Consider the following 144179-nt stretch of genomic DNA (forward strand, 5'->3'; position numbering starts at 1 on the left):
GCTGTGGCACTGACTTAGTTCATTTTGCCTTGAAAAATACATGAAGGCGCTCTAAAATACGTAAAAGTGCTCACATGACACTGCATTTTAGCCACCAAATTCAGCTCTTCCTATGGGCCTTTCTTAACACAGTGGCTACCTTTATGATGCTCTTGAATGTGTCTACCAAAAGGTAGCTCCAGCATGGCAGAGCTGCCTGCTTAGACACTGGTGGAAATGCTACCAAGAGCCAAAATAAACAAGCTTAGAAAGAGTGTAGTCGAGAATGGCTTTTCTTGATTCCTGTGTTTGTTCCCAGCCGAACTTCTTGCTGTCTGGCTTACCACTGCTTCATAGCTGGGTGCCTTGTGCATCTGAAAATGACAACCTGATAATCTACCACCCTGTGCTCAGCTATAGGAGTGCAAATCACGAAGGAAGCAGACTCATGGCCTCTGTCTTGAGCAATGGTGCTTGGAAATGCGAGAGACAGCGAATGCAAAATGCGTGATATAGTTGCTGATGTTGTTGCAAACCCTGGAAATATGTCACTGACATCCCTCGAGAGTCAACAGCATAAAATTGGTGTGAGAAGAGAATAAGTTCTGTCAGGCTTCCTGGTTGTATTTATTTATTAGTTTTCATTTTTAAATTTTCCCTCTGCTAAGACCTGACTCCTGTTGGTCCCACTGGAAGAAACAAGGTGAAGTTAGTTGACATCAGGTTACTGCAGTGTCTATCCTCACTGGCAATGGGCAATACACCACCACCACCACAGTCACATGGGGATGCCAAGTATGTGCCAAGGTGTACCAAAATGAAGTAGCATTGGGATTAGCCCATCAGGGAGGTCGCCAGGGCACTAGGCACTCTCGTGTGAGCCATGCTTGGTGCTATCCTGCTGTCCCAGAGCTGGTGTACCCCAGATGCTCTCTTCCTCTTCTACTGGGCTATATTTCACAAGTCTCACCTTCGTCCTTCTGTGCAGCATCTCTGACCCTGTCCCATGGAGAGAAAGGATGGAATTGACCTCAGGTAGGAGCCGTCTCCACACTGATGCCTGGTGACCACGAACCCCAAAGGCCAAGGGCAAGAGCTGAGTTTCACATCTTTTTGGGCCCTCTTAACAGCACAGGTCTTCTGCTGCTGCTCACGTAGAGATGAAGCAAAGCAAGGGGTCTGCAGGGGTCATCGGTGCTGTGTGTAGATGGATACTAATGACGTTAGTGGGCACTGAGCAGCAAATTTGGTGGAGGCTGCAGTAACACACACCTCCTCAGAAAGGTCAGTGGTATGTGGGGCTTGACCCCACATTCCTTGTGCATCCCCGACCCCCACTGAAGTCAATCAATCAGACCTATTCTGTGGCACCATTAACTTAGAAGATTTATGTGCTTCAGGCAGTGGGAGGAGAACTTGATTTCATTTCCAGCATAGTTTTTTGCTTTCCTACCCTCACTCATGTTAATGATAACAGACGTGAATTCATCTCAAGTAGCCAGGGAAACAGCTCAAGCCTGACTCTGTTCCCAAGCAGATGTGAACCACTGGCTTATTATTTAACTAAGTTGTTGACAACTAACGGTCTAATTGGGGGAGCAATTGATTTTGGATGACATTTTAAAACTGCAAACTCAGCTCAACCATTTATAACCCCCATGGTGGTTTATTGCTTTGGCAGAGTTAAGTGGATTGATTGGTTATAAACTTCTATTGGTTTCTTGTTACCATGAACCATGTTTAATGCTTTGTATTGATTTATCATTTTCTGAAAATATAAATTTTCTTTAAAAAAGAAAGCCTTGAACGTTACAAAGAAAGGTGTTCTGTAGCACACACATGCAGTTTAGCTTCAGGAAATGCTGGTTCTCATCTCACCTGTCCTAATTTTGGATAATGCTAAGTTGTTATGCAGTTTATTTACCTGACCATGCTTCATTCCTCCTGCAGCAGGAACAGGAGGTGTTCAGCACTGGATGAGCACGAGCCTGCACTTTTAATCCAGGAATTATTTGGAGAGAGTTGAATCTGCCTGAAAGACGTGAAACAAGGGCGTGAGTGTGAGACTGTCATGTGAGAGGTGCAGTGAAAAGCATCCCAGGGCAGCCTGTGGTCTAAGTCTTCCTTTCCTGAACCTAAACTGATCCAAAGGCATCCTATCTTGCAGATGACTTCCAATTAAGCCCATTCTTTTAGAAAAAGTGGGATCTTTGGCACCACTAAGAAGAACTAAAGGAGAAATTCTCTCTGTGGAAAAAGACAAGTCACCCAATTTTGCTGCCTGAGCTCTTCCTTTCTGCAAAATAAGGACAATGAACCTGGCTGCTTCAACAGGTTTTGAGGATTAATGGCTTAAACAGGTCCGATCCTGCATGAATTGAAGGTTACCAGTTGCCAACTGTGTTGAACATGGCAACTCTACATGTTGGTAAATATCCATTCATTAATTCTTAATTGTTATTTGGAATAGTGAGGCTCTTCTAAATATCTCCCAGGATTCACCTCACAGTCCCTGGGACTGTGCACATAAAAGGAACCAGGACAAATGTAGTCCATCCTTTTTGTCATGTGAAAACAGTCGGTACTTCAAACCTTTGGATGTGTCAATCATCTTCACAACTTTACACCAGCTGAAAGGTCTCTGGCAAAGGGCATTTTTGTATCCCCTGTTTGGGAACATCTCCTGGGGAGCTGGCCTGGTCCTTCCTCAGTGCCTCCCAACACAGCAGCAAAATAGCAGTCTGGACAGAACAACCTGTGCGACTCCCAGTGGGATGCAGGCAAGGAGGAAGGGTAACTGGATCGGCACAAGGCACCAAGGTTGTGGGTCACACACCGTGAGACTTTACACCCTGAAACCCAAAGCAACAACACGAGGAGAAAGGAGGTGGGTAATGAATGAACTAACTAGGAGTAAGTGTCTTCTTTGGTTGTGGTGAGTGAAGAAATGCTGTGAAATCTGAACCTCTGTGCAATATCTTCCCTGGCTAATCCAGCTCCAGCAGTGACTCCAGAAAGCTGATTTCCTGGGAGCTTTGGCTGATGTTGCAATCAGCTTTGGTGCCTGGTACAGAGCCCAAGACATGAGCATGCGCACCTACTGGAGCAAGGGATTAACCAGAGACACACCAAATATTCACTGCAACACTATATGGTATCGGGCAGAAAATGGCAGGCCAACTATTTTTGGGGTGACTTGTATAACTTTTCCAAGCTTTGGTGTATTTTAATTTTAAAGTGCTTGGCGGCATGGAGGCAGGATGTTTTGGATTAACAATTATACAACTCAAGTGCAAAAGCAAAAGAGCCTGCTAAAGTACATGAGGGCTTTGCTTTGAAGTTTATTGGAGAAAGAGCCAAGTCTATAGGATCTAAGGATACAGTCCTGAAAAACTGGTTTAGTGTGGAGAGCTTGTGAGAAGAAACAATAAAATCAATGAGGCTTTACAGTGACCTTAGTGAATCTTGTATTATCTTGTTTTAAAATGCACTTTTCTGGGTAAAAGAGAGAACATGTACACAATGCTGTGTCCTCCTCCTACTTTGGACATGAAGTGTAATCCTAGTCACCCTTACGTTCAGAAAGATATAGGAGAACTGGGAGTAATTTTCATGCATAAGCTGAGACCCTTCAGTTTAGAAGTGAGGTGGCTGAAAACAGTGCAGTGAAGACGCACAAAATCCTGAACCGTGTGCAGAAGGTGAATACAACCCAAAAAGTCAAGGACACCCAGTCAAACTACCAGGTTTAAAAATAAATTATACCAAAGCACTAATTTTTCACCCAGTGGAATTCATTGCTAGGGATGATGTGGAGGCCAAAATTATAAACGAGTTCAAAAAGTCTTTTTCAAGGAGGAAGAGTCCATGAGCAGTTGTTAAATGCAATGTTCTTCCAGCTTGGTAAATCCCCAGATGACTGCACTTTGGGAGGGTACATTATGGAAACACTTGATCTATACGTGCTGTATTTCCTTTCCCTACAGGTAGGGGTAGGACTAGGTGGGTCATTACCCTGTCTTGAGGTGGTCTCTTTTGGTCTTATTCCACATTTTTGCCCAGAAATGTCTGTGTATAATGAGAAATGAATGATTGTATGTATTTTAATCTAAAAATGTAATGTCCTGATACTAAGTTTTAGCTACCTTAAACCAACTCCTGCTTTACCCAGATATTTAGGACTATTTTCACATCTTTAGCAGAAGCAGGGCTCCCATACCTCATTAGCAGTGCCCTTCTTTGTCTTTTAAAAAGACGTGCAAAATTAAGATCCCTTTTCCAGCATACCCTCCAGAAATATGAGCAATTTTTTCTTTGTAAGAGCTAAATGTGATTGTCAGTGCATCACTGAGCTATGACCTATAGTTATCTGAGAGGGTTTCAGATATACTGCTCCATTCTGCCACTCTCTCCTTGGGTTTTCAGGTCAGGGAGCCCAACTCTGAACACATGCCTACCTCTTTTCCTGAAGATCTGAAACCTTTAATGAGTAGTCCAGATCTTCATCTTGTGCAACTGGCAGAGATCCACTGCCTGCAGGAAAGCTACCTTGCCTTATAAAGTATTTCCAAGTACCCACATTCATGACTCTTTGCATCCACCTCAACCATTTCCTTGAGTTCCTATGTGCAAATGTAGCCAACGTCTGTTGCAAAAGTGATATTAAATAGCTTCGGGTTAACATATTTACCAATGAAAACCTGCTTTTGCATGGCGGAAGCAAGTATCCTTCAAAATTATTTGCTGCTTCTAACAGTTATCTTAAATCTCTGGGGTGAGAGATGGCTTTTCTTCTGCTGTTTCAGATGTTTGCTCTCTGACCTTTGGAAGTTACGCTTCTTCATCTTTCCCAGTGTTATGTTCTCCTGGAGCTGGTTCTGATATCTAAGGCACTTGCAAATTTTTTTCTTTCTCCTTACCTTTACTGACAAAGTCTAGATAGACTGTTGAAACCAAGCCTCTCTGAAGGCAAGGATTTAGCAAGGTTCAAGTAGGAATTGGACATTCTATACTGATTGCAAGTGCAGAGAGCGCTATAATTCTAAAGCTAACAAAACTAGAGATTTGGAAATATTATCAGACCTCATTCTTCAGGGTTTAAGTGTTTAAGTATAAAGATTCAGGAAGAAATTGTCCTGGCAGGCAGATTATCCCACAGCTGCGTGAATTTCCTCTAAAGCATCTGATGCTAGCTTACACGTTAAAAAAGGTCTTGCATGGATGTACGTTAGGCCTGATCCAGGGTGTCCCTGTTGACTACTGCCCGATTCACTATTTTAAGCCTCTCCGTAGGAGCTTGTGGAAAATCACAGTGGGACTTCCTTATAATCTGAGGCAGACCTCTCTTTTTAAGGAATTGCTTCAAGATTTTGTAGTTGAGATTTTATCTCTTTTTTTTTTTTTTTTCCCATCTCTTGAAGTTACTAAAGCTCTGCTATAACAGACACCAGGCAATTTATTATGGTGTGATCTCAGTAAAAACCCTTTCCTACCTGGAGCCATAACAGAGCTTGCTCATCTTTTGTAGAAGCCAGTACAAACTAGTCTGAGATGGTTAAAACTGAGATCCAAACACTAGATACTGCTGGTTTGAAATGTATAGAATAAGTGACAATGTAAAAGAAAAATCAAACAATATTTTTTCAAGTTAGGAAACCTCCTTTGTATCCAGTTATGCCTTAAAGATGCTTACCCTTATTTTTTCACATTTCAGATGAAATTAAGATTAACAAGGGGTATTGTAGGGTCTCCGTCACTGCAGATTTGGCAGAACAGCTCAGAGAGGCATTGGGAATGTTCTAGGCAGATGGATTATCTGATTTCTGCCCATAGGACTTCCAGTCCTTAGAAAAACTGGGGCCATTGCTTCCATGGAGAAGCAATGTCAAATAGAGGTATATTGCTTAAAGACATTTATTTATACATTTTATTAAAAGTTTAATAAAGAAAGAGGTGTCATGGTGAAGGCAATAGGTGTGGATGATTTGTATTTCTCATATTTTCATGAATTGGCTCTGTAATCCTCAGGGAGATCAGTCTAAATCCCTGTGCCATACCTCCTCAGTCGTAGTGTTAGTGATCCTATTGAAGTTTCAGTCCTTCTTTGTTGTGCAAAAGACTCACTGCCAAGGCATCCAGCACATGCTAAAATGGTTGTTTGGGACTTTTATCTTAGTAATAGATTCTCTGCTTCTTCGCTAAAGCACTGAAATTGCTAACAGCATTTCAGAGACCATCCCGGTATAGGGAGAATTTACTGGGGAGGGAAGGAAAGGGAGGAACATCGGGACAAACACACATCTAAAATCTCATAAAACGAGTTATCTTTACAGCATTTCTCTTTAAAATGCCATTCCGCTTTACCATACCTACTTTCCTACTGTAGGAGCATTAAGTGTTTTTTCCCCAAATCTCCCCTGTGGCTTGATTTCGCAACAATCTTCCCTCAGTGTTCTCTTATACTTTTCCTACACTAGTAATAGAAGTTGCTGGAAGTTTTATTTGATTGTAGTTGCATGTTTAGGGGCTGATCCTAAACTGGTAAAACCTTGATACCCATCAGGCAACTCTGGCAATGACCATGATTGGCCTCTGAGCACCATTGTGGCTCCATCCCATTCTGGGACTGTGCTGGAGAGGCGGCAGCTTTTCCTTGTACAGATACAGCAGTGGCCTTTTAACTGGCAATGAAAAAAGGTACCTAAAACTAGGGGTTTCAGCAAGTCGTGGGTGTCCTGGGGTGAATTGTGTTTCTGCCACCATGGACGCAAGCTGTAACCTGAGGCAGAGGTGTCTTTCCTGACGCTCTTCTGCTTCCACAAAGAGCTTCCTTTTCCAGGAATAAGCATTTTATAATGAAAAGGATTTCACTGAGAAATTTCTATAGGGGGACCATTTTACCCCCTACTTTCTTTGAAAACTTGGGGAGATTTTTTTTATTTTTAGATGTAGGTAAGAATTCATATTTATATGGCCATCATCACCACAGCATTTGCATTTTGTGCTATGTGAAGCTCTCATTCATCTTTGACTTGAAAAGTTCCTCTGCTTTCATTAAATGAATTTTGCCCAGGCAGAGATTTTTGATCCTGCAAGTCTTGAATTAAAATTCCCCAGTGTTGTGCCTATTTTCTACCAGCTCATACACTACTCCTCACTAGTCTTTACTTTTATAACAATTGTATATTTTTGCCACAGGGTCTTTGCGCTGAATTCTTGCCAGGCCTCTCTCCTCAGCATTAACAGCTTCCTTCTGCAGGCTGCTAAAACGCTTCCTGCTCAGGGCTGACGTAAGGCAAAGCCACTACAGGCTTGTGCCCAAGGCCACTGCTCCGACACATGCATCTGCATCATCTTTCAGCTCTCACTTATTAGGAAAAACCAGTGCCTAGCTCTTATGTTTGTAAAGAAGGGCTGAAAATTTACTCCAAACGCATTTACTGTCATTAAATCTTGACCTCTTCTTTCATCGTTGAGGACAGGCTTGGTCACAGAGTGGTGGGGCTTAGCACGTCCCCTAACACATTGCAGGGTACGAGGACGAAAGCTGCCCCATGCCTCGTCAAGTCTGACCGCTGCCTCCCCTCTCCTGTGCCACTCTCTCCCCTTCAGGCATAACCCCCTCTTTCCTGAGCTTTATTTTAAAATCTCCACCCCCTTGCTTTTATCTGAAACATGGGCCCTTATGAGGCTTCTCAGGACAATTTCCATGGGAAATATTTGTCTCACAATGGAGTCCTTTCCCATAGTTTTGGGAGCAGAGGGGCAATTTTTTTCTCATAAACTGGACTATGCACCATTGTGCATACTGTAAACTTCTGTCAGAGGCCTGAAGAAGGACCGGTTGCCTCCAGCTAACAATACCACTGGGCTAATTGGTAGAAATAATTATCCCAAACGCTGGAAAAATTCAATTAGAAGAAAAACACATTAAAATGTTGTTCCCAGATACTCTATCTTCATTATAAGGGACCACCCATGTGAGTCCAGTCCTCCTACTGTTATACAGAGGTGTTATTATTTTAAAAAAGTAGCAAATTTCAGGCAGCGTAGGGAAGCAGGCTAGGGGAGTCTTTGGTAGAGACACAAATCACTCCGTCATTCTGCACTGAAGAGACAGTGTTAGAGGAGTAACAAGCCATTAGTGAAAGCCAAGTGCCCAGACTTCATTTTTTTTTTTTTTTAAATAATGTGTGGTCCAAAGCCATTGTATTAAATGTAAATGGAGAGGGAAATTATATTCCATATACTCCACACTGTATTGTAGTCGTGCAGACAGCTGGTTGCAGCGCACAGAGCCTGAACCACCTCTCCGGCAGTACATGCCATCCTTACTGAGGTCAGTATTATTTCTTGTCCTGACAAGGATTCTCTGCTCAAAAGACTTTAATTTTTTTTGTCTGCTTCAAGCAACAGCGGGGGGTATGAGCAGGGCATTTTTCTCAAGTGATGAAGTCTGTTCCCACGGCTGTGGGAAGGAAGATGGAGGGAGAGGGAGCATGAGGCAGGAGCAGGCAAAGGAGTGGAATATGCGGAGAGATCCGAACTTTGGCAGGAAGATTTGGGTGAAGGCACTGAAAGTGGGTTTAAACCAGATATGTTGTTTTAGAGGCAGCTTCCTCTGCAACAGATCTGCAGTCAGCAGAGAGTTTGCTCCGGCCTGTGCCTAAGATGCAGCGAAGGAATTATTTCTTCAGTATTCCTAAACTTGCATGCCCACATGGAGGCAAGGAGGCATGATGAAAACCTGCCTCATCCTCCTTTTGTTGGGTCAGCAGCATCCACGACTCTGGCCGCTCCGTAAATATCACTAGGAGAGATATTTATGAGCCCTGATGCGCGTGGTGTGAGCTAGACAAGAGGCAGGGCTGCTGCCTGCCCTAACTGCTCACCGCTGCTAATCATTCGCATTATTGTTGTGCCTGGAGGCCCTGGCTGGGATCAGGGCTCCCACTGTGCCCTCTTATCTGCAAAGCTGCAGCCAGATGAAATCCCTGTCCAAATGGTTAACTAGCCCGGACAGTCCAGGCGTGGGAGAAAGGAGATGGTATTCTTTCTTTATAGAGGGGGCATTTGTGGCGCAGAGGTTTTCCTGATGTCAGGAAGGACGTTGTGGCACAGCTGGGAGGAACATCCAGGTCACCAAGTGCTTGTGTTTGGTCAGTAGGACACCCTGACTTTGTACGCTGGGCTGGTCTCAGTGAGGTGGCTGCATTTCTTCATCCCGCATCGTTACACTTGGCAGCAGAATCACCTGGAGACTTTACTCGTTCTCAGATTGCAGGGGCTGTGAGGATGCTCTGCTCCCAGGAGCCCGCTTGCTGCTGAAATCCAGATTCTGACCTCCAGGAGAAGCAGCACCCATGTGTGGTAGGATGGTTGTGTCCTCTGCTCCTACCGGTCCGAGCCAGCAATGGGCAAAAGGATGTTTCTGATAATGCCTCTTCCCCTGATCTCAGACTCCAGGTTAACTTCCAACATTGCCTTCTTTGAATGCAGCTTCCCCTTCCTCTCCTGTACCTCCCCCACCAGGTATGTCTGGCACCCAAAGCTCCAAATAGCACTTTTCTCAGGTTGTGGGTAACATCTGACCACTCCCCCTTGTTCTCAAGGGTCAGCAAAGCTCCTTGTTAGTGAAACGCTCCTCTTTTTCTTCTCTTCATGCAACTTGCAACCTCAAAGTGCATCTTACCTGTGGGAGCATCAGTCAAACCCCTGGTCAAAAGCCCTGTAGGAAAAGGTTGTGGTCGTTTATTCAGGAATTTGTGCATAGCTGGAAGTGAAAGAGGTAGCAAAAAGTGTGGGAGGTTTTTTTTGAGATATGGAATTTAAGAAGAAAGCATTCATTCCTCCTGCTTAAATCTGATCTGGATTCACATTTTGGATGCCCATGCTTGCAGATAGAGTGGCTGTAGTCGTGTAATTGCCTTGCTCTGTGACCAGTAATGATGTATTGGTATTGCAGTAAAGAACAGAGGTGTTGAAAGACGTTTTACAGCTTAGAAAAAGGGAAATTCTTCCCCTCTTCCTCCACACATATATGCCATAATGTGAGCAAATATGGCAAAGTGCAACTATGTGGCACATGTTGAAACTGAAATCTGTCTGGTCTTCTCCTCTGGGACTGAATTTGACAAGGCCTTACTATTTCAGGAGTGCTAAAATGAAACAGTAATATACTGCTGAGTTTCATCCAAACCCAGTTTTATTATATGAACTACTTTCATCTACTGCCTATGCCTCTTCCCATCCAAATATGGACAGAATAAACAAAGCAAACCCACAAACTTCGCTGCTCTGCTCGGAGCACACAGCAGCTACCCAGTACACTCATGAAAAAGTTACGATATCTCACCTCTGTAGAGGAATTTTTATCTATAGTTCTCAGCCTGCTTTATAAAGGAGAGAAGGGCTGTATCTCTGTTTTACTGGTGAGGAAGTAGGATGAATAAGAAATAAACCCAAATTCTTTGGAAGTTTGAATCTTGACTCCAGGACAAGAAGATGTAAGTGGCTGTAGGGAGAATATAAAGATATACTCATCTATTCACATATGTCCAGTGTTGGGAATCTTTAATAAACATGGCCCAGCCTCTCATTGTGTGGAGACGCAGCAATTTCACCTTTCTCAGCTCTGGGGAGAAAAGTGCCTCTTCACCCAGAAACTGGGAGTTTTGTTTTAGTAAGCCTGGTAGAATGCTGGCAGGGTTCAGCAACATCCCCAGCGCCTACTAAATTCAGTGGGAGTCCTTCTAACCGGATCAGGCCTTAGTTGTAAAACAACGCCTGGTTACTTTGAAGAGAATTGTCAAAAATCTCCCAGTTTAGGGATTTCTAGATCTCCTCCTTCTTTCACGACCCTTCTGTAGGACAGCTCTCCTGAGACCCAGGTGGAGGGCAGCCAGCTGAGCTGGTGGCTTTAAAAGCAAAAGGACAAATATGCTCACAAACAAGTTCTAATAGTGTCTGATTAGTAGCATAAATAAATAGGAAGAAAGTAACAGCAATATTACGCAGAAATGCATTGTAGTCATTTTAGCTGCATGAGCTCATTCAGTACCATGAAACAAAGTTTTATAATTGCCTGGGGGATATAGTGGGTGCCTTTAAGGGGCAAATGATATTAATGATGTTATTCAAAAAGATTAATGCCATTGTATCACAGAGTCCCCCATGACTCCAAAGAGCACATCTATTAATGAACTTACTTATGATTAAAACATGCTGAGCGAAACAATAGTTAATTGAGCTGTGGAAAAAAATACAAGGGAAGATTTTTATCTTTTATGAAAGCAGATTTATACAATTTAGCCTGTGACTAAAATTGTCTTTGAGGTGCGTAGGATCATGTTTGCAATCAGAGAATGTCATCGCTTGTTGGACAGGACACAGGAACTGGCCACTGTGGGCTTCTTGCCATCCCAAATTAACTGCTGCACATCTGGCATGGAAGAGCTTCAGCACTTTCCTCCATTTTACTGTTGCAATATCTACGCCGTCACTTTGACAGGCCCACTGAGAGCTACTGAAGCAAAAGGACTGAGGCGAAGTGTACAGATATCAAATGTCTGTGGTTTTGGAGAACGCCCACAGTGAGAAATCCAGGGAGTGGTTAGCAGAAGGCAAGTCAGGGTGTTGCAGGGCATTTGCTGAGCATGATAACTGCTTGTGTGCCTGCTCCTGCTCCTTGGGCGGAGGCAGGGAGCGTTGGCCATGCCAAAGAGGGTCCCTGCAGACCCCGGCTGGAGGGACCGATCCCAGAAGGATCTCAGAGCTGTACACCTTGGTCTTGCAGAGAGAACTGCTGCAGGGTTCCCAGGAGGTGTCTGAGGTGAGGAAAGGGACCTTTCAGGAAAGGTCATTGCCGGTGTCCCCTTGACAGCAGACAGAGGAGGAGCCTGCCTGTGGAGGCCCATCATAAGGGACACACACTTCCATCTGCACTTGCACTCCTGGAACAAAGAGTTTGAAGCATCTCAGGGTCTATTTGGGTCCATTATGCATTTTTCTTGCACATATATGGTGTTATGTGAGTAAATGATATAGCTGGGAATTAGACGCCCCCTCCATCAGGCAGTTGAAGCTGTGAAAATGTTGGATGACCTGAGTTTATGCAACCTGCTTTTCTAGGCGAGACCTTTTTCTGGGATCTTTCAACTCTTTTTATGAGTAACAATCTGGCAAGATCTCCACTTCAACAAGCTACCTCAAGAAGCACTTGAAGATTTTACTGAAACCTTCTAAAATCTCTAGACCTGTCCTAACCTGCAGCTTCTCAAGTGGTTTCTATTATTTCAAGAGCCATGTAGCTGTACGGAAATTTTTCTTTCACTTCCTCAGGCTTAATTCCCAAAAGTCATCAGAGACACCTTGATCAAAGCACGGCTCTGGCCCTCTGGTCTCTGGGAACCTGCTGCCAGAGTTTACTGCCCTCTGATTTGCCCAGCCCCAGGGCCAGATATGGGATGTCCATACCTCGGGATGGCCATTCCTGCAAGGGGAATGTTGTTTGTTGGGAGTGGATCAGGGATGCTGGTCCCTAAGCCTCTTGCTGACTCTGTCCCTGGCTGTCTGCTGTGCTCTCAGCTGGAGGCTGCCCCTTCTCCATGCCTGCTACCCACATCTCAGCTGCTTTGGTGCAAACTCTTCCATCTTTATTTGAGTGCTCAGGGCTTGAGGGCCAGCAAAACACACTCTGCTCTTCTTTATAAGCAAACAGCTGCAGTTCATTTTTTATCTCACATCCTCTTGTCCCTTACAGGCCACACTGTACGTTGCTTTTCCTTTAAAAAAGACACACATCCCCCCACCATGCACATATTTCCATATACATGTATCCCTCCAGCCTTTGTACGTGCCAAACTCTGCATGCGCTCGGTGTGCTTGCCGAGCCCTGCCTTGGCACCGTGGTGGGGCTCCTCATTCTGGGGCAGCCGGTGTGATCTCACCCTGGACACAGGCATTTTCCTCCTGCTGGAAAAAGAACATTTGGGCTATTAGCAGAGAGGAAGCTCACAGTGTCATGCAAGTTTATATCAAACAATTGTTGTACCAAAGGAGCTGGAAAAACAACTTTTTTAAGCACCACTGTATCATTTCCCTTTTTTTTTTTAAACAAAAGCTCAAATTTTTTCAGCTATAAAAAAGTGGGCAGTGTATTAACTCTTTATATTGCTTGCTTACAAACAAAAAATAACTGGAGGTTTAAGCCCAGAACGCCGTGTCTCTAGTCCTTCATGCTGGATCCTTATCTTAAAGTTGTGATTCAAACTAAGCACTAATAAAAATTATGCACCAGCCAAGGCAGGAAATACAATACTTGCCCTACCCTTTCTATCTTGTTCCCCATGATTACAGCCTATTGAGTGTGCCATAAGGAAAAACACAATAGAATGAGATGAAATAATAAATGGAAGCAATACATCAGCCATATAGTCCTTTAGCCCAAAACAACTTTCACCTCCAATTTCAGTCCATAAGGCCATGAACAGAACAGCACGTATTACCCTTTATAGGTAACAGGCGTATTGTGGGCAAAGGAAAAAATGTCAGTTGATTTTGCTGATGATCATAATAGAGTTTCCCAAAGGAAACCTAAAGCTGAAAAGGTGTGTGGATTCAAGTTATGTATCACAATGTTGACCTTTATTTAGTCATTTATTTCAAAAGATAGGTATTTTATTGATCTCTGTGAATTTTTTTAATTGCGGATGTGAAAATCTCTGGTAGCCTGAACCGACTGTGTTTTCTCGTCTCTGGGGACACTTAAGGCTCTACTAAGTATTTGCTCAGAATTGTCTCAGAATTGGAGAGAAGGAAAACGTCCTCCCATGGTTTTCATCCTGACTAAGCTTTGGTGAACTTATTTTGCAGAAGTCTGTGCTCTGTTCTGGTCCCCAAACCACAAGAATTGTTCTACCTTGCTGCACAAAATCTGGGTTGACTCAAAATTATGAGATGAAAGACCAGTGATTTAATCATAGGTTTATTTACTGTAATACAGTGACATGTTACTTGCTGTTCATAAAACTTAACGGGGAACTGAATTCCATGGTGTAAGCAAAGTTACCCTATATGCTGATGCTAAACAAGTTATGTCTTACAATGAACTTCCATGATAAACAACTAAAAAAAAGTTACAGAAGGCTGTCTCTGTGAAATTCTTTATCTATTTGTAAAGCCGCAGTACCGTTACGCAACTTCAGCATTCATAGTAGTTTTACTGCTAATACCTTACTAGATTTTGCAACCTAAAGGTCAATATCATAGCCAGGGCGAAACACCATTTTGTCTGTAAAAGATTTGGCAAAGGCTAAATTCCTAATATCCTTAAATTACACTCATGGCAGTATAAATGTTTTGAGTTCTTTTGCAATCACAGTTTTGTTAAGCAGCAGAATTACTTTTGTTGAACTTGTAAACTTTCCAGTACAAACTTGCTTTTGTTGACAGTGTGTTTTTTGTAGCATTTTCAAGATAAAAAAACTATTTTGATGATCTGAAAAACCTGGCACTTACTTATAAGAAAAATAGGAACAAATGTTGACATTATTTTTGGTTCCATTGTAGTGGGCACTTGCAGAGCATAAAATCCATTAGTGCATGGGAGCTGATGAGACATAATGTTAATAAGAATGATGTAAATACATAAGCAGATAATTGTCTGGACAGTTGCATGGAGTTAAGAGTTTTAAGCAATTATCTGTGTTTATGGACTGGTCCATAAGCATCTGGGTCTACTACACAATGAGCATTACTAGCTAGGAGAGTTGAAAAGCTGATGAGAAACTGTGATGCCAGGGACTGCTGAAAGCTGTGAACTGGGGACTCGGCCTGGGCTGACATGGGGATGTTTCAGAGAGCTTTGACGATACATTAGGGCTGGGGTAACCCTGCCGGCTTGCAAGGGGAGGACTTGGTTTTCTTGATTTCCAGTTGTGTCTTTACTTTGAAACTTCATGAACCAAAACTATTGCTTTCAGCCCTCTTTAGCAAAAGCCATCTCAGTGTGGCTTCTTGTTTGCAAAGGGGATGTGGACGCAGCTGCTGGGGCATGTAACAGTTGGTAGCCCTTTGCTGTGTATGTTGGAGAGGATGAACTAAATGCTCACAGCCTGTGTGCAGGAGGAGAAAATGACACTAATGCATGTGGAAAAACAAAAGGAGGCAAGCAGGAAATAAATGAAAAAAAAAATCCATGAGAAAATGGATTTTGTGGTGTATTTAACCATGGCTGGAAGGGGGGGTGCCTATAAAATGAGAAAGTTTGCTTGCTTGACTGTAGGGTTTATTTGTTTTTTAAAGTTTCTTTTAAAAAGAGCAGGAAAAAGTCAAGTTTTTCATCAGCTGGTGACTCAGACGGCTCAAGCTGTGAGCATCTCTGTGATTTCTCACTAAGCAGCATGTGGTTCTCAGCCTTGGTGCAGAGACCCCCTTGAAAGACCCATTTGGATGAGCTACAATTTATGCTGGTGTCTGCTAGGCAAGCAGATGGATTTTTATTGGAAGAAGAATGCCCTGAATGAAAGCAGGATTAGCTTTGTGGAAAATCACCTGTGCTAAATACTAGTTTGGGCCAGTGACTGATTTAGTGGTAGCGGATGGAAGAAGCCAAACATCTGTTTCCCTCGATCCTTTTTAAATGTTTCTCTCATCCTTTCATAGCACCAAGCCTACAAGTATTTCAAGATCAAAGGGTTCAGCTTCCTGCGCATTTCCTATATTTAGCAAATACCTGAATGAAGCAATGACCTTTCTCAATAAGAGATGAGTTGGCAACTGAACTGTGATTCCTACATGTGCGCACAGCTTTCTTCTCTGTACCCAGCCTGGTCACGAGTGCCAGAGTTACACGTCCCCGTAGTGTCAAGCTCATCTGGCATAAGGTCTCAGATCTGTCAGTCAGTGATGGGCAGCACTAGGATCTCGTTTACCAAAGATGCCACTGATCTGGGATGTGTAAGATTAGAGAAGGGCAAGACTTGGGTTTCCATCCCATGTAAACTGCCAAAATTTTGACATTTTTTGACTTGAATCCCTCCTTTAGCATTTAATGCAGACCACTTGAAATCTTCTACTTTGATCATTTCCAAGCATTTTATTTATGAGTCAAGCTACTATTATTTTGTTACATATTTTATAGATACATATTATAGAATACATGTGCATGTATCAATATGCACTGAATTTTTCTTTCATTGAAAAGGTTAAAACGAGGCATTCTGACAATCCTGAATATGAAATACTTTCCAAAACATATTTTTTCCAGTTTCTCTGGAGAATTTCCCACCAGTTCTATAACGAAGCCATTCAAAATAGACTAAACAGGCAAAGTATTTAAATGACAATATTCCAAATGGCAGACACTTCAGAGAGAGGCATTGGTACATGCTATGTGTTTTTCAGCACATCTCAGTTCTTCGGTACAGTACGTATTAAAAAACATTTCTCTTTTTTCCATGATACTCTTTGAGGAGGGTGTGCTCCTTGGAACAAACTTGCTATCCAAATGCACTCAGGATAAGGGCTATTACAGTTGAACAAGCTGTATAATTGGGCCTTTGTTCATAAATGGCAACATACCATGCATTTGTTAATAGTTGTGTTATGTTGCGGGTTGTGGATATTTTTTTTGAACTTCATTTTCTATTGTTAAGGCGTTGATTATTTTTTTGAAGAATAAGAAAGTTGAAGCTACCTGTACTCGTGTGCAGCTTCTAGGAGAGCTTAGATTGAAAAAACATTTCCAAGAGCTGACTGAACTGGATAATTCTTGTTTTGCAGACTTTTTCTCTCTTTTCCCTCTCTCATCCATACTGACATGACTGTCATTTTAATTACATAATATTGCACTTGTTCAAATTGCATTTCCCTGTTGCTGATGGAATAGCAGTTCTCCCATCAAGATGCATGAAAGCGTATACAGTTGTGGGCGGGAAAAGGAGTTTAATATATTTTTATGCAGAACTCATCTATACTGCAAAAATGAGCCAATTTCCATGTGGAAACAGATTTGGCCTCCTTTAAAAACTGGCTGACTTCCCTGGAAAATGTATCCATTTCGGCCAACAAATCTCTAAACTAACAGAACTTTCTTTGCGAACATTTTGAACCCAAATGCAGTACAGAAAACTTTTCAGGATGAGTTTGTTTGCTGTTTTATCCTTCTTCAGTTGTCATTCAGCTATGAAATTGGCTTGGTCTCATGGTGAGCAGCTTCAGTCTTTCCAGAAGTGCAAAACAGCAACTACAGCCATAAGCAATTGAAAACCTGAGTTTATCCTCTCATCTGGAGTGTGGTATTGGCCACAGCATAGAGCTCCCTGGTGCCATGCTGGGATATTCATTCTGCAGTCATGGAGAGGGACAGCCAGCTCAGGCCAATCCCAAAAAACAACCTAGACCCAATCCTACCTCAGGGTCTGAAACATCATGATAAACCATCCAGACACACTGAAAAATAGAGAAGAATGTATCCTTTTGCTGCTGTTGTGAAGCTGTGTGAGCAAATTCCTCGGCACCACGCTAAGGCTTTACTATAGAGTTTGGCTCGTGCCAAGGATGGATTTTGACACATGGCTTTAGACTTGCTGAGTGCCTTGCCTTTGTCTCTAGAAATGCCCAGACTGGTGGGGTACAAATACAGTTTTGCACAGTGTCCTCTTGGCTCATACAAATAAACGAGGTAGGAGTATCAGTAAGAAAAAGGGCATTTCTTCCCTTTGAGAAAAGCTATTCTGTTAGTGGAGGCTGGCGGAACGAGCAGCCTAATACCTGATGTTGGTCTTATTTTTTAGATCATGAATGATCTTACCTTCTTGCCTATCATCCCAGTCCTGTCAAATTTCTCTCTGATTTTACTCAACTGAGTAACTGCCTTTTGGTGTCTGGCATTTGTTTTGCACAACCCAACTGTCACAAACTGGGCTTCGCTGTCAGAGTATGGCAGGGTCTCTACAAGGTACGGAGCTGGATGACGCTGTCATAGAAGCCCGAAGCTCTAGCTCCAGTGCCTTGTCCCTGTCAGCAGGCCCACCACAGCCATCCCTGATGTGGCCCACTGCTCTGGGTGTGTCACCTGCCTCCAAAGAGGACACAACGAGGTCCCCTGGCTCCCAGATCAAGCCAAAGTCTGCAGCTTTTCTCCCCCTTGAGCTGTTCTTGGACTGGTGACGAGAGCAATGAGGTTAAAGTGGTTTGTTGTAGGTTGCACGGCAAGTGAATGGGAGAACTTGTTTTACAACAGGTTCCTCTCGCCTTTAAAGCACACAGTTCAAAACCCACTCACTAGCTGCTTATACAGGTAAAGAAAATACTCTTTGAGGATTTCCACCTTCATGGTGAGGTTTAACATATGATCATATCTTTCCCTTCTGAAAATGTATATTGAAAACTCCAACACCATTTCTTTTCTTGCCAATGTCAATGTAATAGGAGGAAGAATATTGTCATTTGGGTTTCTAATGTGCTTTTCTGGGTTGTCATAGCAATAACATATGATTATTTTGTTCAATTTTTATTTAGGAATTGTCTTTAAGCTTCACGTTTAAACAGGCCTAACAAATTTTCTCAAGTGATCGGTGTCATACTTTGGACAAGAACATACTTAAGTGGAAAAGAATGGCCAGTTCAGGTACTCTTTCATCTTTCTGATAATTTTATGTCTCTTCTTGAGTTTACTGTTCTTAATACAGACATCCTGAAGCCGGTTCAGCTAATCAATATATTTATGCAACAGTCAGGAGCTGCCATATGGTGACATTCTCCTCTGAGCCTGTTCCCGACTCCTGGCTGGGTCTATTCCTGGATTTACTGAGAATCCTCTGAGAATAACAGCTGGGTGTAAAACGATAGCCTGAGGGTGCTGTCCAACACACCCTTCAGATTTCGGATTATTTATATATTTAGGCAGAGTGTGATGAAGTGGAGCTCACTCTTCTTGTGGCTTCTGATTATAGGAAGCAGGTTTCTGCACAGGCCCACCAAATGCTCTGTGACTGAGGGAGGGTGACAGCTTCCTGGAGGAACGTGGTCTTGGTATAGGCACGTCTACAAAATGAACCCACTAAAACACGTAATTGTGGGCTTAAGGAGATGCTGGTTGCTATTGTAAATACCGAGACGGCTGGCCAGCCCCGAAGCCTTTAATGGTGGATTGAACTTTTTGATTTATCCAGGGGGAATTCCTGGAAGAGATGATGGAATTGAGCTCCCTGACCTCAATTACACCTGCCTGGGCATCTCAAGATTATTGATGTGTACTTTTGGTCTATTGTATTGGCTCCATAGCCATTTCTGCATATGCACAGAGCAGCAAAGTACAAACTAATTCACTCTATGTTTGACAGCACCTGGAAAACACCTGTTTCCAGACCTTCTTAGAGCCACTTGTGTCACTTACCTCCAGCACACGCTGTTCAGAACTATGGCCAAAGGCACCTGAAGCCTTCCTCAGTGCAGATTTTCCCTTCTCAGTCTGTGTTATGTCTACATTTCATGGGAAGTGAGCTGGTTTGCAGTTCACTCTAGAAGCAACGCAGCCTGTGGGGTTTGTTCCCACCCTGTGTGCATTTCCGCAGCATGTCCAGCCTCAGCACTGGAGGCCCACAGCACATAAGAACCAACAGTCCCAAATGCTTGTCTCTGGTCTGGGAAAGGGTTGTCTGAGTGGGAGGAGTGGTTTGCAACTTACTCTACAAAAGGCTTCAAATAACCCCAAATAACTCATCTTTGGAAAATTTTGAAAGGACCATACAATTTAGGCCAGTCTTTTTTAAGTGGATGGGCAGTATGGGGTGTGAGGGCATCAAGTAATGACAAAGAAGAGGAATCAGGTTTTACAGATAGCATAGTAGTTTAGTCTAGATGATAGGTCACCACAAATTACTTGGCACTCGGCAGCTGAACAGCTCACACCTCTTCCGTGAGGATGCAAACTGCAGTGAAGCACTTGGGATGAGGCGGTGCTGGCAGGGCTGGATTTCTGCCCCCCAATAAATGTGTGCCTGGCACGGTGACCATTGCCTCATGTGCTTCGTTTTTGTTATATATTAACCCCATTTCAGTCCAGGATCTTCTCACATTTGTAATTGTTTTCAAGCTTGAAGTTGTAGGCACCACCCATAAATGATTCGCATTTCAAGAGGCAATTGTTCCCATAAAAGAATGAGTTATATTTTGTATGCAGGAGTGAATGGCCCTATGGAGAGTAGAACATTTTCCTATCTGGCTTATTTCTATGCCAGAAAACACTACTCTAAGATTAACTCATCCGAGGATTTCCAGGTACAACTTCTAATTGACTTCAAAAGTAAGATGGATTTTCCAGGCAGACAGAGGCCAAAGGATATTTTTACCTGACGAGTCATTGGTAACAGAGAGATGTGCATGAACTGATTAGAAAATAGCCTTTGGTATGCCGTATGTCATGATAGGACCCCATTGTTCAGTATTGTGCTCTACCATTAGTGGAAATAAATGACTGAATTCGATAACATCTACTGCCATTTCCCTGTCTTAGAGCAGAAGGCAAAAAGAGAGAGGAACCAGTTTTAAACACAGTTTCATGCAGACCTTTGAAGATTTATGCTGGAAAGTGTTTTGACATTTATAAGGCACATTTAATCACCACAGGTGGTGTAGGGTAGATAGATACTTTACTGCTGACGCTAAGAAATTGCAGGAAATATTTCAGTGTGGTCATGGTATCATGGGAGGTGTTGGTATCTCTTGAGGCCACGCAGTGCAGTTAGTAGTTCATGGATGTATTCCTGGTATTATTCATTGAGCAGATACGTGGAGTTTGAGCTGGGTATTTTATTTTAGCCCTCTGTCCCCATCCCCTCCTGGAATCCAGTTGCTGCCTTGACTTGGATGTTGTCTCCTGTCCCTGCAAATAATGCAGCTGTAAGGAAGTGCAGGTTAGAGCCAGACTGAGTTATCAGAATTCCCAGAGAAAGTTATACTCTATACCTTATTCACCTATATGACCCAGAAATGTTGCTTCCTACACATGTAAATAAGCAAACAGAATAAAAGCCAGCAGCATGCAGTTGGTTCAGATCCCATAAATGGGATCAGTCACAAGGTCGATCCCATTCCTAACTCGCAGGAAAGGATTGAGCCCAGTCCTTGTCTATCTTCCCTCCAGCCACTGAATTATCCCTCTTCAAGGTGGTTTCTGAATAGAGATTCCTTGCTGCTCTGTCATTCAGTAACAATGGCCAGAAAACAGAAACAACTCAAATGTAATTGAAAAAATTTGTTTCATATTTTAGGTAGCCTGGTATAAACCCAGAAAACACTAAACATCTTGTTTGGCCAGTGCCTGCCCATACTTGGAATGAAATAGCCACCTTCCCCATATGGGGAGAGGGGGCCCAAGGGGACAAAGTCCAAGGTCCACCCAAGGGTCCAGTCAGGAACAAAAGGAGACAGGGCTGGAGACAGGGCTACCTACGGTATAATAGGGGCTTGAACTGATGGCCCAGGGCTGAGCTGAAATGGGGCGATGGGCAAGGGTGTGAGGGGGGGTCTCAGGAGAAGCTGGGTAGGGACATTAACACCTACAAATGCCCCCAGGTCCTGGAGTCTCCCTGCTATTTCCTTAGCATTTCTTAAATTATCTTCACAAGACCAAAGGATAGGGAGCAGGAACTTGGCAAGGTAAGCAGGAATGTGCATTCAGAGGTGTCAGCTTGTTAAAGACTTCTCTGAGCTTAGCAGCCCTTGCCTGGGGTGGGGAGAGCGTGAACTAAGGAAGAGAAATTATTGAACCGAGCCAGTGTCCGAGGATCTTTATGTTATGCATAGCAGTTTATGGGCCTCAAGTAACCTCAAAGAAAGTAACCTATAAATTCTGTAATTGATTTCAGCAACAATAAGGTTAAGACTGTATGTTTAGAGACTCCTGTTAGGAAAAAGATTCTGCGATTCCCTTTGAAAAGAGGAACTTGGTGTGATGAGGACTTTCACCGCTGATGGATGTTTATTCAGAACAAGAACAACAGTTACATACTATATGAGTATGGCTGACCACATAAGAGGGTCTGTCCCTGGGTGTTTCATGGATAAAATCCAAATATAGCTTCATGCAATATACATGCCCAAATAAACACAGGCACCTTGCTCACATGTGTAAGTTAGGAATGAATTTGCCATAGGCTCTTTTTATAGTAAATGGGGGTAGAGACGAATCTATGACTCAGATCTCGGTGAGCCCTACTAATATCTAGAGGGAGAAGTCGTCTTTGCTTTGCTCAGGCTACTGCTTTTTATGCGGACAGGCAGACTGACATCTGTATTTCCTACGCCTAAACCAAGGTCAGATGAATCCGGGCTAGACAGCTGGTTCTTCCCGTCTTCCTCCCTCACCTAATGAACTGTACATATTGTGATCTTCTCCATGCAGCCAGCTCCTCTCCTGGGAGGGGAGGTTTGATTAACGCCCAGCTACCTGTGCTGCTCTTCTGTTCTGCCCATGGGGCCAGCATGTGGCACCTGTGATTTTAAGTTAGTTTGCACCCTTAAAATGGAATCCTAAATCCATATTTCTCTAACATGGGTGGTGAGGAGAGTGTGTCTTAAGTGTACCTAAAACAGTTCATCCCCTTCCTAGGACACTTACTGGGGCAGCCACTGTTCGTGGAGAAACATGCCTTGGAAATATTAACTGGATATAGTAAAAAAGATCATATGACAACGGTTTTTTAAAAGCTGGTTTAACTTCCCATTAATGCATACTAGTTGTTAATCAACCAAACAAAAGGTGATCTTAGAGCCAGGAGGATCAACATAGCTTTAATTTCTTTTCTATTTGCTCATTCACAGCACATTTCCAAGAAATCCCTTAGGGCCCAACTATTTTATTGCCTAGAGGGCTTTAATTTGTGGATGGTTAAGGGCCCTCCAGGCCACGAGGCAGAACTGCAGCAATCGGCTCTCCTGATGCGACTGCATTAGTAACACCGATGGGAGAACACTAATCTGGGAGAAATGCGAGCCTTCGGTGGGAGATACAAGCCAGAGCCCTATAGCTGGTCTAAGTGTAGGTGTTCAGCCTAGACAAAAATGTAGAAGTGTGTCTGTGGTGCCTATGGTTACAGGGCCCTTGTGGGGAGTCCTAAGTGAAACACCGAACACCTTTGCTCAGTGTTGAAGTCCGTTACTGCACTTTGACAATAATGAGACAAAAATATTCTTCCCCCCCCAAAATGGCGTGTTTTGTTTTCTGACAGTTAATGCAGTGAAGCAAATTTCCCAATTGGCACCAAAATGAGATGCTGTAATTTCCGAAGTGTTTGGGTAGTTTGAAGGGCTTGGCAGACAGTGGAAACTTTTTCAAGAGCTGGAGGTCAGAAAGTTGCTTGGCTGAATAAAAGTCTCCCCTTGCCTCTCCACATGCCCCCCATATTTGACCTTGCGCCCAGGGAAGCTGGTGGAGGTCTGGCCCTTGTCCTCATGGGGAAAAATAGCAGACAGAAGTGGAAAAACACCTGCATTGGGCCCAGCCAGCCAGAGCTGCCGGTCTGAATGAGTCCAGTTAGGAAATAAAGGCCCCAGCTGACACCCTGTACTGCCAGTAATATTTCTTTTTAGTCACACTTTTCACATGAATTTCATTGGGCCTACTAATTTTCATCAACATGCTGTGTGGGTACTTACTTTGCTATGCATTTCTGTGAATGAAAAAAAACTGCATTGGGTCTACCAATTTCCATCAGTCTGTTGTCTGGGTGCTTTGATGCACGCTTCTGTGAATGAAATCTCAGCAGAAAGCTGATTCTAGCATCCCTGAGTATTGGCACTGCTTATTGCTTGTATCTGAATTTAGTCCCAGTCTAGACCTGGCACGTCACCTTTGCCTTGAACAAAAACACAGATTCAAGCACTTTTTGTTCTTGCAGTGTTGGATTTCTCACCAGGCTTCTTAGCTCAAGAGTTCCTTTTTCTTCTTCTCTTTCTCTTCTTGCTTTCTTTTTAATTCTCCCTCTGAGTTACATGGGGGTTATTTCTCATTTGTGTAATTTACAGATGGTGTAATTTACAGATGAGAAGCAAAGGCAGTCTCAGATGTTACATGCCCTCCTTATTATGTACTTAGTTTTTGACCTTTTTGGTCTAGCTTTGCCATAGTATCCCTGGTATTGTTCAGGAAAGGTAATGAAATAAATCAGATCATATAGCCAAAGACTTCCTAATACGTTTACTAGCAAATATTTTCCCACTGTTAGGACTGGTATGAGTAATGATATTATTACTGTCTGTTATTAGTTGTCTGAAGTCAGCACTGATTTTACAAAGAGCAGTATTGATAGGTAATCTGTCAACCTGAAAGCAGCCTTCATCTGCCTGATCTTACTCAGCGCTGATAGGTTGTTTAGGCTATCTCTGGGCTGGCATGTAGTTGGAAAGTGCGTAATTATCTAATTGCTGTCATCCATCTTTGGTCAGAGTTGCATCTTGTAGTATAGACAAAGCCATATTTGAAAGTGGAGGAACCTGTAGTCTACGAAACAGCCACTAAGAAACTGTTACATGCAAAAGGAAGAAAAAAGGGTCTTAGTGGCCTCTATTTCATTAAGAAGGGGTCTGCTGGGTCACCTGTGTCGCTGTCTTTTTCTGAGTGCCACTGGGAGCTATGGCGCACTTTGCCAAGGCACAGTTACTGGCAAAGGTTTGGCGTGGGGTGGCATGCAGATGTGTGATCACTTTTTTTTAACTTCTCATTCTGAGATCTCCACCTGGATCAGCATAGTTAGTTTGAAGTCAACTGATTAGAAGTCAATGAAGCTGCACAGATTTCTGTCAACTGAAGATATGGCAAGTAGTTTCTTCTGCCAACTGGAAGCAAATGCAACTATCTTATACTCATGCTGGTCTTCCCAGTGTGGAAGCTGTTGAAAACCTCGCTGCTCCCTTTGGTGCAGCATGATATTTCTGTTCCCTTGTGCATAGTGTGGTAGAAGAGTATCTGCTGCCTGAGCAAATGTGAGTAATCCAGTGCTCATGTATGACCCTTGCGGGGATTCAGACTAGATTATGGCTTGCAGATGTGAAAAAAATGAATCACTAAATCGCACAGCCTTTATTTGGTAATTAATCAGGAGACAAAATGCCTCAAGGAAAGAAATCAACCAGACTATGTGTGTACATGTATATATATGCATATGTCTTTCTCGCTCTCCCATTATATGTATGTGCAGTTATTTTAGTCACATAAGCCATATATGCAGCTAAATTTATCCTTCTATGAGTCTGAGATGCTCCCTGAGCAGACAGAAGGTCTCAGATTGTGGAGGACTGGAACTTCTGCAACCACATTTCCTCAGTGCTTTGCCAGGTGGCCCGGGGTAAATAGACACAGCCTAGAGGCTGCTTTGGGTACCCAAGGAAAAGTGGGTCCCAGAGAGCTAAAAGATGCAGTGAAGCAGAACATTTCCAGAACCACTTCCTCAGTAAGACTTTTCTGGGACTCCCTAAAAGTGTGACAGCATTGATGCTAATGTTGTCTGCCTTTCCCAGAGGCCAACCCCCACTTGGGGAGTGAAACACCAACCATGGACCATCCAAAGGAGCACAACGGCATGGAAAATCTTTGGTTACTTTATTGTTATCCAATTAACTTAATCTTTACAGAACGGAAGGACTATACAGAACACATTTTTTGGTGGAATGGTACTGGTCTCACTCCTAAGGCATGCACTATAACATTTTGCGGTGATTTTAAAAACGTTAAATAGGTATTGAAAAATTTACAAAAACTACTAGGAAAAGTACGCTAAAAATCCTGAAAGCCTTAGTTCTTGTTCATGCTTAGCCAATCAGACTTTGAGATCAGGTTGCCAGAGGTGGGCAATGTGTTTTTAATGTCCAACAGAATCATTAATATTTTTCTTTGACGTTGTCCTGAGGACCAGGCTGAGGATTCCATTTTCCACTGGGATCACTGAAAGTTATGGGCACACAGTAGTCAGTGCACTTTATAGAGCATAAGGACCTTCTCACACTGACAGTTCCCCAAAAGCTGTTGTCAACGGGGTATTATTGAACAGGGGTGTTTCTGGAAGTGAAACATAGCAATAGGAACCATGTGAGTATTTGTCAGCATTTTTATCAATGAAATTAAAAAAAAAAAAAAATCTAAAATTATTGCTGGTAAGATTTGCGGAAAACCCTGAAATTGGTAGTGCAGCCAGGAATGAGAACTGGATGGTCAACCAGAAGCAGAAATGTCTTGATAAATTATACTGTAATGCAGATGAAAGCAGTACATGAAGGAATGAAGAGAGCAAAAATTAATTCAGAATTATCCAGAGGCCATTGTGGAAAAAACAATCAGCCTGAGTTCTGCTGTCATGGTTTAGCCAAGGGGTTGGTATGAACCAAGAAATGCTTTTGAGTTTATTATGGATTTGACCTAAACAATGAAAGCCATACTCGGTTCGGGTGCCTATAATTGACAGAAATACCATTATAATGATTTGAGGATTAAAGAAAATGCCTTCATAGGCAAAACATTCGGGACTTATAAAGTTCTATGTGTTCAGCCAGCCCAAAGAAAGTGAAGTAGCTGAATTGGTTACAACATCTACTTGGAGAGTCTCCACATGGAGAAAGTATCAGCTTTTAAAGTGTTCTTCCAGCTTGTGGAGAACATTATAACGAGGATCTAAGCACTGAAGCCAGACAGTTTCAAGCTAACAATGAAGCATGAGTTTTATCAGCGTTGATCATTAACCTTTGAAACAAAAACCGGCAAGAGAAACAGACATTTCTCCATCTCATATTGTCTTCAGATCAAGACTGGTGGCCTTGCTAGAGAGAGTAATGTACTTTGGTGTTGCACGAATGAAGATTTTTAGCCCAGTATCAGGTAATTGTGTGAAATGTAGTGCTCTGAGAGAAAAGAAAAGTTATGCAAAAAGGCCCTTTTTGGGGGGACCTATTTCAGGTTGAACTCTCTGAATATTTTGGTTCCAAAATTCCATCAACTAGACAGTGGCAAAGACTGTGAAGGAATCTAAGGGCACATCTCCACCTTCAGGTGCAAACAGATCTCTATGAAATGCTGGTTTGGTGTCTGGCTTTCCAGACCACACCTAGTGCAATGGAACTAGAACTCTGCATCTACCTATCGGATGCATTGTAGGTATCCTGGTTGTCCACACCCCCAGATGTAATCACCAGCAATATCCAGTGTAAACTGCTAGTGAAGACACTGCTAAACAAATGTAATAGGGTAACCCACTAATAAAGCTCTGGCATTCGCAGAACTGTATAACCTCAGTGCCAGGGAAGTTTATGGAGCAGATCATCTTGAGTGCCATCACATGGCACCCATGGGACAACCAGGGGATCGGGCCCAGTCAGCATGAGTTTATGAAAGGCAGGTTCTGCTTGATTAACTTGATCTCCCTCTATGACAAGTGACCTGCTTAGGGATAAGGGAGAGGCTGTGGATTGTCTACCTAGACTGTAGTAAAGCCTTTGACACCATTTCCCACAGCGTTCTCCTGGAGAAACTGTCTGCTCATGGCTTGGATGGGTGTATTCTTCACTGGGCGAAAAACTGGCTGGATGGCGGGGCCCAAAGAGTTGCTGAGAATGGAGTTAAATCCAGATGGTGGCCGGTCACAAATTGTGTTTCCCAGGGCTCAGTACTGGGTCCAGTTCTGCTTAATACCTTTATCAATGACCTGGATGAGGGGATTGAATGCACCCTCAGTAAGTTTGCAGAGGACACTAAGTTGGGCAGGAATGTTGATCTACTTGAGGGGAGGAAGGATCTACAGAGGGATCTGGACAGGCTGGATCAATGGGCTGAGACCAGTGGTATGAGGTTCAACAAGGCCAAGTGCCAGGTCCCACACCCAGGTCACAAAAACCCCATGCAACGCTACAGGCTTGGGGAAGAGTGGCTGGAAAGCTGCCTGGCGGAAAAGGACCTGGGGATGTTGGTCCACAGCTGGATGAATACGAGCCAGCAGTGTGCCCAGGTGTCCAAGAAGGCCAATAGCATCCTGGCTTGTATCAGAAATTGTGTGGCCAGCAGGACTAGGGAGGTGATCGTGCCCCCTACTTGGCACTGGTGAGGCTGCACCTCAAATACTGTGTTCAGTTTTGGGCCTCTCATGACAAGGCAAACACTGAGGGGCTGGAGCAAGTCCAGAGAAGAGCAACGAAGCTGGCGAGGGGTCTAGAACACAAATTTTACTAAACAAACTGAGTTTGTTTAGTCTGGAGAAAAGGAGGCTGAGGGGTGACCTTACTGCTCTCTACAACTACCTGAAAGGAGGTTGTAGTGAGGTGGGGGTTGGTCTCTTCTCCCAGGTAATAGGCAATAGGGCAAGAGGAAATGGCCTCGAGTTGTGCCAGGGGAAGTTTAGATTAGATATTAGGAAAAAATTCTTCACCGAAAGGGTTGTCAAGCATTGGAACAGGCTCCCCAGGAAAGTGGTTGAGTCACCATCCCTGGAGGCATTTAAAAGACATGTAGATGTGGTGCTTAGGGATATGGTTTAGAGGTGGACTTGGCAGTGCTCTGTTAATAGTTGGACGATGATCTTAAGGGTCTTTTCCAACCTAAATGAATCTATGATTCTATCTGCTGTGCACTGAGATCAGGCTGAGGCTTCAAGGTAATGCTTCAAATGAGGGCAGCGAGTATTTAGCACCTTCCCTTGCCGAGGCCCTCACTGCTGATCCTTGAATATCTTTTCTACCCAGCCGAGTCAGCTTGTGCTTGGGAGAGATTTAATATCAAACGCAGTGTGAAATTCAATCTCTCCTGTTAGACGAGCTCTGACAATGGAGCTGCCATGTGCTTGGTGGGTCATGTCAGCATTAATTTACTGCCCCTGGGTGCTGTAGAAATGTCTCAAGACTGTCACACTCCCACACTGCTGAGCTCTTGGCTTGTGCACAGTGACCAGGCAGAAGGTAATCACAGAGATGGGGCCTTTAAGAGGGGAAAAAAAGCATTCAAAAGCAGCCACAGACACCGTCCAGTATTATTAAACCTGTTTAAATTTGTGTGGACTGGAACATTACTGACAACACAGAAAGCCACCAAATGACAAAAAAAAAAACAGAGCTGGTGAAAGAGGAATGCATGGGACATTGAAGGAAAAGAGGGGGGAGGGAGGAAGGATTAATCTTTAATTTATAATGGGGGAGACTGAGAGTTAAAAAAGTGACAGATCACTGCCCCCTCAAGTGTCAAATCCACTTAGACTGCAACAGAGGAGGTTAACTTCTTTTGCCACACATAAAGCATACACAAAACTTCAATGTTTTCTGGTGGGAATAATAATAATAAAGGGAAATAATCAATAGCACCTTTCAGCTGAGCCAGCTTCAATGTCTTTCTCATGCCCTAACCCAGGCGTTATTGCTGCTGTTTGATTCAGGCTGCGCTTCCCACAGTGAACAGAGTTACAGCACATATGAGGTTAATTCCGCAATTTCAGCTCCATTTCCCACTGAACATTTTTTCCATGTATTTCAAACAGTGCAAGCAAAGAGACATTTTTTCACTTATAGAAACCGAGCATAAAGAAATCAGAAGTGAAATAGCAGGACACCCTCATTAAAGATGAAATACCGGTACTGCATGGTACAGTTTAGCAGGCAGACTGCGCAGAGTTAAACTCTCTTAGACTGTGTAAGCTCAAGGGCCCAAGCGGATTTGCCCGTCCCCACACTGTCCCACTCTGCAATTCAGAGATACCTTGTTTTGTGCTCAGTTCTTTGGCATTGCATGAAAGTCCATGTACTTCTTTATCTCAGATTAGTGGTCTGAATGGGAAGTCAGGTTTAAATAGTTTAAAGACAGAGGAAATCTTTCTTTCTAAATAAATACCACAAAGGCCAAATACTCATTAAAATACTGTTTGTGTAGGAAAGAAGCCAGTAAAATCATGCATAAAGGTGATGAGCCACTCTGTAAGCTTATTGAGTTTTCTGACCTAGACCCCTCCGATGTAGCCGGGGGAGGCTTCCTTAGCAACAGCCAGCAGGACCTTCTTCAGCAACATTAGTTTATGGAGAGAAACTATGGGTTTTGTGATAGATGGGTCTGCCAGAAATCCAGCTTTCATTGTCTGCTATTGGTCAAGACAGTGAAGCTTAGCTCAAAGGGGATCTGGTTGGTACATTGTGAGGGTTCATCTCTCCTCTGTTCCCAGGACTCGGATGCAAAATATGTAGGTGGCCCCTTGGACACAGATTCTTTGTCGTCTCCCTGAGAAAAATACATTATCCTCAGAACTAAAGGTTCTCTCTGGCCATGTCAATTTTTTGGTCCCTTGTTACGCAAGGTCTGTGGAAGGCATGGTGTGTCTGAAAAGCAGCCATGCCTCTGACTCTCCAAGGATGCAGGATCTGAACCGCCTCAAGCAGAGCTGGGAATAGAATGCAGGACTCCCACAATCTCTTTTCCCTGCTGTTTCTCAAGTAAAAATGCAATGTTACTCCCTCTGGAAATGAGAGGGACAGGTCCTGTAGAGAACAAGGGGAGTCACTACACCCTTGAGGAGCACGTGCTGCCGTGTCTCAGAGGAGTAGCAGTACTCTTCAGCTCACTGGTGGTAACTCTGTACTGCGAGGCGACTGAAGTTGAGTTTATCTGATTGTAAGCATATCTGATGTCTTCCCAAAATGTGCAATAAAGTGACTTTCCTAAGGTTGCAAGGAGAACCTGTGGCCCTAAGGGCTCCATTTTTGGGTGGAGTCTTACGTCAGCCTCTAGCTTGCTTGAAACCTCATCAAAAACTATGCAGAGCCCTGATCAGTCCTGGCATGAAGTTATATTGGTGCAGCCTCAAGTTGGAAATTATCTCACCACCCTTTATCCATCTAAGCATTTGCCCTTCAAGTTATAGTCATGTGCAGTCCTGCTATGGCCAGTAAAGACAGGCACCTCCAGATGGCAAATCACCCTATCCTAAGAGAAATATTTAAGCAGTTACCTGCCTTTCCCCGTGGACTACAGACAGACTGGATGACCGGTTCAGGCTAGATTGCTAAGGATGAATTAACTGAATCCCAGCTTAAGCCACAGAGTCTTAGTCTTCACAGAAAAGCTGCTTTGGCTAGGTGAAAACAGCATTTTCTCTAAGGCATGCATTCACTGTGCACTCACAGCTTCTCTCTGGGTAGCCCTGCAACATGCTTCTGGCTTCTTTGAGCTGGAACAACCTTTAGATGTAAAGGTTATATTCAAAGCTGCTTTCCAACTTTCCATTTCTGCCACAAACAGGGCTGTACAGTGGTGAGAGGGTGTACTTTTTGTTATGAGATAGCATTATTCTTGTTTTATGGGCTCCATTACTGGGGCAAAGGTTTATGGAAGAGGTGTGTCTATCCCTCATTTAGCACCCAGTACTGTCAGGCTTGGAAACGGTCTGATATTTATTATGAAAGTGTTCCCTGACCTCACAAATTACTGGGTAAAATCCTATAGTTCACGAAGAAAGTCATACTAAACAATCATAATGGTCCCTTCTGGCTGTTCAAGAACTTTTTCCTCCTTGCATTAGCTTTATGCCTGTTTGATCCCTCTAACTTTATGTAATTTCAAAGGAGAATTGGACCTTCTGAAACCATGCCTTTAAAGCTGTCTCTGAGACAGCTGTGGAAAAGCTCAGACTCACTTCTTCTGATGAGGGTTTACTCAGAGGATCAAGGTGCAATGTGTATAAATTCTTCCTGTAAAAGAGCAAAAAGTTACAGAAAAATTAACGTAAATCCTAAACTTAGCAGGGATCATTGTGCCTTGTGCTGTGTATAAAATCACTTCCTTACACAAGTGCAACAGCCCTCTGTTTTTCCACCAATCTTACACAGGCAGGTTTTTTTTTCCCCTACTTTTGTTGTTGCTGCTGTTCAAATCCCACCACCCCTATGTGGCACTTTCTAAGTGTGTAATTCTGTGTTGAATGGGAGGTGAAGTCATAACCCAGACCATGGAGAGGTGACTCACAAACAGCTCTGCATCTCTCCAAACACCTTCTTCCTCTCCCCTCCTGGCTTGCAGGGCATGGAAAGGTTTTGTCATGGAGGACATTCATGGGCAGGAAGGAAGAAAGGACTATGGGCCAGGAGCCATTGCAGCCACCTGCTTGGATGTTCACCTCAAAGCTCAACCAACTAACAACATCAATGTGCAGTGAACCAAGCTGAGCACATCTGCACGCAGAGTTCGCCCACTCTTTGGGGTTGGGGGCTACAAGACCTTTGCCTTGGCCGCATCTGACCCGGGAGCCTCAAACAACAGCAGCAATAGGATGGTGTCAGCGAGAGCTGAGCCAACATTGTGCTGGATGTGCTCTGTGCTGCATTACGTCTGAGACATGCCATTCTTCCCACATACATTGCTGTACCCACCCAATTATGAAAGAGGCCTTGGCTGCCTGCCCTGCTGCTCCAACATTTGCATCTTTATCCTGAATTAAACTCCAGTCCAAACTCTGTTAATATTCCTTTCCATTATTGCTGTTTGGAAGAAGAGGATGCTAATGGTTCAACACCCTGGAAAGACTCCTAGGCAAGTGTCAGCACAGCAAGAGAGAGGTGGGCTTGTTGTTCCTGGTTTAGTCTGGCTTGTGCAGGTTAGGACCAGCAATGAAAATGCTAAGACAGAGACATTAACTGATGGTAACAACCACACTACTAAGCCAGGCTCTCTGAAGATTTGTTTTCTGGCTACAGCCATGTGCTGATGTCCAGGTCATGCATTTTATGCAAAACTGGATTTTCTGAAGAGAAGGGTCACATCCAAGCAGGAGGAAGGAAAAGTTGATTGCGGGGGACTGCAATAGCAAAGGGGTCGAGTATCCTGGGTCGTCCCAGGGAAATGGCAAAGGGGTCCCTGTCCCTCCTGGGCAAAGGCAGGATGACTTGACCTGCTAAGGTTAAAAGAGCAGCCAAGTGTTTGTGTGTGCTGGTCACACCTTCCTTTTACCATGCAGATATTTTTCCTTCACGGCTGATTTCTTTGCAGTTGCCCTTATTGTCTTTGCATGCAGACTGTAACCTAACTCTGGGACCTGCATCAACATTCTTTCTCTCTGGGGGCCATTTACTTAGAGCACAGCAAGTTGCTGCATGAGAATACCAGAAAAATGGCCGATGTGAATGGACCATAGTACCCAGTGCCTTTACGGATGTGAATTCACATGGATCTACAGTGGATTTGTATTATTAAATGAAAGCGGTAAGGAAAAGACAAATGGAAATCAGAAAACCCTCTGTAAATGTTAATTCCTGTATGTGTTCAAAAATCAAGGGAAAGATGGCTGTTGTCAGCTGTTTGTATGCATTTATTCTAAATAGGGCAAAATATCACTGAAAATGTTGGTTCTTTGCATTTTTAACTGCGGAGGGGCTTGCTGTAAAACCAAGGTTAGATTGTGTATTTCTGGGACACCCTCACCTGGGATGTGTTGAATAGTGCTACTCATTACAGTATCTGCTGCTCACCATGGTCTAGGGTGCCAGGAGCCGGTGACCGAGGTGCATAAAATGGACATGGCCTTCTCTGAATATGCTTGGAAGCAAAATTTATTCAAAACTGAAGTAAAGTGTAGAGAAAGACCTATATGCCACCACCAGGGGCTGGTGAATGCCACATGAACAGAAGGTGAAGGGCCTTGCATGTCAAATGAGAACATCATGAATTTGTGAGAGCCTATTTGTATTAGCTAGGTGTGTTTGAGTTACGAGGTGCAGCATTTGGCTCTGGATCTAAAAGTAATTGTTTATTGTATATTTTATGACTGTTTACAAAAGCGGTTTGAAGAAAATAACGGAATACATAACACATTGTCTTTCCCCAGGTCTTTAGTCCATTAACTTTGTATTATTTTAAGTGGCTAGACTAGAGATTTAAGTTATTTTTATTTATATTAGAGATGCAACTAAGGATTCAGCTAAGCTCCAGGCTGCATTAAGAAAGTTGCTGTGTCAGGGTTTGAGGATGGGACAGGTGTTGTCTTGATCTGAAATACAAAAGGATCAGGACAGGTTGGTTAATCCTGCAATTAGAGCTTCTCACAAACCTTGTAAGAACAGGCCTCCCCTCCTGGTCCTGCTGAAAACCCCTTATACGGCCATGGTCAGTCTTTTAGGGTTAATGTTTTGAAGGTATTGGGGGGGTGGGGGAGGGAGAAGTATAGCCATTTTAGGTCTTAGCATTTAAGGAGACCTTGATCCCCTGGTAGATTTAAGTGCCATAATGTTGAGTTTAATTTTTAGATATTTTCTACCATATATAGTGTACCACTATGAAAAGACACTCAGGAGTTCGGCTAGGTCAGCCTGTTCCTCCTTCCCACGTCAGTTCAGGTAGCCCTATACAGCACTGCCTTGTACGGGGTAAACTTCATTAGTTCCCACGTGCTGAGATCTGCAGTATTCAGTTAGTCTTCCTAGTTCACTGTGGGAGATTCAGTCCAGGTCTGTAATGACTGAAAGATGTCTGATTGATGTTCAATGGCTTATTTGATAACCATTGCTACTGAAAGATCACTCGTGTTAGCAAAATCAAAAGGGAGAGACATTTGTGTTTAAGGAACAAAAGAGGGATGCAGAAATGGTGGATGCTGCTCCCAGCTGTCCTGCGGGCTTGCTGCATTATTGGGAGGGAGCCTGCTAATCTCTTGGTACATCAGTTCACCACTTAATAATAATCCTTCCTTCTTCCTACTCTTTGTGTTGTCTATTTAGCTTGTCAAGTCTCCAAGGCAGGAAACATCCTTGTGATGTGCCTTGGCTGGCGGCGTCACAAGGCCATTGTCAGGTGAGGAACTTCTGGGGACGTGTGCGTTGGAATAGTTCACGTACATGATAGCCAGAACCAGAACCTTTGTTGAGCAGAAAGAACAGATGTGCCACAGCTGGAATGGGCAGAAAGACTAAACTCATCATGCTGAGAAGAGCTGCCCTAAGGCAAGATGGGGGAATTGTTGGGGAGTTTGCCTTGCCAATGCTTACGCTCTACCTGTTCATAGAAGACTGTATACCATGCTCTGGGGCTGGCAAGCCAGAACTTATCTGCTTAAGAACAAATTCTGGTAGGGACTGGATGCCATTTCTATGCCTCAGGCTGCTGTAAACTATTCTTCTTCAGCGGCAATTCTCATAGGATCCAAATCCAAGGTAGCATTCTAGCTATCCTGAAATGTAGGATCCATTGCAAAATCTGCAGGCAACGGTGCTGGCAATTTAGGAGTTGCCTCTGGGCCTGGCATGTGCTTAAACTACTCATAGCTATCTGGGCTCCACAGCTTGATTTCCATCCTTGTTTGACTCATATTTCAAGGATTGTTTGCATTTTTATACCTCTGAGACTAGGTCCCGTGGGAATCCTTCCCAAAGTCTCTACGTTGACCTCCTGTACTTCCAGCATATAACCCCTTCTCTGAAGAGGTCATTTGATCCTCCACCATAAATACATGAAACAACACCTTATGCTATTATGGGGCTTTTCCTGAGTTTACTAGGTTCCCAGCACTTCTGAAGAGTTCGTTTTGACCATGAAAGGCTCCCAAGACGCCCTTACTTTGCTTGTAGGACTATATAAGGGTCACAGCACAAAATGCTTTGCCTATGCACAAGAGACTGACTGTGAGCAAGTTGATCTCGGTAACTAGTCAACTGGATTCTTTTGGTACTGCAAGATTCCTCCAGGCTGCCTGGCTAACACCAAGAGATATGTTGTATATCAGATCACTGGGCTATAGTGAGGTCAGAGGGAAGAGATCAGAGGAGAATTTTGAGGAAGCTTAATCAACTCTTCAGTAAATCATCAGGCAGTTAGTTACAGGTGTTAGCTTAGCCTCAGCAAGTTAATTAGCTCAACACTCATTATCTAAAAGATATCTAATCTAACCAAGTAGTCTATGGAGATGGATACCTCAGAGATGGGTAACAGGACTGGGTGAAGGTACTGCTATAGTTCTCTTCTGGCTCTGTGGGGAGGCCAAACTTCTACCTCAGGTGTTAATTTGTACATGACTGATATGAGTTCAGTCCCACCCTAACTATAGAGGGCAGGCTGTGAAAGCCATGCCTATGTATTCGCAGAAGAGTATCCGCGAATCAAAAAAATCATATATGCATAGGAATTCATAACTAGTACCCACCAAAGCTCATTTTAACTTATCTGAGGTTTCAAAATAAACAATACATCTACATGTGTGTACTCACACTAGTAACAAGACCTATAGTTTTTCTATAGGAACCCATAATGTCATGGACTCTTCAGGGGAAAGGTCAGTGCAAGTTGCTGGCAGTCTTAATTCATTACGCTTCTGGGTAGATATTACTTCCTGTGGCTATGGACCAGGACAGAGTTAGCAATACCCATAGATGCATAACTAATTTACAGATATTAAAGGCCTTTTTGCTTGTATGTGGTCCACTAGCTGTCTTTATGATGATATGTCTGGACATGTACCTGATATGCCTGGTTAACTATCAAAGAATGTATATGCCCCTGAAAATAACACACAGAAATTATGCTTCCACTGAAATGAGGTGGGTGTGCTGGCCAAAGTCAGAGTACTCCTCCTGTGCCTCTGATCTGTGCAACCTATGAAATATGTAAAAGAATATACCCTTACAATGCTGGAGTAATGGGCGGGTAAATTAACAAAATATTTGCAAAGACACATGGAAAATCCTCCAGGGTGGTGAAAGATGAGTCGCTGGGGTCGTCTGGAGCCAAATGTCCGTGCTGGCCCTTCCTGCTCTCTCCCTTCTCCACAGGCTGCTGGGCACGTACATCAGCCTCCGACTAGGGAGAAAGAGGAGGCTCAGGAAGGACTCTCCTCTTGGGCACCAGCCCCAGCCTTTCACGTGTTTCACTGCTCCGAAGCTTCAGGAGTTGAGTGGCTCTGGTGGGAAAGGACGGCTGCTCTGTGCTGCTTGGTGGGAAATGAACGGACGGGGCAACACCTCCCAGCTCCTTGGCTAAAACTAGGGTGTCTCATGCTCCTCTCTGATGTGGTTTGCACTTTACCAAAAATGCTGCAGCTGCTGGACCCAAAGAACAGAGAGCTCTAGATGTTAGGGCAAGAAAAACAGAATAGAGTCTTGCTGATTTGCAGTAATGTTGCTCCATCCTGGGTGTTATCCTGAGAAACTTAAATTCCTCAGTCCCTTAGGGCTTGTGGTGAAGTGAATGGCAAAGCCTCAATCACTTCAAGAGCAGCAAAATTGGGCTTTTATTCAGGTAGGTGGTTTTTTCCCCTCCCAGAAATGCTATGAGGCCATATCCTCTACTGTAATCAAACAGTACTTGTACTTGTCAATCACAGTTTCCCTGCCCCTGCTCCACTACACAAACCAACACACACATATACATGCACAGACTCCAAGTAAAAAAAAAAAGTACTTTCCCTGAAATCATTTTGGCCAGACTCCTTTTATTTAATAGGAAAGTTGTGATACAGTGCAACAATACATTGTGCATGCCAAAACAAGAAGAATGCCACTTTTGTGTAGGTAGGGAAATCGTTGTGATGTACAAAAGAGATACTGTTTTTCCATCACTCTGGCCAAACTTTACACTTAGCTTCTCATGTCGGGAGAGGGTGTGACAGTAGATAGGATATAGCCTTTGAAACTCCATCTCTGCAGAGAAAAGACAGATGGAATCCAGCTGGCGGATATCACACACGTTTTCTGTTCTCCTCGATATCACAGATCTGATAAACACGGAAGAATAACAAGTCTTTATAGAATGCAGATGAACCGAGGAACCTATCTGTATGTAAAAGAGAAGGGCCTCAGTTGGCTGAATACTTATTTCTGCTAAATGAAAGTTAACTCCCACGATCTCATAAAGCGAGAATCTACCTGTTTGAGGCACATATTTGATTATATACTATACGAATTTATTGACCCCCCATGGCTGTTGTTATCCTGATCTCATTTAACATCATGTCATTTCAGACTCATATTGATAGCAAGGAAAAGCAGTGCAGGGGGAGGATGTTCAGCGGGAGTTCGCCAGCTTGTGTGAATCTTTGTCTGGGAGAGCATGATTGGTAGTCTGAGATCATCCAAAGTCTGCACTCAGGCTTTTAAAATAAAATCTTAGAAACCTGGGAATAATGTGCTAAGACAAGTGTTGTCTAGTGATGGGAACCAGGAAATGGTAGCTGCGAATACCTGAGTGCGAATGACTCATCCAGTGACCTCCTTTGGCTTCGCTGTGTCCTCCTGTAACCTCCTCATCTTTCCTGCTTCAGACAGAGATGCAAGGCTTTGTTACCCAGAGGATTTTGTGATGCGATTTTGTGCTCCCCAGCAAAACTGCTGCAATTAATAAGAGAAGAGGCCTAAATTAGGATCTGTTGTTGCACGAGCTACTACTGTTGGTTTCACCTGTATAGATACCGGGTCACATTCTAATATGTTTTTGATTAATAGAGGATGAATTTTGATCTCCTTTTACCCATTAAGGCAGCACTGTCTTAATGGGAAGTGAACCCATGACAGAAGGTGGCATTACGTTTGTTTAGATTTCCTCCCTATCCAAAGAAGCTGATGTTGACATGAGTTCCACAAAGAAGGAGATTTTAAGTGTATATTAATTTTATTCACCCCTGTACTGGGGTGGTACTCACACATCTTTCTGTTTTCTCCTGTACAAATTGCAGAGAAGTGTTCCCTTCCCTCCCTGCTATTTCCTTATGGATGAAGGAGTTGGTGTCACACAGAGTAAATCCCAGAGGATGGACCCTCTATCAGTATTAAGAGAAGTCTGAACTGCATCTTAAATGTCAGCCCTGAGCTTGGCCCACTGCTTCCATTTCAATCTATTTATAACTTGTGAGGTCTTGGCCGTAAGTGTTTCTTTTATTTCTACTTAAAGGGAGGAGTGAAACCTATTTTCAAAAACTTTGGGACTCTTGAAGGTCACTGAAACACATAGAAGATCACAGGTTGTTACAGAAATGTAGATTATTGGACCTTAAACTCCTGTCTCCAACAGTGGCTACATCTGCTGCTCCAGAGCATGTTGCAATCTTCTCTTACCCCTACATCCTATGGAGCCACTCTGCTTTTGGCTGCTGGATTTTAAACCAAGAAAATAAACCCACAGTAGTGAGATACCTAAAACCAGAGGGACTTTTAAGAAGATTAACCCAAAGCCAATTGTACTGAGTAGGCAAAATCTACTCATAACTTTCACCGAAGGACTTTACTTACTCCTCATGTATTTTTTACCTCAGCCCTTCAAACTGAAATTCTAGTTTTGTACAACCCTAGCTCCTGCACCTGCAGGGAGGTACTTATATCAATGTCCATTCTGAAGCATGTTAGTAGTCTTAGTGAAGTCAAAATTTTGCTTGAAGTTAAGCATACGATGTATCTTGACCCTAAGCCTAAGTCCCCAGTGTCTTCGCCTCCTGTGCACTGTACTGCACACTGGAAACACCTCCCCAGTTCCAGCTCTGGTTTTCCTATTCAGAGTAGCAAGCATCTGCTGTATTTTCCACCTGAAGTCTGAAAAACACAGATCAGGGAAGAACTGCTTCTCCCTTGAAGAGCAAACAACTTTTTGCAGATGATAGGTTTCATCTGTCTGATAACAAGATAACCACAGAAGCAGAAATTGAATTAGAAATGCATTTTTAGGGGGAATTGTTTCCTGTATCCTTTAAATTTTGTTTTGTGTTTCCTGAAGTTGGTATAGTGAGTTTCCTAACTTTATTTTCCTATTTTCAGCCAATAAAAATCACGTTGGTTATAGCATTAGTAGATAATACAATATACTAAGGGCTTTGGGAATATTTTGGAGCTGTGGATGCTTTCATTGTTTTCCTATTAAGTTTTCAAGTGTCCTTGGTCTATCTGCCCTCTTACTTTTACTTTCACCCAAGTTTAATTTAGATTTAAAAGGTTCTGGGAAAGAAAAGGGCAAAAAAACTTCCCCACTAATAACGTCTCTTAATGCATGGAATGGTTTTCCAGCAACACATGCTCTATAGAGAATTTTCTGGTTTATTGCTTTAAATAGATGTGTATCATTTGGGAAGCCTGAATTCTACATGTCCTTTCTGTATAAGCACACAGTATGGAAAAAAGGAAATCCTAACCTATGCCTGTAAGAAGAGAATTTGGCATCTAAGAATAACAAAGACTGAGTGGTGACAAGTTTTGCAGTAGTCATATACAACAGATAAGCTCTTCTTATGCAATGGACTAGAGGTTTATCAGTTCCTAAACTAGCTGATTTGGGAACTTTATTAGATTATGTTTCATAAAGTACCAGGTCAAGTACTGACACTTTCAACTTGAAATCACAAATGCCACACTGCTGCAGCCAATGGTTGTGCTGTTTCCCTGAGGAAACAAGGGGTTGAAATTTTGCTTTCCAGCCTGCTTTCTTTGGGATTCAGTTTTTGCACTAGCAGCTGTTACACGGATTAGGTATCTTCCGAGAAACCTGTCCGGCAGTCTGAATTTTGTCCCAGACTCAAAACTGCTGTGAACATGCACCCCTTGGCACAACCTGTTAACAGCAAAGAGATCAGAAAGTGCAGCAGGATGAAAATAAAACACACCGAAGCTCTGAGTAGCCGCAAACAAAAAAAAGCGTTATCTTGTTCTCGTGCAGCACACAAGGTTGTAGACTTACCATTCGTGTCACCTTGAACTATAATAGCTGTTGACAGTGAAAATAACAGGCTCTACCAACAACAGATGAGAAAGAAAACCAAGGAAATGAGTGAAAACAAGGGAACATCACCTCCTACATTTCTTCCCTACATTCTTCCCCTCTCTGTAGGCATTGTGTCCTTCCATTGGGGGTGGATAGCTTCTACACTGTCCTTTGGTTTGGTCCCAGATGAGATGTGTTGGGCTGAACCACACGCTCCGCAAACTGGAGTTGATCCTTTGGGTCCCTGAGCTGGTGGAGGCTGAGAACAGTTGTGTGAGATGTGCAAGCTGGGAATGCGCTGTTAGCAAAGTTTAACGGTAACCAGTATTTCTGCTCCTTGAACAAGGTGGAAAACATGAGCCTTATGAAAAACGGCTCTTAAGGTTTGGCTGAAGAAAATAGGAGCATTTACCCTACTTTGCTTCACCAGGACTGTTAAATAGCCCTCAAATCTTTGTGTCACTTTTCTCTGGGTGCCTTTCACTGGGCTTAATAGCACTACGTAACTTACAAGCATGAAATCACTATTTATTGCCAAAACACGCAGTAATGGATTGGGACTAATTCGCTAGTAGGCTAAACCTTCATAACATTTACCACGTACTGTTGCACTGCATTCCCCCCAGTGAGTGTCTGCTGGAAAGGCAGATGTCAGTCACTTGCCCTTTTGCTCTTTGGGACAGGTTAAACCTTGATCTTGATGAGCTCCTGCTTCTTCTGCCTTTCTGCCCTTTCTCTTAAGGTTTTACATCTTCTGATGTTTCTGGCTTTTTCTCTGAAGGTTTGATGACGTCACATCTTTGTTTTTAACAGTGGCTAATCAGTATTGACTCATTTCTCACCGTTGTGTTCACACTTTGCACATGTTAGTGGTCTATATACTCACACAGACTAATGGGCTCTGCGTCACAGGTAAAGCAGAGGATTTTCTTGAAAGCTATAGATCTGAGCTATTTTCTTGACAGAGTAAGAGGCCTTAGACTCTACAGACACAAACCACAGTCTATCACTTCAACCTAGATAATATCCATGTGGGAAGATGGGTCCTTTTAATGCCCTAGCCACTTACACATGTACTTTATAGACAAAAATGCAACATATTATACGGTTCCTACATTTTTTCACCTTCATGTACCTTCCCAAGTATTTTCCCAACTATGTACTTCATATCATTCCAATGCCACCCATCCGGTGGCCACCAGGCCCACAAGAAAACACTGCTCATGTAATATCAGTGTTATATTGTCAAGTAAATGGGAAAAGGACAAAATCTGCAGTCGTGGGACTTTCTTCTTATGAAAAAGAGACCACAATATATTCTGTGCCCCAGACTGAGAAACCTCATTGCAACACTGGCTTGTTAAACCAGGACTGAAGTCCCACATAATCACTATCTGGTAGCAGATCTTCTATTGGTATTCCCATCTAATGTAAGGCAGCTCCTTGTAGCAATACCTAACAGAAGCAAGTTTCAAATGGTAACACTCAAAATACGAATGAGAACAGAGTTTGGCATCAGCACTGTCAATTCTCTTGCTTTGGCTACATGTTCCCCACTGCACCTGGAAGAAGAGTAAAGGATATCGCTTGCTGACTTCCTTCACTCTCACCCTCTCAGTTTTCTTTATGAAAAAGGGGGGGGCGGGGCAGAAATATAGGCACGAGGTGAAAGAAAAACATCCCCAGGATTCAGCAGGTAACTTGTCAACCCGACTGCTTTTCCAGACACATGAAAAAATGGTCTGTGAAGTGGAGAGGAAGAAAACACAGATAGTGAAGGGCTCTTTAATCTAGCAGAAAAGAAGCCTCACAGGGAACAAATTAAAGCCAGACTCACTCATATGAAAAATAAGTTAGCAGCAAAGATGATTAACCATTGGAAGACAGTACAGAGGGAAGTTGTAAAATTATTCCCTATGTCCTGGTGTCTTCAAATCAAGACGGTATTCTATCCTGTAAAATATGCTTTGATCAAAGAAATTCTTGGACTTGACACAGAGGAGGTCAGACTAGATAAGGTGATCATGCCTCTGACCTTAAAACTCTACAAATATGTACCTTCAGAGAGAAAGGCCAGACTGTGGTTGCAGTCTGGCACAGGGACACCAGAAATTTTGGTTCAAGGCCTGGCTCTGTTACATATTTCCAGAATAACCACAAGCAAGTTGTGTAGTTTATCTGTGCCTCTGTTCACCATCTGTAAAGTCTGGAGAATAATCCTTCTCCTGTTCAGCTTGTTAGCTATTCGGGGTATGGAAAGCGACTTATTAGGTGTGGGTACAGACCTTTCCTAAGGTCTGCAAAGGAAGGTCTGTAAGCATCATTGCAAAGCACATGTATCCATAAGGAAACCTTGATGATACAGAAGGAAAATATATTGGTGGAGAGGTAAGGAAATGCATTGCTTTCATCAGTAGCCTCCTGAGTGCAGTTAAAAGACAGCACATCAGAGCGTGGGGATGGTCACTCAGCCAGAGAATTATGATTTCATCTCAGGATGCTTCTGGATACAAATAGCATCCAAGGCCTCCTCATGGGGGAGACTCTCACTTCCTCCAGTGGCGTTTGCAACATTGCACTCATTTATGTTCTCAACAACAATAATCAAATGACCAGTGTCTGTCTCTCTGCATGCACAATGAAGATTTGTGCTCTCTTTCCTTAGCTAAGAAACTTTGTGAGCTTCTGCCAAGAAGTGAAAGATCATTTTGAATGGCTGGAACAAATTCAAACCATGTTCCAGAGAACGGGAAGGCTCGTAGGCTTGTCCACTGCCCAGCTGCTCCTCCCTTCCTTACATCTTCATTGTGTCTATCAGTCTACATCGCTGCTGGAGCTAAATTAGCTGACTGCTCCACCTGGTAGCTGGACACGCTTCTAGCTTTGCCCTTTGCATGTCACCAGGACTGAAATGTGAATAGCCTTTCACAGCATGTAGGAAGTAGGTTTTAGTAAATGAGCTGAGCATGAGCTGTGTTTCTACTCGGTCAGGGAGAAAAGGACTGTATCCCAGCTGGAATCTCAGAGCAACATCTGAATGAGTCCTTATGTGAGCTACTGTTACTTACGTCTGCTCCAGAGAGAATGGGAGCTTATGCAGCAGTCTGCTGCTATGTTTGCAAGTACACATAAGATGCTCTTTGCTCCCAAAGCTTCTGGTTCAGTCCCTGATGGTCGCTAACACGGACCTGCATATATAACATCATGTATATGCATATATATAAAACATGTCATGTATATAACATACATACCAGCAGCGCTTCACACACATAAGGGAAAGCACTGATTTTTTTATCTATGAAGATAACTACTTCAGCAGTGAGATACAGTCCTACTAAGGCATCTTCTTTAAAGAGAGAAAACAGAGCTAACAAAAGAAAGCAATAGCCACCAACACATAGATTTTCTAGGGCTACTCTAAGGGTTGCATGGAGAATAATAGGGATCATTGTTTCCAGTTCCCTGTTACTCCTAACCTGCAAGCGTGACCAGTGTCAGAATAAGGCACTGAAAGATATATGAAGGGTTGGAGAAGGAAAAGAAAAGACAGCTGTTGGGATGAGTGGAGGACCATATCAGAAATACAGTAAGACACAGCTCCACAGAGCGAAAAGATGCACTTGTGTTATCCTGCCAATCCCCCCTTGGCACAATGTCTCTGTATGTGATCCTCTTAGACTATCACTGGTTCTCTGTGATATGTGTCTATCTGGTTTCTCATGGCCACAATAAACCCTTCTACTGCACTAATCTCATTTAACAGTTCCACTGACTTGAAAAGAACCCGAGTAAAATTGCTGTGCAATTTCTGCTGGCATTATTATAGCTGTATCACTTGTCAGCTTTCATAAACAAGATAAATATAGTTAAACTTAAAGCATCAGATATGAAGAAATTTGGCATGTTATAGCAGTCCATCAGAAATATTTTTTGACAGGTGCCTTATAAAAAAGGAAACAAGAGGATGCCAAAAAAGATAATAACTGCAAGTTTTTCTTTTGCAAAATTCTTTTGCCCAAGGAGGCTGCAAAAACTTAATGTTCACTACCCTACCTTTTCAGCACCATTAGCCAATGCTGCCATCACTTTCAGATGTACAAGGATTGACTCTCTGAAACCAGTGAGTTTTGATATCAGTTTCAGTATCTTACAGAGCCTCTCATCTCCAAGTGCACCACTGGAATCCAGCTACCTGGAGGCTGAAGGATAAAAGGCAGAACAGCAGGAGGCATGCAAAGCTGGAAGGTAAGGGGGGGGTAAATGTTCCTGATAGGGCACAGGGAAAACCCCTACACACAATTGATTTCTAACATGTTTGCACAGCAAGAGGACATCCCATCTGAAGGGCCTGTGTGAAAGATCATCCCCCACTCTTCCCCACACAAGTTGTTGGTTTGTGCCTGCAGCTACTCTCTGCTCCAAAGACAAGAATCTCCCCTCCAGCACCTGCATGAAAAGACCAAGCCCAACGAACCTCCCCACACCCAGGAAGTACCCACGCTCCCTTATCACCTCCAGGGGAAAGTGGATGAAGAGGTAGAATGGGGGAAGGTAAGCTCTCAACCCCACACCGTGCTGACCAGGGAGGATGAACAGACACGGTGCACCAACGGGTGCTGCAGCATGAGACACGGGGAATTACATGCTCAAGGAGAGTCCATGGGGTAAGTCTGAGTTCCCCCCTTGCTGCTGAGTCCTGATCCCTCTCAGACTGCATGGAGGTCAGATCAATGACAAAAAACATGAGTTAGCTGTGCTGAGACCTGAGCCCATGGTAGGTGCTTCCTAACCTGAGGTCAGGACATCTTGAGGAAGAGAGTTAGAGTTCATGGGAGAGACTGCATTAGCTTCTAGCCAGAGAGGAAAAAAACAGCCCTAAAAATAACTGAATTAAAAAGGTCAGTGACAGAGGTCAAGACATTGATGCTCGGAAGGTAAAGTGGCTGGTTTCTACGCTTGTCTGAGTGCTATACAGTCAATAAAGAACTCCAGTAATGACACACAGCTCTTGTCTCTTGTGCAACTGTAAAATATAATGGGATAGATTTTCAGCATTAGGACAGTTTAGGACATTTATGATGTCACCTTATGTTTTTTTCAGCACACGTGGAAATACCGGACATCAAAGTCTTCACAGAGATGTGTGTGGGAAGAGGTGTTGAGATTTGAGGGTGACAGACTGGGCAGACAAATCAGGATGATATGATCAAATATGGAGCTCTTTGCCTTATGACACCTTGCTTTTGAGGAAATAAAATTCCCATCTCTCCACACTTCTGGAGAGAGAGTGTTTTAGAATTGCCCCTCCTATTGTGGTGAAGAGTGAAAAACATGCAGTATTTCTGGTGGAAGCTGATGGGAAAATGTTTTCCTGACTTAGACTGGGGTAAAGCAGCTGATTATGTTGTCTCCAAAACTTTCAATTTCCCTCAAAGAAATATAGATTCCCACTAGAGTTGTGTCTAAACTGTTTGGCACGTGTGAATTTGGGCCTCATTCTAGACTCATGCTGAAGGTCACATCTGGTTGGTCCACATGTAAATAGATATGTTCTCCTTCAAGACAGGAAGATGTAGTCAGTCAAGGGTGATGCCAGCTTCTTCTGGGCTACAGACTATGAAACCTGTGCACCTTTAACTCTGCAGGTCTTACCACATCGGCTCCAGACACGCTTTGGGCAAAGGAACATCTGCAGTCCCAAATGAGTCAGGACACATACAGTTCTGACACCCCAAATTATTTGATGCCCAGCAGCAATCAGGGAAACTAAGTGAGAAAGAAACTTCTAGCTGAAATGAGCTCACCACTCTTCTTATCACCTTGGTTATAGCAGGCTCCCTACTGACTCCCCACCAGATCTTCTGACTATGGTTTTAATGGGCGACGTATGTACGCAGAGAGAGTATTTTCCCAATGATTAGTTATGCTAATTTCTGGAAACACCAATAGATGATCTAGAAAAAATGCGTACTTGTACATTTGTGCATGAAGACAGCTATGACCTGTCGTATATCAGCCAGCCAGTATTGATCAGAATATTAATTTTTTAAGTTTATGTACTTTCTGAACATTTACAGCCTTCTTTCAGCTAACTAGAAGTCACTATCAATAATAGACAATAATCTATTTCATAGAAAATTTAGTTTTGGGAACACTGGCGAGTAAATAGCCTCAATCTGTCCATGTTTATGTAGAGCTTTACAAATCTTTAAGGACTATAAAAATGAAACTAACTAATTGAGCATGTGTCTTGGAAGGATAAGAAAACTCTCTCTCCTTCATCTGTGGCCATTGTAATAAGTCATATGCCAAACGCCTTGTCATTAAAGGAGAAAGGGAAAAAGGACTGGTATAATTCTCCTAGGAGAACAACCTTCGCTACTTTCTCGTACACCACCTCAGGTCTTAGCAATGATCTTATTAACATGACTGCTACTGTTGTTCAGAGCTGTCCTGGAGCCATGGAGAGCGAACTGGATTTAAACCAGTTCTGCTTTCCTCAGCCTCTGACCTCCCATGTGGATCACAGCTGGGCTGGACCTGAGCTGGCTCTGGTGGGACAGCTTCAGCTGCTGCTGAAGTTATTGCAATATCCGTGACAAACCAATTGTGTGTGTGAGAGAGAGAGACAGAGAATGTGAGTTGAGAAATGTTATATCAAAAATATAGCAAAAAGGACAAATAGAGGCTGGTGGTTAGGGAAATACTACAACATTAAGCCATGTCTCCCTTTGTTTCTCACCTCATGTTGTAGGAACCCTGGTAGTTGTTTTGTCTGTGGTTATCAGAACAGCTCCTGAGCTGCATAGGATCCTGCTCATTCTGGTTTTCACCACCTGCAGCAAGTGGACGTGAACCCACAGCGTCCTTTACTGCATTCCAGTCCAACCAAAACACAAGCGCTAATCATACGGTTACAAAGTCCTTCGGCTGCCTCAAATGGAAAGATTTATGTCCTCTAAGACTTGGCTAGCCCATTATTGCTCATTCATTGTGCTTGCCTACAAGTTATGATTACTCTTTCCATTTAATTTTTAAAGCAGCTGTAGCCTTGCTTCACTAAGCTCTAGGAAAACTGTAAAGGCACTGGCTGTTACTGTGAACTTATAATCTTTTGGCAAAAGCAGCATGTGCAAATGCAGTCTCCTCTCATTGCACGACAGTTCACAACATCCTGCTCTGACTTTTATGCAAGAACCACCTTTTTCTTCAAAGCAAGTGTACAGTTTAAATTTGCTTCAGTCAGAGGCCTGAGCCAGAGAAAAGAGTAAAATTTCCCAGACGAGGCATATGAACTCAGTGAACATGTCTGAATCACACATTATGGGTCTAGATGTGGTTTACTGCTATTCATAAAGCTCATTGCTGTTCTTATCCAGTGTTTCTCTTCTGTTTCATTTTTGCTGAGTGCTCATCATCTCGCTATCAGTAGTCTAGGTCCTGAGGGGAACTTTAATATTTCGATTCCTTAGATTTTAACCCAAATCAGATTATATTACTATGATACTGAATTTAGTGACTCAAGATGTTTTCCATTCCAGTTGTTTCTAACCAGAGTTTGTCCCTTGGAGCCCAGGTTATTCACCCAAAATGCAGGAGATTCTTGCATTCCTCTGAACCACCAATGATTTCCAGAAGGAATCAGAAGTGCTCGACAATGCCTTAGAAAACACAAGAATGCAGAGATGTTATTGCAAATCTGCATGATCTGGGTTCAGTTTCCTTTCCCAAACAGCTGCTTTAGACCCAGCAGTGAAAAAGTGCAAACCAAATCAGAGGGGAGCATCAGACACCAGGTTTTAGCCAAGGAGCTGGGAGGTGGTGCCCCACCATCCATTTTTTCCCCAGAAAGCAGCCCCAGCAGCCATCCTTTCCCACTGGGGCCACTGCCCGGTGGCCCCCTCTAAGCAAACGCCAAGCCAGGCAATTCTGCTGACCATGCCATGAACGAGCTGCACAGCAAGAGAGTCCTCTGCCAAGACGCCAGGATCTAATGCCATTTAATATTGCATGGGGATCACAACTTGCTTCTGTTGCAGCGGATGTTGCCCCGTGGCAGACCACCCTTCACTGGCTGCAAGGTGCCATAGGGTTCCCCAAAGCCCTCCCAGGTACCGAGGGCTGTGTCCTGCCCAAGTGCACGTGTGAAGCAGAGGAAACCCCATGGCAGACCCTGCCCTCGGCTGGAGTCTCCCCGCTGCCCCTCCGTTCCCACGTGAAGGAGCTGTGGAGCGGGTGACTCAGGCACTTGAGGGATCCCCGGCGCGGGTGAGTCAGTGCAGGGAATGGAGCAGCTGCAGCAGCTCCAACCCATGGCGCCCCTGGCAGAGTGGCCGCGGCGATGGAGGAGAAGGGCCTGGGTGCTGCAGCTAATGAATCATTCATGGTGGCTGGAGGACTGACGGCTCCACGAGCGAGGGAGTGCAAAAGTGGCCTAAATTCGTCATTCCTCCTCCATCACCCTCCAACGTGGTGCCAAATGCATAGTGACAGACACCATTCTCCTGCTTTATGCGTTTGTGGTCACAGCCTTTGAGGCCAGGAAAAGCTGTTACGGTCACCTAGCCTGACACCCTGCCTCACAGAGCCGGTAAAACTTTAACCAACATTTTCTGCGTCAAGCCTTAACTTGTGTTTTGTGCAGCAACATACCTTGCATGACCCACAGGATCCATAGCCATCGCCTGGGGGGTATTATAGATACCGAAAGTTCAGTTGGACCTAACAGGCTTCAACATTTCCCTTCTTACTTTCTGTTCTCAGTCCCTCACCGTGGGCAGCAAACCAACTGAAGAATAATTACAACAATTAACTTTTACCAGGTAATGGGGGGAAAAAAATCAGATGACGTTTGTGGTCAGTAATCTGGAGGTTATGGAGAAAAATCAGTGTACCCAATAAAAATTAAAGCACCATTCCTTTGTTTATCAAACAAATTAATAAGAGTTTTATGCATCAGAGAGTATGCACTATGACATAAACTGGAAAATTAAGTAAATTTAAATAGCTTGGCTCTGTCCACATAGCAGTGGTGAAGCATGTCTTTCATTCTTTATTACTTCTTACAAAGTATTAGCTTGGCAGAAAAATTTCCATTGAAATTCTTTTCAGAGATAGAAAACCTTTTTTTTTTTTTTTTGGTCAAAATTATTTCCTCATGACAACTGCATACTTTCTGGAGAAAAAAATCACCTTTGTGTGAAAAATTAACCTATTGGAGATGTAAGTTAGAATCATAGAACCATAGAATTGTTAGGGTTGGAAGGGACCTTAAAGATCATCTAGTTCCAACCCCCCTGCCATGGACAGGGACACCTCCCACTAGACCAGGTTGTTCAGAGCCCCATCCAGCCTGGCCTTGAACACTTCCAGGGATGGGGCTTCCACCACCTCTCTGGGCAACCTAATGCTAATACTTTGAAACCTGTGAGTCCAAAAGTAAGCCTCTAGATGGAAAAATGGAAAACAACCTAAATCAAGGGGTTAACAATTTATCTCAAATGTATGTATTTGTTTATTAAAAAGACACTGTGTATTAAGTCTGTAGATAAGAAGGCATAAACCAGATGATCTTTCAAAATGCCGAGCACTCCCAGTGCTTGGTTAGATAAACTGAAGCCGTAGGTCCTCCAGACCTGTGAAATTAATTCATTTCTGCATAACTACTTAACTTCAGGTTCGGAAACTTTTAAGATTGGTAGGGTTTCAAATATTTAGCTGAGAGAAAAAAAAAGGTATCATGGGAGCAAACAAGGCCCAAGACTTGGCTATAGCTTGGCGAGTCCAAGATGCTGTGTGTGGCAGACCCTTATGTCATGGTCCCATGCCCGCTGGCATGGCAGTCTTGTTGGGACACAGAGCACCCAAGCCCCAATTAGGTAGGGCTTTGGTGACTTTCAGACTTTGCCTTGTCTGGGCTGTCTCCAGACAAAATTCACTTGCTGCACTGACAGTGGATCAGGAATAGCTTCAGAAGACATAATCCAAGTACCAGAGCAAGTCCCCAAAGGCAGCAAATCAGAAGGACTGCCTATTAGCAAGTTATAAGCTCTCCACCGCCATTCGAGAGAAGCCACATGGGTGAAGGGTGTGAAGGAGGCAGAGCATGTCATGCTTGCAGCTGGTGAAGAGACATATTGATGTCATCACATAGACTTAATATTGTTGCTGTCCAAGAAACCCAAAACTTTTTAGTGTTTCTGCAAACTATTCTTCAGTATATGCTGTCCTCTCTCTATGACATCATTATGCTTCCTCAGTGAGAAATTATTACTGAAAAAATTAAATTCTAAGAGATAATTTTGCCTCTGGGTTGTCTATATCCTGGGCATTAATCCTCTAAAACTGCTCTGAACATACTAATTGACAATGCATCATGAAAAATAAAGGACACTATATACTTATCTATTTATTTCCATCTTTTAGATTATAACATTGTGATAACGGCTTCAGCAGAAGATGTTTCCTAAGTGTCAGGCAGAGGTTAATGGCTTTGACTTTGCCTCTGGTCATACAAGCTCCTCCCAGCTAGTCATTAATTCCCAAGAAATATCCCCTTTCTTGGGTGTTGTTGGTTTAAGTCTCCTTTTAATTCCATGCCAGCCACTGGGAGTGGTGCCTCTTGTATTATGAAGACAATCTCTTGAGTAATAGCTTTATGCACTCTCACTTTATTTGGTACTTGTATCTTGTACCAAAAGTCAGAGAGTGGATTTCCCATGACAATAATTTGATAGCGAATGTGGCTGTAAGGGAAATAGAAGAAAGGTGGGAACCCAAAGCTGCTACACCATGAGAAGGTACGTCCAGAAGCTGAAACAGGGGGTGGAGATTGCAAACACAGTTAGGAGCATAGACTTTTCGTGCTGTTCCCCAGTCCCTCCTGGAGCTTGTTGCACATAGTTGGTTTGTCCACATAGCACAAGGCAGTGCTGTTGAGTCAACTAAGGTGTAGGCGTGCCTCTTGGGTCCAGTGGCTAAGGGATTAGGCAGGGAGAAGGTTTCAGCTCTGCAGTTATTCTGCTAGCTCACTTGGGGTAACTTGTTTAGGCATATTCCTTGTCTTCGCCCAATTTACAGCCTAATGCAAAATCTGATCAGGCAGAATAACTTCCAGAATGATGGTGTGTTTGACAGTCAGATGTGCTGATCCAATGATACAGAAGAACGGGAGGTCATTGTTCAGCCGGTGCATTAGAGCACAAGTCTGAAGAAGCTGAAGTACATGGTGCTTTCAGATATCTGTTGGATACAGCATGCAGTATGCTATGCAGAGAATTAGAGCAAGGAGCATTTATTATCACTGGTATGTCTTTATTTCCTGGGCTACAGGTTCTGTTGTTGATGATGATGATTATGTATCAAATGGAAGTTGTATCCTCATTCAGATTCCCATTTTAAACAACTTTCTATGGAGCTTTTCTCCATCCACCCATTCCCAAAGGCAGTAATTAGTATCTTGTAAAAGCAAGTGGGATTTACAAAGGATTACCTTGCTGTGTAATGCTGATGCACTACTGCTTCAGGAGTTGAACAGTGTCTGTGCAATGATGGTCAGACCAAGGTGACTTGTAAATGACGTACACTTCGTAACTAAATGTGTGATGAAAGCACAATGGAGCACTTTGCGTGTCTTTCTGTGTCCTCTGATCACAGCCCTCAGAGCCATTTTGTCAGCTCTGACAACCAGATGGGAAAGGATGCCTTCGTGTTACAGTGAAAGGATCCAGCTAGGAAATGCCTGATGGAATGAAAGAAGACTGCTTTGTGGGGCGAATTAAGAACGGTTATAACTGGTACCGTAGTAGAAGACCTTGTTGGATGCAAAGTCCATGCTGACAGAATTTTGAATTTTTAAGTTCAAGTTAAGTGTTGAGTCTGAACTTTCTGAATATTATGTTAATAAAAAACAAACAAACAAACAATCAGAAACAAAAAAAAGCCACCTATCATCCAGAACTGGGCATAGTAGAAGTATCAACATATTACGTAATTAAAACCAAATCCTAAATGGGATTTTTAGGTTGCAGAATTACCCTGGACAAAGGTTAATCTTTTTATCCATGGGCCCTGATACATATCTTAGGTACTGTAAAGGGGAAAAAAAAGAAGCTTGGTTTAACTATACTGTATTTATAGGCATACATATTTGTCACTTTGCTTTGAGGAATATTTTGGCTAGAGAAAAATTGTCTTGACAAAAGCTTCCAGGGATACTTACTCAACAGCTAATTTCCCCCCTTTTTCAGCAAGAAAACACATGCGTGGTTACAGTGTAAGTCAGCTAATGCATATTGTTATCACTTGTACTACAGTAGCAACCAGAGCTTTCAGTCACGATCAAAGACTTGCTCAAGATCATGTAAAAACCTGCTGGAAAACATGATCCTTTGCCTGCTTCCCCTGAGCCTTTTTCTTCTGCTTTCCCTCTTTCCAGCAGAGTGTTTCTAACTTTAACGTTAGAAATTAACTCTAATACTTTTGAGCGGATACCAAATGACTCCCCCAAAAGAGAGTACGTTTGGGTGGGGAGGACAAGGGTAGAGGATGAGAGGTTCCTAACGAACCACACTGCTAACCCAGTCTTTCCTTAGCTGGGAGAGTTGCAGCAGCCAATTAACCTCTGGAATGTGGGGTTTTCATGAATTGCTAGAGATGGGAATGATGACACCACTGCCAAAGATGGCCCTAGGCACTGCCATGAGGTGCTGTGCAGGAGGGGCAGCTCCAGTAGTGGAGAAAATAGCAGCAGTGTCTTCTGGCCTTAAAGAGGAGGGTGGGAGACAGGGCAAGAAAACACCTATGTTAAATATTTCTATTAAAAGCAACTGCCAGATAATTTATAATAAATGCTGAAATTTAGAGTATCAGCTACATCATGAGTTTTCCTCAGCAGAAATGTAGAAGCATAGGAATCAGGAGAAAGTTAGGCAATTTTCTTATTTGGGATTTATATGCATAGCTCGTATTTTTTTATACCTATCTATATAGGTATAGTTGTGATGTGAGCAGGTAGGAAGACTCAGTTTAGGGGACCTTAAATAGTAGATGCTGAGCCAGTAACATCTTTCTAGAGTAGCTGGGATAGCTACTGAGACCTTGTAATGAATAAGCGTTTTGGACCTGAAGTCTGAGAATGCAGAACTGAGAGGTCTCCTTCAAACCCAGACTCAGACATACACATCCTGGTTTAATCCACCCACTCCAGCCAAAAGCTAAATGGTGTCTGCTGACTCGGCGTCAAAGATATTGCCCTTATTTCCACTGAGCCATGAGGTTATTTACACATCTCTCCATGAGAAATTCCACTGGAACCAATGGAGTTTTTCATGCCTAGTGAAGCCGGACGATCGTGATTCTCTAAAACAAGTGCAAGATTTCTAAAGAATGTCAGTGACAGCTAGACATGAAGATTGCTGGCATCTTCTGGCTACATTTCCATCAGTGCTAACCATGACCAGGCACTGCCTTTTTCTTATGGTTGTTACCATTAATCAGCACCAACCCTCCATCCATCCAATCTCTCCTCCTTGACAGTGGTCTAAGCAGAGTTCACATGCATTATGTAGGAAAGCATTAGTTCTTTCACTCTGAAAATAACTATAATATAATGACTTTTTATGGTTCCTACATAATGCAAGATAACCATCACCTTCCTTCTGACCCTAAAGATTTCTAAATCTATTTGAATTCAGTGACTAAACTGCATTCCTATGCAAGTCCGTAAGAGCAAAGTAATTTACCCAGTATGAATCTAGTTCCTGGTAAAATATGAGGGTACTGTCTGATAGCAACACTGTCATGGAGATGTATGGAGCAGGGAGTATTTATTCATTGAATAACTTTACTTCTGTGTGGTTTTCTTATGGATACTTAACCATTTACTTAGCTTTCGCTCAGTAGAAATGTCCCTTTTGGTATAATTACATCAAATGACATGTCTATATCTCTTGACATATTTACATGTTTTAACACCCTTAGCATTAATTTGTTTTGAAACATTGTTTCCAGCTGTCTTTAGAGTGATTACCTCAAATGACACAAGCAGTGTTAATTCAAGAAAATTTATCATTTTATCTTGTAGAAATTTCCGTTGAAATGTTGTGTTGAATGTTGAATAGATTTATGGCACTAATCTGTGGCAAGTGTATGGCTAATTTTTCTCTTTTTTTCCACTGGACCCTTTTTAAGCTCTCTGTAGTGGGATCTGGTTGTTCCCATAAGAATCTCGAATCCTCCATTGGTCCACTTCTGGATGGGATTACAGCACTGTTTCCTCCTGTGCTTTTTATCTGTTATCTGTCCCCCTCCACCACCCCTCATCAGTAGGACAAGCCCTGTACGTATCATAGAAGTTATGGACCAATACAACAAAGACCTCTAAGTTTTTCTCTGAGGCTTTTGAACTGTACCCAGTAATGCTTGCTGTGCAAGGAATTACTGTGTATAAGCCACATATTTTCAGTGCTTGTAGATGTCTTCCAGAAGAAACTGTGACTCCTTTATCTTGTGAAACACTCAGAAACAGCAGAAGTTGCCAAGATTCAGGGTAACAACATTTAGACTTTGTACAGAAGGCCAGAAAAGCCGTGGAAGATTGTCATAGACCAAACACGCAAATCCTAAGAACAGCATTTCCTTTAGCATTTTATTACTTTCTTTTCCAAATGCAGATGAAACCAAGAACTAGAAAGCATGCAATTGTGACAAACTCCTTTTACCTTCAGGTAGAGTTTTGCTTTGACTTTCTGGGAGAGAGAAGCCCCAGAAGAGGCTTCAATACGGAGACTGAGTTGAGTCTTCTGCCCATGCTGAGTCACTTTATGCTTGAGGAAGCCTTCCCCGCATCCATACATACAAAAAACTTGCTCCTGGGCCACCAAAGTTGTTGTGGAAGAGCAGAGACACAGACCTGGCTGTGGCACTGGAAGGTGATCATATCTCCTGGATATTGGCAGAAGGATTTTCCCCACAACTCTACTGATCCAAGGGCCCCAACTCAGATTCTGCAGTAGATTTGAGCACCTTGTTCCACCCATGGACACCTATGGATATACCTGCATTGCTCCTGCTGAATTTCTATACACTGCTTGGCAATCACGGCATTTTGTCACATGTGTAGGTCACAGAAGGTATGTCCACGGCACCTTATAATGTAGGCATGGATTAATTGAGAGAATGATGCCGGTTTATGTCACTTAAGATTCCTGGGCTTACAGATGTGAAATTAGAAGTATATACTTGAATTAGTTTCATTAATATTCATTGTTTTGCCTGCTTTAGTCTATGAGAACAGGATTTTAAAGAGGTTCTATTCTGTGCCTTATGCCAGCTATCTGCATACTGAAGCCCTAACAATGTCCCGACTCCTGCTGGGAAAATATTAAAAATGTTTAAGCCCCATTTTTGTATATAAATAGTAATATCAACAACACAAAATGTACTTATGGACCAATTCAGCAGCCAGAGCTCTCGTTCTTTCTGGTTGTCACTTTGATAATGCAATACAATCACATGGGCTTGCAGCCCTGTCTGCTTGGTGTGCCATCACTTATAACACATTATCAGAGTGACAGCTGGCAGCAACAAGAGGCCAAGTGCCAGATATGCACAGTGCATCTTACGGAAAAATATTTCCCTTCTAAAAAGCAGATAGGTTGATTAAGAAGTGAGGGAATTCCTCCCCCTTCCCCCAGATGGCTGCGATGATTCATTGGAAACTAACCCAGACGAGGCTTCGCAGTGCACTGGCAAAACTCCATGCTCCACCTTCCCTTCTCTATTCAGGTTATATCCCGTGGGGTTCATCAGGAGAATTTTCCCTGACAAGGATTGAAAATGGTGACCTATAGGCAACATCCCCATTTGCTTTAATTAGGTAGGACAAAAAGCTAGCACAAGGATGCATTTTATGCTCCTGAGGAGCATCCTCTTTGCACTCCACTTGCTTTGAGTTTGACCAGCCTGCTTTCACTGTGGCCCCCTTGAATTCAGGCCCAACGAATGCGCTCACAGAGCTTTCCAGTCACCATAAATCCCTGCCTCTTTCTCCACTGAGACTCCTTCCCAGGCACCATCTCAGGATTTCCTAACTACTCTTCCCTGATCCAGCCTGACCTGTTGATCAGTATTATTGAAGAGTTACCCCTTTGAACCGTAGGAAGTAGTCTGGTGTATTAATTCCTCCTTTAAGTTTCACTAAATAGTCCTGTGACCTCCCTAAAAACCTCTCAAAACACAACATAGGATTTGTGTCCCCCCACACAGGGGGCTAATTGGGAAACTACAATGAGTTAAAGGAAGAACAGCATTAGAGAAGAGGAGAAGACTTTCTGAAGAAGTGATAGAGTTAACTGGTTTGCTATTTCATTACTACGCCCGCTGACTGTACAGGACTCCACAATGTTCTCAGGGATGTGGAGAGCGGTGTGTGTTCCCTGGCAGACACCCAAGATCTAGATTAAAATCTCCCAGAGTTAATTTAGGAAAACAATCATATTTAAAGTTGGAAGGGGTTTTTTTTAGGCTATATCCCACCATGAGACACGTGATCCCTGGGCCTCTTTCTTGTCCACATAGACCTCTACTTGTGAATTCTTGTGAATACCTAGCCCAACATTTTCAAATGAGAGAACCTAACAGGAAATACAAAAATTATTATTTTTGTATTCAAATAATTATCACTCATTTCATATTCAGATAACTATAAATTTTCAAAAAATGTTAAACAACTGTGGCCCCAATGAAAAAATGTGCACAATCCCCAATGCTTAATAAAGCGATTACTACTAGTTACTGAGTTGGTACAGTAAGTCCAGTATTGACACTAGTCTTGGCTGAAGTTTTGCAACTTGTTGTATTTTCCTTGTAACTGTTCCCCTGGGGTAATTTTCCTCACACTTCTAACATCTACTCCCGGGAGCAGAGGATGGCAAGACAACTTGCAAAGTCCTATGGGACCTACACACTTGTAAAGACTCAGGTCTCAAAATCATACAGCTGCCGTGCTCTTACAAACCACCATGGCAGGATGGTGTCAGCCATGCTCCCTGCTGAGTATCTGTGTTTCATAGCCAGACTGATGGCTCATGCTGGGGCTGGTAGAGGGGAAAACACCCCTACAGGTCCAGCTCTGCCCTAGTGAATACCATCCTGACGCGACACAAGCACAGAGACATAAGATAACTAGACTGCTTTCCCCAGATGCTGTGTTTGTGGTCAGGGATGTTAACAGAGCCCTAAGCTGTAAGGTTTTCTGTTGTATGCCACGGTTCCTGTTTGCACCTCTGCTTCTCCACGTCTTGTTCAGTAAATACTTAAAGTTTTTCTATCTCTCTTCACTTGTCATTTGTACTTTTTGCACCCCTTGGTATGTTGCTGTGTGCTAAGAAAAGATAAGGTCCCTTGATCAAAGGTTACTTGTAGCTATGTTTCCAGGGCCTGGTCTTCATAGATCTAAGCTTTTCTATCCCTGTAAGGAGGTAGAAGAGTTAAGGGGGTAAACCAGTTTGGGAAGGCAGAGAGAAGGACTATCAGGAACCTTAATTTCAATGTGTGTACCTCCTTGTTTGAACCAGGAATGTAGTATGTGAAAGATAAGAAGCCACCCTTCCTAACCTGATACAATGCAGCTTTGTTCAAATGTCACCGCTGCTGACTGGGTGTTTTTCTCACCTCTGTTCTGTCATATGCACTGTGGCTAGCTGAGAGCATGATAGGCACCTTTCGGGGAAAAAAACTGAGCAACTTTATCCACTGTGACAGAGGGAGTTGTTCAAACCCCTTTTTAGTGAACTGTTTCTTTCCAGGTGCTTTCCTTTGTATTGTGATCTTAATTTTGGAGTGCATTCTCTGTGCTGAAAGACTTTCAGTGGGTCACTACTGGATACGCGCTAAAGCACCTCTGGGAATCCCATCTGGTGATGTGTACCTTTAGGCACCTAAACCCCGTGTCTGACCTCCATTTTCAAAAACCATTTTCAGTGGAGTAGATGTCTGCTCTACACAAAGGTTTGTTATAGTGATATCAATTCCGGGAAACATTAATTTTATTTTCTACAGAAAAGTCCATCCTACAAAGCAAGCAAATCTATACTAGCCTAAAAATGCCAACTGCGACTAGTTTTCCTTCCTAAAAGTAAAACGGAGCTGGCAGCATTGTAACTGCAAGCAAAACTGGGTGTACACTGTTGTATCTATTTGCACAACGTTAGTGTGTAGATAAGGCCTTAACAGACACTTAAGTGTCCCAATCATCTCTGAAAGTGAGACTTCAGAGGTACTTCAAGAAATTCACTTAAAGGACTTAATCAGCAAAAAAATCTGGAAAAGGAAGACAAAAGTTTTCTTGCCACTGGAAGCTTCTCTTTGAAAAGTAGCTTGTTACAAGAACACAGTTATATTAAGAGAGCTGGAACTGCCTCTCTGAGCTGTAAAAAAAAAGCATTTTTGTGATGCCATCATTCTTAAACCTTCCCTTTTAGCAGCTACTAGAACATTTAGCAAATCCGCGTTTGCATTTTGCCTTTGCAGTAAAAGTATCAAAGTGATTTGAAACTCTTTCTCCTCCTCTCTCTAATTAAACCAGCACAATTAAAATGACCTCACTGCTTAAGGAGGACATTGATGAATACTCTGAGCACCATGGCCAAAAGATGTTGATCAGAAACCATGACGATACATATTATCTTCAGAAAGCAAAAACTGCCATAGTGTCTTGAACCTTTTAATATAAGAACATTGTTTCAGTTCAGTAAACTGCTTGAAGGTATTAGAAGACTAGTATAATGTTTAAATACACTCTTCCATTGTATTCTTTTTTTTTTTTTAAACAAGTGTTGGTTTGCAAGTCCACCAATTTAACTGTATTTTAGGCCCAGATTGCTAATATTGTAGTGGATTAAAATAAGCATATTTTTTTAAACTTTATAAATTCTTATCTACTGCTGTTAACAGCAACTAGACAAATTTTGTGGGTTTGGCTGGATTGCTTCCAAGGCAAATTCACCAGATCCTTCTGTTGAATATGGCTGTGTAAATCAGGAATAGCTCCAGTGAAGTCCATTAAAAACACATCAATGAAATTTTGGTTTGAAAAGATATTGAAGCACATTGATTTAAAGAAAGAATAAAGAAATTAACCACTTTTTTGCCTTGGATTTTCTGTCAGAAAACTTAATTCCAAAGAAACGTGGCTGAAATAATTTCCAATGAATAATTAAGCAGGTTATTGGACTGATTCAAAGGAAAATGAAAAGAGCTAGAGAAGTAGTATGGGGGAAAACAGGCAGATTTTGAATTGGGACTTTGCAATAAAAATTTAAGTCTTTGCTGAAAATTTGAGCCAGCATATAAGACCATACTTTTCACTGGTACAAACAGTGCATTACCACAGACTGCAGGTAGTGATGGGCTCTGACAGTTTGGTCCATGCCACCTAACTGATGTAGGGATCTAATGGTCAGAGAGAAGTATTAGAAGAAGACAGAGTAGAGTAGAGTAGAGTGGAGTGGAGTGGAGTGGAGTGGAGTGGAATGGAATGGAATGGAACGGAACGGAACGGAACGGAAAGAAGAAAATAGAATGAAATCAAAAAGATGATGAGGCAGAAGAGGAAGAACTGTTAGACCCTACTCATAATAGCATGGAAAAGTATAATTTGGAGTAACAAACTCAAAAGAAAATGAATGCAGGATGAAGACTTGAAAGCAGACCTGGAACAGTCTTGCGTCAGAGGCAGAGAATCTCCATAACATCTTCTGTCCCAACGTTCATCTCCTTCGTAATGTTCTGCTTCTCCTTGCCTTAGCTGGAAGGGGTGGTGGCTGGCAAATGGATTGAAAACAATGCCAGTTAGTGAATCAGACCTAGAATGATGAAGGTATTTCTGTGTCTAATTCTTACTGAAATCAGTGGAAGTTAAATTTCAAATGAAAACTTTAAATTTTGGGCCTCAGTCCCTATCCAGCTTTATTTAGGTCAATGTGGATGTGTTAGCTTCCAACTTGTGCCCATTTTGAACAATTGCTATTGTTGTATATTTTTTCCTTACTGTGCCAATATTTATTCTAGCTTATGGCCCTTTGAAACACTGCTCTGATAGACGTGGGCTTCTTTTTAATGTCTTCTCTAGTCCTAACATGCTTTTCTTTCCAGTCTTTGAACCGGAACTGCGAGGGTGGGTTCACCAGTTATTACCTTCCACGGAGAAAAATACAACCTAGTTTGTTTGCCATGTAAGGACTGAACAGATATGTTGTACATTAGTCCCTTTAATAATATCATTATTTTCTTGGCTATCTGTGCTCTGTGAATTTTTCAGCTGTTCATTTGTTTGGTGTTAAATTACACTCTCCCATTTTTGATTATTATTGTATTCTGTTGTTTCATCTTTGCAAAAAACCCAACATTAACAACCCTCATACATGCAGTAGGTTCTTACTTAGAAGCATTTGTAAGTAACTGCCTGTTTATTGATCACTGAAGAAGAAAAAAATGACACTGGAAGAAAAATTTATTAAGAGGGTGAATAAATCATTTCTCTCATTGTCATGACATTTTCTTTACCATTTGGCATTCACTGCACTTGGAAATTCCTCCAAGCCTTTGTGTTCCTGAGCTTTGAGATTTCAGAAAACAGTCCCTTGGCCCCCGCTCCCTGCCAAGGTTGCTACTTTCATACTCCTTTTCCTGTGGATTACAAAACAGGATATTATTGTAAAAACAAACAGAAATTGCTGTTCACTGCTGCTAATCTTGAAGAGAACCATAGGGGAATGAAAGCTCTGCAATTCTTCCTTTTTTAAGTGGCTCAGACTGGGAATGGCTCCTGTTCTGCTACTGTCAGGTGAAGATCAAACACTTTTCATTGCTAATCACCAAAGGTCACAGTAGATAACTCTGCAATTTTCTGTACCTCCTTTGAAATTTTAGTGATTGAGAGGTGAATTTAAGTTTTAAACTTTCTCAGTATGTTTCATGGTAAAGAAGGGATCATTTATAAACCAAAAGCAGTTTATAACAGAAACCTAAGTAAAGATATTTTTCTGTTCTGTACATCGCCGCAGGCTGTTTCAGCACTGGGCAGAAGGGTTGCTGTATGTTGTTTTCTTGCCTTTTTCCTGTGGGTGATGTAGAAGGTGTTAAAAGACATGTATTTGCCCCTTCTGCAACTGTGAATCAGGAATATCCTATATGCCTGCTTTAAAATAAGAAAAATATGATGTCACCATCCAGAAGTCATGTGTTGATCGTGTAACTTGGGAATGGGAGTCCAGGGCAACGTCTCTGGAAGAGGCACAGATCTGAGAACAAGTCATCGGTTTTTTTCCAAGTTATTTAGACTCTTCCCCACAGTACCTGATCCCACTCCATCATGAAAGGATTTTTTTCTGCACAGCTTTCTCGCAGGATTGGGAAGTGTGAGCTATACTTTTGACAGATGGAAACTGTAACAAATGCAGTTACTTTTGCTGTGGCTCTTGCAGAAAGAGTCTGCCTGAGCTGGGAATAGTGGTTGGGATGTTTGCTTTGCAGCTGTAACACGTGGCTCCGAATTTAACATTTCTTTCAACTCTCCTATCTTTGGCCATGAGGATGATGTGCTAAACTCTTAATTGCATGTGAAGCCCCCAGTCATGCTTATTAGGCTTCCACCATGTGCCAAAGCAGGTCCTTTCACTTTGGTGAGGCCACACTTGCAGGTTGCCATGACGCGGAGTCAGAGCAGGTGCTTCTGGGGACAACATCAGATCAGTTCCCAAACAGCATCATGGACTGTGTTTGAGGCCTGTTGACTACTGGCTGCTCATTTCCAAAGCTGAATTAGCCCCGGGTTCCATTTCTACCCAGTGGTCGCAGACAGCTCACACTGTTTTCACTTGGAAGATGCACTCCAGAGGGTTCCATTCAGCTCCTCTAGGCAGTCCCCTGGAGCCATGTGAGATGCCCTGGGGTGTCTCAAGAGGGCACAGGTCTCCTACCAGTCCTGTTCTAGGCACGTGGCCATCTCAAGTAGCTCAAGGTGTCTCAGATTGTGTTTAGGCTGAATGGAGCTAAACATACATCTGCATTCCTCCATGAGGGCACTCCCTTCATTGAACGACTAGAAAGCAAACTGGGCTTGGAAAAAGCAAACAAACCAAGACCCAAGTGTAGTCATCTCTGGGGTTCCTGGGAGTGTTTCTGGGAGAGGCGCTCAGGGTGTGGGTAATAAGCAAGTGGGTGCTTGAGGGCTTTCAGGAACAGGATTGTCTTTCTGATAAGACAGCAGTGGTTCCCAGGCTTAGATGCACTCCAGTGGATGTTTAGATAGCAGATATGCATAAACGTTGGATCATTCAGTGGGTTTGCTAATGGTCAGGACTGTTTTGCTCAGAAACTATGTGATATATGGTGTCTTGTGTGGTGGCTCTCCAGATCAGTTTGCCAGCCTCTGAAGAGGTACATCCTTTATTTATTAAAGTCCGTGCTCCTTTAGACACTGAGCTAAAACAGTAACAGAAAATGAGGAAACTTTCCTGATGTTCTGTTGCCACCTCCAATAGAGTCAATAAAGCCTTAATGAAAATAAAAGTCAAAGATAGGTTTCTAAATACTGCAGAATATGTTGGAAAAATCAACGTTTCAACTTCTAACATAATTTCTTCTCTGTGGGCAAACAGGGGAGTTTAGGACTATCTGTTCATCATCTTTGACATATATTGAAATTGCTACACTCTGACAAAAACAGAAAAACTATGGAAATAAGGGCTCTGAAACCAGATGTAAATCAAGTGTTCCTTGGCAGCAAAACTTACCTGGGAAAAGTAGGGAGCTCACAAGAGACAAATAGATGTAAGTCTAAGACCACGTCAAATTAAGACTTACTTTAGATGTGTCATGTCACTAAATCCATGTGTGAGAACTGAAGTTGCTGGGGAAAAAATATGTAAGATTTTACATTATTGACAAACAGCTAGACACTTGGTATGATACTTATATTTTCTTATGCTTTAAGATCACAGTAATATTTTAGCCAAAAATGCTTGAAACTGCTGTTAGAATTTTTCATTGGCTTAACATACCATCGACATTGTTAAAATGTCATTCTAAGCCCATTTTCCAACTTTTCCCTATAAAAGGATTAACTTGTCGTTAGAATGTTAAAAATGCTTAAATTACTTGATATTAGATAAGAAGGTTTAGCTCAGGCTCAAGAAAAGTTGGAGAATTTATTAAGAAAATATGTATACTTTGTCTTTTGCTTGGTTGGCATAAGTCAACCTCTATATGGAAAGGATTATGCTGATGCAGAGTAATTGGAGTGCAGGTCATTTGCAGTCCACTTGCCAGGTACCTGATATTACAAGCAGATGAAGACCGATTCAAATCCCAGAGTGGAGAGCTCTAATACAAGTGCAAGTCCCAGTGCCTGGTTTGGTTGAAGTCCATTTGAGTGTGACCTGTGTGACAATTATGCATGAGAACAATGTGAAATTACCATTTAATCTCTGTGTGTCCAAGACTGATTCTGCCTGGTAGTTGATATATGACCCAAATTGATGTTCAGGGCAATCTGCATTACAGTTTTGGGATCTCCAGGACCGATGGTAAACCCCAAGGATCTGTGTGTGATACTCAGAGCACCCTGTACACACAATATCTTGGTTACTTCACACCAACTCATGTTGTTTCGTGGTTCTCCTTCACCCTCAAATGCCAATGCCTTCCTAAATGTAATTTGGTTTTTTTTCTTTTTTCCTTTGAGTCAGAACTGAAGAAGTCTTTCATCATCCACTACTTGCGTCCTGGCAGAAAGTTGCCCCTTGAAGTAGATTGGTGAACAATGACAACCTGATTTTGCCTTTCTTGTCCATCATTTTACAGTTGGGAAATGTATCACACCAGGACAACTACTGGCCACAGGAGATCAGCTGTGGTCATCATGTGCCTTTCATCCCAGAAGAGATGGTCCAACCAATTGTCCAGGAGATATGCACATCCAGTCTGTCCCTTTCTACGCAAAGGAGAGAGGAGGTGACCATTTGGGTTGCATTGTCTGCTCACACAGCTGAAAGACTCCTTCTGGCCCCATGCACTTAGAATCATCATTCACATAAAAGACAAAGTAGTGCTGGAGACACAATTCATCCTGCGTGTGCAAGTGATCCAACCCAAATGGCTCACCTTGAGAAGCATCACATTGCAGGAGCAGAATTGTAAGGTAGGATGGAGGTATAACAAGATAAGCATTATGCACGGAGAGCAGGGATCATCAGATCAAGGAGAGCAAAATAAACAAAGAAAATAACTTACTGTGTTCTGGAGGGTGATACTCATAAGCTGACCCAGCAGCATCCACTTCTAGACTGCATGTCTGTCTTAATGTCTATAGACAATGAGGATGCAGGGAAAAGAAAGAGAGAAGAGTCACAGCTGGGCAGTCTGTATTATGGGTGGTTTGAGACAGAGATTGCTTTTGGTAGAAAGATTTAGTAGAAATCATTGTTCTGTCCAGGAAACTCACAAAATTAATCAGAAAACTTCCCAATGGAAATTGCATTTGAGAATTTTAGACTACCAATTTGCTTAACAAAGCACAGAAAATCCACAGGGAAGGAATAACCAGAGTGCAGCTCTCCTGGCTCCCTTCTGAAGCTCCCTCTCTCAAGCCATGCTGTTATTCCAAGCACATTAATCTCCCAACCATGTTCAGGTTTCGCAGGGATCCAAGAAAGAAAGCAAGCATGCAATTATTGCATCTAATTTCAGACCTCCTTTTGCTCTTGTCCTAACAGGGCGGACATGTCTATGTCTGTCTGCTACAGAAGAGGCTCTGTCCTATTATCTATCTGTAACAGACAGACTGAGTGAAACTCACCCTACATTTGCCCAGAAATGTCCAAGGGAGATGAGCCACAGGCTTCTCACCATAGATACAATGGGCAGATACAGTTTGTCTGGATCTCACTGAACTTTTGACCATTTTTTTCTCTTAGTGGGGGTAGTCTTGAACAAGTTCACAAATGTAGCATTTGACTCACCTCCTATAGGGCTGTTGGGAAGCACGTCCTGCCAGGGTCGGATAGCATGCTCACCACCAATAAATGTAAGGGACATTTTATACCCTTGCTCTAGCCAGCCCTCAGGTTGACACAAATTATATATGGGGCTCACTCCTGCCTCCTGACTTTGTGACAAAGCAGAAATGTCACCTCTCCAGATACTTTTCCCTTGCCCTCCCCACCTCTTTTCAAGCAGGTAGGCTCTGTGCTAGGGCAAAGAGACTAAAGCTTACAAGTGGACTAAGCACGGGGTCTTGCACACTTTCCAGGTCCTTCATGAAAAAAGGCACAAACTGTCTCTTAACAAGGAAATCGTTGCTGGCAAAGGCAAGAGCAGTCTCTTTGCTGATGTCTGCAGGCTTTGCACATGTAGTTTGCACATCACACACAAGCTAGGGGTTAGGTGTGACCAGGTAATTACTCTTTAAACCCAGGGCCCTGTGCCCAGAAGCAATCAGTCCTGTGTGTTATTTACCACTTCCTCCTTGACTGCCCTTTCATTTCAAGCTTGCTTTGCAACAGCCTGATTGATTTACCCAGCTCATGCCATTCTCTCAACACAGGTACTGGTTTAAAAATAAACCCTGTAAGTTGCCGCTACGTATTTATTGACCATTGTGCTACACGGCACCTCCTGCTTGCTCAGAAAAAAATGCTTCCTCCTTCTCTCAGTGCTGTTTAGCTGGAAAATACAGATAACTTCCTGCATTGTAATACAAATGGTAGGGTTGCCTATTAAGCTGGACCTTGGTTAACAAAACCAACCTGGCAAGAACGAATCCGTAGGTGAATGCAACCCTGCAAAACCCTGAGGATTCTCCCACCCTGAAAGAGTCATTAAAAACATTACAGAGGAAGGAACGGTATGCCAAGTTTAAGATTAACTGCAGTTATGACTGTGAAAATCATACTGGGAACACTCCTACAAACAGGCTTCCGTCTGAAAAGACGGCATTATCTCCACTTGGCACCAATGTGCATGTCCAAGCGATAATTCTCTGCAGGGCTCATGCCAACAGAGAGAGCACAGTGCCTTGCTGCAAAAGGGCAAATAAACCTTAAAGAGCAGAAAGAATTTCTCAGAAGTGAGCAGCATGAATCAAAAGAGTCAATGGTATGTACGGAAAGGACGTGACAAAAGATCTTCTTAGGGCCAATGAAGGGAACAAGCTGTAAGGAAGGGAATGAGCTTTAAGAAATGGAAAAGTAAGGGTTAAAGTGGCAGTTCCACCCGGGTTTGTACTGAGAAAACTAGGATCCTGTGTGTGACTCATCTTGCCCATCCTATGGCATTTCTCACACACCCATATAGATAACCAGATCCTCAACCAGGCTTGGAGCCTGTTTTCAAGCATTAAATGCACAAAGTTCTCAAAAGACCTCAGTCTCTGGCTTTCTTTAGAGGTCAGATACCTGCTGCAAGGCTGGGACAGGGCTGAAACTTTCTGTCTTTGGCAAGATTTAAACTATTGGTTGATGCCAGGAGGAGAGAGAGCAGGGGTGTCAGAAGCCCCAGCTCTAAAGCAAGATAGCAATCAGTTGGAAATACATTTAAAAAGAGAACATGAATCTTTTTCTTAGAAACATCTTTGGCTTATTTTTACTCAGCAGAATACATAGTCAAGGAAACAAAGTCTTCTGGTTTCAGTTGTTTAAATAATCAGGGCCTATGAATGAAATAGCAGAACCAGGATGGCGATAGCAAAATGCACTCTTGCAAGAGCTTGGGGAGGTGAGCTGAGGGCAGCAGCCACCCTCCGTCAGCCTGGTTGGCTTCTCTGGGAAAAGCCCTGCAGCTTTCTTCTCTTGCACCTTTCTTCTCTTCTAGCTTTCTTCTTTTCAGATTTTTCCCCGATAGACAGGTGTGACCCCACTCTGGGGGCGGGCAAAAGGAAGGAGCTCAGCACGCAAAACTTCCCCCTTTTTAACTCAGAAAGAGCCTGCTGAGTCTATTTGGTGCCTAAATCCAAGTTCTTGTTCTGGTGGCTTCACCTTACAGTAACACCCAGCTCAGCCACAAATAGGAGAGATTCAGCTAGTGTCAGGCAATTTTCAGATGGTATAAAACGGATCTTCTCTTTTATCAACACTTACCCACATTCCTGGTCTCAAACACAGCCCAGCCTGGGAAAAGGGGTTCTGCACATGTCCCAGGGATTTTTGGCGGCTGTAGAAGCTCCTTAGAGACCAGAAGTACCATTTAGCCCAGAAATAGTTTTGCTGGACTCTCAGTATTGCTGGACGAAATGTCCCTCAGCAAATCTACACCATAACTTTTAAAAGACAACAAAGCATATCCTAAACTTGGAAGAAAGATGTTTTATGCATTCTCAGAACAAGACAGTTTGATAAAGCTCAAGGGAAGTTTTCCACAGATAATGCAAAACATAAGTAAATCTACGCCTGCTAACAAAGGACAGAAAAGCTACACAAAGAGACACATCTATTTATATTCAGTAAAATTCTAGACATGATTTGTATCTGTGTTGATATCTGATTTTTGTTTTTCTGTTTAAAGGGGTCACATATCAAAGCTAAGTCAATGACAAATGGCAACAGAATAACTGCTCTGTTAATGTGAAAGCAAAATGGTTAACTATGTTACTGGATATTTTTAAGCACCCAGATTTCATTAAAGAAACATTCAAAGGCAAAATAAAGCATCAGTCATCAAATGTTTGTGGATAAATGTACCAGCTTACTGCACTGAGCAGTGAAATGGGTTTGGGGTGGGGGGGGGAGAAATTTGCAAGTGAGTAATGGCTTCTTTAACACTAATGTGGCTTAATTCTGAATTAAATCCTTGTCCTACAAACAGAGGCTGTCATAGAGATCAGTATTACTTCATCTCCTTTTTTTTTCTTCATTTAATGTCATTACAGAAAGCCCAGTACTCCAGAAGCATTTGCTGTTACCCAGCATGTATGTATTAACAATAACTACTTTATGCTCCTTTGAAAGAATGACCAGTATGCCTAGAAAGTACATTAAAATATAAATTAGGGAAATGTTAAAGTATCCCATTGGAACTAACAAAAGCGCAGTACAGTTAAAACAGGTCAGAACTGAAGGTTTGTCTTTGGAAACGGCTAAAATCCTCTCAGAGAGAAAATGTGCTAAATTCTAATGATCCCTTTGAGATATTTAAAAATTGTATTTTATTCTGGAGACTCAAAAAGAAAAAAAAAACCCAACTGTTCTAGATTAAAATGTAGGCTACATTAATTGCACAACAATTGTACAATTGTTGGCTATGACAACCAAAGTAATTTAAATACAAACAGGTTAGCTAAAGTTGTGACAGCTCAGTTTCCTTCACGGTATGACTCAATCTTATGACTTTATCTACATTGTGGTAATTCCAGGGAAAAAAAAAATGGCACTTGCTAAGCTAGGCACTGAACATACCTGCACTGATAGGCAGCCCCCACTTCAGACATCTTGGAGACTAAACAAAGTAGCTGGCTGAGATTTCACCAAAAATCTGTGATACGGTCCAGTGGTTGGGCTGCAAACCCCTGGTTCACTCTTTGGGCTCCTGGTGTCTAGCAAGACTGACACTGACGGCAGCTTTGAGACAGCACAAATGATGATGTTGTGCACTGGGTGCCGAAAGGCCTGTCCTAGACCAAACTGCCTTCTAAAATTACTTAATGGACTTTTATAAACAGCTGAAAGTGTCTCCTGGCTATTTTGACTGTGAATTTCCTGGCTTTGTTGTTGGAAAATCGTTCGCGGTAGCTAACTTTCTACTCATCAGACAGTGAGTATTTTTGATTTTCCCTCTTTCACCTGATTTAAAGTTTGCTTGTCAACAAGTGACCTTGCTTTCTGGAGAGTATTAGAGAGCATTCTCTGTGCAGTGCTAGAAGGGAAAGAACACGAATTGTGAAACAAGATGAAGAAGGCTGCTGCGCATACCCCTCCCTGGTAGGAATCAGCAGTTGCTTGTGGCTGAGAGATCTGCGGGATCCGCTAAAGGAAGGATAAACACCCAGAGAGCTTGGATTTGCAGAAGGAGCTGAAGGGCCACTTTGAAATAGGCTGGAATAACCTGCTCTAGCTGAGTCTACTCTGAACAGGGGGCAGAGGACAAGGCAACCTCCAGAGGTCCTTTCCAACCTCAGCTATGCCTGTCTGTATATATATCAATGCAACCAGCTTTCATTAACCCATAGCTTCTTCCTGAGATTTGCAGGGGTCACACAGGGAAGGAGAAATATTTTTAAAACAAGTCAGCTGGCCCATTGTCATCTTTTTAGCTGAAAATTCTAAATATGAGTTTTTTCAGTCCTATCCCAGGTTTTTCTCCTCTCTTCTCATTTTGCTACTGAAAAAAAAGAATAGCAAAAAAGAAAAAGGAGGAGGGGAAAAGTAAACTATAAGAATATCAGAGTTTCAGGTTTTGTTGAAAAACCCTGGTGGTTTAAATCTCTACCAATTTTATGAAATAGTGTTTCTCAAATAAAAGTTAGACTTTTTTCTCCCATGAAAATTTGGCTCAGATTATCATAACTGTCTCTATGAAACAGGTGATATTTAGCTATATTATCAGCATCAAGAGCACACCCCATGTTCCCACACCCAACGATTTCTTTGAATACTCTGTCTTCTAATCAAGGGTTTCATGCACAGACCCTGTGTGGGCTTCGCCCCTAAGGGAAGTGCTGACAGTCTCCATGCACTCAAAGACCAACTCTTCCTCACTCTCTTTCCCCAGGTCAAATGCTGACAAGCCCACATTATTGATGGTAACCCAGCATACCCTCAACGCAACATTTTGGCCTTTCAGTAGAAAACTCAAGCAGATTGTTCCCTGCCTGCTGTTGCGAATGCCAAAAGTGTGGCTGGAATCCACCTTACTTTCTCTGGGAGGAATTAGAAATTACCTTATGAGGGAGGTTATAATCCACTGCCAAGTGAGAGAGTTGGGATTAACCAGAGTAACCTGATTGATCTCCGTGTGAGGTTTTTTTTGAATGAAGCTCTGGTTGTTTTCCACTTCAACAAGCTGCAAAGCAAGGGAACTTGTGGGGTGCTGTCAGGGAAAAGTTTGTCTAAGGGCCGCTCTGCTCATGGCTGCGTCCTCCCAAATCAGAGGAAAGCTGACATGCTGAAGGAAAATTCCCTGGGAGAATGCATGAGTCAAACAAATAGCAAAGATATACAATTTCCCGGCTTTGATCCCAGCCAAAACACAAGATCAAGAGCAACATATGCCTGCTTGTGCGAGAGCGCACAAGTCAATCACAGCCTGCCTATTTGATCTACCTGAAAAGGATCGTTTATTGCCCCCCAAAATCCTATTACAACAGACATAGTAGGTGTGGGGACCTGGTGAGCATCTGGACATGTTTTCATGTTCTGGACATATGAAAACTTCCCTTCTTCCCCAGAATGAGAGCTCTGCCTTCAGTTCTGGTTGTAAACTATTGTATAGCGTGTCTGTGTTTTGATTATCATGAAAATTATATCCTGGGGGGATCTGCACTGTGGTTCTCTGTATGTTTCACTAAAGAGGTGAATGAAATCATCTCTGGCAGTCCAGTTTGTACGGCGGCTGTTTAGGCAGTACATAAACAGGATCCTTTTTATTTACGTCAGTTGCATAAACCCAAAATTCATTCAAAGGATTTGCATGTTCACAGGCCTAATCATGTTAGCCCAGTGCACATTTGCAAATTTGCTCTCTGTCAATTGCTGGAATCTGGAAATCTGTCTGATTGCTCTTAGAGGCATCACCGAGTGCCAGAGGTAGTGGAGGGAGCAGGTAGGGGTGCAGCAGCTGAGGGTGTGAGCAGACGGATGCACCCATCCGTGCCAGCAATGGAAATGCCAGCCAAATAGAAACCCGCTGCCACTGAGCTATTGTTCCTGGTTAAGTAAATAACACCAGCTTCCTCTCCCTCTGGAAGCCGTACATGTAAACTGATGCTTCATGCACCCCAGCTCTTACTGCTTAATTCTTGAATGTCCATGTTCCGACTTGCACAAAATCTTTAAATCAAGGAACAATAAAGAGGGACATGGTTTCAGAAAGGCTGAGCTCTCACTGAAGTATAGCCTAGGACTCAAAATTCTCCAAGGACTCAGATGTCTACTGTTTTGAAATTACGGGCAGAGTTTCAAACCAAAACTGTATTTACTGAAGTCTACTGAAACTTTAGTCTGCCTTCACTGCACACGAGCTGAGTTTCATACCTGGTGTTACTCTTAATGGCCTCCCAGACACATTCTTCTCACCTGAATCTAGCAGAGCTTTTCTTCTGTGTTAACTGATTTACATGGAGGTTTGGGTTAGAGTCCCAGCTCCACTTCCTTGGCTGCTAACCTTACACAACCTGCACAAGTAATTTAATATTTGAATGCTGATGACCCACCTAAAATTCTTTCCACACCCCAGGGGAAACCATACACATTCCCCCACAATTCATTAAAAAGCAATCACAGAGCTGCTCGCTTTATTGAAGTGCAGCAGTCCGTCGGGCTGGGTACGTGGGCAGGGGAGGAGGGAGGAATGGCACCAAGCGCGCGATCTCACGCTGTGGCTGATCACACCTGAGCCAAGCCAGGGTCTCAAGCCAGGGAGCAATCAAAGAGCCGGCTCCGCAGTGAAGATACACTCCCGTACGCGTTTCTGAAGGAAAGGTTTAGCTCGATGGGATTTCATTCCTTAAGTGCCAAATACAGACTAATATAAAACAATACATTCAAAAAATAATGTTTCAAGAAGCCCCTTTGCTGGAGGCTTTTACATTCACCCTCTTTTCTTTGTTTTTGTATGGTTTTTAGGTTGCACTGTGGGCAGTGTCTTGAATATATTTTTTTCTTCTTTTAAGGAGCGATTGTGTTGATTAAGAGGGGGATAAACGACACAGTTTTATGTAGCTGTGGTTATTACACCCTATATCACAGCTAATTCATTGTTTGACATGAGGCTTTAATTCAGTTGTCTTCATCAACGAGCTACTTTGTGTCCATATGGCTAATAAGTGTTATTCTGCATTCAAACTAATGGGAAAATAGAAAGTATTTTAACAGTGCAGCTGATCTAACAAAAAACACATCTGAGGAGGATTAACATTTCAAAGGAACTATTTGCTCAAGTGAGCTGTCTTTATTATGATCTAAAAGGGGGGAGTTGAAGAAGAAACCTGGAGTAACATTTTCATTATGGTAGCTTAGATACTGGAAATCAAATAGACCCCACTGAATTATAAAAACTCCTTGTACTTGAGCCTGGAGATAATTAAAACTATTTCACCATGTGTCAATGATAACAAATGAAAACTGGTAGAGATGAAGGATAATAAAGTACTGTAAATACTTTCTGGCAAACAAAAATATTGCTCGCTTTAACCGTGGCCTGTAAAAAAATATGAGTTACCAGAAAGCATAAAGAACAGGCTGAACTGTATCAGTATGTTTTTATGGAAGACATATGGCTCATTCTCACTTCTCAAAAATGTGTGGCTCTAGTAGTAGGCAATTGTTTTACTACAGAATACTAGCACAACTTTAGTTTAGATTAAAAACATGACAGGTTTCCAATGCGAGGCAGGCAATTTTGGTGTTTGATTTGTTTGGTTTTTTGTTTTTTGTTTTTTTTAAAATCTCTATTTCTACAATTTTTTAAACCTTATTCCATTTACAGCTGTTCTTTCATTCTCCCCATCTGATGGGGAGGGGAAGCAAGCACCTGCTTGCACAGTCAAAGCCAGCATTGCTTCTCCCAAGCCAGCTGGCCAGGGTGCCATGCAGGGTATGTACTCCTTCCTCTCCAGAGATCAAATGCATCAAGCACAGTGTGAGAATGGTCTCTGCCAGCCCAGGATCCAGGGCCCGGCTTTCTGCAATTCTACAGCTGTGGAATCTGGCTGCAAAATAGCCTCTCTGCTGAAGAATTCATCAACTTTTCTCAAAGGAGTGGAAAGAGTAATTCCCAGTGTTGAGAACCAGGGTATCCAGCATGAAGGTGGCTTTACAGACTGAACATTGTATGCTGTAGCCTTAGAATGAAGAAGGATCTCAGGGGTTACAGCATAAACTGATTATTTCAATTACTGAAGCTGTTATACCTTTCTGTAGCGTACATGACAAGTCTATGTAGCTGTAGGATGCTTACAATGACCATGTCCCTTCCAGCAAGCTACATTTTAAGGGCAACACTCCATTGTCAGATCCTGCACGTTCACCTTAGGATTTCTCTGGTCTATGGAGCTCCTGATGCAAGTATGTGGATGGTCTTTGAGGGATACCACACAGTAAAGTCAACAACAGCCCATGGTCATATGGCGAATACAATCCCATAAGTAGCACCAGTTGGTCTTGAGCTACTCAATGGGCCATTTGACAAACATCTGTCAGGAACTGAACACATTGCTGAATTCCCCATGTGTGGCACTATTGATTGGAAAAGCCCATTTGCACTACAGGAGCAGAGGAAAGAAACAGAGACACTGCTGATGTGGGTAGATACGTTCATACCATGGACTCAGATGTCACAGCATAAGAACTGGCTCTCGCCTTGGCTGAAGGGTGCACAGTAGCTTTCTAAGTCTTGTGGCTGTTGTACTGATGCAGAAGACCAAACAGGTCCTGAAGTATGAAAGAAGGTAACACTCCTTGCAATTATATTAACTCTGGGTCTCTGCTAATAGCCTCTATGGAAATAGACATCTTGTCTCTGTCCCTGGCACTTTTAGAGGGAGATGTCTGAGATATCTGTGACGGCCACCAACACCAGCATATGGACTAGGGCCTTTCCAACCCCAAATGACAAATATTTCCAAGGCACACTTCCTTGTTTAGGAGTGATAGATATAAGACGGTAATGTCCATCTTCTAGATCTGTGTGTGGGTCCCCCTGCAAACTACTGTCCCATCGATGACTACCTAGCATGCTTTCAGATGGTAATAATGATGCATGCCCAGACTTGTTATAATATGGAGACTTTGTTTTAAAGGGCAGCCCTCCAGTTTATTGGAGAGGGGCTGAGACATATGTGTACCGGGACATGCAGTTGCAGCCTCAGAAACATGGAAGATCCAGGGTCCAGCACCATGGAAACGTGTCTGACTGTGAGGAGGGAGGATCTCTGCCAACACATCAAGACCACTGTAGTTACTGACAGATATTGCCTTATATTCACAAGAACTTTGGGAATTGAGATGTTTTGGCTGATCAGGTTAACACTTAAGAATGAAGATGAGTTTGTCGAAAGAGCACGATTTCTCTAAGTTCTGAGAAATGTGAAATCTGGTTGCTGGAGTGAACTAAATCTGCAGGTATTGAAACGCACCTCCTCCTGATCCCACGTACAACATGTAACCGTTGAGGTGCAGACCCAATTTTAAGTCCTCTGGTTTTCTGTATATGTGGTTGTGTCTTGAATATGAACAGTCATTCTCAAGCAACATAAATGTACAAATATATTTAAATGTATTTTAAACTTAAAAAATGCATTGAATATTTGACAATTATTCCTGGAACAGCTCTATACTCAGGTCACCTTCTGTCTGCCAGAACACTGTCTCCCTGTAGTCTGCTGGCTTGGCCTCCCTCTTCTATGACTCTCTCCTCAGACTAGAAGCTCTTATGACCAGGCGCTGCTATTGTGTTCCATGGGCAAAGTCTGATCCTTGTCTGTGAGCACGTTCCCATTGCCTGTGACAATAACTGGAGAGATAATGTGAACAGCAACAGCAAACACAAATTGCAGCATTTATTAATTTCCTTTTCTCCATGGGTTTTAACTGCTTTCAAAATGTTATTTATTTACCACTATTATTTATTATGTGAGCTCCCTCTTGTGTCTTATTTTGCACCTGTGTAATCCTATTGTTTGGCTGCAGGCCTTTTGTGTCAGGTGAAAAATCTCATTTTCTTCCTTTTAATAAGTAAGTAATTAATTCTTTTAATTTGTTTTTCCCTCTTCAAGGCAACTTTGTTGTGTTTCATTCAACTGATGAAAAACCAGAAAGAAAAAAATACCAAAAAACTGAAAAACTCCACAATTAACAAGAAAAATATTTTTTTGGCAAGTAGTGCTATTCTCGAGTTTTCATACAGGCCCTGTTGCAACCGAGGGCAATGACAGGTATTGAATTCCGCTCAGAGAAGGCTCAATACAGAAAGGAGTTTCACCTATGATCCAGAAAACCCACACAGGGTATTTACGTAGCTGACTTATTCAGAGCAAAGTTACACCATTAACCTTGCAACTGTCGGCATGTGAGCACAAGCGCCTATCCACATGGAAACACTGGCAGGGCTGAGACCTTTCAGATCGTATTGCTCACCCATACTCCCAAGGGTGAAGTTTTAAATGCTGGGAAAAAGGAGAAACTTTGGCAGTGGCTAAAGTTTACATATACCTATTGCTCTTTGGAATGACTAACTTTACCCCAAAAATGACTCATAGAGTCAGTGTCTTTGATCTGATTGCGTTCGTGATTATTATTATTAACGATAATAACAGTACTGCAGTCATGCCTCAAGGCCCCAGCTGAGATCAAGGCTCTGTTTTGATAGGCATTGAGCACACTGAGAAGAGAAGACAAACCTTGCCCTTAGGACTTTACACCTGAGCTGAAGAAGACAGACAAAATGCAGGGAGAAGGAAGTAGTGTTATCTTTATTCTGCCTCAAGACAGAGACGTTTAAGTGACTTGCCTGAGGTCAGGCAGGTATTTGGAGGCAGAGGTGGCACAGGGGCTGTGCTCAAAGCCCCCAGGAGATGGAGGGGGGGGGGGGGGGCACTTGGGGACACACCTGTCCTCACCTTCGTAAGTGCCTTGGCTGATGCACAGCAAGGGGGACTGCAAGTTGTCAGCAGGGCAGTGCAGGATCCCAACAAGGCTGGAAGGACTACAGGAGGGAAGTGGCCATCACTGGACAAAGGTGGGGGTGAGCACCTGGCCGTGCGCCCACTCGCATGGCAGCTCCACCATACTCAGTGCCACAACACAACAAATCAAACAACCCCCCCGACCAGGGATTTGAGCCGTACCCTGCTTCTCGCCTGGGGAAAGTAGCCTACGTTGAGCCCTGCATTTCTTTGGCTGTTTGCCCCCAGATCAGTTTCTGGGGTATCTCTGTGTTAGCTCAAAGCCTGCAGCCCAGAATGGAAGCAGGCAGTAACTGCTAACACCTCGTGCATCACCTTCCCAAACATCTTCCCTTTTGCAAGACCGTAGCAGTCTTGTGACTCAAGCTGGAGACTGGCAGCAGAGGTGAAACTGTTCTCAATTATCATTAGTGTTTTAGTGTTCTTGGCCAGATCTTCTAAAAAAAAAAAAAAAAAGAAAGAAAAAAAGCTTGAAATTAGACCCCTCTTGCTACATTTTGGCACCTAAATACATGACCTGCTTTTGCAAGAGTGCTGACAGCCGTTGGTATGGCAACTGTGATTACTGGAAATTTCCAGGGGCTTGGCTTTTGGAAAGCTGGCCAGTTATTTGGGTGCCAACATTCAGGTTTAGAAGCCTAAATTTAGACACCTTTTTTTTTTTTTTCCCTTCCAATCACAGCTGTTTATTTATGAAACATTGGTCATGCTTTTAGACACAAGTAGGACACAAGACATAAGTATGGGACGTTCCAGCATCCAACAGCTATAAGGGGCCAAGGGTAAAATATGCTACAAAGAACTATTTGATTTAGAAGTGAGACAAAAAAGGGGCAAATGTAAAAGCTATCTGGAGTACACTAAAAAAGGACTGCATATCTAAAAGTACTTTAACTCTGAATGTCCACTAACACCCCTTTAAGACCGTAATTTTTTGTCAGTGAGAGTTTAGGGCATCTCAACTGGGGACTATCCAGTCCATTGAGTTTAAGATCACTTCTCTATATGACTCTATAATCCTTTTTTGGAGATCATTTAGTTCCCGCTACACCCTGTGGCAATGAGTCCCACAGTTCAACATATACTGTGTGCACAGCAGGTAGTCTGAATATTGAGCATGGACACTAAGTTTCAGAATCTGCAGGAGCATCTGGAATATGGGTATCCATTAGGTGATACACTATGGGACTAGTTTCTAATATACTTACTTATCGATTTCCTTTTAAAGCGAAATGCTGACAAACTTCTATAAATTCTGCTAATTTAAACATATTTTTTTTCCTGATGCTGAAATTAAATTAATTTGATTAGCTCTCCTTCTTCTGTTCAGAAATACAGGGACTAATTTAGCACTCACTTACACTAATATAACTACAGTCTGGATTTACACTCTGGTCAGTATTTGTCTTGTTTGGTTTTATTCTTCAAATTAGTTCACTTGCATCAATTTAATTTTGTTTATATATGGCCCATCTCTTTTAATGGGTCTTGCCATCTTTTTAATGGATAATATTTAGGAAGAAAGCCGTACTGAAGATGTTCACGTGCACTTGGGTACAATGTATATAAACTAATGTAATGTACGTGTATGCATAAACGTCTGAGTACACACATATGAAATAAATATATATAATTTAATCTATACAAATGGAAATACATGGAAAAAAAGCCATTTTGATAAAGCACTGAGAAAAGTGCTTTTACTCACACCAATAAATCCACATCCAAACTTTGGTAGGTATCTTTGGAAAGAGGGGTATGTCAATAGACTGTAATGACTTGAGCCCTTTATCCTTCCCCAAGGACATCTCTCTGCTGCTGGAAATGCTGCAGTCTCTCTCTCCTGAGGAACCTTGAGGTAAAAGGTATTGGTATTTTATAATGACTTTATGACTGTTGCTCACTGGCAGCAAATTTGAGGCTGACACTGAAGGTGTATTTGTCAGTTCCTCTTCCCTGCTCTGATTTGTCATTCTTGGTCTGTCACAGACAAGTCTGGGGCCATGGGCAGTGGGGATTTGCTTTCATTTCCTAGACATTTCAGTAGCATAAACAAAACCTGAACCATCTTCAGTAGAATGTTAAGTATCCCAACTGGTACCACATAAGCTCACCTAGTTGCTTGGCTGTCCTGTTGGACATCAAATCAAAGGCCTGGTTTTCTCCAACTCCAAAATTCCAGCACTTCCTAAAATTAAAGAGAAAGTTAAATGGCAATTCCAGCCTGGAACTGGCTGACAGAAGTCTACCAGGCTCCAGGAATTAATCCAGAGGAAATAGATACTTCTAAGATTGCCTTTATTTTCTTCCAAGGTACCCAGGAACTAACATATACTCGGCTCAGCTCCATTCCAAAAAGCTGGAGAATACTGCCCAAAAATGAAGAAACTGAGAGCAGGGATTAGCCCACATCTGCTTATTGTTGTGCACAAAGTGTCCTTTCATCTTGGTTGAGAATTTTTTTTCCAAATGATTTCTCTTATGCCAGTCATGTGGCTCTTGTGGCTCTATTAGTTAAACTGCTATTATAAAGGGGTAATTAAGTTACTGTGTGGTGGAATGTGCATTCCCTTATCCTTATCATGGGTAGAGGTTTATGCTCTGCAAGCTAGCAAACACTACAGTCAATGCATATTCTCAAAAATTTGTGTTTATACCACCGATTACCTCAGTAAAAAGTACTCCTGAAGTTCAGCATCTTAGGTAACACTAAACAAACAAAGGCAAGTCACTATAGTTCAGTGAAGAAGATTCATGACATGGGCAGAGAGGTGAATGCCCCAGCCCTGGCTCTGCTGCCAGAGCCTTTGGAGACCTTTTGCCTCTCTGTAATTGAGTTCTTATTTGGAAAATGCCTCAAAATCACAATGTGAATATTTCTTTGTTCTTGCACTTGTAATGACTAAAACCATTACAATCAGCACATGAAATTATGCATTGAAAAATCTGTTCTCCTTTTGTGTTTCTTTTTAGAAAGATGGTTTAAATTCGGTCTTCACTAAAATAGTGTTTTTCATGTCTGTCCACATGCCACCTGACCAAATACACTACATGGCCTTCTATCAAAGTAAATTAAATCAAAGTAAAATATATTAAAAATAATTTAGAAGGTAGTAAAGCTAAACAGAGGGTACCCATGAGTGTAGTAAACATCAAGCCAGTGTTCATTTCCTTGCAAAAATTCAGTACAAAACAAATCCTGAAATGTTTATATATATGGAAATGAACAATGGAGAAATACAGAATGTTGCCTTTACTCTGTAACTTTTCTCTGTTTTACTGTCTCTTCCGTTGCCTTCTACTGCTTTTTCACACCTGCTTTTATTCTAAAAGATGAAAAACATCAGACCCGATTTCTTATTTAAACAGTCTATTTGCAGCCAAAGGTCTCTGGAGCCATTGAAGAATGACCATGTGAAGGGGCCAGCTTGTATTCATACTGCTCAGGAACTGCTCTGGCTCTTGGACCTCAGAGAATTCCAGTATCGTATTTGCTTCACACACTCTCCAAAGAGAGAGAAAGTCACGCCAGTCCTTCACTTGATATGGCTCTTGTCCTGCTCCTAGCTTGCTGTGGGAATGGAGCTGGGGAGCTGCGGCTGTTTTCTGGCGTCTCGGTGGCTCATAAACTGAACAGCCCATGTGAGGGCACGTGTTTGAGGGCATGCAGAGGGCTGTCTGTTCACTAGGGACATGCCGTGAGCTGCCTTCTTGTGAGATGCCACCTTGCTAAACATCCTTGCATAAAAGTTCATCAATGCAGGTAAAGGTTGAGCAATCAGCATGCCTATTTTCTCACACGGATACTGTACCTTGAAAACAACATCTGCCCCCATATGTTAGACACTTTTAATCTTTACTATCTTCTACTAAAGTTCTTAGAATTCTTTCTTCAGGTCTACAAATGCCTGTTGCAGTTGTGTGTTTTAAGTGATCCTCTGAACTGCAATGTTTAACATTAACAAAGTTAAAGGCTCTAGATACGTAAAGTAAAAATATCTCTTGGTTGACAGCTGTTTTATTTCAGTAGTGGATAGGTATCGTAGATTGAAAGTTGAGGTTAGAACAACTCAAACCAGAAGTGAATTTCATGTCTTTTTTTTTTTTTTAATAAGATCATAGTTGAGAGTGTGAAGGTTTGCTCATGTCAAATGAGAACTAACTTTTGTAAAAGGCATGGGATACAACATCAGCCGAAAGTTGTTTGGCTTCCATCATATAGTCAGGGTTTTGACTTTCCGTGCGCAAGGCCAGACCAGCCAGCCTGGGTCATAGTCCAGACTATGAAAAGCATCTGATACACAACGGAGGTGTGTGCTGTTAACTGCTCTCATTATGAAAAAACCAGCAGTATGCTTTATAGCTGTATCCAATGTCCACCTATCGTAAATACAATCCAACTGCTACGTACCTGGGGAAAAGACCTACAGTTGTCTGTTCTTCCTATTCCTTGGGCAGCAAGGTAAGACAGCTAAAGGTAAACCAGTAAATAATTTATTGCTTTGCTCTACTCACCTTTTGTATTAACAAGAAACATAATTGTGTGACTAAATGTTTTGATGTTTTGCCACTAGCATTTAATTTTGTTCTTCTTCGACTTAGAAATTTCTTCCTTTTTTTGTCCCCTTGTCTCCCCTCTGGCTGCCAACAATGCATATTTATAACACTATGCCATGCTACAAGTGCCATGAAACACAAATACAATGGAAGAACATGAGCACAGTGCAACTTCTCATTTCAAACATCCCCACTAATTCTTTGTGGCTTAAAACCAGCAATGAAAGCAGACTCACATGCAAAGGAAGGTCTGCCTATTACTTATAGGACAGAGATCCAAAAAGCTAAATCCCTCCAGGCATGTAAAAACACTCTTATCAAAGGAGCTGTTCATAGGCACTCACACAGTGCAAGGACAACTTGGGTTTTTCCATGATTAATGATAAGTTTGGAGGAATGCAAGCCACACTACACTCAGGGATTAGCTGTTTATCAAGCAAAATATATTGGGAACTGGGCCAGCTGGGGCTGCTGAGCTACACACATTCATTTATTAGGTGCTCCTTTCCTCTCCCATTTCATAAGTGAATGCAAAGGGTGCGTGTATGTGAACCCTAGCAAAGTCCCTTAAAGAATAACTCTGCACAGAAAGTCTGTTTTGCCTTGAATGTAGTCTCTTCTGTCTTCCGAAGCACTTGAGGTCAAGCTTTTATGAAGACATAATGTCTCCCCTTATTTTTTCCACCAGCATAAACTGGGCTTCATAGACTGAACTGGTACATTGTAACTGATATGCTTTCACTTAAGGCCATTTACACTGCCATTATTGCTTATTTCCTCTGCTATCCAGCTTCCTAGAGGTTATGCAAATCAGAGATGTGGGATTATTTGTGTCAACAGTGACTGTTTTATTAGAAAGCCTGTCTTTGAAAAGGTGGTTTATATATAAATTGCGCATGAAGTCCCAGGCAGCTCAAACAGCGGTGCCAGAGTCCTACCAGGTATTAAAACTCTGGGGTCACACTTACGGCTGCACTAGGGCCACTGACTTCAGTGGGACTGCCCTGACTTGGACAGCCATTGAATCTGGACCACGTATAAGAAGAGAAATATGTGATGATAAACAGCTTTCCATTAACCAAAGTTTTGAGATGGGACATGAGTAAATGTCCGTGATTCCCAATACCCAGGCAAAGATACAGATCTTGCCATGGAACCAAAGATTCAGTGAATATCTTTTATCAAATGACGATGCAACTAGACAGGTTTAATGCCAGGAAAAACATGTAAATTGCCAGACTTGGCTATAGCAAATCATAGGTAAAACTGCCCAAGAAGAGTGCTTGGTAGAAGAGCTCAGCCCCATCAACTTTTGGTTGCTACCCAATCAGTTAGTGGTCCCTCTGCTGAACTTACTGACAACAGTGACACCTGTGACAGTGGTTTTTGTGGTCGGGGCACCTGTCTGCTAGAAACTGGGTCAAGGCCTGATGACTCAGTTCTCAAAAGCTTCCAAGCAGCTGTCAGATGGTGGGAGTTTTAACTGTCTCTCAGCTTTGCTGTGTGTGCTATTTGCTGACTTGGAGATACACAGTTGTGAGTATCTACCATCTTCTCCAGCCTTTCCCTGTCCCCTGAGTCCTCCTTTATTTTGACCACTAGAAAGGCAAATGTGCTTGCTATTTATATAGTCAGTGTCCATTTTTAAGATGGTTTCTGTGTGTGTGTGTGAGAGGGCATGTGAATGATTCAATTGACTTGAATTTCATGGTGAAAGAAACTTGCTCCTGTGCAGAAACCTAAGTACACTCTCTGCATTGCCACAAATCTGTGGGAGCCCTCAATGATCTTTTGGGAGGAGAAGTTAATGTTATCTTATCACAACAAAGAAGACAGGGACCCCTGATCATAGGCTAGCATCTTTAACAAAGTAGCATATTCTGCTCAGTACTTGAAAACTTCAAGAAAACTCCCAAATAGATTCTCAGAATGGGAACTTATCTTTGGCCATCTAAAAACCAAGTGTTTGTTCTACCTCCCCTATAACCAATGGAAAGATACAGACGTCTTCATAAGGCAGTTCACCGAGAGGTGTTTAAAACAGGCAGTGCTTCTGCTGTAGTCTCTCTCTTTCCTTTGACTAAAGAGAGCCTGGGAGACCTGTGTAAGACGGAGCGTTCATTTTTAGTTGGTTAAAGTTAAGTGAAGTGAATCCAGCCTCAGTGTGACCAGCTTATGATCTTATATGGAAAATAAATAACACTGAGAAGAAGGGGTGACAGAAGAGCTTCCCACACAAGAAAGGCAATTGACACTAGAAGAGTAGTCTTTCTCACTATTTCCCAGACCATTATTTCCCTTTTTCCAAGAAACTGCAACCTGTTGTCTTCTAGCAGGCAAGAAAATGCGGGTCCATCATTGCAATACTGAATATGCAGTATTCATAATACAGAGGAGGAAAATAAGGTGTAGAAGGTAAATCTTTTGTCTGCAGCTACAAAATACATCAGTATTAGAACCAAGATTATTATTTAGGGGTTGCTGGTTCTCATGGCTCTTCCAGATCAAGCTAATACCTTATTAATGCTTATCCCTGCTGTATTTAATACGATAAATCTTCATTTAAGAAGCTGCAACTCCTATAACATTTAATTACTTCACTGTGCAGCTTTAAGATGTGAGTGGGCTTGAAGGAAAAAAGAGGGGGTGACTTAATTTAGATTTAATTAATTTTCTCTGTGGTTTGCTTGGTAAAAGGCTTCTCTTCTAAGGCAGGGCAGCTGTGACATAAGAGAAACCATGAGATGGAGACCAAGAGTTCGAAACCAGGTTGCCACCTATGCCAAGGCCAAACTTCCACTTGCGTTGACTGCCCACAAACCCTGTTGAAATCAGAAGGATCTGAACATGTTCCGGTCATGAACACGACTGGAAATACACAACCTGGCGAGAGGGGACACTAGGTATATGTGTTTTATTTATTTAAAAAATTCAGCATTCTTATTTAGGTCAACATTTTACTGGCAGAGGTTTCTGGGAGACCCTGCTGTGTGAGCCACACAAACTGCTCCGGCCCCGTAAGCCCCCAGGGCCATGGTCCCCTCGGTGTGAGCGCTGACCTAGCTCCCGTGTGCCACTGCCGTGACCAGCTTCACCAGCCCTCCCTCACCTCAAATTCCTCCTTTAGAGAAAAAAAAACGACCAGCAACAACATGAGCACTGTGAGCCAGATTGCTCCTTTGGCTAGAGTGGTTTCCCTCTTTCGTCTTTGAGGGACAAAGTATGTAGACCTGTTTACAAAAATACCGATATTTAAAAACAGGGAGAAGAATGTATAAATGCACAGGCAAGTGTCCAGACGTGGAGCTGCACAAAGGTTTAGGGATGTGGTGCACAGCAACTGCACATGCACACTAACACACATGCACACTAAAACACACACGCACACTAACACACACACACACACACACTAAAACACGTGCATTTTACACAAGCAGGGCTGGAGAGCTGCATTTGTCATCCATACAACCAAGTAAAGGGGAATAAAGTGCCCATCTACACACAGTCCCCAGTTTTGATATACAGGTAGACAGAAGGAGGATAAATACACGGGTGTCCTTCCCTGAGCAGAAACAATGGAAAAACAAAGTCTTTTTAGTCCGGTGAAGTGTCTTAATTGCTCCCCTCAGCTATGGCTGTGCTCAGAAAGATTTAAACTCTGGTTTCCTTTCAGTTTCACATGTTTCAACAATAACCATCTCATGGCCAAAAGCTGCTCAGCACATCAGGGTGCGTATTCCCCTGTTTCAGCTAGCTGTTACTTTTGGAGAGGAAGAGACAGTTGCTTACATGACTGAGAGGGTCAGGATCTACTTCTCCTCTGACCTGCGCATTGAGTACCTATTGTAAGCAGATCTGAATGAGTGACAAGGCTTGGTGTCTCATAGGTTTTGAAACCCTCAGGTCCTTGAGTCACCTGATTGTAAGATATTCAGCTATTACTTTAAACAAAGAATGTTTCTAGATGTCTTCATCGAAGAGAAGAATTTGAAAGTGTGGTCACAAATGGCCCAGAAACAGAAAGTAATCAAAGAAACCCAAAATTTATTTATTTACTTATTTAGCACAACACAACTTAAGGATAATTTCAAGGTTTTGGAGGCTGATTTGACACTTCTGAATGCTTGGTATTTAACACTAAGTTATATGAACACTGGATGGGGCAGTCCTGTTTCAAGATGACTTTATATATCTGTGGGTTCTGTTTCAAGTCAGAATCGTAGGTTTCCAGGCTTACATTTATTTTTGCAGGGGAAGCCAACAGAGTTTAGTGCTTGTAGGTTTTATAAACTCTACAGGCTCACATGGAGCCAATTCTCCAGCCTCCCAATATACAAAGAAAACTTTGTGTAACAAAATCCGTGAGCTGATAGAAAAGCCTCTATGTCCCAAAGAGCTGTAAAACCACTATTAAAATCTGCCTCTGCATCGAAAGATGAACATGAAAGTAAAGAAGATACATTTATAGTGAAAATGTCCAATTTGATTATTTTCACAAATGTTAAGACTCCTAGGAACTTGCTTTTGATTAAGGATTGATCAGGAATACTTCTGGGTTGCAGTCACTTTGTGCCATGGAAATTTATAGGATTTACTCATATCTACTCGTACCTATATCATCAGCCCTAAATAAATGCTGCAGATTTCATCTTCTCTTTCATGGTTGTAAACCCCAACGTACGCTTTTTCTCTTTTTCTCAAAGAAAAAGCCTTTTCATTCATGCTGCTACACAATGATGTTGTTCTTCAGATGGGCTATAACTCATTCATATGAGCCACGGCTTGGTTGCTGGCTTTATAAATGTTGGCTGTCCCATGATGTAAATTTGTTCTTCTTCTCCCTAAGCTGCACACAGACAAACACATTGGCTTCTCATTCCTAGTCCATGTCACTACCTCTGTGGCCAACCTTGAACTCCTATTTTCTATGAAACTTTGGGACCCAGCCACAAAAATCTTCAAATATACCAGCGTGGTTCTCACTCTACAGCTCCTGCTTTTGGGTAGTACTGATTGTGGTTGATGCTAACAGTGCGTCTTCCCAGTTGAGATGGGACGTTTGAATCCAAAAAGAGCTGAGCGCTCTCTGTGTGATCTCAACGCAGTTGGATGTCCTCAGTCGAGTTCATTGCTTCTCATTTCTACCAGTGTAACACTCGGGATCTGCCAGCGAGAACTGAGAGCAATTCAAAAGCAGAAACAAGGGCCAAGCACATCACAGAACTCAGTTAATAAATGCAAAAGCCTGGTAAATACATTCAGCAGAGCACATATAGCAAGCAAATAGTAACTGAAACCCAGTGCAAACATTTTCCCTCAGCGATGTAGTCAATCGCTTTAGTCCATTAATAGTAACTACTGCTACAGGTATGGAAGCAAGTTTTGGATTATATGAGCATCACAGTAGGCAGCAAGGAATAAAAGTTGGTCCCTGTCTTGATGACATCCAAACAAGCAAGTGACCTTTGAAAGGAATATTCACTAGAAAGAGGTAAAAAGGAGTTGGCAATAAAGTTATTTTTTGTGTCTCGACACCTAATAGGTGCAGAAGCTGACAGGCTGAAATGACGTTCTTGATAAAGATCATCTCCCACTTGTGGCTGGTTCAAGGATTGCATGAAAGAATATTCATAAAATAAATGCACCCAGTGTAGCCTTGTAGAGACAAGAAGCTCAGATTAATCCAAAGTAAGTTTAGAGAATTATCCCATCTACTGGCCTCTCAAACACCAAAAATTCATCCCCTCTCTACCTGCCAGCTGAGCTCATCCTTACCCGCCTCTTGGCTTTTATAAACACTGCTTGCATGGAGGCATTCATTTGATATTTAAACTGACAGCTCAATTATCTTTTCAAATTTAGTGATATGACAAGCCAGGGGTTTTATCCCCTTACAATATTTCTGAGTGACAAAAATATTTTATCTCCCCTTGACAGTATTATTGATCTGTAATCAGCAGACGAATGGGAGAAACAGAGGTCATCTCAAAAAGAAAAAGCCAGTTAGAAAACTGTTTGGCCAATTATGTCAGTCATCTTGACTTAATCTTGCAGCAGAACAAGGAAAGATTTGTTGCTATGAACCTTGGCCCAACAAGCCCTACATGGAAAGCCTTCCACTCATTTGAAGGGGGGTGTCTCATACGTGTGACTTCTTGCGGTGAGGTCAGTGGGCCCCAGGGGTTGATGGAGGATGAAAAATAGTGAGAGGTCAAGGTTTGTAAAGCAAATCAATTTTCTTAAAGAGAAGATTCTTCTTGGAATCAAGAACCCTGTGGCTATGTTATAGGTCAATTTTCACAAGGTTACAGCTGCTACCGAGCATCTGGGCTAGGCAGCTTTTTTGGCTGTTAAATCTCTTAATCAAGTTGGTCAATGTTTTTCTTTGAAAGCGTGTTTGCTTAAAAAAATACTCTGAATTTTTTTTAATGAAACATAAATGGTTATCACACATGCTTCGTTTATAAAGCTGTCTCTGACACAGGAACATATAAGCCATCTGTGTGCTGCTTAATCGTTTTAGCAACATTTGTTTTTCAGTTGGGCTTTTAAGCTTCATGAGGAATAAAATATGCTGCAAATCGGAAAACAAAAATATGTTTAATATCAATAATGCAAAGTTTTCTGCCAACAATTTGAAGTGGCTTTAAATTAAGATCTTCCAGATATTAGGTCTTTGAATGTGGTATCAAAACCTTAGCAGAATAGACTGTTACCTATTATTTGGCATTAAATATAAGCTTTCACTGAACTAGACAGGCCCATGCTACAGATGAGATAAGCAATTGCTTTGATTTCCCTTAGCTTGGCCAAGGCTTTTGGGTCAAGTCTGCACACAAAGCTGGACAATTCCTCTATTTGGTAGCTGGATGAGGTCAGTCATGGACTGCTCTTCTTTAGGGCATTGAACATCACTCATACAACAGCCACCACAAAGTCAGTGTGACAGGTATATCTCCTTTGATATCCATGCAAGGCCACCAGTGGGGGTAAACCTACCTGAGTCCTTAAGGCTGCTGCTGCTGCTGCAGTGTCCAAACAAAGGAGCTGTAGGTCCTCACCAGATGGGGTGAGCCAGGCACAGGCATATTAGCAGTTCAGAGGAGCCTGAAGGCAGAAAGACACATAAGGTGGCAAAGCTAAAACTCTGGCTTCTGCCAATATTATTCCTTTGTTTATTGATTTTGATTGGTGTATGGTGGCTACAAGAGGAGACTTGGGCCCCCTTGTAGGAGGAAATGAAAAAGAGTGGGCACCTTTTTTCAATTGCAAACAGGGAAACAGACAGTTGTATGTAGCAGTCACATCAGTCCTCGAGATTTGCCTGACCCAGAAATACGCAGGCTTATAAGGAACAGCAAAAAGAAATTATCTGTTTAGAAGAAATGCTGGAAGATGAAGATCCATGTTGTTACCTAAGCTAAACTATTTGCTTCTAAATGTAAGTCTGGGTCAGGTTTTTTCTGTGGGAACTGGTGGTGCATTGTGAAAAAGGATCACTTAACACTAATTATTGTCATTTTGCATACTACCAAGTATTTGTATAAAAAGACACTGAAAAAACAATGTGTCCCAAAAAGAGAGTCATATAAAATAACGGGAATGGAAATAAGAGCAGGAGCAAAACCACTAGAATTTTGGGACATCTAGACTCTTATTTTATAATTTTGCAATTAGCTTTGACCCAGAAAATATTCATTTCTTAGGAAAAAAAGCATGATTCTTAACAGGGTTTTGGAAGCATGTCTACATTTTTGAAGGCGATGTTTTTCTTTATCTTGATTATGATGGCAAGGGCTCCATATTACCAGATAGCCTGTCAAAACCAGGAAAGAAATCCACACAACTTCTATGGAAGTGCCTGAGAGTTAAATGTTTGTTGAACAAGCACAGAAAACTGTAATGGACAATATAAACCTGATGTCATAACAAGAAACATATTTTCAAAGTAATTCATCCAGAAAGAAGAACAGTATCAGGCATGTATTTGGTAATTTTTTACCCTATTTTCTCTTTATAGAAATGTTTTGGGAACAGCAATACCGGACACACAGAAATATAAACACTTCATTTAGTCATACTGCTAACATGTGTTTAAACACGTCTGCTTGCTATAGCTTATTAAACTTTATTATGTAGCTTATTAAAAATTCTTTGGACAGCAACACTTGTTCAAACAAAATGCACCAAAGTTATGGATATTCACTGGGGCTGAGAGACATTGCAATAAACTGAGCTGAAATCCTTTGGTTATCTCTGTCCTGAGTAAAGCTTCAACTTGATGGACAGCCAAAGCATGGGCCGTATCCAAAAGGCATCTGGGTCACTCATATCATGACATTTTGCCACGTATGTGTCTGAGTGACTCCTGTTTGGTAGCGTTAAATAATGAATTGTTTGAATGCGGGGTAAGAGATTGCAGTTAAATTTAAGGTGGATTTGACCCTCAAGTTCCACCTCAGATGAAACCGCTCAGTGTCATCTAGGATGACACAAAACCTCAGATTTCCCGTTTCACTGACCCTAGGTTACTCAAAACTGGTTAGCCTCAACAAAAAAAGTTGTTTTCTCTGCCAATACTTCAGAAAGAGTAATCTGAGTTTCATTTTCATAGCGTTACCTGCAACAAAGCAAGTTTGGCCATTCAATGTATTCCCCCACTCTAACTGCGAGACAGGCAATGCTTAGCTTCGAACAAGGCTTCTTGTCAATCAGTCTGGCCAGGCTGAAGAAATTAGTCTTGCAAAAGTCATAAAGCAAATGTACAGGATTTCCCTCACCAGAAGGGACTTCAAAGGAATTATTCAGAAGAAATTAAGTCTTTACCAAAAAAAAAAAGCTTTTTAGATTTTTAGCTAAAGCTTAAAAAAAGCTTTTTAGACAGAAGGTTGTTTGCTTTCTCTCAAGGTTACTCTGTTATTGCCAAGAAGCCATGGATATAGAATTATGCCTTATATATAGCTAAATTAGGAAAAGAATAACTAGGGGAACAGGTGACCAGCTCCACTCTAATTCATGCCCTCTAGAAACTTGAGTTCAGATCAAAGCTAGCAAGGAGAAATGTTTTGCTTTTCTATTACATAATGCTCAACCACCACATGATCTGTCATAATTAGCAGATTAGGATCAACTAAGAACTGATCCTCAGCTAGACATAAAGACAGAGAGTGTAAGAAAATTACATAGTCTGGGAAAACATGAAAATTTCAGTTGCTACTGGATATTAAGATAATGGGGCTATCAAACATTAGATAGGGAGCTACAGTTTACTAATTTGTGATGACACAGAGCAATTCTTCCGTGGCCTCAGAGAGCTTTGTTTGTGTTTTTTTAAAATTATTTTTACCACATTGACAAACTCTGATTTTTTCCTCACAAAAATGTAGGTCACTCCTCCAGTAAAAAAATTAGCAACAGCTGAAAATGGAATAGCCAAGCTCAAATACATATTAAAAAACAGCAGCCAATGAATAAATTGCCGTGAGGTATTTCCTGCTATGTGACATTAGGTAATAGGGATCAAGACTTCTAGAATTAGAAGGGGGGGGAAAAAAAGTTAACTTGTGCAGAAAGAAACACGACATTGTCTTTTTATCACACAGTGGAAAAACTGGGAAAACTGAGCGGCACGAACAAGTTTACGAACAGCTGTCAGAGGTGTTCCCATCTCATTGCGCTCTTCTGTGAGAAAAGAATTGCTACGCTCAGTACAATGCCAACAAGTATGATGCATTTAGCTCTGGATTTGGTTCTGCACATTTTTTTTTAGGAAGGGTTCCAACTCTACCATTCTGTGATTCTGTGATGCAGTTGCCTGCAAGCTGTGGGCTTCTCACCGTGAAAGTCCCTGCAGACCTGCCCTGGCACCAGGGCTGCGATAACATGTGTGGGCGCCTGTAGCTCCCTGGGGGAACGCAGGTGAGAACTCGAAGAACGCAAGGGCTTTCTCCATCATTCTTGTACCTTGGCCACCAGCCATGCAGAAGACACCATGTTGGATGGATACCTGCCATGGGGACAACATGGGTACCAGGTGGCGTGGTGGAAGGCACCACCACCTCAAGCAGGCAGAGAGCTGCCTCTAACCCTCTTAGTTGACCAATTATGCACAGATTTTACCCCTTATACTGCCAGTGAGGCTGGGGAATGGAAGCATCTGGGCTATGTGTTTTCCCTCTCCTTTTGTGGTAACACTCCAGGACACATATTATTTCCTCCAGTGAGTAGGAAACAGTTCATGTCCTCATCAAGTTATAACATCAAACAGCTAATCACAAATGCCGTTCTAATCTGAACAAGGCACTCTCTTCTGAAAATGGACCAAGAACAACAGAAACACTCATGAAATGTAGCAGCTCTTTCGTAAGAGCCATAATCACCTCCTGGATCCTGGATCAAAATCTGTTTATCAAGGATGGGTCTGTAGAATGCCTTTTATAAGAGCAATTCCCATGTTTGCTCCACCAGAACCCAGCAAGCTCCCTCCTGCTAAGTTAAAGGCCCTAAAAACGAACTATGGACAGCAAACTTACTGCAGCTGAGGTGAGATGATGTGGGAATGGCAGTAGCATGAGTTTGCTTGGTGCGCACTCAGCCCTGGGCAAGAGAAAAGATGGGGGTGAAGGAGATACACCATCTCCTCCCACAACAACTTCTGTCACTCATTTATAGGCATTTATGGGATGAGCACTTGGATATGTTTCATCTTGGAGCCTCAGCCCTCAGTGAGATGAGTCCTGCACCGTAGTGGTCTACTTTACATTGATCAGGATTTCAGGCAGACCTAAACATCTATGAGCCCAAATCTGACATTGCTCTCATACAATTATTTTCCCATGCAGGTGCTGCAGCATTTTGACGATGTACATTGATTCTGATGGCAAATCATGCAAAATGTTGTGTTGGATTGCACTGGACACCTAGCTAATCTCTGGTTTTGTGTGTGTGTAGGGGAGGGGAGCCTCTGTAAGTGTTGTGCTCAGAAAGTAAGGTTAGCAGTAGGCCAAAAAAATACAAAGTCGTATCTGAAAGATTTGATCCTTGAAATGTAGAACAACCAACTTTAAAGTGCCACAGAGAGTGATCAGGCATCGAGAATTTTGCACTGATTTACTTGAGTTTGGCTTGCTTTTATAGGCTGTTTCAGAGGGAGCTGAAGAGACAAAGGTCACTGTTTTTAAGACAGTCTATGTTTCCATGACTGCAAGAATATGACAATCACACCGTGTATCCTTTGGCTTTAGAAAATATCCCCAGACACTGAACAGGCAATCAGCTTGCCTTTTCATACTTTGGAGAAGGCTTGTTTTTCCTTCTTGAAGAGAGTCGTGACCTGTCATTAGTTCCTTCCCCTGAAACACATCACATTGCTGACAGTAAAATGATGTTTTCATTCTAAGAATTCTACAGGGAAAAAAGGGAGCAGCCGTTTTCTCAAGGAAATAACCTAACAAGACCATAGTGATTACAACAATTGGCTGGAACATATCAGAAAAATAACTGCTATGGTTACTCCAAAGCAAAAAATTCCAAGAAAGGAAATTTCAATTGCCTGTTTTATAAACAGTTTATGTGGAGAGATATTTTGAAGTATTTTTCTTCAGTCACCAAATGAAATCTCTGTGTATGGTTAATGAAGAAAATGATTTTTACATTTGTGGTATATTTTTACATTTGTGGTACATATGTGGTATATTCATGTCAAAAACCCATATGTCGTTTGTAAAGGCGATAAAAATCAACAATCCAGAGAGTTTCATTGCAAAAATAATATCACATCACATAGAACGTACATAACATAACATAACATTACATTACACCCCAACCACTCAAAGCCCCAAACTTAGCTCCTGAAGCATGAAAATCCAATTGATATCAGTTAATTCCCATTGATACTAGCATATAGAAAGAGGAAAATGCTTCCTTTGAGTACAGTTAGGAAAACCTGAAAGAGGAACTTTGTTTTATTTGGAGAAGTTGCAAATTAGCTATGCAATGCTGGTTCTGAATACATAAACCAAACCTTTATACCCCACTTCTGAAATATTTAAGGGACATATTCAGAAAGTTACTTGGACCAAGAACTAAGAATGAGCCAGAAAGTTTCCAAAGGGGGAAAACTGAATTAGCTCAATGAATATCCTCTGTGCTACAGTGATTTGTGTTAGCTGAAGTTCTCTAGTGTGTTATAAGACAGGTTATGTGTCAGCAAAGTATTTAGGAAAAAGTATTCTAATTGTTCAAGTAAATTATCTGTGCAAGCTTTGAATTTTTCACTTCATGTATAAATAGAGGTTTGTGGGGTGGGGTTTTTTTCAAAAATGGGAAAAATCTGTTCACCTTTTATATTCATCTCTTATTTGTCTCAAGCCATGAGAACAAAAATTCAAAGGGCCTAGAAAAGATCTCTGATTTTGCCATGAAGAGCCTGAAAATATTGAGCGTTTTGAAGGCTAGACAGCAATAACAAAGGTGAGTGAATAGGCAATTTCTTACTGAACTTAAACGTTGGGAAAATGACAGCTAAGGAAAAAGATAATATGAAATTAAGCATTTCGTCTTGTTTGGAAAACATTTTTAACCTTAAAAAAATAAATACAGGTAGATTTCAATATGAAAGGTTATTTTAAAAGGACATTTAAGTTTCACTTGCAACATGTCAGAAGCAAATGTTTGAGAAGTTTTTGATTGCTTTCAGGTTTTCCTTGTATGTTGCAAGTCGGGAAAGTTCAACATAAATTTCTAGACTGTTTCAGTTGCCTCAGCTGTTTTGCTTGAAGATTTTCACGTGGTCTCTGTGCTGTCAGATTACACGGTTCACAGGTTTTGCTCAGAAAACCGTGTATATGTATAAACTGCAAGTAGTGTCCAAATAGTCCATAAGACTAAATGCTAGCCTTTGTGGGTAAAAAAGCAAGCAAAAGCTACAGAATTTTCTTTTGTATGAAGTCAGTGTTTCTGTGACAACTGAAAAACAAAATTAAGCAAACAACACTCCCACCTTCATTCTGTAAGATCCACCTGCAATGCCCTAATGACTTTCAAGAAGCGGTGGGTACTTACACATCAAAACAACATCACGTCTAGAGATTTAGCTTTGCAAATGTGGGTCTCAACAGTAAATGTGGCCACTCAGCAGCATCATTCTTTACAACCCATTTTCCAAGTTGAAATAATTCAGCATTTTTCCCAAACAATCCAGGGAAATAGTAGCCCAGGAAGCCAATGCTCAAACTGTATAGCACCAAAGTGAGACCTCGGGCTTTGATAGTACACTAGTCTCTCGTGCTTCTTTTTTTAACTTTTTCCTAACTTCTGGGTTTTAAGCCCAAATATTAGGGTTAGTAAATGGTCACATAAACATAAGGAACTTCGAGCCATTTAAGAAGTCCTAAGGATCCCATTTGATCTCCACGTGCCCCTCTACATGCATGCTTCTACCAGAGGTCCTGGGTGAACATTAAATGGTGGTCCTGGATGTACTTGGCGATTTCAGATGGCACAAGATGTATATGTTTAGGCAACTGGATAGAGCCCGCAGTGTCTGTGTCATGGATAAAATCAAAGTAGATTTTTACATGGCTTCCCTGCCCTGAAGAACCAAGAGGATAATGACACTGGAGTTACGTTTTGTATGTCTAGTTTTGACCAGGCATATACGAGGCTCTCGCACACTGTAGGACAGTTACTTGCTTAAGTATTTCTCATGATGTCATGTTTTGATAAGGGCTCAAAAATTAGGAAAAGGGTTATGTTCATCTTCCAGTCTCAAGTCTAAGAGAAAGAATGAAGGTGGCAAAGGCTCAACACTAAATCCCTCACTGGGATGGCAAAGGTGTTTCTCCAGAAACCCTCTGGAGGGAACAGAGCAAGAGCTGGGGCTTTGTCCCTGCAAGACGCACACAGAAGTACTCAGCCACAAAAGCATGTGAGGTTTTAGTGGCAGCCCCTACAATAAATAGAGTTGTTCTGATAAACGTAGGTGGAACACAAATCCCTGAAAGAGTATGGCCTTCGGAGGAATCAATCTACTCCTTCAGCGAAGATTACCCCTATAATGCGGTCAGTGTTATGCCCACAGTAACAACATCAGAGCTTCTAATTTCCTATAGAGCAGTTTTATTACCCTTTTCCCAACCCAAAGCCAGTCATTATTTTTATACAATTACAAACAAGGACTTGTCCATGAAGCCAGCTCCTGATAGACACACCTGTTGCAACTGCTGAAGGGTCCTCTTTGCTCACGCACAGCATTGCTCTCTTTTCGTCTTATTTTGATGGAAAGGACATTTCAGCTCTTCCTCTGTGCAAGAGCAGAATGTAGGTCAGCAGAGCCCTCATTCAGTGTTGCTGTTCTTCCGACTGCTCTTCCTCCATTGCAGGTCAGTGTTTGCACAGAACCTGACCTGTCACGGCCAAGGACCAGGCTGCTACCTTTTTATTCCACTTATTCACATCTCCCGGGCTGTAACTCCCAGGCAAGCTGAACCAGTACATCAGAATTACACAGGTGAGATACTATTATAATGTTAAGTATTAAAAACTATCTCTGCACTGATTAGGAAGGAAAAAGCTGCTGCCTTATAATGGCAACTGTTGATTCAATAGCTGTAGAAGTGCAGGCTTTAGAGGGCAAAAGCTTCTTTATTCAAAGGGAAATTATGCTTTAAAACTGGCTTTATTCCAGCACTGTCGATAGATCAGTTCTCTCTCCTTCCCCCTCTTTCTATATAATCTCAGTTACTTACAACATTAAAGGTCTTTAGAAGCTTCTTTCTGTTACAGAGCTCCATTTCTGCCCCTCATCACCCCAGTGAACGACAATTTGAAAGAAAACCAGAAGCCTGGCTATGGATTTAGAAGTTTCTCAAAGCAAATCACTGGATGCCAAAGAAGCTGCCAGGCTACTGCAACTCACAAGCAGTTACAATCAGCGAACAAAGGCGTCGAAGGCAGCATCGAGGGGGAACCTTTTGTGAAAAATATTGACCAGCAAATTACACTGTAGACAGTGCTTTGGCGCTTGGCTGTCTAAAGGTGACTCAGACGATCCGTTTAGCTCAGCAAGCCGGTTTCTAATTACGCCAAATGCCTGACTGTTGTCAGTGGGCCCAGTATTTTCTAAGCGGGTGCTCTTCACATGTGTCATTCACTACCTCACCCTGCACTGAGAGCCATCTCTATAGGGAGAATGGTTGGCAGCATCTTTGGCTTGGATAATTTCCTCAGATATTGGTTTAAAACAGAAGCTCTCAAACAATCCCCTTCTCCTCTTAAAAAAAAAGAAAAGGGGGAGGGGTGGGGGGGAGAAAGGAAAAAAGAAAAGAAGCCAACACAAAAACCAGCAAAGCTCCCCCACCACCACATGGTAATTTCAATAAATGCCCTGGAATGAAATGATGGCAAGCCGCTGCCTGGGGTTTACAAGCTGAACATAGTATACCCTTCCTGGGTTTTAACTGGACCCTTACTTTGCTGCCAGAGTAACAGCTGTAGCAGCTGCAGTTGCATTTTACCACCCAGTACAGGCACCTGCTGTGGCCAAGGAAGTCAAAACCCACAGAGATGCAATTTTCTTTTAATTACATTAGCTTGGTTTTGGCAGCCAGCCATGCAACACAGTGTTGGTGGGGATGTGGACTCTATTCACAATTAGAGCCTGTCTGTGGGTTACTTTTGACACGTGGCAGGTTACTCCAAAGAGACCTGTGAAGGATCCGTGTTAGCGCTGATTCCTGTTCAAGAGAAATAATTGATTGGCATGTTTTTCATTACACCGCGTACTGTGTTAGACTCTGAAATCGGCTTTGTGTACTTTTCAGACTAGCTGGGCCACAGCAGCTATACACGTACCACTGAACTATACAGGATCAAGTCATGGGCCTGAGGATTGCCTTAAAATCACCCATGCTGCTAATTGCTGTTTGACCCAAACGATGCTGTCTCAGACATGGCTCAGTGCAGTGTGGGGGACAGCACGGGTGAGGCTTCTCCCAAAGAGCCTGTTCCCAATGAGGTCTACAGATGAGGACATCGTATTTTGGAGTCTCGGCATGCAGATGTGGGCTGTGTGGTGCCAGTTCTCCTCAGGGCCAGAGCAGGCTCTAGCCTGTTTTATTTATTCCTACAGAGACAGGCAGCTCCACCTGACTGTCCCTAGGTGCCATGGAGAAGGAGGTGAGCTCTGAGTATTTTCCTCAAGAGGAAGAAGTTGTTCTTTGCTCCCAGTATGCTCTGTGGTTAAAATTACCTTTTTCTGTAGCAGGTGCTTTCAAGTAAGTCCAGGTCTCTGTGCTACGATGGTCACATTGAGGAATAACATCCTGCTTCTTACAGCTTACATTAGCTTCCGTTTGCCAACTTGCAGAATATATTGATGAAACTATTATGACCCTACAACACTACTCAAGCAATGCTTGTTCACTCTCCATTTAGGCTCAGATGCTGTCACTACCTGAATTGAGGTCTGTTTTCATGTTAGGCAAGGAACTTACTGCTTTTATCCTTCTGGGATCCATTTCAGGAGATGAACTATGATGCAAAGTAGGGCTTTGTATCTCCGTCTCATATTTGGCCCATCTACGTCAGGAAAGCTGCCTGAGAAACTGGCAAATAGCTCACGCTTCTAAGACTCTCACTCTGCTCACCCTGGCACAGGGGGTGTAAGTGAGGAAGACCCTTGGCACCTTCTTCTGCCCTAGAAAAGACCCTGCAAGAGCCAAACAATGTGTCCCTTGTTGCATCACCCAGGCCTGGTCCCTGGGACACCAACAAGTGTAACAAGTAACGCTTCTTGTATGCAGGAGCTGTCACAAAGAACCTTCACAGGCACCTGTCTGATTTGATTTCCAGGGTGACAGGGCATAAGACAGATGAGTCTCAGCACGCTCTCTCTGTTCAGAAACCTGACAAGTCCCTGCATCCTGTAGGAGACAAGACAAGGAGCACACTGTGGACTCACGATTGCCAAAACAAGAGCCATCAATCTCTCTGCCCCTGTGCTATCAGAAAGGAGCTGGCCCTGAAAACAGAGTAAATGACATACTGTGAGTCGTTCTCTCCGTAGCAAGGCTGTATTGCAGACTGGAGGCCATACAGTGTGTTGACATGCACATTTGCAGGACACCAAAATGCTGTCATCAGAGGAGGTTGAAATCCGGGCTACAGTGTCAACAGCAACTGCTCTTCGTCATGGGGAACAAAGACGGTAAGAGAAGACACAGAAATGGCTTCTCTGTCCTGTCTGATCAACTGGGTGAATTATTTGCTGAAAAACAGGCCTTACGGTTTCTTTAGTAAGGCGGTAATAATGATTCAGTTTCTGAGAGCTTTATTCCCAAGAAATGACAGGACTGCACAGTGCGGCAAACAGCACTCGGGATTGTCTGGAACATGAAGAGTGGGGCTTCAAGGGGAAGTTTGTTTTGAATAAAATTTTCCATTTAAAAATGTGCTGCAGATTGTTTATCGCTAATGTTTATATAAAGGACACCACAGTGGTATTTAGGAGTCAGACATTAAAAGGACAGACTTCAAGTCTCTCAAAACCAATGGAGCAAAACTGGGGTAAAGGAAAGAAAACAGCTGGTAGATGACATCAAAGTAATTGTTCCTGTTTTGAACCACTACTGGTGAGAGGAGAATAAGACCTGAAGTGAAATGATCAGATCGAATAAAAGAAAAGAGTAAAAACTGTGAACAGTAAAGGAATTAATAGTATTTTTTTGAGCGTCCCTCCATCTTCATCAAGCCCTGCTGAGATGTGGGAGAGAAGACCTAAAATCACACAAACCAGCTGAAACAGAAAGTCAAATTTAGATGTTATTCAGCTTTCCACGCATTTCAGATGTTGACCAGATCAGTGGTGGCATTGGAATAAAGAGAACGGTTATCACTGGGAAGATCATCACTCCAAGATGAAGATCTTGGACACCTTCAGCACCACAGGGAGGCAAGTATAAAACCCAGGCTAGGAAGGTAGGTATGCATAGGCTTATAACCTTAATTTCAAAGCATTATCCACTCTACCGATAGTTCACAGCAACAGCAGCCAGTCTCTGAGTTACTCCTTTACAGTGTTGTGTGTTGAGTCAGACACAGGTGAAGGTGGAGTTTGCTCAGTATTTTCCAGTCATTCTCTAAGAACTAAATCTTAATTATGACTCATTCCTGAGACTATCAGGACATGCATCTATGGATGTATGGGAAAACAGAAAGGAGGTACTCTTACCTACTCCCACCTTTGCAAAACTGTAACTTTCAAGAAGCGTTAGCCCGGTGGTCTTTTAAATTACGTATTGCAGGAAGCAAGATCAGCTGATGGGAAGAAATCATCATTAGACATATACAAAGCCTGAGGTAACATGCTGAGAAGCCTTCGGTTTTTTCCTGCAATTGTGGCATAGCTTTGATTTCATCTCCCACGCTAATCTTGCTCTCTTCTGTTCATCCTCTTACAGTGCCTATGGATTCATTGCACCAAAACTGAAACATTGCTATATTCCTGTAGACATCAGTCCACCACTCTCGCTCCCTGTCCTTCCCACCACACCCTCACCCGAGCCCCCCAGTGAAGCAGACAAGTTAGTCAAATTGTGCGAATATTGAAAACCCACCTCCACCCTGCAGAACATCCTCCTTCCCCCATGAGCCAGATTCTCTGCACTTCACAAAGGGGAAGGAGGGTTGGAAATGTCTTATTTGATAAAGAGACTCATTGCTAACACTTTATCTTCATGTAATCAGAGTTAGAGAATCTGAAAATAAGAATATTCTTTAGGAGAAGCTTAGTTGCGGGCTAGGTTACATATCTGGGGGCTCGTGTAGTTCTCAGGGAAAAAAATCTTCCAAAAATCCTCATAAGAAAAAAATAGCGCAATATACAGTTACATATAGAATTCATTTGCATCTGAATGTCCAGTATTATCCTGACATTGTCTTATCTACATACAGCTGCACATGAAAGACCATTACAGTTATGTCAAAACAAAGCAACCCATTACAGTTCCCTACGAACCCAGACCACGTGCCGCTCGGTTCTCATTGCCACCCCTTGCTTGTCTAAAAGTAACAAGCCGCTTTCCCAGACAGCTCCTATTGATCAGCTCCTGTTGGCAATGCAAATTCCTTCCATGTGCAGTCAGGCATAGCCATGAGCCTGGAGCACAAAGAGGTGGAGCTGCTTTGTGGTGCCTTGCACAACTGGAGAATTTCCTGCTGTTTTCCCAGTCATCCACAGACCAGGTCTATCTGCTCCACATCAATCCGGGACATCCCATTCATTTCAGGACTAGTTGCCACAGGACTCTCTGCAGGCGGCTTCCCAGGCAGGGCTTGGCTAACTTCTAGCTTTGTTTTTCTTCATGTCAGGAGACATTTTGAGATAAAAGCAGCTCTCAATGTATATAGAAGATAATAGGACGACTCTCAAATTGTGGGCAATATCCCTGACCATGGCCGTTTTTTATTGTTCTTGTTATTGGTTTTGTTGCTGTAGTATCTCCTAAGCATGAACCAGTGTCAAAACTCACCGCACTTGCTATGACATAAACATACAAAGGGACAGAAAAGACGCTGAGGACTGACCACAGAAAAAGACAAAATAAATAAACAGTGGAGGAAAGAAAGACCCTCCAGAAATGAACAAAGGATGGACAATTTCACACTGTTTTCAAAGATCTCACATTTTTTTCTAAATTCTTCTCTCTTTGATGCAAATGGAAAAAATTCCTGCGGGCTTCAAAGGGAATAGTGTTAGGTCACTACTAAGCACTTCAGAAATACTATTACAAATATTTGATCACGGATAGTAAGCAACCTATTGCAAGGGGCAGGATTTGGACTCAGATCTACTTAGTTTCAAACAAGATCTTCATTATAGGGCAATGAACACCTTTAAAATCCTTATCAGTTTGATAGTGAAAGTCATTTCTCATCCTAGAAGTCTGATACGCACCTGGATTAGGTTTCTTTCCTTTTGTTTCTTTTCCTTTTTAGATACCTAGATAGGAAAAAAACCCAGGGTATGAGACACTATAGCACTATAACGCTATAGCATATGCTGTTTTCTGAAGGTATTTCTAAAGGCAAGAGACATTGTCCAGGCAGCTTTGGGCTGAGGGAAAATTTTTTTCTTCTTTATACAAATTGAATAATTTCTGAGGATGGCCTGGTTTTGCAGTCCTGTTAAACACCAGTGTTTTCCTGCGCGAGGTTAAAAGTACTGCTCCAGAGGATTCGTGGTACAGAGACAGTGCTGGAGTGGTTGAAACATTTATCAACACTGGGTAAACATAAAGTTCAGATTTATGTTTAACAGACGTGTGGCCATTAAGCTCACTCCACATTTTGTTGGCAGCTGCCAGAAGAGCTCTTTGCGTCCAAGTGCAGCGTGAGGAGCTGAAAATCCCCCTGCTTCAGTGATAGAGAGCACTCTTCTTTCTCTCAGCTACAGCCACAGCCCAGAGTTGCATTGGCTGCAGCTCCTTCTTTCTGGGATTTGCACCCAGAATCCCACACACTAGTAATAACTCGGGATTTGCACGGAAGTTCCCCTACAAGGATAATACGCCAATTTTGGCTTCTCACTCACTAGCCGTGACGGCAAAAATCTGCCTTTTGCTCCTCCGTGACTGTAGCAAGAGCAGTGGACCTTCCCTGACGTTTTGGTACAAAACATGCCAGCCAGCATGTGTGTTTTCCGTAGCAAGTCCAAGTTACAGAACGAAGTTACTGCTCGTAAGGCATAAAAAAGGCAATGCAGAAAACACAAGACTTTCACAGTGCCGAAAAGCAGAGGCAAAGCCGATCCTTTCGAGGTCTCTCTAACTGTGAACTCCACAAGGAACCGTCACCTAGGCAGAAATATAACAGACTTAGGTGGCGTTTTTATGTTTGCTTTAGAAGGGAAATGAGTGCAGCCAACTCTTCAGAACGATGTTAAACTGTTCCTGCAGAGAGTCAGGTCTCCAACGAACTGGACAGATGCTATATGGGTAGTAAAAAGACACTATCTTTTGTCATGTTGAAAGACTCCAGCTGAAGGGCCTTTTGTACCTCATGAAAGAAAGGCATGCTGATGCAGAGGATACGCTGCAAATGGGAAAAATAGGCAAGAAATAAATAAAATAAAATAAAATAAAATAAAATAAAATAAAATAAAATAAAATAAAATAAAATACTGCATTGCATTTTGCAGCTCAGTAATGGAGACCCAGATCTACAGAAGACACTGAGATCTAATGTATCATTAAGGATACAAGGCAGAGACATGCAAGTTAAGAAAAATTTGGACCATAGTTGACTTGCAGTCCAGAGCCAGAACCAGACTGTTGCCCACTTCTCTCTTTGTTACGCCTGTGTTTCTCTTTTGTGAGCCCTCCAACAAGCAAGCAGAGGGGGAATTTTAGCTGCATTCAATCTTGGGACCCACAATTTAATTTCTAATGAATAAAAAAAAATATTGTTGTTTTGGGCCTGCCTGGGGAAGAGCCACACTAGCTGTATGGAGAGGACAAATTATGGAAAGCCCATAAATCCTCTGAAAAGCATTAAGGGAATTTTAATATTCTTCATCATTAGACAAGGCTTACATGGTTCCTCTCGAATAATCCACAGAGATGCAATGATTTTGAGAGAGAACCAAGCATCTGCTCTGACCTCTTGTGCACTTTCACACTGCTGCCCCTTGCCTTGAGCCCAATAATGACTTTGACACTGACATATCTCCCCAGAGGGCCCCCAGCCAGAGGGGGACAGCCAGAGACAAGCAATCCTTTACTTCCCCTGCAGACTTTGGCCAATGATCATTGCTGAAAGCCTGTGGCAGTGTGAAAAGAGCAGAAAATAATAAGGATGGCAGGTCCATGACACAGACACCTGCTAAGGAAGCTTAGCTTCATCGAGGCAGATCTTCCCATGCAACCTGGAGGGCGACCCCTGCATTGTGACAACAGCTGTGCAACCTTCTTCCTCCTTTCGTCTTGGAGCTGCTGTTACTTTTGCAATAGTGTTTCCCTGATTTTTGGTTGTTGCGGGACTCCAATCTGGCTTTGTGTTTGTCATTGTCATTGCCATTACTCATTGATGTGTTTGCAATTCTGAGTGCATATATAAAAGATGCTCTTAGTGGTCTACACACACAGAAGATTGGAACTCTATTTTTTTTTTTCTTTTTACACACACATCTATATATAAGCTTAGAGATAAGTCTAACCCACTGCGGATGCAGTCATCCGACCTAACCTGAGGCATCTATCTAAAGGACCCAATTTAGATGTCTGTTTGCCATTGGTGCATACTATATACAGAAATAAATACACACTTCTAGAAGAGCCTGAAGGTCTCCAGCAGGCTGAATTGCCCGTTAACTAGCCCACATGCCTTCATTGGCAGACAGAGATTGGGGTACTGCGTTCCCTGAATTAGGGATCTTTATCTCTCAAAGTTTAAAGACCCCAACTATCTTGTCCTAGAAATGCAGTTCAAGATTCTTTGTTCTTCCATAAATAACTTTCAGGTGATTATTTAACAGTGTCCTTCACAGTAAGGATCCTGGAGAGAAGTGGAAGCAGGTGGGGGAAGAGTCACCGTGTTCAGCCGTGCGTGCTGGCTCCCCTGCTTTGGTTTGTCCTCTCGGTGCGGCGAGACGAGACTCACGGCGCGAAGAGCCAGGGGCGGGTGAAGGCATCTCGCAGGGAGGTGCAGTTCCCCCTCACGCCACCAAGTGTCAGTGATGCTCTTAGGAATGGTCTCGGCTGCCGGCGCTTGAACACGCCGCTCAGGTAAACGGGCCTTTAAGTTTTCGCGTTTCTGCTTTTCACGGTGCGTTTGGGAAGGAGCTGTGATGCGTGATGTAGAGATTCAGAGAGCCATCGGCCTGGCTGTTGCCCGCCTGCTGGTCCCAAAGCCATCTCTGGGAAAGCTGCAGCCTTCCTTGTGTTTCTGGTGATTCCCCAAATTACAGCAACGCAAACGTTCGACTTGTAGGGAGGGGAGGGAAATGCTGAGGGACGTCTTAAACAGATTCGCCTTGGAGGAGAAAATCACGAAGGTCTAAACAGTTGATAATTGGAGTAGTCAGCTTGCCAGCTCAATTTCACAAAAGCTGTCTTCTGAGAAAAATTCCCTGCTAACTTTTAACAACTTTAGTGGTAGAATATTATGGACAAAATAATCTTTTAACAAGCAAAAATATGGAGAGGCAGGATTTGAAAGTCAGCGTGCTAGCACACAAGCCAGAAAGCCTAGAGGCAACAGGGGAGAGTATGACAGCAGCACTTTTAGCCCTGGAAAGTCATTGAATATACCTTCCTCTGCATCACCAAGGTATGACTGTAACACATAAGAGCATAATAAAGCAGCACTGACAGTGAAAGCAAGGAGCAGGCATTAGCACACATGGAGAGCCAAAACAGTGAGCCTCCAGGACCTCAGTTAGTCTCTTTTTTACAGCTTGGGCTCTACTGTACACGGAATCACAGAATTTTCAGAGTTGGAAGGGACCTCTAGAGATCATCTAGTGTTGCTTCTAGACAGGTGAAGGCAGGACGGGAAGCCATCATTTCAGGGAGGTGTCAACCCTACAGAGCTACAGCCTGATGGCAAAAGTGTAATGCAATACCAGCACATGGGGGTGTTTGTTCATACACACAATCCTTGACAGACATGCCTTGAACTCAGGGAGAAAATATCCAAAAGCTGCAAAATATCTGGCCGTATACATCCCATGAAATCATTGTTAACATAACCCCACTCAGGACAGGGATCTTGCCTTTCACTTACAGTCAAAATCTAGTTATTTGCACTCTGGTTATAACAATTTGGCTGCCTTTCTTCAGCTCTGGTAAACATAAACTGCTAAGACATGCTTGGAAAGAGTGGACAACCAATGGTAGGGCAAAATTATATCTACCAATACTACCTGTTACTCTGGGAGGAGGATGCTGTAGCCAGAATGGGAGCAGGGACTGAAGCTGAGAGCTGCCCCAGGAGAAAGGCTGGGCATCAGCTTGGGATGCAGATGTGCAGCAATCACTACTGTGCTGCAGAAGGTGTCTAGAATAAGTGAGACTCTTTCCCTGGAATGCCAGGGGGTTAATTTTATGTGTTATTTAGCTCACAAATCTGTCCAAGTTAGAGCTGATTCTCCACTGCCACATGGCCAATAGAAAAAAAAAAAATCACAGAAACGCAAAAAAAGGTGTCTAACGTATCCGTATCTACGTGAGCTTGGGAGACTTACGGGTACACAGAGGAACTTGCTGTGTGAGGCCAGAATGCGTCAACTGTTCCTCCTGCAGCTTGTGCTGCTTAACCCCAAATAAATCCAGGCCAAAACATTCAACATAATATGTATTGTAGACTCCCTTATCTGGAGACCCTTGCATCTGCAAGAGCAGGATAATAACCTTGTTTCGTTCCCTTTATTTTGTGCAGTAGCGATTTACACAAGCTGAAGGTTTTGCTGTTAGCTTTGAAATCATGGGAGTGCAGGGTAATGCTAACATGCTGGAGGTTTTTATGAGAACTTGGCCTAAGTGTTGTTAGAATTTTTTTTTTTTTTTCATTGCTAGGTTAAAATCAGGAGGTTTCAAAAGCAGCTGAGATGTCGTCTACCTCAGTCTCAATGACAAGTGCTGAGGATTCAAATTATGTGTGCTTTTTAACAGCCCTACTACATTCTTTACTAAAAAAAAAATAAATCCAAAATAGGAGTTGTATTTCTTTAAAAAAAGCCATGCATACCAACCATTAGTGTTATTCCAGGCTGTTTTCCTAACTAGCTACTTTCATTGGGAGAGAGGAAGAAAAGATCATTGCATTTCCATCTTTTTATAGATGCAAAAAGAGAATCCCTGAGATTGATGTAAGTTCTTATTTTTAGTCTCCCTCAGCTACAACAGAAAGCAAACAGATATTATGGTGAGTAGGAGAAGAGATAACAGCAGGGAGCAAAAGAACCAGAGGTCTGTGGAGAAAGTTGTAACAAGATTCATTGTTTGGGGTATTAGATAGGCAAGCAAATTAGGAAGACGTCCCCCATCTCTAACAGTTCAAAAGACTGACTCTGGAAACAATCCAATGAAGAAAAGCTCCTCATTTCCTTAAAATTTCAGCTGGATGCATGCTGGGAGACGTGTTTCAGCTAAGGCCATGCTAATCTTGAGTCAAGCAGGCTCTTGGTCTCACTACAGAGAATTTGATGTGGTTGATGTGGACAACATGAACTCTGGGAATCCCTTTTGCTGTTAATTCTGTGGAGCTATGAAGTACATAAAAAATAAGATTTAAAATTCATCAAACACTAAGCCATACATATTTCAGATTAGGCTAAAATTTTTAGGACCAGTTTCATTTCTAGTAGAATCAGTCTGGCTCCACTGACCTTGTCTCTCAGTAGTTTACCCAAGCTGAAGACCCAGCTATTGTATTTGGCTCAAGTCCGAGAATACTTGAAAGTCTGGAGAATATTGATGCGATTTTTCAGCCACACTCTTGATGCCAGCTGCATAAATCATTTCTCAAAACCAAGTTTATTCGTCTTTTTAAAAAAGGTGACTTTTCTACGTGGTTCAAACATCAGTAAAAGTTTCTCTTTGGCCACTGCACTTGCACTGCCTCACACTCTCAGACTTTGGGAAAAACTTTAATCTTGCTTGCGGGCTCCTGACGTGTGCCCAGGGACCGCCCAAGAACCAAGGACTTTTCAGTGCGTCTCTCCTTTCAGCATTGCTGCCACTTGATGGCACCAAAGCCCACGGAAAGTTCTTGGGCTGTAAGGTGGGGCTGGGACTGGGGAGGAAGAGCATCACTTCAGGGTGCTGGGATCCTGCCCGCATGGCCAGGCACCTCCAGCATCGTTCCAGCACCTGAGGACACCAGGGAGCCATCTGAGTATCTCAGCATCAGGTTCATGGCAGAGCAATCCAAGTGGCATCTGTCAGCTCTTCTCCAGGACTCAACTTGTGCTGAATCAGTGTTGAATTCACAAAGCATCTGCCTCTGAAGTAGGCAACACTGACCTGTCAAAAAGCTTCCAGTTTTCCTTGTAGTCCTCTGTGTGAAGGACTAGGTTTGTGCTTTGCAGGTATCACTTACCTATGCAGGAGTGGAACACAGGCACAGTTTAGTCCTGAAACACGATTACGGATTAGACTTGCAGGATCTACCACTCTCACCTCTTAACTGTCAGTGTGGACCAGGTAGCTGGAGATGCTATCAGCTGTTTTGTGCCTATGATGTGTCTTTTTGGGCAGGGAGAAATGGAGCAACTCTGCTTTTGAGCAGCGTGTGATACAGATCTAGCCATCCAGGGTCTAAAGCCAGACAACAGTTTAGTTATTTGGGGAGCACAGGTACTCAAATGACCTGGAAATAAGAAAAGCAGCTCAGTTTTCTTCCTTGAAAGGGCCTGGGTCATTGTGTTACCCCAGTGATAGCACCAGACTTCTGAAAAGCCAGATTAATCAGCATTTCTGTCCCTTGACATTGTACTTAGCTCCTTATGCCAGCAAGCACCCTCCCATGGGGCATGGGTGGTTCCATGCATCTCCTGGAGTTGCGGTGTCCTGTTTGCCTGTGGTGACATGGTGACACACCTACAGCTCTTCCCATAAGCAAGAGGGAAGGGACCACAAAGTCTGCAGTGTAGAGGTGTTTCCTTCTTGCCTTCTCCCTGGGCAGTGCAGATACCCACTGTCCCTTACAAAGGTCTTGTGATAGGAGCCACACATCATAGCCTTGGACAAATAAATTTTAAAGAATAACTAACCCAAGGAATTTGTTCTTCTTCTACAGCTTGAGTGATTGGGATAGGCTCTCAGTTATCCCACTGTATCTGATGGGATTCCCTTGCCTTGCTTTGCCTTGCCTTGCCTTCCCTTGCCTTGCCTTGCCTTGCCTTGCCTTCCCTTCCCTTCCCTTCCCTTCCCTTCCCTTCCCTTCCCTTCCCTTCCCTTCCCTGTTTTATGCAATATATTGAGCAGGGGAAATTCATTGCAAATACCAGTTCTCATAGTCCCAGACAAAAAAGGCAGATTTCTTGGCACTGCCAGACAAAACAAGTTGGCACCAGTGCTAAAGTAGATCCAGGGCCAAGAAAAAAGGCATACAGGTGGGGGTTAATGCTATTTCCAGGAGCTCTCTGTCTTCTGCTGTTATGTCTTTATCACCCCAACAGGATGTTGTGTATTTTTGTTTCCTATAACAAAGGCACATGCATTTAATAATGCTCTTTCTACGCAGTTCTGCGTGCAAAGTGAAGTCTCTGCTTCCTTACGAAGGCATTGCCAAGTATTGCAGAAACACCCACACTGAGCGATTCATGTGCGCATGCTTATGCACACCTGTACATGGCTACTCATTCATGAGCATGCACACGTGCCTATACACACAGACATGCATATGCATGTACAGAAATGTACATTCCAATATATATATAATACACACCTGTACATGAATACATATACATACATATATGTAAAATACAGCACTGGCTTTGTCTCTGACGACAGAAGTGCCCTGCCCATCCAGCCAGGCAGCTTGCCGAGGAGGTGTGAAGTTTTTTTACATTTCCTGGGAAGGGAACTTGAGCGGCAGCTGCAGCCACCGAGTCTAAGCTCCGACGTGCTCATGACTGCCACAGGTTTGGGTCTCAGCCACTGCATCTCTCGCTGCTGCTGCTGCTGTCATTTCCATTATTTGAAGACTTTACCAGAGTCCCTGAGCAAAGATAAGGGAGTGCTATTTCTGAAGTACAAAGTTTAAAGAAGGTATCAACTTGTCTCAGTTTTCACTCAGGAAAGAGAATGAATTAACAAAAATAACATACAAATAATTTTTAAAATAGTATCTAGTTAAGCGTACGGAACTAAAGCTGATTTCAGTTGTACCACAGTGACTTCGGGTTAAAGGCACTTCAGATTTAGAGGTCTGAGGTCAACACAGCTCACAGTGTCACCTTTAGGAAAGGAGTCTCAGAGAAGCAGCCATGCAAAGAGGGCAGGGAAGCACCTACAGCATATAACGTATGGTTTTGTCTTGTCTTTGCCAGCCCCCATCTCCTACCTCTCCCAAGGAAAGTTTTCTGGCATTTGTTTTCAGGAAAGCAGGACATGCTGACTCTAATTCGGGGAGTAGCAAGTTCACCACCCCATTGACACTGCATCAGTGATGAAAGCTGGCTGCCTTCCAGACACCAGATTTCACAGGATCAGGGTTTTATTCTCTACCACTTGCAAGTGCATCTAACGCAGACACCGGCCAGCTAAGCTGCTGCTCCCAGAGCTTAGCTCAGGCTTTTACGAAACTGGTAGTGCTCAAGCTATGAGACTTGGTGGCCTCAGCTTAAACCTTCAAATCCCAGGACTTGTCCTTCCCCATGGTCAGAGCCTCCCAGGTGGGCAAGGGGGAGGGGGGATCTGATTGAAACTGCAGCCCTTGAAATCACCCGGCTTATCAATTCCAGTCTCCTGTAAAATCAAAGGATCAAAAATTCCTTCAAACCAGAGTGCTAGAGCTTTTGGCCAGTAACTAATAATAGCAAACCAATCCTCTTTAGACCTCCATGTGGATGAGGGTATTTTAACAGGGAATCCATGCCACAGCTAGATGTCCCAGAAGTGATAACTGTGACTGTGATTCTGTGGACCTAGGCTCTAAGCACAGAAGCAGAGCCTCCCTGCCTCTTTTTAAGGTCCCAACATGAATTTGCTCAGTTCCTGCTTGCTGTGGCACAAAGGCATGGAAAATCAGGGTTTCTGAAACTACTCAACAGCCCTGATCCTTGGGATTTTTCTCTTGCATTCCTGCAGTCTTTCCTCCCTGCCTTAGGGAGTAAGTTGTATAGTGTAGCAATTGGTCCACAAAGCTTTTGTCCCCTGAGCATCCCTTGGTGCCGATGTTGTGAGGCATTCGTTGGAAAGGCCCCTGCTGGGCTTTGCGCTGTGCAGCCCATGAAAATTGTTTGTGTCTAATGGTCTCTGCTCCTTCAGAATCAATCATGCACTTCCAAGGAATCACAACTGGTAACTCTTCATGGGGTAAAAACCCAGCCTCACTTCCTACCTGCAGGAAACTGTAGGCCACCAGGTAGTCAATACAGTCTTGTTCTCTCTGAGAAGTGGACATGTGATAGACACAGAGAATCTGCCTGGGTCGGGACCTTAGAAAATAAAACATCCACTATTTAAACCCAGGCAAACAATGGCCTCTCCCATCCACACCAAGGAGTGCAACCTTGACAGCCACTCCTTGAATGTTTGTAATGCCTGTATTAGGAGGCAAACATAATACGGTGACGGATGGCAGGATATTTGGGGCTTGGGGGACACTGTGGTATTAATGTCAGTCACTAGAAACAGAGGTCCAGTATCCAATACCAAGGTTATTTCCTTGGCTTCCCAGATGAGTTGTGGTGCCAATTCTGGTTGTTTCAGGGGCATCTGAGCACAGGATGTGCCCCGCTGGAGACCTGGCATTGCCATCCTGCACAAGATCTAGGAGTGCTTCAATCCAAGAGCAAGCAACAGGAGCCCTACAGGACTTGAGACAAGAAAGGTTTTCTGATTCAGTTTGGATTTTTAGCTGAGTATAAGTGAGCAATGTTATGCCTTGTGATAATGTAATGACATCAGCCAGGGAAAGCTATAAGAGAAATAGGCTTCTTCTCGTTCAGTTATCAGTAGATAACTGTAACCACTGTAGAGATGATAGTCTTAGTGCTGAAAAAGTACCTTGTCTTGGGAGGCATGTGTGATCAGTGGTAACTTCACTGACAGTGCCTCAAGACACTCTCTGCACAGTATTTCTAATTTTTTATACTGTCATTTGTGATTAAAAATACCTAAGCAATCATCTTAAACAAGCCAGGTTCAGTCTTTACCTGAGAGCTGTCAGAGGTTGATCTATAAGATCGTCTTGTAGGAACAATACTAGTGAAATGTAATACAGAACTAACACAAATTAAACATCTTAGGCACAGATGGAAACTGTGAAATCTTTAAATCTCAAAGAAGTCCTTCAACTTGATTTTTTTTTCAAATCGATTATATGATTATTGGATAAATAAACTATGTGATTGTTCAGCACATAAACACCCTTTGTTAAATGTGTCCGTCAATAGACAATTCATATAAATGATACTAACTATCATCAAAGGAGTAATAACGCCTTTATTGATGAATAAATCTCTAAAAGACAGATCAAATGGAGGTTAACTAGCCATGCATGACATTAGCAGGAATTAGTCTGAAAAGAGCCTTGCAGGCATGCTAGCTACTGTACGTGGGGTGGGAAACGATGTGGGCCACACTCATGGAAGGACCTGCAAGGTCAAAACCCTAACCCCTGAAAAGGCCGTGCTGGTTACTTTACATTATATATTCTGACAGTATTAATTCTGGTTTTTTATCTCTCCGCTCTTTTCTGCGGAGGTTCAAAGAGGTTTTTTACATGGAGTCTCTTTTAGCATTTCTGAAGAGCGGTAAGATGTTGATGCTGACACACTGAGGTTGTACACACACACATGGACTGACCTCTCCACCCAACAAGTGCACCTGTGAAGGTTCCCTGGTCTTTACCCACCCTGGCTGAGCAAGGAGGTGGTGGATGGAGCTGACCTGCCCACCGTCGCACCTACTGTCTTTGAATGTGGCTGAAAAGTTCACAGGACCCGCAGTCCTTACTTTTTTCCACACCCCCACTGAAATTCAGTGAGCTCCTGAAGTCCACATAAGGTGTCAGATAGGAATTTCAATTACCTCTTAAAAAACTTGGGTGTCTTTTTAGACAGGGTTGAGCTCCACGGAGAAGGGCATAGAAAAAATGCATAGAAAAATCAGCAACAGCTGATATGAAGTAAAAATTGCTATGAAGTAAAGAAAAAGATTTTCACAAGAAAGCCAATGATGGGACTGTAACTGGGTGGAAAGGACAATAATCATGAGCCACAAAATGGTGTTGTACTGTTGTCTTTGCATCCATGACTCTCTTGGTCCGTATCCCAGAGGCATTTTGCAGCTGCAGTATGATTTTGTTTCGCAGCTGTGGCAAAGTAGTGGGAGGGTTTCTGCCACTGGTGACACCCCAACAAAGCCTTCCCAGCACTGGCAGCCATCACTGGACAGTGAAAAAGTATTGGCAGCAGGTCGAGGGAGGTGATCCTTCCCCTCTATTCAGCACTGGTGAAGCTACACCTGGACTACTATGTCAGTTCCGGGCTCCTCAGTACAAAAGAGACATGGACATACTGGAGAGAGCCCAACAAAGGTCTGTGAAGGTGATTAAGGGACTGGAGCATCTTTCCCCACAGCAGAGGAGTTTTTGGCATCCTGGTGCTCTGCTGGAAGGTGTTCAGTTGCAGTGCTCTGTTCCCAGTAAGCACTGCTAACTCCTCTAAGAGTCGTTTGTGTGAGGCCAGTCAGCTAGGTTTTACCTTTTCCATGGAGATATATTACAACCAATAATAAGCAATGAGCTCTTTTTCCCACATAAGATGAAATCAATGCACATTAGAATAGTTAGGTCGGAATTACATAGCATATTAATGATGTGCGTGGTAACTGCCAGTGATGAAAACTAGCTGGGTAACTATGTCTCTATTCACAGAGCATTCCCAAATAGGACACTGAGGTGCCTTTTGGGAGGGAATCAGCTACACCATCTGAGGTGTCTGCAGCTGAGACTCTCTGCCTTCGATGGTCCGCCAGGGTGCTCCAAGGTTCCCAAGTTTCTAGTCAGTGGAGAGAAAAGTCCATTTTAGGTTGTGAAAATGCCAGCTGTCATCATATCTCTTTCTCCACTGACTACGAAGGGACTCTAGAGCGACTAGTTCAGATCTAGCTATCCATACTGTAAATCAGGTCAGCTGAGTCTCACCCCAGATGGCAAGGAAGGTTTGCCATGTTTTTGCCTTTGGTGTTTAGGTGCTCTCCAGTATCTTGCAGGGACTTTTGGGTTAGATTTCTGCTGCCTAGAGCTTGCATTCATTGCTCTTCCCTTATGCACAGCACCAGATATGTATTAACTGAATCCAGTGGTTTCACAGCAAGCAATACAATATGGGTACAGCAGCACCCTGACCACTCTTCCAGTAGATACTGCAGAGCAATAGATAATCAGAGAAATGATGACACAGGACATAACATTGAAGACAGGCAAGGCGGAGCAAGCCGAATTGGGAAGAAATGTAGGTAATGACTGACTCAGGGAAAAAAGAAGAAAGGTCAGCTCTTCCTCTTCTGACAGTGATAACTTATACAAAAAAAAGCTAATTTGGAAAAATTTTACTAGAGAATTGCTATCTGCTTCAGTGGTCTTTGAGCATATAATGCCACAATGTGCTACACACCGGCTTTGACCGCTCTATTCCAGAATATGCAAAGTGACCCACAAATGGCCGGTCGTCTACAATACCAATGTATAATATGAAAAGCTAAAACACAACATTTTGCTTGTACTTTGGCTTGTCTCTGCAGTTTTAGTGTGAATACAGGCAGGCAGTTTCAAAGGAGTGTCACAAAATGACATTCCCAAATCACAGTGAAATTCAAGTATTCAGGTCCTTTAAAATACCTTCCCTGAAGGGCCTGAATGATCAGGAGAGGTGGCAGTTTAGTAGCCCTGGAGACTCGTATCCTGAAATTATCTACAAACTAAGCACAGCAGGCAAAGTTATCCATACGTTTCCTTAGTCTTGTCAGCTCAGGAGCAGGATCATGCAGTTGTGTGTGGTGTTATTATAATTTATAATAATCTAATTAATATTACTGATAATAGTAGTAGATACTCCTGGCCTCTATAGAGAAGAGAAGAATAGAATAGAATAGAATAGAATAGAATAGAATAGAATAGAATAGAACAGAACAGAACAGAATAGAAGTCTCTGAAAAACGTATATCAGTGTAATATCTCACATGAACAACTACATTGGGGTTTAGTCTGGAAAGCAGATCCCTCACACTTCAGGATCTCACCCAGAGCAAACTCCAAAGTTTGATTTCTGAGATCTGAATATCAAACTGCATTTCTCCAGAAATTCAACAGTAGTTACATATTGCGATTTTGGACTCAGTTCAGATACCAGCTTTTATGATGGTACTTACCCTAAAGCAAGTGATAATGATTTTATGTAAATTATCCTCCTGCCAGCTGGTAAACAATACAATACTAAAGCACATGATACCATGCTTTTGCTGATCCTGACTGATCCCTGTTTGAGGCACTATTAACATAGACAACATTTTGTTTTCCCATAGGAGCTGCTTGGAGGACAATTAGTTAAATCCACTACCCTAATCATGTGGATTTGTTTTGGAGCAAGGCAGTCTCATAATACAAAATGCCTATTTCAGTTTGAACAAGCAGATTTATTAAAGCTTTTACGTGCACACTGTGTAGCTACCATACGCAAAATTAAAATCCATCTGGAGTCAAGAGAAAATACAAGCAAACTAAATACTACAAGAACAATAATATTACTAGCACTCACATCAAGCTTGCAGTCAGTGTAATATTTTATTGTTATTCATAAGAAAATAAAACAGTAATAATAATTTCTGCGCATGGCCAGGTCCTGATACACATACATAGCAAAGGCCATCTTCTTTTAATAACTTTTGCATCTACTTTGCTTTCTGTGCAGGGTAATGTTAAGATTGTGTAGGGCTCTGCAAAACTGGGGCTGAAGATTTTATTGAGCCTGAGGAGAGGTTCCCAACACAGTGAACTCAGGCACGGGCTAGAACTGGCCTGGCTGTGGCTGATCTTAGAGTTACAAGGCTGAGTCCCTGCCAGGCTGAGACCCTCAGCATCTCCAGTAGTGCCAAAGAGCATTTCTTGACTCACTCCAACCACGGCACCATTTTGCCCTTCACAAGTGCTCCTCACAGAATCTGTTACCCTGAGCCAGAATAATAATAAAAAGGTCCGTGTAATTATACTCCAGGATGACTTCATTCAGCCTGATTAATTACACAGGCGTAGTATCTAATCCCCAAATTTAGAACCGTGGCTGTGTTCTAGTTATATCCTCTGATAGCTTAATTCTGCCTTTATAGTCCAACTAAAAATAGTTCATGCCCATTTTTGCATTACCCTCACACCAAAGGGGAAATCAGCACCTGTCACTAGATCCCACAGATAATCCTAATTTCTCCAGCCTTAAGGCTCCTGGGACCTGTTGGGGAATCCATTCCTCCAAGCAAGACACTACGTGGGCAACACAGGGGCAGATTTGTCTGGTCCTCGTACTGCACATAGGAAAGCCTGTGCTGGGCAGAGGTCTGGACATCCATGAACAATGGGTGTATTGGACGTTGCTGTTTCCCTTCTGAAGACAGTGAAATGATGTGATCAGTCTAAGTACCTTGTCCAAAACCACAGAAAGAACCAGTGTTGGGATTAGAAGTGAAAGCTTTCTGGTGTCTGGTTATTATCTTTACCTCCTAAATGAGAAAACTGAGGCAGAGCTGGGATGAAGGCACCAGTAGCCATATTTTTGCACATATTTTCTGCCCTGCTCTTCATTAATGTTCTTCAGCATGGGTTTCATCCCTACATAAATGTGCTTCTCCAAACCTACCTGTATAACAGAATACTAAATGCAGGGATAGACGTAGCTACTACCATATAAAGGCCTCTGATATACCTCTAGATAAAGATCTTCTATATCTGTTACATAACTCCATAGGGATATAACCACAGTTGTATGGAGGGGTTGTATAGATTGAATGTTAGGGTGGAAGAACTATGCCCTGAGGGCTTCAACTGCTGTCACGGTGGTGAGTAGTCAAAGGCACGCTGAATGGCTTTGGTGGGAGATTAGACCTGAAAGCAAAGCTAGGGCGTTTGCAAACAGCAAACACCATTTATTGAAATTACATTTTAGCTGTACAGCCATTATGTTAACACAGTCCAGCAAGAAAGAAGTCTATTCAACCAGGCACATCTTTAAACTGCAGAATCATCAGGTCTGGGCTGTGCTGAGTTGCTCCGCTGAAAAAGCCGTGGCACCGTGGGCTTTGCTTGGTGCACTGCCTGCCCTTCCAGTGTCAGAGCGGTTTTCACCTACCATTTACTCTTGGGACCTGGGGGAAATACTCTCAGAGATAGCTTTGAAATGGCGAGTGCTAGCTACCGTATAGAACTAAAAATGTGCCTCAGTGTTTCTGAAGAAGAACAAGATTTACATGGGGGCAGAGGGGAGATTTTGGGGGAAGTAGTTTGTTTGGGCTTTTTGAGCTGTAGTAAATTTTCTTTGCAGGATATTCAGTAGCAGTGCAGCCCTAGTCCATTGTGTATCCATCATGCTAAGCGTTTTCTTGAAGACAGGTATGAAATCTGGTTGGAGAGCTGCCCCTGAAGTCTGCTGAGGACCAAGATACATTCAGCTGAGAAAGCATTTATTTGAGTCCCTAATTATCATTTTAATACTGCTTTGGGGAAAGGATATGTGGAGAAGTAGAAGAAGGAAGAGAAAGTCAGTCCAGTGTTTTTATTTCCTTTATAATGTGTCATGTACTACTCCACTTGTTGTCATTTACTTAAATATATAATTATCATGTTGTGTTTAGTGGCTAATTGTTTTATTTTGCTTCCTTTCTGTCTCATTAGGCCAATTTACTGTTCCCATCCTTTTTGTAACAATAAAAAGAATTATAAAAATAAAAACATCAGAACCATCCCCAGTGCTGCCTGTCAGACTCTTTCCACAGTAAAGCTGCTGCATCTGCAGGTCATTTTGTACATCTCACATTTATTTCCTGCTGCATTATATTTGGGATTGATGTCTATATTCTGCCCTGATACAAATGACAATATGTGAAACAGCAGAATTAGGAAACAAATTAAAACCAAAACAAAATAGTTGGCTGAAGACAAGACAGAGTCTTTGGCTAAAAATGCTTTGGAGTAACAGTTTTGGATTTCCCAGGATCTCCAAAAATATTTTGGATCCTGAGATCTTAGATTGCACCCACGCCACAACCGAGTGCAGGTAGTAGGAAGTTTGGATTGTGCTTTAGACAGCTAAAATTGCATGAACTTGCCAAATCTTGCTGTATTTCCTCAGCACTGAGCTCAAAACCAATGCTGAGCTTTGTTTACAAATCACAGGACTCTGATACAAGCTCTTGTTATGTTATCAAGCCTTAGCATGTTCCCACGCCAAATTGCTATAACCTTTGCTTATGGAATAAACAAAATGTATTTTAAAATAGCTTGGGCTTTTTTTTCTTGTAAAATTTTACTGATGTTTAATTGCATATACAGGTATAAATATAGACATAGGTATAGGAAGTATCTTCTTTTAAAGTATTTATTTTCAAAATAGACAGTAAAAATATAGTTTTAATACTTTATTCATCCCAAAGACATTACATCAGTTTCACAAAACATCACACCCTTTTTCTTCCACATTAATAAGAAAAATTCTTATAAATGCTTTCAGGCATTAAACATTTTCTTGAAACACAGGTTTACTTGTGAGGAGCCCCGTTGCAGATGCAGGCTGAAATTCTGGCTCCCCTAAATCAATACGAGTCCTCCACTGACCGCCAGACAGTCAGCCTTTTAGGTACAACTAACAAACATGTTCTGAGCTAGAAATTACAAGCTATGAGCATTAAAAAAAACAATCCATGAATTAAAGGATTCCTATATGTCACGGCAAAGTGAGGGTCGAATCCTTAGCTGGTGCATACTGACCCATTTCTACCTCTCCTGTAGCTTTTCTTCCCAAGGCTGATATTATACCATTACATTCAGCACCCCATCCCCAAACCCAGTGAACCATGATTCAGAGTATCAAAGTGTTCAAATTACAGCATCCTACTGCTTTTCCCCGTCTTTTCAGACTCAAGATTTTACACGCGGCATCAGCTGACGTAGGAAACATTGTCTTATTTGGGCAACCTCGTTCTCCTAGCCTGCCAACTGCTTTGAGCTAAACAATCAATGCTGTCCTTCTCAACTTTTTCCTTTCCAATTAATTAATTTAAATTGACCATTAAGTCAGCAGAGTTTTTGATTGATATTTTCATTAACAACCCTCTCATGCAGACCTGTCCAACACCTAAGAAATGTATGATAATGTCCAATCTGCATGAAGGGGTCTGAACATCTCCCTTCACCTCTCAGTGCTAGTGAGTTATTACTCGAATTGTGCTTGCTGTTTCATTGAGTGTAATTTGAATACAGATTAGCTGCCCCAGTGTTCCAGAGCTTTGGCATTATCATTACTGGGGACAGTAATTTGACTGATGAACACACGGGTTATCACAAGGTCATCACCTTCACAGTATTGGAATGGTCCATCGTCCCAATTTTGGAGGGAAGGAGGCTAAACCTTTCAATAGCAAAATTAAGTCCTGTAAATTAACTTGTCCGATAACTTATTGAATAAATCCTTTACTAATTAAAGAACCAATAGGCCCCTTTGTTCTCAGATCTTCAAAGGCTTTATTAAAATCAATGAAGTAATATCAATTTAACAGTATTTTTTTTGTAACAAGAATTAAGATCCTTCATCCAATTAGACACAAATGTTCTGTGTATGTAAAATTATTTGAAATGTTAAATGGTAAAAGGAAATATACTAGGTTTATCCTGTGAAAGCAATTATCTCTCAGCCACACCTTCTCAAAGGACGTGTTCTTTCCTCATTAGCACTCAGAAAGTGAAAACGTAACCAAAAATTTTCTTCATAGTTACAAAAAAACATGTGTGTTTTATTTGACTGGGGACAGTGTCATACTGAGAGAATGCTCTGGCATTTTTTTCAGTGTAAAAGAACAGTGAAAAATGCAAGCAAAAAGAAAATGCGTAGTCTGAACTAAAACACGCAAGCTGATGTACAAGCAACTATTTTACAAACATCAGTGGGACAAGTATGTTGATTTGCTAAGCTTTCTCCTAAGAAACCTGCAGCCGAAGTAGCTTTTTGGTTACAAATGAAACGAGTGTGGTGGCCTCAAGCCAATCTCAACTGATCTCCATCCAAACCATCTGCTGGTACACTTCGCTAAGACATTATGTATGTAATAAGTTATAGTTTAGGGGAAAAGGTATAGCTACATGAAGAAGACATCATAATGTCCAATTACATTAAGTTTGGCTCCAGATAAAAGCATCATTTTTATTTTTCCAAACATAACAATTCTCATTATAATGCTTTTTTAAAGGGTGCAGTTGCATTTAAGGTTTTTGGACAAATCCAGGGAAAAAAGTTTTATAAATTTTTAATAAAAATTTGAAAACAAACTTTCATGCTACACAAATCAAACCAGCACCAAGCAGCTGAGCCCAGCTGAGATGACAAGGATGGCATACCGGCCTAAGATAACAGCGCCTGCTAGGAAAGGTATGCTGACTGGCAACATTTATGTTTGAGGTACCTGGCTCTGGTATCCTGTCTGAGAACAGCTAGGCTCCTCATAACCCAAGATGAATCTCTGCAAATATCCTGGCTGAGTTGTCTTTCCCTTGCCAAAAAGGAAAGATTGAAGAGAAGGTGAACCTGAAATCTGCCTTTCCCAAAGACTGAACCATGGACTGTAGTGACATATCTTTATTGCTCCAAGGCACTTATGTCTCTTTTTCCATCATCCCACAGAAACATTTCTGGTACCATGTATAGAGAGGGCCACTCCAAATCCTTCTCTCTGAACCTATGCCGCTGGCCAGAAGACAGGTTGCAGTGATCAACCTGGATGAACCTGTTGTCTAGCAGATTGGGAACTCTCTTGGGAAGTGGGGCCCTGGATCCAAATTTACCCCTGCTAGTGCCAATGATGCTCTCAACACAGTCTTTCTGGAGAAGTGTATCATCAATCAGTCCTCAGAAATTAAAAGACAAGGATGATAGAAATGGAGAGAGAAAAAATGCCTCTGACCCTGATGAGGACCCTGAAAAGTGGCCTGGTGTTACCAGCAGAGGGATTTGAAAATGAATTCCTGTTAAAAAGACTTTGCTGAAACTGCTTTGAAAATGCTCTCACTACAACCAGAACAACTTGTTGAGGTGGTTGCAAAAAAGCTTCACTACAGCAGGATTCACTCATGTTTTTGTCACATCTCACTTTTAAAGCTATTCTGAATGTATCCCAGTTAATCTTCCACACCACTTCATCCTGCATTCTCACTGCATGTTATTTTTGACCTTCACAGCATTTTTCTAGCATTAACTAATTAATTCTCGTAATATCCCTCTGAGGAAAGCAAATAAACACCATTATCCCTCTTTAAACTGAGCCAAAGAGGTCTTGCTTTGCCTGAGGCCACCATGTTTTCTTCCTTTTCTTGGTCTCTCAGTACCAAGGCAGAGCAATTAGATCCTGACCTTTTCTGGCTCCTAGTCTTGGGCTTGGATCCCTACATCACACCTCTGCTGACATTAGTGACCTACTATGATCTATGTCTAGAAGATAAAGAGATAAAATCAGTAATATCTTCCATGCTGATCCTAGTCTATCAAATTGGTTTTTTTAAGAAAATGAACAGCAATTCCTATTTGCTGCCACAGAAGAAGACAGGGAGAAAGATCTAAAAAATATTTGCTCTGTGAATGAATTTGGTCTATGTAAATCAATTAGTCATCAAAACAATTTGACACTTGGAAAATTGAATCTTCAATTAGATGTTATCTTCCCAATATCCTTTATATCCTCCCTGGATAGAGATAACACCTTTGTTATCTTGCTGAGAATCCACCTCCCCTACTTTAGCAGAAATGATCAACTGATAGTTATAAAACCCTTGATGTTTGTCCTTGGATGAGAGAGTCCCATGGAGACATGAAAACATTGGAAGCCACAGGATGAAACATTAGTTACTACAGCCTCAATAGTGAGACTTTACAACCTGGTTAAAGTGAGCGATTCCAGCCCTTCTGCAACAACTGTGATTTAAAGATATCTTTACTTTGGAAGCCGCTTCTGAACCCTGTTACTGGCAAGAATGGGACAAAAATAGGTAAGTTTTTCTTTTTCAAAGAATAGTCACAGTACCTTGTACCCACCCCTTGTCCATGCTTGGCTAGGGAAAGTGCCATGCTCATAGGAAACGAGTCAAATCCAAACTGAGGAGAAGTGGCTGCAGCATACCTTGAAGTTTGACTTTGGCTTGTCATCAGGGACATGGTGTCTGTGTGATCCCACAGGGCACATCTAGTGTGTGCTCAGCTGTGGACAGAGGAAGGAGAGGACAAACATTGGAGGAGGGTTAGTCTGGAGGCCCCACTCTGTCTGTTCATCAGAGCCCAAAACTGCCTTGTAGGTGTGCTTGAGGCAAGACCAATGAAGAAATACACTGTCCTGAAGTGATGGATGGTGAAAGTATGCATTTCTCATTTGGCTTCCAGATTTTATTGAATTTTCTATATTCGCTATGGTCCCTCCTCTGGGGCTAGCATTTTTTTTCATATTTTATGCTGGAAGCACTTCTAAATGCCACATTATCTAGGACAGGAAAAGAGCAATTTCAAATTAACCTCCAGACCTGTCTATCTGCTAATCCACAGTGTAGCTGCTACTCCTTGCTTGTAGCTCATTGAAGCTCCCCATGTTATTTCTTGGCAATTTTTGTCTATTCAAAAGTTGCCAAATACATAGAGCAGACATTGGCACCATTCCTAGCTATCAAATAAAATGCATTGATTTACTCCAGCTGCTGATTTGACCCTCATAGTCTCAGTTTAAGTTCCCTTCAGTCTGCTCCCTGAGGAAGAGGACAGTGATTTGGACCCTACTGCTCCTCTGAGTTCCACCTGAAGCACAGGTGGACATCCCATGAGATCAGGAGATCAAGTCTGACTCCAGCAGTGACCTTCTCATGGAGACTGAGTAGGAAACAACCATCTCTCATGCTGAACATGGTCTATGTAAAAGCTGTTATTTGTAGAAAAAGGGGAGAACCTCTTCCCTGACACCAGTTACTCCAGCAAACTGTCAGTGGAAGTCCTGTATCTGGGATAACTTCAAAACTGGACCAGTGCATGGACTAATTTTGATACCAGCTTGAGTCATTTACCTGAGCTAGTAAATACAGAGGTCACCTAAGGTGCAGAGAGTCCTAGTGGAAAGGAAAGAAATTCAACTATTCACTCCAATATTAAAAACTAGATAGCAGAAAAAATGTTCCTCTCTGTCACACTAAAAGTCAGATTTGCCCTAATCATAATCTTACTCAAGATGGTTTGCTTTTTTATAGTGCAAGGGACAATTATTTATTTTAGATTAAATTTAGATCTCAGCTGTGAACAGTGATGTAGAGTTTAATCCCTGAAAACTCAGTTGCATTTAAAAACAAAGATTATGGCTTCTTTAACCTTCAGAAACTATATTCTATTATAAACCCATGTTAGTTACCTGGTGTAAATATACTAAAATCAACATCAGATAAATACAAGATGCATCAAAAGATTTAAGGCACCTGTTGTGTATTTAAAAGAATTATATCTTGTTTATGGTACAGTATAAAATGCACAACTGATTTATATAACAGCTAGTCTATTGCAGGGGAAATCTCATTTCAATCATAAATGGCAGAAGTTGATTTAAGAATTCATTCTTTAATGGGTCTGCAATGTTCAAATTTAAACTCATTCAATTCATCAGCAAAATATTCAATATGGGGCACAGGGAACTCATTTAGGCAAACAGCGACTTTTAATATAAATTTTCCAGGAGATTTCTTCATCGATTCAGCAGTTTAGTGCAAAATGATTTGTGCGATACATTCTCAAGGATCAATGCAGGCCAAGTCAATGGCTAATATAAAACAATCATCCCACCGACTACAGAGAACGTGTCAATGAACTTTGACTTCACATTGAACTGCTCTGCAGAAAGTGGAAGGAAGTCTGATAAAAATTAATCATAACTTCCCCCTCCTCCCCTTAGCCTTACCCATTCTCCATTATTATTGTTTGTTTGTATTACAACATAACTTGGAAATCTCATTCGCGACTAGAGCCCTGTAGTGCTAGATTCTGCGTGAACACATGCGAAGATACCACCTTTGCCCTTAAAAATTAATGTCCTCAATCCCCTCACTTCTCTTGGTGTGAGCCATCATCTCACATAAGTGTGGGGATTACAACAGGGAGCTGTCTGAAATGCTATGGCTTGAACCAGAGAACTTCTGAGAGACTTGTGAGCTACAAATCTCCTCTCAACAAGGCAAAAAAAAAACCCAAGACCCTAACATAACATAGCAGTGACCTTAGCAAGGCTGATGTTTGTGCTTTGTGCAGTTAGAGTTACCATCTTGGAGGGTGTCAGAGGTCATTTTTCAGGGTCAGAGCTGAAGAAAAAGAAGGGGGACACATATGCTTTCATTTGCTATTCTCCCTAAATTTTACGGCCATACCTAGAACTCTTTGGATATTACAATTGGTAGTAACAAAGTTCATTTACTCATCAACCTACACTTGACTGAGTGATTTCATACATGGCCAGAGACTTGAAGAGTGCACCAGGTTCCTGTAGAGATGAGTAAAGGGCATTGTGGAGATAACCCTGTAGTTTTTAATGTAGATAGTGTCAGGCATGTGGCACTGATGTCACTGGTAAAGCAAAAGAGGCAATGGGATAAAAGAAAAAGGCAGCTCGCAATGGATGGGCAACATGGCCAAGAGGGAGATATTTGAACATAGGCAGATATTTGGGACTAATTTTAGGGACCTAGTGGAGTATTCTGGAACAAAGTTATTAAACAAGACCTTGCCTAAGCTACATCTCAGTATGTTGTGATGGAGCAACATCCGAAATGCTGCTCATTCTGTATGGAGCTCCGGCCACTGAAGTGCCTAAAAATAGACTACTATCCATTTAAGCAGATTGTGATTTCACAAAAGCAAGTACAATTGTACATCTTATGTTGCTGAATTACCTCAGTCCAAACCTGATTTAAATTAAAGCCTTAGTTTAAATTCGATCTCATAAAAGGCTTTGTCAGTTGACTGCAGAATTTGAGTGAGAGATACTGATTCATATGATGATGTTGTTGCTCATGGCTGGGTTCAGAGGCCCTCTGGAGATGAATTTACTTGATTGTTTTGGAATCTCTCAGGTTTTTTAAAGCATCATCTGAACTACAGGGTCAATTTACATACTTTTACATAAAATGACATTACATAAACAGCAGGGACAGAGGCCGGGTCTTGCAATTCAATGGGTTCTGGAGGGATCACAGTGTGGCCTCATTTCATCCCCTAGGTTTTGTTCCAGCATGTATCTGGAGTACAGCTGGCACATGTTCTTGGGCCAAAAGGTGGGAAAACTGCCAGATCCCAGTGCTTAAAGGCAGTTTTGCAGGAGTGGGTGGGACATGGAAAGTCATAGCATCGTGGTGTAAGAGGCAGCTCCAGTTTTTTTCTCTCCAAATAGACCTTCATTTGCTGTGCTGGAAGTTTCATTCCCGAACTTCATGACCTACTTCAGAAAACCGATGAGAGATAAAGTGGGACATTCATTTGTGTTCAGATTAAAAGATGAAGAGACTGTCTACTGTTTTTAATAGATTTCTAGTAACCCGCTACATTTAAAGCCTGAATATAGCCTTAAATTACACTGAATGCCATATAAGCAGAAGATCAGAGTTGGTTGTAAGTATTGTCAATCCTTTCAGAGAGTGGCTGTACATCTTGCATCCTAATCCTGCCTCCTTCAGGGACTATGAGATTTAAAGACTGCAGTAAACTGCAGTAAGGTACATTGCAAAGCTTGTCTAATGTTTTTGCGATGTACAGAGATGCAACACATTTCTGAAAACACAAAATGGCAACAGGGAAAAATATCCAACTCTTGCAGCAGCAGAAATGTTCAGTTTTGACTGTCCCAGCTTTGACTGGTGTTGGGGAACTATTGTCAGATTCAAAGTCTGAAGGATCCCTCTAAGAGCGCACAATATGTTTATAGGGTTGTAAAGCCTTTCTCATTGCAGAAAGTTTACTGTGTAAATCACACCAGCAATAATTTCAAGGCAAAGCTTTCAGTCATATTTAACTAGAATTACGTACATAGGACTTTACCACAAGTTTCGTGAAATTTTCAGTTCTCCCACTTATTTCAGTGTGCTTTGGTTCTGACTTCTTAAGACACTTTCTTACCCAGGTAAAGTTATTTTGGACATATTTTTCATATGACTATCTAATGGATCCAAACCGTCTGATAAAAAAGGATCAGTAATTTTGTAATATGTAAATTACTTCATACTTGGCATCGCAAACTGGAAACATTCAAAAACTTTTCTGCCTTGAAAATCAAGAATAATCAAAGAAGTTAAACAGAAATATTATCATCAAACTGCTAATCCTTAAAGTTTCATTTCACTTTTGCTATGTCACAGGAAAGATGACACCAAAACCATGAGGTTAGTTTTCCCATGTTTCCCTATTCAGGCTGGGAATGCCAGTACAAAAGGTTTACATGCAAACCCCAAGGTAATGAAAATCAAAGAATACATTGATTTAATTTCCAAATTATTAATCAACTTCACAGCTGAACAAAAATATTGTATTGCTCAGCTCAAGCAAATCCTAACATCTTTGCCTCCAGCTATGAGTCCAAGAACTGATGAAGGACAAAACGGTAATGTATGTACTGTACACGTCTGGGGAAGCTCAGCGTTCTTAAAGAATAAACATACTAGCTGTAGTTTTCTCATATTCAAGCAAATGAAAAATCATAGAGGAATAACCTATTTAAAGGTTCATCTGGTTTCAAGACAATAATTTCCCATGCAAACTCACTGTTCTAAGAGGGTGAAACAGAAAGAGCAAATGATACAGCAATACAACAAATAATGGCCCCATTAGAGATAGCACCTCAGGAAATTTGACTTTTTCGAGTATTTTTCCAGTGTATCAGTCTCCTCACAGAAGCAGACATTGATAACCAAGAGGAATGGATGGCCGGAGTCCAGAGGAAGATATCAGTTAGGGGATTGTGCAAATGACACCGAAGGCTGGGTCATATAGCAGAACTAGAAATGTGAGATAGCGAGCAGGCTGCCAGAATAGCTCACTGGTTATTGCAAGACTCAAAAATGTTGTACTGATACAAACTGCAATGTGCACAACCCAAGGGAGAATACATCAGCTGCGACTGCCCAGATCCTACAGAATCGCTAAGAGTTACCTGATACTCAGGGAACAAGAAAATCTGGATAAAGTGAAAAATACATGGCATGAAAGAAAATACACACATAAGTGATACAAACCGTGTCTAAAGCACATCTCATACCTCTTAGATTACTTTTTATTCCAATTAAAGGTCAATTTCAAAAGCCTCACAAACTTATTCAAAGTTACAAAGTTTGGCTTCTACCAGATGAATTTTGACATGTCTTCTGAAATTTTTTTTTAGCCTGGCACTCAGATCCAAATTTTGGTGCTGGATCTTCATAGGAGATATGGGAACAATGCCGAGCATAATTTGGGTACCATGGTAATTATTCTCTAGAACAACAAAGCCATTGAACTCCTTCAACCTGAAATGGAGTAAATATTAACATGTTTCAATAAAGTGCAGACAGCCACTTAAGAGTATTTGCCACAAGCTGAAGCATGCCCCTATGAGGCAGATGAGATATCACACTGGCCTCAAGTGTTTTGCAATGTCACATCCCTAGTTCGTTCGTAGTTACCCACGTTTGCTGTCTATCAAAGATCAGTTGTGTAATCGTAGCTCCTGCTTTCTTAATAAATCCGCTGTTGTACAAAGCCAGGGATGAGACAGCTGGTGGGAAAGAATTACAAACTGATGGACATATTTGCAAACTGATTAACCCTTCTGGTGGTGAAGGGGCAACAGCGCACGTCTGCACTCTTGGGCAGCTCTGTGAGTCCATCAGGACTTGTCACTCTGCCCTGCCTGGGGAACTTTGTGCTTTTTATTTCCCCAGGAGAGAAGATGACCTTTTCTGTGCTCCCTTCAGGCATAGAGACAACTCAGGCCTCCATCACCACTCCAACATATCAATGGACTGAAAGGGCTATATTTTTATTGTCTAAGCAGTTAAAAATTAACCAGACTAATAGCTTTTGAAATCAATATGGTAGCCAAAAATCTCCTGGCAAGTGCTTTGATTGGCCTCCATGTGGTTCAACAGAGAAAAATGAAAAATACAACTAAACAAGTCGGTGCAGTAGGCAGGCTCTGAAAGAGCATCTCAATTCTATTTTAATTTCCATTCCTTGAAAACTTATCCCCAAACTGTGTCTGACCCATCTTCTGTATTGTGCCCTTTGACAAAAATAAACAGTGAATTTCTAATGAAAACAAACTTAAATATTTAAGTTTCTTCCACATTTATATTTCTATTTTTGTCTCATTCTGAAATTTCGTTTTTATGATCCTTGGGGAAAAGGATGTCAACAGCATTTTTTTCAGGTCCATTAACAAGTTAGTATTTTAGCAAACTGGTTTTTCACCAGCAAAAACAGTTCATTGAAATTTTTCACAGGAAAGGTTCAGTTTTAGGCCCAGGTCAAGTTTTTGGTCTGAAGAAAAAAGCTGGCCACCCTGTAATTGCAATCCTTTAATGAAAAGGACCAGGAATTTAGGGTGAGGGCTTGGGAATTGAAAGGTGGAATAATAATTAACTGTGTTCTTACAGGACATTTCCATGATTAGCAAAGGGGGAACTGTAAAATCAAGGCCAGGGCTGGGAGGGGGAGCGGACTGAAAGGGCAGGAGAGGGAACAGCCCAGACTGAATCGTGAATCTTTACTTTTTCTCTTTAAATGGATGAAACCAATAAACTTTAATAGTGCTGGTGAACATGTCTTATCATTGACTGAAACTCAGATTTGGTATCGATTTGATTTTCAGAATATTACTCAATCAAGCACACTTAACTGCAGAAATTTAGTATTTTTTATATCTTAAAAAAATCAGTGCAAGCAAATCTGCCAAGCCTCCCCTCTGGCTACAAGTCTAACAACTGTTGAAGGACAAAAGATAATATATGTGAATACCATTGCCATGGTTCACTGGGTTAAAACAAACGGCCCCCATTTGACCTTTAAATTGAAGGGTTTCCCTTTATATCACTAGAGGCAAAATGCATGGACATGAGTACAACAACAACAAAAAGGGGACTCGGGTAGCTGAGCTGTATTTGATTTGTGAGATTTTTATTCATTTTTAAGGGGATATTTTTTCTTTTCCTTTGGAGGGGGGTAAACCCAAAAGTCAAATTGATGAAGAGAAATGGAATCTGAATCTGGCCTGGGTTACGTTCACTGCTGGTTGGTTGGTCACCCTGAGGGAAATGATATGTGTGCAGCTGGGATGATGAATTGGGTTTGTTTAAGTCATCATTACATTGTACTTTTTTATGGACCTCAGTATTTATAACACTTAAAGTTGATTGAGTAATGTGGGTTGCCTTGCCGTCCCTGCTGGTCAGCCGGGGTGACGGGCCTTGACAGCAAACATGAAGATATTACTGCTCCAAGACTGGTCCAGGATGTCGGGGTAATCTTAAGCAATCTGCTGCTTGCTCTTGTGTGTAATACACTGTTGAAAACTTTCCCTGTGAGCGCATATGTAGGTATGTATGCAGGCTTCTGGATATTTGGTGAAGAGCTCAAGCAACTCAGAACTAAAACAAGAAAGTGGTTGCTTTAACTGAATTAATTTTTCACTTTGAAGCAAAATCTTAGCTTAAGAATAGCATCTTTATAAATTTGGAGCATCGTGACTTTTTAATATATTTAATATATTCATCCTTTGGGGTTAGTTTTCCCTCTCTGTTTCTGCTGAACTCCTTTCAGCCTTGCATAATCATCAGGAGAAAATATACAGCTCAGGAGCAAAACCTGTTCATGCACCTTTCCTTGATGGGAACGACAGTGATGATAGACTAACTATCTTTACGCCATCAGCCCCAAAATAACAAACTCCAGGCAAGTGGAGCTGTGCAAGCATCCAAAACGTTAGGACCAGAAACTTAGCTAAGAGAGGTGGGCATTATTCCAATGAAAATATGTGTTTATTTGTACCTTGTTTGACAGCACCGAGGTAAACGTGTTACAACAATGCACATTTCTGCTGGTGATTATTACCAATTATTACCAATGTCAGGATTTTACTGTATGTAAAACAACATCTTGTATGTTTAAACCAAAAGGCAAACCGTGAAATTATTTATAGAACTGGCTTTTACTGGGTGGTACTGGCAGCATGAACAGTGTCTCATTTTATCTGTATGTGTACAATTAGAATTAACCTTCCAATATATGTGCTTCTGCGGGTGGACACATATGACTACTTACGTATGTCTACCTGTGTATGCCGCGACATGAAACAGTCTGAAAAATTGCACTTGAAGATTGGGAAATGCCAGAGATAGCCTGCCATGGTCACTAGCACATCATGACACAGTCTTTAGAAATAATCTAATTTTTCCCCAGCCGCCCTGCCTCATTCAGCACAAAGGGAGCATCTGGTCAATATTGTGTTTTATTGTTGTTGTTCTGTGGGTGAGCCTGCGGTTAGTTTACTACACATTATCCTCATCCCATCCTTAGGAAAGAATTATCACCCTGCTTGCCCATATTTAGGGTTATCTGAATATATAAGACCTGTGATTCTTCTGCCTATTGCGGAGGAATTTAATGGGGAATGTCACCTGGAAAAGAGTGTGTCTTCTCTGTCCTGTTTCCCATCTCCACTTGCCCAAACCAAGACCCAGTTTGAGGGCTTACATTACCCTCCCACCTACTTTCCCAGTCATATCTCTGCTCCTACCTGGCCTCAAAACCTGTTCTCAGCTGTACGACGCAGGTCCTGGCACTATTGAAGGTCCTCCAGGTGCTGTGAAACATACATGGTTGCTGCCATACTTTGTACAATTATTTTGCTGTGTGAGATAGATGCCACTGAGCAGCTGACAGTGGTAACTTGTTCATGTAATAGATGGTTTTTACTGCTCACTTAGGAACACAACAGGAGCTGCTGTCTTCTGCAGGAGTGGTCTGTTGTGGTGGGAATAGCAGTCTCTGCTGGCTCCGTTGAGGAAGATTTGGAATCACTGCCTCACGCAGCCTCAAGATACCAGTCTTTCACTCGCATGTCGGGGATACGATTGGTTGGTGTCATGAACAGTATCACATAGACATGCAATCCCAGGGCAGAGAGAAGAGTCCTCCAGCTTGTCATGCCACTACGTTTCTCTTCTTGCAGCCCTGACCCCACTCAGCGTGTATGTGCCTTCCAGCTTCCATAGGAATAAATAATCAATATGGCTCCTAGAAATAAGAGTTCACCCTAGGAGATTGCCTCCTAGGGAGGGATTGGATTAATACTGGTATTTTCTTCTTTGTTGGTATTTGGCTTTTCAATCTTAATAGCTTTTTAATACACAACTTAGGCATGAAATTCGATTTCCAATGCTTTTTATTCAAAGCAAGAATTGCATGACAAGGAATCACTGTGCTATACAAACGCCATAAGTGAGATGAGGATTTCAGGCCTCAAGGACAACCTTCATTGCTTGTAGTAGATTTAGCATTTGATGGGACTGGGAGGTGCTTTTTGCCCCATAGCTTCATGGATACTTGCTGAAAGCCCAAGCGTTGGTAGACCCAGAAACACAGGCTTCAGTTTCACTTGCTTTTATACAGGGGACGGTAAAGGTAGTGTGCCCAGACATGTCCAGGAGCACATTGCAGCACTGGGAGCTCCAGTGTCTTAGAAGAGGCATCTGTGAGACCTTGGTCCAGCTCAAGCACGAGCCAGGAGCTTTCCCCTCATAAGAACCTAAAATACCCTCAGTGATATAACAGCAGACATTTCCCTTTTTGAGAAACAGTCTCCTTTCCTGACTCCAGGGGATCTGCTGCTGACACGCCAGCCCTCTAACTTGGGTAAGAAAGATCATGCCTGCTGCTGTGCACCACTGTCCTATTCTAGTGTCCTTGTCTGGCTAGTCTTCTTTTTCCACCTCCCATCTCCTTACACAATCCATCATCTCCCTTCTTCTTCTTCTATCCCAGTTTTTGCCCAGCCAAACACACTTTCCTTCAACAGCTTTCATCTGTACAGGCTGTAGAGGCTACCCTCTTCACTTCCCTCACCATGCTCAAGTTAAATGACTTGAGTCCGTGGCTCACGCTGGAGAGAAAATCCATCACATCTTGTTCCAGCAGTGCTGGAAGAAATTGCTAGGAAAGTTCTACTCATATCCCACAGTTTCAGAAAGGACCTTGCCTAGTACCAAAGTATCCCTGGTTATCCACATCTAGGAAGTTTCTCCTGGCTCACACAAATTCTTACAATGTTCCTATATTTAAGAAGATTTTCCTGGTGAAGGCAGAGCAGCCATCTCTTAATTTTCAGCCCTGTGCTTCAAACCACAATGAAAATGCATCTTCTCACTAAACTCCTAAAAAGAAAAATTTTTCTATGTACAACACAGAGTATTTTCCTATAATTTCACACTCAGAAGCACTTTGACTATTTTACCTGAAATGTTCCCAAAATATGCGGCCAGGAGAAATATCTAGCATGGAAAATTTCAAACAGGCCAGTTCACATTCAAAAAAAATATAAGCAATATAAAACAAGGTCTTGTAATAAGAACTTTCAGAGAATCTCAGAGCCAAGAGAATAAAATACAGGTGCTTCAGTGTTTGTGTTGCCTGTAATTACACACACCATAAATATGTTGGTAGAGGCCCAGAGCTCTAGATTCCGCCTGACCTAAAGCAAGAACCCAACAAGGAATTCAAACTTCGTCCTCATTGATCTGTTCTGAGAGGGTACCCATTTGACTTATTATGGGCCAAATTCTGCTCTCATTTACATTAGCATCAATCAATCTTAAGGGTCTCTGCTAATTTTAAGAGAGATTGCTATGTGTGAGGATAATTTGTTTTAGCCACAATCTCCAATTGTGTGAGCTGCTACCCAGTGGATTGTTGAAAAAAAAAAAAAAAAATCCTTTCTTGGAGGAATAGCACCAGTGAGTCAAGGAAGTATTTGCTGATACTTCCTTTAATTTGGGGCCCCACACTGAAAATAAGAGAACGCAAAGTTACGGAAATCTTCCATTAGAACAGTACTTGCACAGAGCCTCTTCTGTTTTCTCCCACCTCGCTTCATGTTTATGGCAAAAGAAGGTACTTAAGATCACTTTTTCCTTTGCTTTCAATTGGATCTGAAGAGCAAAAAGAAGCCAAGCTGGCAACAGAAAACAAATGAAACTACTAGTAGTACGCTCCAAATAGCTCCACCAAAAATTGGGAAAAGCTTGCTAACACATGCACATCCATTTGTGTGTTGTTTGTAGGCTTCATTAATTGTCATCTGCCATGTGAAACATCCATTTAATTGAAGTTTTTCACTAATCAAGTGCATCCTTCTAATGATGGTGCATGACAGTCACGTGTTCTGTGCAAAGTGCTACTTAGTGCAAAATTCAAGTGAAAGCTTGGATTATTTTTAAAGCCTGGTAAAGCAGATTTTTAAGTATAGTGTGTGGCCATTTGCATCGTCACTCAATTTGTGCACAAACAGAAATACACACACATAGTCAGCGTGCAGATGCAAATTCAAAGCTTAACGAACCGGGTCTGGAAAATGATTCTTAACTGACTGGCCATCACATGGATCGATAATAAGGCCCAGAAAGCCCTTCAATCCTGTATTGTCATTTCAAATCCAGGCTCTAAGTGCTAATCTACAAGGGTTGTAATTTATTGCTTTATTAAAATTTTGTGGGAGTGATAAATCCACCTTCTGAACACTGAGGGTCAGATGCTGATGCTGTGCTTGACTTTCCTCTTATGTTCATGGTGATGTTTTTGCTTGGCTAGGTCAGAGCCTTGGTAACTTTAATGTTGCAGCTGGAGATGAGCACGTTCCCTACCCCCACATCCTCCATCCCGTCAATGGATAGAAAGAACTACTTCCAGAGTGGCGTTTTTGACACAGAAAGTACTACAAGATCCTTCCCCCAAAGTAATGCAATTTCAAACAATTTTTCATCCCAAACAAGAGTTGCAGTTGGCAACTAATTCTCCCAGGCTTCCCTGATGCTGGTGTGGTCACTAGGCCCTCTGGATTGTAGGAGATATAAAAGGAGAGTGAAATACAAAGGGAGAGCTATAATAAGGCAGCAAAATTAAGGGTGCCGCCTACTGGTTTCTATTTAGCTTGGTTTCTGGAGACAGTAACAAGGAAATAGTTCTAGCAGGGAATATTTTAACTTCACTCAGAGTCTGCTTGTCTTGCTGAGGCATCACAACAAGGGCAGAGTCCTACTGAGACCACCTATGAATAGTCAAACTTGGGGAAAAATTTGAACAGCCTCAGGTTTGTGTTCTGGTTTTTATCACTAGCTGTAAATGCTAAAAATAAGGTAAATTTGTATTCAGAGGCAGCACCTTTGTGGTGTTGAGGGCAACTTCTTCGGAGTGGTGCTAAGCCACTGTTATGGGGTTTTTTCTGCACAGGCAGGAAGGGCTCTGGTGAGTCTCCACATGCCACCCCAAGAGCAGGTGAACACCCTTGGTCCTTGCAGATACTTGTAGGAATGGTTAGCATGTGGCATCCCTTAGGGTCTGCTCAGCATGACTTACAAGTCAGACAAAAGCAAGAAGAGAAAAATCAAAGTCACTCTGTTCAAGAACATGACTATGATCTCAAAGGGTTTGAAGTAACCCAGTGTTCTGAAAAATTCTTCCTTCGTGAAAGTCCCTGACCTGATTTTGGCTTTTTTGTCTCTTTTGTTTTCTTTTTTTTGTGGTGAAGGATAGAGTTGTATTGTTTGTTTTCTGCCTGCCAAAAGTTCCCAGTATTCTCACGCTCTACTAGATAATAACCTCCTTAATGCAGTCTGTAGTATATCCTTAATACTGCTGTAAAACTGAAGAGTGGAAAAATGTCACCAATAAAATTTTGCAGAATTCATTGTAAATCACATATGCACATATACCTGTATCCCCCCAGTCAGAAAATTTTGCCTACAAGACCCCCAGTAGTGCACATAGAGATCCTGCAAAAAGGCACTACAGCTCAAGGAGGAGGTTTTCTACCTCAAGCCACTCAACAAGCTTTTTTCCTTCCCAGGTAATAGGGATGTCAGAGAGAAATTGGCTTTGGCTTCCAAAATTAAAAAGAACTATTTAAAATAGAGGATCCCTGTTCCAAAGCATTTTCAAGAACTCATGAAGTGAAAATGTGTTGCTGTGTTACATTCAATCTATCAAATTCATTCTGCTCATAGTTAGCAAAGCCATTTTCACTGTCAGGTTGCAAAATGCAAACAGCTTTCTCTCCCTCTCACTGAAGCGCCTATCCTGCCAACACTTTCCAATATGAATGAAGTTCATTCCTCCACAAATGAAGTTCACACACGGGCTGAGCGCCAGATAATTGCCAAAGTGCAAGTAAGCTTTATCTTGAACTCCTGAATGAAATGACTTGTGGAGTACATGCCGAGAGGTAAATGCTACCTTTATTGCAAAAATTTCACTAAAGTTGGGTATGCTAGGTTATATGATAAAAAGCTCATCTCCACAGACACAGAAAGGAGCACACAGGTACAACGACAAGTAGAGGAACCCCAATAACCAAGAGTTGAGCCCCCGTCTGGCTTGTCACAGGGCTGTCATGGGAGAGACATCAGCCCCCCTGTCTAGGGACGAAACCCATTACAATGAGTCAATGGAAAGACTCTTCTATTATTCCCCTTTAGGTGTTGGCAGCTAACTCAGAATACTTCCAGGGACAAGCTCTAAGAATTTCCCTGAACACACATATGTGACAGTAAAAATTAAAAGGTGCCAACAGCCTTAAAGCTCCTGGCTTTTAAGTAGCTAAAAGAACCCAGCACTAAAGCAGCAACTTCATTATACGGTATTATTTACTTGCATGTATTGCTTGAAAAACAGATGTGTAGAGATTCAACCAATAGATTATTTCATTCCATAAAGTAAACAGAGGCAAGAAAAAAAATATGAACTCATTTTTTTCCACTACAGGCTGGAAGTTTCAGCATGTATCGGTGAGAAGGGCTTCTTAATCTCACTGGAAATCTCTGCTTGCTGAGTACCTTTGGAAATTTCGACTGCTATTACTAACTTGTCTTCTGTTCTGTACTGCCAGTGTGAATTGTACAGGGATGAGGTCTTTAATTTTATATCTCTGTAACTTCACACTTTTGTGTTTATATTCAGTTGGTGCAGAACACACTGCAAACTTCTTTAGCTGAGGAAGTGGTGATGAGCAGTCTCATCACAAACTTGTAGAAACTAGCAGACAGATTTGTAAAGAAATTTTATTTAATGAGACAGAAGATATTGGACAGAGTTTTCAAAAGGTTCTTGGTGCCACCTTCTTTTTAAATGATTCCTTTGGTGGAAACAATCACAGGTGCTGTTGAGCAAGAAGGGATAGAAGTTGAAAAGTATTTAGACTCCAAAAGATGCAGCAGGTGCCTACCAAAACACTGACGTGCAGGAACTAGGCACACAGACACACTCAAAAGTCTCATTTGAAGCCTAACTCACCCAAAGCCCCAGATAAAACAGTTAAATGTCTCATTTCGGTTCTGCGTCTGGAGCTCTTTAATGGGAGCAGAAGGGCATCAGCAGTCAGCAATATTTTTAAAAACTATCTTTAATTTTATAGAAAAGAGTTAATCCTTTTTTTTCTTTTTTTAGATCTGCTTTTTCACTCCTGATAAGAAACTTGCTTCTAAAACACCAATGAAAATGGTTTAAGATGATGGTTAGGCAGGTTCATTTGGATCCAGACTGAGAGGCTGGCACTATTATTTATTTTGTGAAGGCTACTCAGTGAAATTACTAGCTTGAAATGCTACACTGAGGACATCACAGGAAGAAAATACATCACTTACCCTATGAAAACTGCATCTACTTTCTTAAAAGTCTTTCAGTTTTAATTAAATCAGGGATTATTGCTTGGATATATGAAAGTTGTTTTTAAAACATTTTCTACCGAAGGTGTTGTTTGTAAAGGAATCAACAACACTGAAAATCTTGATTTAATTCTAGCAAACAGTAACAAATCAGCTGCCAATGATGTATATGTCACTATTGCTCGATTGTAATATTTGCCTCTAGGTGTTCTGACTGAACAAGCCAGGAAGGTATAATCATATAACACTATTTCAGTTTTTACGAATGATGAGAAAAAATAAGGGCAAGAAACAGAGATCTAAAAAACTCCTTAGAATTGAGTCTAAATGAAATTCTGTTTAGGTGCACATACTTTTACTGGGAGCGCATTCGAGATATACGATAAGGTAATGATAATAATGTGAATTCACTCTTTCTTAGGCAGGGAATAAGATTACATAGACTTTGTTACTACAGAGGCCTATCACACCCACAAAAACCTGCACTGTGAATGAAATGGTATTTGCCTGTTTATGTGAAGAATGATGAAACTTTAAATGAATCGTTGACCTTTCTTGAATGACATGTGACCTGTAAGATATCTGAGCTGTATATCAAGAGCACTTCTTGAAAATTGCTGTCTGCTGACCGAAAATAAACAATAAGATATCAAATATGGTTTGAAAAAATTGACTTGGTTTAACACTGGGGGGGAAGAAAACTGAATTATTTTGACTCACCAGTCAGAACACATCAATTCATTTCAAATCATCCTTCATCTAGAGACTGGAAGGGCTACTTCTTGCCTTTAAAGCTGCTTATGTTTGAGCAATTGCTATTTACCAGAATGCATGCTTTATTTAAACAATAACCAGCAGTAATAAAGAAGCTGCAAATGCAGGGATTGTTGGGATGAGATGGATTCTACAAAAGGAGAGAGAACCTTTGTTCTTAAGATAAGGGTATCTTGTTTAAGTTGAAAGGTCAGCAAAGAAGGGCAAATCTCTGAATGGGTCATTTGGGCCTTTCTCCTACTCTCCTACTCAAAATTCAGCCACTGAAGTACAGTAACTGGTAAAGTAACCCACGTAGAAAGTATGAAAAGTCGAGGCTTTGTGGCAATTGGATTTATTAGGGGCATACATGCTCCCTGCCTGACTGTGGATCACCTTCGCTCTGTAGGAAGACAGTCTTCTTTCCATCTGGTTCTGCAGGATACCAAGTACTGACTATGGATGGCCAAACCTGAGCTAATACCCAAGTCGACATGATTCAGCAGAGCTTTGTAAAAAATGGTGGCCTTGTAGATTTTATCCTCAAACTCTGTCCATACTGGGCTTGTAACTTTGTCAGATAGTGCATTAGTTTGCTTTCACTCGAGACAGCGCAACCGAGGTTAAATGACTTGTGTGTGTAGGCTGGCCAAATCAGGGGTTATTCATACCAACTTTAGACACTTCAGCTTAGTTAACTGGGCTTTCTTTTTAGTCTGTGGAGAAAGACAGGCTCCTCTGAGAGTGATGCAGAGCAAGAAGTAAGTGAAATTTCTTTGACTCAGCATCCAGAGAGATCCTTGGAAGAGCAACTAATTAAGGTAGGTGCCTAAAGCCCCGTGGTAGGAACATTGCTTCTCCTCAGCCAAGGGACACAGTTTAATTGCCCAATGACATGTTCTGGATGCTCTGGGGCATCTTGGATGGCACTAATCACCAATGATGAGGCAACTGAATTGATCCTTAACTGTCCAAACTGAGCGCTGCAGTTTTCAAAGAGCCCAGAAACTGGGCTCTTCTCACTTGAACACACCACAGAGAAAGAAATTCCCACATTGCTAAAACAGTGTTTTTCCCGAGCTAGTTTTTATCAGTAACTTTTTATTTAGCTTCTCCTGAGGTATACTAGCATAGACAAGGAATTGAGAATGGAGGAATAAAGATAGAGAAGAAAGAAGAGATGAAGTGGAACAGAATAGACTGGGCCAGGGAGTGCAGTTTTCCTGAGATGCATGCAGCTGGAAAGAAAAGAAAAGAGCAGTAAGGAAAAGGAAGCAAACAGTGGTCTAGGGTGACCTAGGCAGATGGTTAGGTCAAAACCTATGGACCAAGTATCGATGTCTTACTAGCTCAATTTGTATTATCCCCTAGGAATGGATTTCCTGACTTTATGTTATTTCATTGCATGTGCTGGAATAAAAACACCCATGGGCCTCCTCTGCTGGGAAGTCAGCAAAGATCTGTCCACTTCGATGTGCATTTTAATACCTGTCAGCTGACTCGCAGCACCAAATAAACCACAAGCATTCAGCGATGACAGATGGATTTGTTGCCCTGGAGGATTTGGGATCCATAAACCAACAAATGGATTCACTCATCTGTAGAAGTTGTTTTTTCATCTGTGACAGCTATAATACAGATAACATTATTCATTCAAGGTAAAATCCAAATCAACATAGGGGCCATGCACAAATCCTGTGGCGCAGTTTACAGGAAAGTCTTAAAAAAGACCTTAACATAGGGCTTAATTAGCTCTGAAGCTGCGGGTGAAGCAGCAAACTGGACCTCAGACAACATCCGTTAAATAATTTACATTAACACTGGCATAAATTTCCAAGAAGATAGGTTGCCTCCAGAAAGGTACTGAGAAGATTAGCTGCTTAACCAACTTCATGCATGTTATTTTAATAGCCTTAAAGGGCTGGAATCCTCATATGGTCCCATACTTGCAGTCAAGCTGTGGACAACGTTGGAGGAGCAGATTTGCCAGGAGAGAATTTTCTGGGTGCTGGTGCATGGCTGGAATAAAGCAGCCCAAATGCAGTCAGAAAGAACAAAGCTTTTTTTTTTTTCAGTTGAACTTAGCTAAAATTTGCTTCACGATTGGGCTGAGGCTAAAAGGAAATTTGCAGATGAGCTTTTATTCTTCTATGGGCCAAAATAGGTGACTCTGCAAAATGAAGGTGAATTCCTGCTATGCTTACTCATAAATGCCTGGACCTTAACCCTTCAGGGATCACAGTCTGGCTGAAGCATGACAGCAGAGTGATAGAGGTATAACATTACAACTATTTATTCTCTTAAACACAGTACTTTCTTCTGTAATACAGCAGATACCAGGGTTTTATCGCATGATGTGCAGAAAGTAGGACGGTTCCTGCCCAGCAGCACATAAGCACATAATGCTAAAAGTCATCTCTGAAGTCAACGTAACCAAGCCCTTGTAGGTACCAAGCCCATGTAGGTACCTACTACGTAATCTGATAAATTTTCTGAAATCCTTCTTAAAAGTCCTTAGGCTTTTTTGCTACTTGTCCAAGAAAAAAGCTGCTCCAGATCCTCACTGCTCCCATGGTCTGGGCTATCATCTGCCTGAAAGAGAAACCATCTTTTTTCTGATGAATTTGTACCACACCTAGATAGGATGAGATATTTAAACCCCCTAGCACTACTGCAATAAAAATAATAAACAGCAGCATTAATCATAATCAAAAAAACATGTATTCATCTCTCACTAGCCATATAAAATATAGGTAGGGCCTGTCTGGTTTTATTTATGTACTCAGAGGTTCTGGTATTAAAGTGGGCTATTAAATGTCAGGCTCATGTGCTGGGGGGGGGGGAAGGCAGAGGGGTGCTTCTGCCAGTCAGGGGGGTCAGTGGGATAGAAACAATGACCAGTAATCACCACTAATGGCTGGGCCATTAGTACTGATGAGGCACGAACGTCAGAGACCAGGTGCAAGTGTCACGGGGAAAGGAGTGAGCACTAATTGCCCTATTCAGAAAATGTAAATGTGCTCCCAGGCTATGAGACAGCAGTGGAAAGGCTACACTGGCTATAAAGCTCAGAGAAGGCATGGAAATGAGAACTGGGAGAGGCTTCCTAGGTCTTCTCCAGCCTAGCTGCCAGTGGGGCTTTCCCCAGTGGGGCCTTCCCCAGTGGGGCAGCCTTGCATCTGCTGCCAAAGCCTCAGGAGATGAGAGCGTGGCCTTTCCCCAGGGGGAACTCTGAGGGTCCAGCAGTCTATCCATTTCATTTCATACCCTACTCGTTTCCTACTTTACCCCTTGCTTGTAGGTATGATGGGTTGGAACCTGCCTCTTTTCAGCCAAAGCTGGCTTATCCCATCACACCAGTATCCGGTGTTTCACAGAAGCAAGCTACGCGCTGTTGCTGAAATGATGGGACACACAGGGGCTTTGAATTACCTACATACCTATCCCAGAAAATATCCCTGTCACAACTGCCTCATGCAGGAATGTCCTCAGAGACTCCTTTGCACAAGGAACCTTCATAACGGTTCCAAAAACACCTCCAGTTGATTATAAATCATGTCTCCGCAAAAAGCACTTTGTTAGTAAAGAATATCAGTGCAACTACTCTGACAAAGTTAGGTTCATCTCAACTAATTTTTACTTTCTGAAAGTTGTATCTCTGGACCCTGGGTGTCGGTCTCTTGTTCCAAGTAACAAGCGATAGGAGAAAAGGAGATGGCCTTAAGTTGCTCCAGGGGAGGTTTAGATTGGATATTAGGAAAAATTTATTCACTGAAAGGGTTACCAAGCATCTGCCCAGGAAAGTGGTTGAGTCACCATCCCTGGAGGTATTTAAAAGACATGTAGATGTGGTGCTTAGGGATGTGGTTTAGGGGTGGACTTGGCAGTGTTAGGTTTACGGCTGGACTTAATGATCTTAAGGGTCTTTTCCAACCTAAATGATTCTATGATTCTATGATTTATCCTGCCTGTCTCAGAGCAATGTTGGGACAGGGTGAATTGCCTTTGGGAGGTACAGATCTTTCCTGTGACTATAGAGGGGGTTGGCTACCTTGCAAAGAGTAGAGCCTCAGTCAAATAGCTGGAGTTAAGTGAGGAAAAAACGCTCCTCGAAGATAGATGTGACACTGTGCAAATGAGAAGACTAATTTTAAGCACTCAAGTGTGTCATTTCTATCATTCTTATTAGACAAGCATCAGGCTTAACTCCATAGCCATGGATGAGCTCTCTTTTACATAGATTACCTCTGGCACAGTCCTTCGAGTTGAAGAACCACTTTGTTTGGTTTTGGACTTTCTGGACTCTTTAACTACATCAATCCAAGTGTCCATTTGCAAACTCTTAATGGAGGGAACAACAGCGTTGCTATATCCACCTTTCAAAATCTGCTTTAAGGGAAGAAAATGTCTTCTCTCGCTAACGAAGAGAGACAGTTGGGGAAGAAATTCTCAATGACAAATCCCTCCTGTACCTGCATTTGAAGCTGTAATCTCTCATTATGCACAAGCTGATCACCCTTCCAGCAATGGATCTTGCCCATTTTCATATGACTGTGGTGGTAGTTTTCGGCATGTGCATAGAACAGGGGATTTAAAAAGCCATCCGCTACTCCTTGTGTAGGGAAGCAGTGTAAGTCATGGGAAGGCTAAATTTATGTTGCTGTTTTCATGTGGTCGCAAAGAATTTCAACTACAAGCCCTACAGTAAGTTATCCTTACTACTCAGTGTACAGCCTAGGGAAGCATTGACCACTGAGACTCACCTAAAACAGCAGTGGAAACAAATGTGTGAACTGGTACTACTTGATGTAGGGACTGAGCCACTTGCTTACAGCTATTTCATGGCTCTCTGATCTTTGGCCATTAGATAGAGTGACAGCTATGCTACCCCCAGGGTATGTAGAGCGCAGGTTGATTTTCTTCTGCCTTTGTTAAGAGCTCACGGTTAGCTTGGCAAATGGCTCCCCACTGTCTTCTTATGGCCTCAGAAGCCTCTCCATTCCTTCATCTCTGTTACCCTATATAGTGTTGGCAGATACCATCTCAGTCCTGGCTGTGCTCCATCTTCTTAACTCTTCCATCCAAGCTGGATGCTATGGAAAGGACAGCATGCTCCTCCATATCAGCCCTGTCTTGTGCGCTATTTGCATAACATATTGCATACACATATAAGTGCAAAACTATAAGTACAGCATTACCAGTTCTGCAGGGCCAATGAGCAATGATGCATGCACCCAGCCCCAGAGGCAGCAGTTCCACACAGTGGTATTTCAGCTACAGCTATATATCTTCAGATAGCTATTTTCAAAGTCTAACAAGGGATTTCAGACTCCAGCAGGAGGTACGTATATTAGCCTGCTGCTTGAAATAATCATTGTAAATTAATTAGTTGTCCTCGAAATTCTAATTTGTGTGTTGAAAATTTACGGGAACATTTCCAATCCGGGGAAACACACCAAACATCAGAATTCAGCTGAAACAAAGTTCTGACTCCTCCACCTAAAGCACAGTATGCAAAAGTACCGGTTTACAGCAGAAGAGTTTCTGTCCTGTGGCATTGGTGTGATATAACACACATGTGTGTGTGCACACACACAAAACCACACATACACACACACGCACACACACACGTGCGCGCGCACTACTGATAATTAGAAGGTCAAAATGTATTGCCAGTTCTAATCTCCTAACTGTGATACCTCTATTATTTATTACTGAAACACATCTGATACGCTACAGGAAAACAGCACTTGTCAAAACCCACCTTTGGAGCTTGTGTTGCATTCTGCATGCTTATTTATATTTGTCTTTCATTTTGAAGAGGTTGTCTTATATTTTTATATTTCTTCCAGATGGCTATGAAAAGCCTATGAGTTTAGAAAAAGGTTCCAGGGTATGAAGAAGGATTTGTAACACTGGCGAATGCGTACAGCTTGCTATAATCAAATGCTTAAAAAAAGGGAACTCTTGCAAAAGCAGGAAGGAAAAGGAGATAGCAGGGGAAAAGGGTAAACTGCATTGCTTAGTCTTTACAGTGCAAGCCATATAACGGCGAGAAGAAAGATAACTGATGGGTAGTATTTTAAGGCATATTAACCCAATTACAAGTATATTTTTACAATCGTAGCTCCAACATTTATCACACTGCATTTATTAGACCTCTGAGCTAGGTTATGTCAAATGAAATGCTGTGAAACTAGAGCATTTCATTAAATTGCTGCCGGAGCAGGGTATTCAATCCTGATACTCTAAAACCACATGATTTTATCAAAATCTTTGGAAATTGAAGCAATCACTAAAAGGTGTCGGGAAATTAAAATGTTCTGTCTCAGTGAAAGAGATACACTCCTTGTAACATATATCAGTGGGGTTTTTTTAAAGACACATTACTATGCAGAGAAAAAGCATCAAATACAGGAGACATAGTAGATTCCAGAAAAGTCTAGCTGCTGCAATTTTTCATACTTAAAAATAGACTGTAAGGGCAAAAGAGCTGACTTACTTTCATAATTTGTTTTTCAGTTGTTTTTTTTTTTTTTTTCCTATTCTGTAGTTGATCCTCTGATTGATCAGATGTCTGCGTAAAGGAAAATCACGCAGGATTTATAGACAGTGTTACAAAAGGAAAATTAATGTTTTCAAGCCTAGTTTCTTGAAAGTTTGACTAATTTTGTGTACCTTTTAATATGTTCAAATTTGGCATTTTGCCTTGCAAACACACATTCTGGGGGATCACGGAACATTTAAAATGGTCCTGAGAGCATGAAAATGAAGAGATAATGTATTTTGCATCCTTTCTTATGCAGGCTTTAGCTTAAAATTCTATGTTTTCATTTACCAAAATACCCCTGAGTACATAGCACCCATAGCTGAAGGATCACAAAGATACTGGCAAATAGGAATCTACCTGACTCTGTATTGCCTTACATATTGCCATTTACCAGTCTAAAATTAATTCAAAATAAAATGAAGGCATTGGAGAATAGAAACATTTTATAACCATATTGTAGCTACTCTAGGCTGCAAGGAAGCAATATTGGTGTTCAGTGGTATTTTGTACATCACATTTTGTACATAATTTTGTACATCAGTAGTATTTTGTATATCACATTTTGTTCATCATTTTGCACATCAGTGCTATTTTCTACACACAGGGCATCGCACAAATGCAGTTCTAAGGAGTAATGGGTCTCCTGTGGGTCCTCTGTCCTATCTATTAGCCCCATATGTGTGTTTCAGATACCATGGAGCATCTAAAGTGGTGCTGCACACCTATGCTCAGGCATCTAAATCTCACTCTAAATGACTAACCAAATCACAGAAAAACAGAAAAGCAGACTTCCATGAACTACTTGCAAGAGGTGGGTGCAAGAGGACCCAGAGCCTCCATCGTGCCTCAAGTCCTTCAATGCTGGTGGCACTCCCAGGGTATGT

General features: G+C 42.1%; 1 long non-coding RNA gene across 1 annotated transcript; it reads left to right on the top strand.

Annotated features, from left to right (window-relative positions):
• Positions 1-1935: 1935 nt before the first annotated feature.
• LOC128910580 (uncharacterized) lies at positions 1936-61227 on the top strand. The gene is made up of 4 exons (XR_008466774.1): positions 1936-2866; positions 44798-44899; positions 44978-45318; positions 54845-61227. It is a non-coding gene; the product is annotated as an uncharacterized LOC128910580 (long non-coding RNA).
• The last annotated feature ends 82952 nt before the right edge of the window (positions 61228-144179 follow it).

This window comes from Rissa tridactyla, chromosome 5 (assembly GCF_028500815.1).
Source record: "Rissa tridactyla isolate bRisTri1 chromosome 5, bRisTri1.patW.cur.20221130, whole genome shotgun sequence".
NCBI classification, from domain to species: domain Eukaryota; kingdom Metazoa; phylum Chordata; class Aves; order Charadriiformes; family Laridae; genus Rissa; species Rissa tridactyla.